General features: G+C 50.4%; 3 protein-coding genes across 3 annotated transcripts in view; 1 reads left to right on the top strand and 2 right to left on the bottom strand.

Annotated features, from left to right (window-relative positions):
* Positions 1 to 34749: 34749 nt before the first annotated feature.
* LOC119110371 (trichohyalin) lies at positions 34750 to 55875 on the top strand. The gene is made up of 13 exons (XM_037234167.1): positions 34750 to 34892; positions 38919 to 39053; positions 39875 to 39945; positions 40478 to 40622; positions 45740 to 45866; positions 47072 to 47156; positions 47660 to 47806; positions 48575 to 48666; positions 49071 to 49214; positions 52071 to 52169; positions 53689 to 53781; positions 54256 to 54418; positions 55631 to 55875. Exons 2-13 carry the CDS (start codon positions 38936 to 38938, stop codon positions 55697 to 55699), a joined length of 1353 nt encoding a protein of 450 aa, XP_037090062.1. The 5' UTR covers positions 34750 to 34892; positions 38919 to 38935; the 3' UTR covers positions 55700 to 55875.
* Positions 55876 to 60886: 5011 nt separating this feature from the next.
* On the bottom strand, positions 60887 to 76886 carry LOC119109827 (basement membrane-specific heparan sulfate proteoglycan core protein). The gene is made up of 15 exons (XM_037233580.1): positions 76875 to 76886; positions 75541 to 75726; positions 74615 to 74718; positions 73958 to 74070; positions 73394 to 73564; positions 69555 to 69735; positions 68992 to 69129; positions 68360 to 68718; positions 67770 to 67958; positions 66654 to 66664; positions 65744 to 65905; positions 65204 to 65300; positions 64619 to 64778; positions 62178 to 62278; positions 60887 to 61873 (listed from the first exon to the last, which is right to left on the bottom strand). The coding sequence occupies exons 1-15, from the start codon at positions 76884 to 76886 to the stop codon at positions 61347 to 61349; spliced, it is 2511 nt and encodes an 836-aa protein (XP_037089475.1). The 3' UTR covers positions 60887 to 61346.
* A 16067-nt stretch (positions 76887 to 92953) lies between these two features.
* The window catches only part of LOC119109826 (basement membrane-specific heparan sulfate proteoglycan core protein), a gene marked incomplete in the record, with an annotated part of 46408 nt that continues 23021 nt past the window's right edge, over positions 92954 to 116340 (bottom strand). The window contains 5 exon segments of the mRNA XM_037233579.1: positions 92954 to 94096; positions 94438 to 94512; positions 94884 to 95085; positions 99059 to 99215; positions 99614 to 99746. Of these exon segments, the coding sequence (XP_037089474.1) occupies positions 95003 to 95085; positions 99059 to 99215; positions 99614 to 99746 (373 nt within the window).

Genomic DNA, 116340 nt, shown 5'->3' with positions numbered 1-116340 from the left:
CGACGGTGTACGGATGAAATGCAGAGCTTTTCATGGTCGCAGTTGATATCCACGCTCTGGCGAGAGACGGCATCATTAGTAAGCGCACGACGTCACCTTTAACAATGCCGCTCTCGGGACGCAGGTACGCAGGCGCAAGCTGGACGCAATGATGGAGATACCATCTGTAAGCTGTTCAAAAAACGCAATTGCACTGCGATCTGCTCGCCCGTCCCCCCCCCCCCCCCCCCATGCCACGGTACGTCCTGTGTCGACTGCTAGGAGGGTGGGGCGACATGGGAGGTAACTAGGCCGCTGCCCTGGACCAAACACAGCGTCGCCGGCTCCCATTATCTGATTCCGTGGATCATCCGAACGACCGCTTTGCTTCCGTTGACACAGGAATGTCGGCTGCTGCGACGAGCTTGGCGTGCTTGCGACGATCTTTTGTATTACCTCTTGTTTTGACATGTTGTTTCACGATACTTTGGATGTGTTGTTCCAAATCTTCATTGATGTTCCGTGAGCTGTGTAGAACCATCTGGCTCTCGGCGACATTAGGACGAAGCCGAACCGTGCCGACAACATACCGCGAAGTACAGTAAGTTGTGAAGTACATGCTTCCTACAATCAGGGATGTAGCCAGAACCCTGATAAGGGAGGGGGGGGGGGCACATGGGTTGGCCAAAGGGCCCCTTGATGGAGGAAGGGAAGCACCCTATTTTTACCGGGTTACAGTCCACTTGATTTGCCGAAGGCGGCACGATTGTTTACCTTGTTTTGGTTTGCTTTGTTTACTGGAAGGTTTCTTTAATTGGAACAGGTGCCAGAAGCTAGCTACAAGAAGATGCAATTCTGTTGCAAACTTTGAGGTCAACTGATGGAACCGGGCGCTCAATGACGGCCTATAAGATAATTCGCTGGCGCTTTTCATTTTACAATGCTTTGGTTGACTCTATGTAAACTTTGTAAACTCAGTTCTGAATTTTTTCTGGGATCTAGAGAAATATTGAGGCTTCGAAAATGCAGATTGTAGATCGAAACTGGGACCACATATTGTCATTAATATGGCTAACTCACTTTCACCCGATAATGCTCGACCTCACTCAGAACTGATTGGCAAAGAAAAAAAAGTACGTAACATAATTTTGAATACGCGCGCTGGCATTCCTAGAACTAAGAGCCCACTTGCCCGGCGTTGCAGTTTACATGGGCCTCGCGGTGTCGACCCCCTGAGAACTTGTCCATCCAGCCCCATTGGAGTTTTTTTCTTTCTTTTTATCAGTCAATGCAGTCTTTTTTTCCTCAGGCGTTCGTCCAAAACTGCCTGGAGGTGTAGATCATTAAGCCGGTTACGTGGGAGTCCGGCGCAAAATATTTACTTTTACACGGCTAATCGTAATCCCTTTCCTTGCGCCGGCGAAGCGCAAGGAAAGGAAAATGGATTTCATGAACAAGGACATTCACATAGTTGTGCATTTCTACGGTACCCAGAGAGGAACATCAGCATACAAGACACCCAAAAGGGACAGAAGCATACACAACGAATCCCATGGATGGTCGATCGGTGTTCATTGCCGCAACACGGGTTCCGTTGGCACGGTCAGAACAGGGCCTTTCGCTCGGACTGATCGGTCGCGACCAAGAAAAAAAACAGATGAAGTTACATTCGAATCAAAAGCGGAGACAGAGGTTTCACATTTTTATTCAAATTTAACACTTATTGAGAGTCTTATAAGAGTTTCCGTGGTTTTTAAACCTATAGTTGCATTTACATTAAAGCTGAGAGGGCGAACTCCGACATTGAATATATAAGTCAACGCCACCTGGCTTATGTGCCTTCTGATGTCCTAAAAAAGTCCTAAAAAATGTAATCCTATGTAAGCGGATAAGAAGCCGCTAATGTTTTTTGCCGAATGGTGTGGTTTGCCAACCCTTCCCTCCACCCTCCCTCATTAAGAGCTAAGGAGGCCGTCCAGTAAACAAAATTCGGCGTGTCGTCGAAAGGCCGACTCACGGAATACGCGCCGAATTCCAAGCACGGCCTGTCGTAGCTGTGTGTATGTGGCTAAGATGAGCCAAGACTCCTATGAAACCAAAATGGATAAATTCTAAAGCTGAAATTGCGTTTATGTTTGCCGCTGTGCGTAATTGCAAGGTGTTTTACGGATTGTTTGCTATTGATAATGTAACAGCAGCAAGCAGTAATAAGAAACAACATCGGACAGCTCGTAGTTTTTGTGCTGACAAACGGAGCAGGGTATAAGGTCACAGGCGAAACAACGAACATAAAATTGCTCTCGAAGCATAGGATGTCAGTAATACCAAGCTCAAATTATCATGGAGATTAGCACCACCTTAGCCTGAACCAGGCTACTGATGAAGGAGCAGAGGCGTCTAACCGGACCACATCGGGGCGTGGGTGTCGGAGATCCTCCGCCGGCGCCCAGCCCGCAACGAGTTTTTAACAATCGCCCGAATTCGCCATCTTTCATAAATCGGACTAATAGAGGATTTGGTGCAACCCCCTGGCGTTTCCAAATTATGAAAGATAGAGCACATGAAAAAAAACTGTTAGACTGGTCCCAACGAGATCTCCCGACTGCTACCACTTTTGTGTTGTGCTAGGCCAATGAATGACCCCATCAAGCCAGGTCAGAGTCCAATTTTCCAGAAAATCGCTATTTTCAGGCCTACAACACCGTACATACGAGGCTACGACTCGTATCGACAAAAAATCTAAGCAGGCATGTTCCTTGTTCTTATATGAGTAGAAATGTGTGTGTTTGTTTGTGTTTTTTCTATTTGTATGTGCTCGTAAATCGCCGTGCAGTATTCATCAAAAACCGCCGTTGCCCTGAAAACAGAAAAGTTAGGAGAACGTTTGTGGTGTCAAATACGCAGAGTGAATTAGGACCCGCAAACGCGACGCGAACTACAACGCGTAACGCGACTACATAAGACTTCGTTAGATTACAATATACCTACCAGCATCGGAAACTAGCGGAATTGTGTCATATTGCTCTTCAGAATAATGCAACGACTTCACACCAGCATTTGCAGCATGTCATAGCGTCAAAGGATGGCGTTCAACGATGATTGCTAGACAAGCCAGCTGAGTAATCAATGAGTCTGCAGAGCATGGGGCGAAATCCCCGTTGCGGCAAGGAAAAATGGTTTGGAAAGTTAGGTTAGTTTAAGTTATGCTAGATTGGGATAGCATAGGTTAGGTTAGGTTAGGTTATGCTAGGTTAGGGTAGGTTAGATTAGGCTAGGTTGGGTTACTTGAAATCTCGGCAAATTGGCCGGCCTTATTTGATTTGTAACATCACTTGATATTGAGGTGCACAGCAAAAAGAAAAAAACTCCGCCGTCACTGCTCGTTGTGAATGGCGTGTCCGCGCCCGGTTAGTGGATGCATGACCTGTCCCTATTGTCGATCCGCGGTAATAATCATGCAATAATTTGGGAAAATAAGGCATGATATTTTGAAGCAAGAGCGTTGAGATTACAGCAAACATCGCAGGTAACTATCCTGGCAAATTCGATGATGGGTGTTTACTTCAATCGCAACCGCCTGCCGCACCGGAGATTTAGCGAACTGACCGGTCGATATGGTCTCAGTCAACGGAATCTAGTATGAAACCCTCATACAATACTGATATCAGAAGATGCGCAAGAAATTTTTGAACATCACTTTCACTTTTATTTGCTTCTATGTACGATACGATGACATTTAAAACGTTTAGTCTCACACCTGTCAATGTTGCATCGCCCCCCCCCCCCCCCCCCCCCCCCAACCCTATCAAGGCGGGAGTTAACCTTTTCACAATCTCCGCGCTGCCGACTCGCAACGGAACCAGCAGAACTTTCGCGTGAGTCGGGAGATGTTTGAGGTCCCGCTGGCCAAGATTAGGCCGACCATTATCAGGCAGCCCGCCTGCTTCCGCGGGCCAGCTGGCGCTGCTCAGTGCTGAGCCGTCGCGCTGAGGTACGTTTAGCACGGCAACTTGTCTGCGCAATTAATATTGTTTGCTTTCTCTCAGATTGAGCTGAAGGCTTAACATAATCGAATGAGTTGCTGAATCCTGGCGTATACCTACTTCATCGCGCTCTTCTCGTATTGCTGTTTCTCACCGAACGGCCGGGTAGTTTACCTCGCTTTGTTCGTCGGCAACTCGGCGCCAGGTTAGCGCCGAAGGCATTTGGCGCCGAACAGCTGAACAAGACGGCATTTTATGCCGTTCGATGGCAGCGAACGGGCGCCTCTCACTGGCCCCATAAATTCCGTCATTCGACAATTCGGCGACGCGCCGAATTTTACTAGTTGACGGACATCTTAACACTAGGCGGCGGCCAGCGGACGGGCAAAAGTGGTGGCGCATCTAAAATAGGTATCTGGGAAAGCTTTAGGACACCAACTGGTGCGTTTACCGCTAACAAGACGGTCCTGGGGTATATTTCACCAATGCGGTTTTTATATTGAAATTAGGAACGCATTACCATTTACAGCACCGCGAACTGGTGCTGGAAGCTGATGGTGAAATGGAAGAGTAAAGGTAGACTCTCTATTCTCGTGTTGCTGTATCAGTTAAACTGTTCACAGAACATTCTCAATTAATGCAGGTGAAAAATGCATCCCACTTTAGACTTTGAACGGCGTAGATTTGTTTTGAAAGATTTTCGGAAGCATTATTTCGGTGTTATTTGCAGTGGCTAACGCCGTTCGGTTTTATGGAAATTACAACCTCGGTCATGGCTGCTGCTGCATATAAGATTGCAAGCGCGCAGGCCTAAAACTTTAAGATAATTTGTCCCGCAAGTCGATTCTGCAAAAGGATGGACGTACTCAGGAAAGCATGACCTAGTCCGTTCTATTTTTGACCTCATGTCGATCCACTCTGTTGAATACTAATGGGACTTACTGCGTTTTTTTTCTGGCAAGGAGTCCCGCAAGTAACACACTGTAAAGTACATTATCGTACCTGACCAAGGGCTAAGCGGTCACTTCATCTCAACGCGTGCTGCCTACCGGCTACCATTCTGGCGACACAGGGGCCCTCAGGGTGATGAATCACACATTGCTCTTCTCGTTGACTCGGGAACCTGTCTGGCCGTTGCAGTTAGTCCCAGATCGACGCATGAGCCCCCACTAACGCAGCAAAGTTTCTCATCGCCGCAGGTAGTTTAATAATTGGCGGAGAAACTCCAGTGTTTGGCTTGACGGAATCTTGTCCGAAATGGACTGGTGGGCCAACCGTATGGTATTGGGCCTCGAATGGCTCAGGATTTCCATTGTTTCAATGTAAACTCTCATGACAAGTTATCATATTTCCTTACATTGTTAGAGGGTCCCGACTAATAGTAGAGGCCCTCTGGCATTTGAGGTCTCGTACCTCTTCCTGTTCACTAAATGCTACCCTAGCCGACTCGGGACCCCTCGCGGGTACAGGGACACCTATTGGGCACCTTGAGCCCCCGACCGTCAAAGTAGCTCCTGATTGCTGCATGGGCCCCGACCAACGCAACGGTGAATCCTGGCCTCGTCCCTGCTTTCGAAAAGAGCGGTCTCTGGCGAAAGAAGTGCTTTGCATTATTCTAGGGGCCCCAAATGGTGTAAGAGCACTCTGACTGGCATTTGAGGTCACAGTTTTACGGACGAATGTCCTTAATTTGATCCATCGCCAGCCCTTCAGGCCCTTCACCCTTCCAATTGGGTCCTTGATCTTTGGTCCCGTTGAACAAGACCCTGGCTGACCCGGGACCATTTGTCGCGGTACTTAAACAGGTGGTCATTTGCTTGGCCGTCAGCCGCCATTTTCCCGGATGTTTCTGATTGATACGTCAGAGTTTACTTCGTCTCAAGAGCGTCACTTTATATACTTTCCGGGGGTGCGAGCCCCCCCCCCCATGCTGAATTGAGGCCCACTGCTCCTCTGAACCTCTCCCTCCCTCCAATGAGTGTGACAAGGCATGAATACTGGATCAAATAAATGTAGAAAGCAATGCATGACATGCTGGTGCACCACGCATCTCAAGACATCACTATTGGTTTCATGTTCATTTCATGCCGCATAGTGTCCTCTAGGTACCTTGCCTGTTTCTTCTTTTTCCAACTTCTTCATATGATAGACCAGTCTACAAATATCTGAGGTTTATGAGGAGATACCACCTGGATCGGGACAAAAAAAATATACACGAGCATCTTATTTCATTACACGAGCATCATCTATATCATTATACGAGCAAGGGCGAACCGAAACACACAAGCGGCTGAACCGAAAGGACTCGATGGCACGCACCAACCACGGAAAGAAATCTCCCGGGAATGCTAGTTTTTACCACAAGAGAGCTCTATCTAAACGTAGCTGACTAAGTGACGTTGCTCAAAAACATGTGAAGCTGTTCAAAAGCAAGCTGCTCTGCATTTATTCTCATGTCCTAATATCAGCGTGGTGCTGTGCTTTTTCAAAATGTCTTCTTTAAGTTTGGCATGTGTCACACGGCACTCAATTGCCGCGTCACATTAGGCTACCATGTGTATGGCTGGCACTTTGTACTTTCCGGGTTGTCAGTTCCACCTCCCCCAATGCTGACTTCAGCCCCCTCAATGCTCTATTAAGTCCCTTCCTAGTGCATATGAGCGAAAAGGAAATACTGAGCCAATGAAATGCAGCAAATGTTTGCATTGCTGGTACACGAGGTACCTGAACGTACCCCTGCCAATATCATCATTATTATATATGATCATGGTCACTATCGCATCGGCTTGAAATGAAAAGTCATTTCTGAACGTCGAAACAATTTTGAAAACGACCAATTATTACTACTTAGTTTGATTTTGACGCCTGGGGTATCAAATCAAAGCGGCCGAAATCAGGGAGAAATCCGGATTTAGGGGGAAAGTTAGACTAGGTTTATTTGTTCAGACCCCCCACCCCCTCCCACCGATTTCAGAGGGTGGTACCGCGGACCATGTGTTTACCTAGTGGTGTATACTCCTTCTCAAGCATGTGTTTTCAAAGTGTTTATAAAAACGGCCACGAACACTACGTTTCGTTTTTCCTTCACAAAATATACCTGGGCAGAGGGTGCAAGAGACCTTCTATGCTGCACTCTTCAGTGCGCATGTTCTTTCAGCCTATGAACACATGTGTGGCGAACCCCACTCCTGAGCTGAGCTGAACTTGCTGGGGTCTGGAGGGCTGATAGAACTGGCATGGACTTAAGACAAGCATCACCGGTCCACGCAACCCAAAGGTCGTGCGACTGAAAACCACTCGATGTTACGCTGGTATTAACTAGTCTGCATACTTCGCCATCTATACATGTGAGTTTCACAAACCGACACCTTCCTTGTTTTACCTGTCTACGACTTCATGGCGAACCTGGAGTATTGTTAAAAAAGGTGTACGCATGACCTCATAATTTGGAGGCACAACTAAAAAATAAAACCAGCCAAGCGTGCAAATGGCTGTTCAAAATGAATATTTCATTTTAAAAAGCCATACAAAGACGAGATACTCCCTTTAATTGTGTGGCTAAAGCAGCGCGACCTATAGAGACTGCAACGCCGGGTGTCTGGGTTTCTGTTTCAAGACTTTCGTCTAGCGAGACTTGCCGAGAACGTAGCGGCAGCGGACCTCACTCGGTTGCCAGGGATTATCTCTCACGGAAAAGAGGGACGTTTTAGCACGACTACGCTCACACAACTTGGGATCAGGTGCACGTACCGATGACCCCATTCGTGGTGTAAGGTCTGTTTTCTTAGCAGTTGTGGGGATGTGACGAATTATAATGCAGTATAATGGTTGCCATGGGTTCAAAGTGCAATTCTTTGGTACGTCTTGCACTTAATTGCGCCACAAAAACAAGGTCGAGGAATGGACTCGACACATTTTGGGTCGTGTATTCCAGAGTAAAAGAAATATTGGGGTGGTGTTATTTTATTTTGTGAAAAAGCTGACGAAGAACGCAGCTTCAAAACATCCACTGTTCTGAATACAACCATTGCTTACTTGATGACGTTTTTTGACCAGTACACCTTGACAGGTGAAGGACGGTTATTTTCAAGGAATATCCAACTCAATGCCAATTCATCGCGAGCGCATGGCCTTTCTTGCGTATATAAACTACAAACTCGTGTCAGAGCACTGGTCGCGCCATGTATTACGACGGTCATTCTGCAGACCCATCCGGTTACCAGCATTAATCTACTCTGCCCTTCTAGTTATCGGCATGCCTGTTGAGTTCGTTTACGTTCAATTTCTTTTTTAGATATAGGTACTTCCCGGCAGGGAACATGTCAAGTTGTCTGTAGTCTATCCACGGGAAGTGTGTCAAGAGCAGACTTTTCTCTGGTCTGCACTTGACAGGCCACGCTATGCTGCATAGAACAGCTCTTTTGCGCCTCGTACCACTTCTATGAACGACAAATGAGACTTTTTCCGGTGATCGTGCTGGCTCATCTTACCAAGCATTATCAGTGAATTCCCCCCTATTCTAAGCTTTTCACAAAGTTTCAGTTTCACCTGAGCTTGAAATAAGATGTCATTCTTCGGTAAAGCAGCCTTTTATCGGAAGGGTTTAAAAAAAAAAATACATGTCTTGAGTGCCTGAAATCATGTAAGTACATCAAGCGGCCGAAATCCGGCGAAAAATCAGGTTTAGCGGAGCAGACTAGGCAAACTGTATCCGCTGAGCCCGCCCCCCCCCCCCCCCCCAACCGGTTTTAAAAAGTGACACCGCTGACTCGTTTCGCAACACTGTAGCGGAAATCCTACATCATGGAAGATTATGGAGGTACTGCATGTCAATTCGCTCTGCCCGCACATCTGCGTTCTATAGCAGTTGTATTGGTGTTATGGGCGGTGCTGAAAACAGCTGTGCCTGAAATGTCCTCGTTCATTCTCACGGATGCATTTCTGTTCTCACGGCTGGTGCGTTAAAAATCCCACTTGAAATTATTGATTTGCCGGAAGTAATCTGCACATCCAGCAGCAGTGTAGTTGGTGCTGGAATGCGGATGACCGACGAAGGAGTTGAGCACTCAGGGCGTTGAGATCTGCGTGCTCTTTGTTGATGAGTAGGGTGATAGTGTCGGAGGAACAGGGAACCTTTTCTGTCACTTCTTAAATATTGCTATCATTTCATGCACCAGGGTCGACCAAGTATCTTTGGGTGATAAGTTTTGTAATTGCTTTTGCCTTTGGGTACCTAACTTTCGGAACATAAACATATTCAAAATCGTACCCAACTAGCTGTATACTCGAAACGGGTGCTTCGAACTCTTCGGCTCTGTTGCCTGTAACTGGAACAACAACTTAAGGACTACCGTTCATGTCAATACGTACCTTCCTTTCGCAAAAATAACACGTGTAGTGTGCCACTCTAAGCAGGGTTTTTACTCGGTAAGGACAGCTAAGCCTCTAGGCTTAGCCGTCGGCAACGTAAGCAACTCCTAATGCAATGTGGTGTGTTTGGAGTTGGGATTTCCGATGCCGGAAGATCTGGCAGACTGTCTGGACCATTGATATCTGGTTTTAAATCCATTGTCGGTTTGGTCATGGGCGTAGTTCCGAGGCACAAGTTGGAGGACCGAACGTTGAAAACGTCTGAACCTGCACCAAAACGCGCGAAAAATCTGCTTGTCTTAGTTTTTAACTCACTTAAAGTTGGGGCTTGAACCTATAAACTGAAAAGGAAACTACAGCCCTTAGTGCGTTGCAATGCCTACGCAGATGGGAGCACATTTTCTGCCGCGTATTTTGCATCGTGACTCAAGTTTTTACCTTCACTCTCTATCGCAAGGTATGGTCATCACCGATTGAAAAAGCGGAGATTTTCTGTAAAATGACAGCAATGCTATTCTTTTTAGGATATTTTCCCGTCGCACCATTTGTTGACAGATGGACATCAGGTCAAACGCTCGAGTAGTTAAATATTATATTAATCAGGGCCGCGGTTGCGTCAAATGAGCTGGTTGGGGTGGGGGGGGGGGGGGGGGACTGGACAGTGAATCACTCAACGTACCCTCGAATATCCCAACAAACGGGTTTCTCCCAGATTCGGTCCCCTTCTTCTCAAAGTTGGAGGGGGAGGGGAGGGGGGGGGGGCAACTGGACCCTGAGCGGCGGGGCTCAAGCCGACATCCAACTGAGCAGGGAACTACATTCCTGCTATCATTATGTACTGCAGAGGTAAGACAGGTAACAGTGTGATATATACATCATTTTCGTCGCGTATCTTTTTTTTCTTTCAGTTTGCTCTCGATTTTCGATCTTGGTAAATGGAAATTCTGACTTGTAATGAATCCGGCAGCCCGCGCAATTCCTAACGTGGCAGATAATTGACACCGGACCTTCGTCTCAATCCAAGCCTTTCAGAGCTATCTATCAATCCACTGTAAACAATTCAAATATAGAGTGACGTCGAGAAGAGTCGCATTCCATCCAGCTATGTCCCGCGTTCGATATGAATGTTTCCATGGCAACGATTTCCTCCAGGCTCACAAGGAACGAAAAAGCTTGCCCATTTTGCCGCAAAGCGCAAGGTTCGCAGCATTTCGGCGGAGAGCAGGTGGTCTGGAGCTGGCCCGGCAGCTCCGATCTATGAAAGTTTGGTGTCAAGTAATAAGGAAATTGGGCTCCCTTATGTAATAGCATCATTCTGTAACAGACAATAACAAATGATGGAAGGCATTGTCCAAGGATAGCGCATCAGCATAGTTGCAGTCTTCTGTAACCTTGCAATTTGCATGCACCCGTGCTACCGGCTGAATACGCCCCCCCCCCCCCCTTGGCCAAATAATCCACATTGAGGTAGAAAACTTTGCAGCTAGAGACACGACACTCACAGGGTGGAAAGCACACTATGTGACCTGGTATGAAAAGCTGACATCCCAATTTCGTGGCTTTCTGGTCAGCTCAGATTAAACAGCCGGAAGTGTCATGGGACCTACACCTACAACCAGCTTAAGCTTTTGAGAAAACCTTGAGTCTAGATACTCTTTGGAAGAGAAAGGTCAGTCACGGTGATTTGAAAGCAGGGACTGATATTTATCATGCGAAAATGACTAAAAGTCTTTCAAGATAATTTTGTTTCTTGAATTTAGAATGAGAATCCAAAATTACCACTGGTGGTAAGTCCTTCAAATCAAAATGTGGGTCTCGGTCGTTTCAGGTCACCGACCTTTCCTGATTTCTATGAAGCCAACTCAGAAAATTCCTTGGCGTCTTTGTAGCCACGGAATTAAAAACAGGCATAGTTAGCTACTGAATTGAACATGCCTAGTCAAAAAGCTGTTTGGTTTAGACCTTAATCTTATTTTTGTATGTAACTTACCCAACATCAATGTAGTAACCGTCTTTTTTTTAATTTCAGCTCTTATTGTGCAAGTCGTTGCCGCCATTGGACCTTCACGACGCACCCAGCTGGTGAGGCGTTATGGCGTCGCCTTCCTCTCTCTTCTGGCAGGAATGGCGGCACCGTGTTAACCAAGCCTCTGGCCTCGTGTTTTGCCAGATGCGCAGTGATAGGGTATACACGTGAACCACTGTACTGTTGTAGCGTATACACGTGAACCACTGCACTGTTGGTACCCGTGTGTGGTGGCAAACCGTTTGAGTGCCACCACGTCTAAAAGCACTACGTCTCAACTTTGCTGTCTCATTAACTGGAAACGTTCCATAAAAAATTTGCATTTGCTAATCAGGATCGCAGGACTTTGGCAGGTACAGGTCAGTGACTTTGAAAGGCATTCTATGTAATGCGTCACGAGATCAGAATCAACATCATCAATATGAAAAATCGAGCCCAGCCAGATGCATGTTCATACTGGAAGCATTTGTTTTAGGCTATTCTACCCGAAGCACTGCGCGTGGTGCGTTTTTGTGACTCATGAGGTCGCGGTCAAACTCTGAGAGCATGTCTCATTACTTCCCTGCTGCTCTCCGATGAGTGTTGTTTCCGATCTTGGTACCCCCGAAGATAAGACTGAGTGCTGGGGCTGACATCCGCGGCGCTGGGTCAGCTCGCTAAGCGGAAGTCCTGTCGTTTCAGTCTGGTGACACTCGCCGTGCGACTCGCCGACGGCCGCGGAGTGACATTCCACGGATGACTGGCACCAGGCGGCTGCGGGGGCGCTTCCGCAGAAGCAGCCCGGTGACACAGAGCCATAGGCGCACGAAGAGAGAGAGAGAGAGATAGAGAGAGAGAGAGAGCGGCGGGGGTGACCGTGACCCTCGGTTTTCAGGAACAATTTACATTACTCAAAATGCAATGCATAACAAAAATGGACTCCAAAATTGACATTGTCCCCCCCCTCTCAGACGTGCATACGCCTATGCGAATAACGACACGCAAGGACACGAAGCCGGCCCTACCGACCACATATTGCATGCAACCTGCCCAGACGGTGATGACGGAATAGTCTGAGCCGCCAATAGCTCATCTGGGTTTAGAGTAACAGATGCATCATCAGGAATCCGCATATGTGGGCTTCAGACGCTGTGCCAGCTGCATTCCGATAATCTCGCTACGCACGAAAGCATAAGCCGTGGCCGTTATCACCACTGGAACTCGCGTCATATCAGAACATGTGTCACTAAGTCATCCTATGCTCAAGGATTGCGGAGTTGTTTGAAACCGACCTATCCGGCTAAATGTTTTAGTTTACCATTTTCGGCTGCCAAATAATTGGGATAGCACGTCAGAACGTTGATGTGTGTGTAAAGCCAGGGGCACAAGAAGTCGTGACACATCCCCGCACAACGAATCATGACGTGCTGCTTTCATGATAGTGTAATAAATAGCTGGGGAAGGCCGGGCATATATCATTTGGGTGACCATGAACCATGACATGTATTAAGGACAAAAGCAAACAAGAACGCGGTAATGCAAGCGGAGCAAAGTCGACATATGGCCACACACTGAGTGCGGTAAATTGCGGGGTAGGAGTTAAAATGCTATAACTCGAGGCGTTTCTGCCATACTTGCCATACCCACACCCACCTGTACTCGTGCCAGCTTATCGCCTTTGTACTTGCTGATTTTGGTACATGAGCCTCGGTTATCTGTTTTGTTTATTTATTAGGTGTGCAGTTTCAGGTTTTGGTTTCCACGACCCCTAACTTAGTGCCGGTATTTTAGCATGCCTCGTGTAAGTGCAGATGCCGCATTGATATGTTTGCCCGCGAGGGGGCGTAGATGTCACATTGATCTGCAGGCTCACAGGCTAATCACCCCCGCAAAGAGACAGAGTGTGGGAAATTCCGTGGGAAGCCACATCTACCTGGCACGTGGTCATGTCGAAATCCTAATGTGTCATTTATTAACATGGTCCGGGCTAGGATCTTGTTTGTAATTGGTGGAGGAACGCCAACTTACTGCTTGCAATGAAGAGTAAAGCGACTGAAACGCACTGAGCTGCAGCATTTTATATTTTTACAAGTTAGGTGCAAGGGATGACATACATAGTGCTGTTCATAATGGCACTCACGGTGGCTAGTCACGTCTAACTTACGCAATTTCCGAATTATTCTGGTGATTTACCGCGATCTCCCGTCATTCTATATTACTTCTCTGCTAGCCGCATAGGACATCGCATAATGGAAAGTCCATTGCGTATTTCTTCAGAACACGCATCACTTAGAAGTTTTCTGAAACACGTATGTAATAAAACGCAAGCAAATCACCCACATGCGCGCCTCCGCTGCGTGATTTCCATTTTAGTTATGACGTGAAGAGATGTTGTAACCGTTCACAACTCGAGGGAATACCGCCTCCGCTTCTGCGGCAGCTTTATTTCACCTGACTCATGAGTCATGCGCTGATCCTCTGCGTCCCTGTCACTGGCAGACAGATCCCATGGAGGGGGAAATGAGCAGCTACACCGGAATGATACATGGCCGTACAATTGTGTTCTTGTCACTTGCACTTGTAGCAAACCTCCCGCTTTTGAACCGTGTTACCCCACGCTACATTCTGTTGTTCTATTACTTGTATTTCCTTACAACCAAGGTCGGTTTTCTCTAGAAATTTCCAATGACGTACAGTTGGGCTGCCGTAAACTTAACGTCCAATTATTGATTGCAATTATCTACGGGACATACAGATTACTACCCTGAGCAACGCGCTGTCGCGTCATTTTAACGCTTGCGTTGAAAAGCCTCTTGAGATAGCATCGCTTGCCTGCAACGGGGAATGTGTCGTCCGAGGCCAGATAGAAGTATGGTGGGGTGAGGACGAACGGGCCGATCCCTCCGTGTGTCCAGGCCCCTTGGGCTTCAAAGGGGCCCAAATTTGCCGAATGAATGCAGGTCTTAACACCAAGCCTACAAAAAAGCCTTCTTGCTTTGCTGTCAAATATCATGGATCCGTTGCTCGATAAACCATTTGGAACATGAAAATATCAGGAAAAGATTTAAAAGTTTGAAAAAGGACCACTTCCAACGGATTGAGGTTAGTGAAATCAATGCTGCTTCTGCAGACAGTGAGAGCTGAGTGCATGTTGGGAGGGGGAGGGGAAGGCCACCTACCTGCGGCTTGTGATTAGCCGGAATGAACAGAGTATGATGCAAGTCTTGCCCGTTGCCAGCACGACCACGCAAGGATCCAAGGCAGAGACATTATCTTCGTACCAAACATCTCCCCCTCCCCATCTAGGGGCGCAGGCAGGAGGCACAGGGAAGTTGCCTCAGCTTCTTATGACAATTTTCACAAAACCACGCATCGCAGCGACATGCAGCTTGTACAGACATGCTACAATTCAATCTTGAGTATATTGGTAAACATATTTTTTGTGTCACGAGGAAATAATAACGATGCATAGAGCACCATAAAAGTAGCAATATCTTCTCCGCTGCCTATTGACTCAAGTTGACAGCTCATGGTAATTAACCATGAGCCGCCCATGATCAGCTCATCGTTAGTTGCCGACCGCCAACCGCCGTCACAACAGATTTGCCTTGCAGCGTTCCTAGAAAAGCGTCTCGGTTCAGAAGCCAGAGATGCCAGATAGTGTTTTTGGTGTCAAAACACACACAAAAAATTCCCGAGGAGCCACGAAAAATGCACATGACTACACGACATACTAGGGGTAGCTTTGAACGTTAGGGGGAGTGTCGACCTCGACCTTATCAGGACAATGGTGGAAAGAGCACAGCCCTACCAGCTAGGGTCCGTGAATGTCAGTCAGAGGGCGTCCAGCGTCGATCGAGGCTTCTCTGCGATAATGAGGTCGATCCCATGTGATGGTGAGGTATGTCGGTCAGATTACTAAGACCAAAGAGTCCGCCCCGTGCCGGTGTCGGCCCGAGCGGGGACAAAGTCTGGCCGGGCAATGCCAGCCAGAAGGCTTCTTACGTAAGTCAAGAATCCTGCAAAAATGAGAGACCAACGACGCCTAGCAGGGGTGCTGCGTCGGTAACATGCCCCGAGTAGGCGAGGGGTAATTTTCTGAACAGGGACGGGGATGGGACTCCGGAAGTCGTAGAACATCACCCGTTAGTTCAGGGTCATCTGACGAGGGGATTATGTATGACAAACGACAATAGAGAGGATCCGCAATAAGACAATGCAAGGATTTTTGTTTGTAATTCGGGGGCCTCCATAACCGAATGGGAAGCCCTATGCAATACGGAATATTATTTCACCCTGTTTAGGCCCAAACTATATATATATATATATATATATATATATATATATATATATATACATGTGTGTGTATGTGTGTGTGCGTGTGTGTGTATCTGTGAACCTAGGCTCATGAAAAGGAATGTTCCACGTATAAAGATATTAAAGCAAGCTTCAGATATGATGAAATAGGCCCACTTATAACTATTCGTGTAATTTTAAACGGGATGCTTTACATTTATATAGGGTTTTTAACTGAAATCGATCTTAGAGACCTTTCGGTGCAGTTCACAATCCCGCCCTTCTTAAGATTTAGCCCGTCTAGATTCTGAGCTACACGCCCGCGAAAATGGGGCAAGGTATGCCGGGAAGAGCATTTTAAAGTCACCTTGGCATTCATGGTGTCATAACAACGTCATTCAAATCCTGTCATCTTAAAGCCATGCGGCGATCAAGGCCAAAAAAAGATGTAATTAACAAGGTGTTCATATCTGGCGTTCGTGAGCGCGATTTCCTAACATAACGGCCGTAAACTGGCTCTCTGTCATTGTTGTGCAAGGTACGATGACGTAATCAAGCCAGGACGCATCGAGAGCATATTTACTTAACAGAGAATTGTGCTGTCTAAGATTCCAATATGGCCAAATACGAGGCCTGCTCTACGACACATAATCTTTGGTGAGCATCAGTTAGCAAATTGCACATCCGAATATCGATCAGATTACAAAACACATACAAATATATGCACATCACTTTTCCATCCAGTTTCGCACTACGGGGAGTTTAAAGACATCGATTCGCCCTGCTGTCGCTGGGGGGCTGAACAGACCCAAAGTGATGCGTGACCTAAGGTCTTTGTTAAAGTCAAGCATTCCCTCTTTGATGACGTTGGCTTTGAGAACTTGTTAACGACGTTAGTTTGAACATGATGTTAGAACCAGTGTGTTTCCAGCCAGATCAGGACGCAGGAGTTTTTGATGATGGGTTTTGCGCGTACGCTGGCCCGGCGCTCCCCCTGCAGGCGTGTTGTCATGCGTCATGATAGAGACGCCGTATTCGTTCCAATATATGTCGAGCTGCTGAGCCGGCAGTCTCAGGACCGCATTTTTTCGAGGATGGGTGGTGACTTTTAATCGTGAACATACTATATATGAAGTTAAATGGCGATGCTAGAGGTGTTCAAATATTTGTTCGCATCTGCTGATGTAAGTATTACATGGGTTTCCCACTAACTGATTGGATCATGTCAAGAAGTGCGACTCCTGCACAGGTACTACGAGTGATTATGCGAAGATAGTGAAGGGTGCCAACGCTTCCACCTGATTGTATGGTGACGTCACAAAACCAAAGGTGATATTTTCAGGCGCGTGTAGAACCATGTGATCGATAAATATAGAGCATGGGGATGCAGTTTTGAAAAATACGACGGAGTGCAGGAGTGGGAGGGGGCCGGAAAAAAGAGTCGCTCCGAAACGCACTTAAAGCAGTATTCTCCTCAGATTTGACGCACTTTTTCATGGTTCGAGCATGGGTGTAGTTTCTCAAAATGACTTGGGGGGCTGAGCCCTCATAAATGATGATTAATAAAAAATCATGAATACAAATTGTAAACAATAGTGGGAAACTACATCCCTGATAAAGAGCCACAATCATCCAACTTAATAGGAATCTGCACGTCTCTAGGGTTGGTTATGTTAAATATGCCTTCATCTGATCATTTCATATACAAGTATCAACCAGCATTCAGTGTTCGATGGCTCTAAAATGATACTTCATTGCAAACGAAGCTCCTGAAATGAGAACGTTTGACAGCTATGCCGTATGACATTTCATACATCTTTGTTTTCGTTTTGGTGTTTGGTTTTTGGTTTATAACAAATAACGCTTTACAACCGCGTCTGGCCAATGTCTTAGACCCTGTAGTCTTACTTGTCAAAAGTAAGCAAAATTTAAACGCTTTCAACATGTGAAAGGCATGTACAAGAGTAATAGCATATTGTTTTAACGTGTCGTGAAGCTTAATATTTCAATCAAAGGGTCGCATTTGCTCAAATATGCGACGACAGCTGTCTATGCGGCTAACAGAAGCAATGCTTATACACAGGTTATGAACCAACCGAACTTCAAGCGGCCAGCAACATCCCCTCCTGGTGTAAGTCACCAAGGGGCCCGAGAGTTGAAGAGCAGGGACCTGCCGCTGCACCTGTAGTCTACTACGCAGACGACAGCGTCCGTCAGGACCGTAGGCTGATGCAGTGAGGAGGAGCAACGGAGCGGCCGAAACACCTCGGTCCTATTAACGGGACGACCACGTGGCGCAAAACATGAAACCGAGAACGACATTGGCGCATTTAATCCCTCCATCACCAAGAACTTCCTTCGTCTTCTGGGAATTCCAAGCTCCTAGTAAGGGGAGCGTGGTTTTCAACAAACCAAACCGGCAGATTGGCGGACGCTGCAGGCTGGAGATGGCCATGCCTGTTCGCTGGTCTGTTTGGTGTGCACACATGCGTAAACACGTTAGACCTAAAGGAGCTCCTTGGTCTTACATTCACTGACCAGTTTTGGGGTTTGTTGGTGGGTGAAACCAACTTGTAAGCAGGCCAGTGCATGGGCAGCATCCAGCTTACCACAAGAGCGAGAACTTTGGAATGGACTCTTGTCACACCGGTGGAAATGAAGGAGTTTCTGGTACTTTGGCTTCTGACTAATCTGAACAAAATATTGTCTGGAAGACTGCTAATGTAACACAAAACTGCGGCAGAACCCAATCTTCATAGAGACTATGTTTTTCAACCGCTTCTATCCCATATCGAAATTCCTTCCCTTCGCAGACAGCAGCGTCAAACCACATGACGCAACCACATGACATCAAACCACATCGCGGCTGTATCAGGTGCAGTCTTCTGGACCAGATGACGCATCGCGGCTGTACAAGGTGCAGCCTTCTGGACCAGATGACGCATCGCGGCTGTACAAGGTGCAGCCTTCTGAACCACATGGCGTATCGCGGCTGTACAAGGTGCAGCCTTCTGGACCAGATGACGCATCGCGGCTGTACAAGGTGCAGCCTTCTGGACCAGATGACGTATCGCGGCTGTACAAGGTGCAGCCTTCTGAACCACATGGCGTATCGCGGCTGTACAAGGTGCAGCTTTCTGGACCAGATGACGTATCGCGATTGTACAAGGTGTGGCCTTCTGGACTTTTTTTAGAAACTTTCCGTAGCTTTCTGTCACCTGAAAAAGTTTGAGCCTAGACGAGGCTGTCATCCCTTAGACTTGGCGACTGGCTTTCAAGATTTCAATGGACGATATGGTTGTGACTCTGTTGGACCCATTTTTAAAAAAGGCCATGTGGTGTACGTGGACAACTATCACAACAGCTTCGCCATGTCACGGTTGCTTTTAAGATTCAAAACTGGCACTTGTGGCACTCTGGGCTAACAGAGGGTAGCTCCAAAAATTCAGGGAGTTCGCCAAAACTTTGAAAAGGGGCGAGGTTTGCGCAATCACAGCCGGTGTTTATGCAATCGTTTCCAGGAAGGACAGAAAATCCGTTACTCTCTTATCACAGAATACGGCGCCAAGACAATTCTTGCCACACCAAAGAGAAGAAAAATGCGATGCAAACCTGAATGTGCCGTGGTGGTCAGAGCATGAAGGTTGTCGACCAGATGTACCAGAACCTATCACACTATTCCCTCCAGCGCTTATCTATGAAATTGACTAAAAAAGTGTTCCAATGGTTGTTCCAGATAGCTCTGTATAATGTGTACATCATACGCAAAGCAGACAGCAGTACGCCCTTTCCTCGCGGGGAGATCGTTAAGGCGATCATTCAGGTGTGGCTGCAGGGAGAGATCATTAAGGCGGTCATTTAGGTGTGGCTGCAGGAGAGACAGGAGCCCCAGTCGCCAACAGCCACAAAGCACCAGCCCGTACAATTATCCTCAACAATCAACACGAAGTTCCCGCAATATCGATGCGTAGTGTGCAAAAAGCCGGCACGCAAAATATATTTCGTACCAGGCTGCGCCTCAGCTACCTGTTCAAATTCCTTGACAGAGCTCCTAAGCGCATCAGCTTGAAATGTGCTACAGTGAGCTGTGAGTCAAGGTCAACAGTGACGAGCACGCGATGCAGTTGCAGTAGGTGATTAACCATACTTGACAGACTTCTGATGTTTTCATAGCGCGGAGATGTTGTTCGTTGATTGTGTTGTCTATCATTTTTTGTTAAGACAGTAGAAATCGATTGCGTGAAGACAGTAGAATTCACTTCTGCTATTGTTTCGATAAAGGTGTGTTGCTGAAATATCAATCCAGCTATATCTCTATTCTCCTGGTTTTTCTCCGAGGAATAAGGCTAGTACAACTGTCTTATCTATGTGAATAATGGTCCTCGCTAATGCACTGAACAACTTTGTCATTTTTGTGTTGTGCAATTCATGTTTTTACATCAGAAATTCTGGTTGAATGAAAATGATCTCAATACATGAGTAAGCGGATTGTTTTGTCAAAGCAGAGTGGCTAACTATTTACAGACGCGAAACGGGCAATTCCGATCTCATATTTCGGAGAACGAGGTATCTTCCAAGAAAGAGTCTACGCTTGCATGTGCGGCAGCATTTCCGCTCTTCATCTATTCAAGCCAGATCATCCACGACTAGGTTGAGAAAATGCGCCGCCTGAAGTAAGCGCACCGTTGTTATTGTAGTGATCTTCAGCTGCACTAACTTCCGACATTTGCTCGGAGGCTGGCAAGTTAAAGACCGCCCAGTGAGCTCCTCGCTTGTCGCGCCTCACTGATCTGGTGTCACAATGCTTGAATAGCTCGGTCTGCTAATTCGGATTCTCCAGTCGTCATCCGAGCACCGCAAAATCAATAAACAAGCGGTCACGGTAGCCAGGGCAGTCACTTTCTGAAATTGGTTGGAGGAGCTCAGCCAAAAACGTTGACCTGACCTAACCCAAACCCAAATTTCTTTCCGGCATCCGTTTAAATCAGTATCCCTTCCCTCCCCCTCCCGTTTGAACGGCGTTGCATATAACTCAGAAATCGCTTAAAGCTGCATTCATACGTACAGGGAACCCAGCATATCCCTAAACTGTCACTTTCTTGCATCACGTGACACAGCATGCAGAAAGTTATGTGTGTTCCAACTGCTAACATTCCGGTATCCGTAAACAGGCATGCACGCCTGTGTACTCTAACGTAAGCAGGTATGTGATGTCACCGCTCACCGGACGGCGCTTGATCCAGCCCGACCGTTTGATATAATCATTCTGCAGGAAGAGGGCTTCATGAATTTTTACATAGCCCAGTTAGGACAATAAAGAGGGAACCGCTTCGCGAGAGCTGAATGTCTGTTGTCTTGTGATCTGTATGTTATGTTGCATGTCAAATCGCAGCTCTCGATACGATGATGCTGACCATGTTATCCATAACGCCTGTTCAGCTTACGAACGCGATGTAAATAGTGAAATACCGGTTGTGTACGTCACCTCATTCCCCTTCCTCCCCCACATTCTTGGGATCTGTTTTCCTCCATTCACCACACCATCGCACCACACCGCCCGCCCTAATCCAGGGGTCGGGCCGCGTGACTCTTCAGGTTCCACTCCCCCCGCAGGGGGCCTCCTTTGTACTGACCGAGCGACTGAAAACTGACTCCCGACAGCCAGCACTCAATATCTCCAAAGACTAGACCGACTGAATCGACAACGAACCGGTCCAGTAGCATCTAGTGAAGCTGATGTTTTAGTGTTGCTTGTAGCATTTTTCCCAGATTTTAGCCGCAAACATTTATGCGAATAACATATAGTGATAAAATTGTGTGAAGTTAAGTCACGAAAATTGCCTTGGCTTTCTGTTGTATTTCCACTTAAAGGCGGTGTCGCACATAGATATGGGGCTTTGCACTGAAATAGCCATCTTGAAGACCTTTTGGTGCTGTTCACAATCCTGCACTTCTTAAGACCCAGGCCTCTCTAGTTTCTGAGCTACACACCCGTAGAAATGGAAAAGATATATCGTGGAGAGCATTGCAAAGTCACCTTGGCATTCATGATGTCATAATAACGTCATTCAAATGCTGCCAGCCCATATGCCATGCGCGCTCAAGGCCACAATATCGATTTATAACTGTCGAGGCGTTCATATTTGGCGTTCGTGAGCGCGATTTTCAGATATAATGGCCCTCAATCGGCTCTCGATCGATGCTCTGTAAGATGCGATGACGTAATCAAACCATGACGCATTGCACATTTACTAAACAGAGAATTGTGCTGTTTAGAGCAGTTTTTTTCCACTTACAAGGTAACTCAATGGTTGTAAGTGAGTTTGTTTCATCATATCTGATGCTTGCTTTAATATCTCCAAATGTGAAACATTCTCATTAAGATGGTGATCCATGGCCACTCAATGTATGTAGGTAGTTGTGAGTTCCATTGCTCTACTATTTAATACCAGCAATGACCTTGATGAGCGACCTTCTAAAAGAGCATTGTCTGGAGTGACATAAAGGTGTGCCCTTTTTTGCAAGCTGTTTTCACCTGTTTTAGAGCCGGACATCCATCTACTACCATCTACCACCATCTACTCCGACTTTTTGGGATCAAGTGTCCTATGGGCTTCAAGCCCCAAACATAACCATACGTCTGACTTGGAGCTCGACGGCTCTACTGCGTGCGTTACCATCCATTCATGTTTTCTGAGGTGGATGGAATAACGAACCGACCGCCAGTCATTTCGTCGCTTCATTCAGGCACGTGTACGTGACGCAGCAGGGACATCACGAGGCTGAATCCCACATCCACCCTGGCTGTGGGTCCCAGTCCCAGTCAGTGCGGTACCGATTGCGCATGTGACAACGGCAGCAACGAGGTGCTCAATGTGCTGGACGGGCATGACTACCAGTCTGGGCTGTCCTTCATGGTCACCAGTGCAGTTTGCTAAATCGTGGTGTTGTCGTCTGAATGTCCTTCGATAGACAAGGCTGCACCACCTGCCAAGAAACACTGGTGAGCCGTCAGGAGTCCAACGACCCTACATCTTTATGTCACCGCCTGTGGCTGAAAAAGCGCGGTGTACTGATGAATCCCCTCGCAGGGGCAGCCAAAAGTTGGTTCTGGGTGCTGAGGAGAAGCTCTGCCGCTGCAATGTGCAGTTGGACGCGGCTAACCACACAGTGCCCTGGCGAATGCTGGAGGATGTGATGGTGTGACGCGTCGGCGCCGATAACGTGTGAGAACTGGCCGCCACGCCCAGGAAACTCAGTACGGTTTGAAAAACCACCACGCTGAACTGGTCAGGATGCTGGTGGCCATTTTTTAACGGTGTGTCTTCATCACCAGGCAAAGCTGCACAGCGCACGCCTGCCGAGGAACACGATCGGCAAAAAATCACTACACCATTGCCGTAATAAAATAGGAACTTAAGGCCAGCTGCGGGCACCAACATTCTCTCTTCATTTGTATGGTGGCGCGACAAGCAGATGCCCTTTCCTACAATTTTTGCACCTTTCCGATCATCAAGTTCGTCCGGCGTCCCTGCTCTCTGTTAAGGTTTTTGTTAAATGTAATCTAGGATTTTATGAGGAGAAATTACTATTTAGATGTGCGATGTTGAAGTATTTAAATTTTATCGTGATGTTTCATCGGTGTCATGTACCATTTAGTTTTACCATTGTTCTTGATGTATTTAAAGTTTCACTGTCAGATCACACAAAAACTGCGCGTGAGTCCTATATGTTTTTGTCGAGGACGTTTATGGAGCCTCGCGGCGATCCAGTCGGCGGCTCGTGCGTACCTGGGAGCTAGTCAGGCGTCGTGAGGGCCTTGTGAAAACTAGCTGTTGAAGGACGATTGATCCGCTGCAGCTACATTATCGTGTGATTGATGAATATGTTGTAGCAAGGCGCGCCGCTGCATTATGAACTAGATAAAACACGGAGCTCATGGCAGTGTCAGATGATTAATACGTGCGTTGGACTACAAGGTATCTTAACATTGTCAGATAGTTAAAATGCGGATCCTTTTCCTTTTGGTGTTACCGGATATATTACTCGCATTATTGTCGTGTTAACTATTGTTCTGTAAGTGACTAGATGGCCTTAAGTACTCAAGGCATTCATTAAATTTACTAGAAGCTGGTTTACCAGTCCCTGACCACGTCGAGTGCTTGCTCGCACCCCTGATATCTGTAAGCGTGGCAAGTACATGCCTCTTCATCTTTCTGCAAAGGCCGTGGAACTGGCATAGGCAGCGGGGGGCGACATATCACGCATCGCACGATACAGATTCGGGAGCGACTCGTGCGTCGGCGGCACACAGGCGGCTGCCGACCCGCGGACACCGGCAGGATCACCGCGGCACCAGGTGTGCTGACGTCCACCCCACGGCAGTATCAGATATCGCGCCCCTGGACGCCCACTATGAATCCGGCACAACGGTGGGTGAACCCTACGGCACTTATCCCACAGACGTCAGGCAGCACCAGGTTTTCCGAACGGCTGTCGCCCGTAGACATCGGATACGAGTACAGCCGATTTCCGCGGCTCCTAAGGCACCAGGTAGACAGGTAGACAGCAGCCTTGCCATCGCTCGGTGTGAGCACGGCAAGCCGTCCGCTCTGGCAGCGGTCGTGGATCACGGTGGAGGGGATTTCTCCGTATGGATAACTCATTGAGCAGTGGAGTACAGCAAACAGATTGTGATATACGCGCGCTCTCACCGGTATCAGTCGACAGGCGTCCCGGTGACCGCTGACCGCGGCGGCAGGTCGGCCGCAGAGGCGCGCACCAGTAACGCAATACACCATACTTTTCCCTCTCCAGCTTGCGAGTCTATCGGTATCCACCTCGCCCCCTCACCCCCTCCCCCCCCCCCACACACACCGGGCAGACTATACGGTCCATTCGTCGTATCGCTCAGGAGGACGGCCTCGCCTCTCACTGCGGCGGCGGTGGGGATTACTCGCGCTTTAGTGGAGCGGTCAACCACCACCTCAGTTTCTTTAACATGTCTCTCGGCATTTTCAGACTCGTCATTTTCAGACTCCGAGTCATTTTCTGAGTCCCACATCCCTTGATTCCACGTCAACGTTGGCCATCTGTCCGCAACATTGGTCACCTTCTCATCTGCCTCCGTCCCCTGGTCCATGTCACCCTGGCTCGTCACATGCGGCTGCCTTCTTCCCACAGGTTCCAACTGATTGAAATGACGTATGAAACGATGCCTTAAGTTGTCCTCTCTTTTGATGCGTCGTGTGTTCCCTTGTCGGCAGCTGATCACTACAAGGGGGTCATCCCAACGGGGTTGAGCTTTTCTTGGCGTTCCTGGCTTTTGTGGAATATTCATAAGCAACCCCATCCCCAGACGAGAATGGACCATAGTTGCCGTTTTTCTACTAGTATCCACTCTTTCCTGTTTTGTCTTCTGCTCCCGTCTGACTACCTCCTCGTGAGCTCTCACCAACGTTTTCACCAGGTTTCTGGTCCAAGACTGCTCTGTCCGAAACGGCTTGAACAACTTTCCTCCATTTGAGCTATCTTAGGAGTGCGTGGGTGGCGACCAACCTGGAGAAAAAAGGAGACCTACCAGTGGCGTTGTGCAGAGCTGACATATACTGGAATCCTACAGCACCCAAACGCTTGTCCCACTTGCATCCCGACTCCTGCACATTGTGACGGATCAGGGCACCGATTGTCTGGTTCGCCCTTTCCACGGCCCCATTCGACTGTGGATGGAATACCCTAACCATTTTTTGTATATGCCGATCGATTGTGCCAGCGCCACCAGATGCTGGTTATCAAATTCCAGACCACGATCTGTCGGCATGGATTCCGGGAAACCGTCACGGTACACAGCACTCTCGATCAGCGAGCTGGCGACGGTTTCTGCTGATTTGTCTGGAATGACGGCCAACTAGACACTTTTAGTCAGAAGGTCCAGTCCGAATAAAACGTACCGATTACCCCGTCCTGTGGTTTGCCGTTTTAACGGCCCCATCAGGTCAACAGCGACGTGCTGCCAAGGAGCTGTGGGCTGCGTCGTCATTTCCAACGGCGCCGTGGAGCGACGCGGCGTATTGTTTAAACGTGCACACACCAAACAGCTCCTGCAGTAGTTCCTGACATCCTGCTCTGCTTCCCACCAAACATATCCAGCCTGTTTCAGCAGCTGACAGGTTCTTCCTGCACCGAAATGTCCGCACTCGTCATGTTTGAGGCTCAAAACACTTGGAATGAGACCTTTCGGGACCAGTGTGTACTTAATGCTTGTTTTGACGACGACTAACAGACCGCTGCTCTTATCAATGACCGGTTCAAAACCACGCTGTCGCCACCGACGGCTGTGTGAACCCTGCGCTCTGTTGAGACGTGCTTCCATGCGCAGTGCCCTGGACGCCTCGTCCTGCTCCTGAGCATCTCGCATTCCCGCCTCGACCAGGTGGTTCAGATTACGCGGCTCAGATTGTGGCGCTGGCTGCGCTGTGGAGATTATCACGCGAGACAGAGAATCAGAATGTTGGTTTTTCTCGGCGCGACGGAAATGTATGGTAAAATTGAATTCCTCAATCCCTTCAACCCAGCGTGCGTACCGCCCTCTCGGATCTTTGATGTTGCGTAACCATTGAAGCCTACAGCGGTCAGTGAACCACTTGAAGCGCCCTCCAAGCAGGTACGGTCTGAATTTCCTCAAGCAAAATCAAAAGCAAATACCTCCTTATCTCGGATGTGCCAATTCTTTTCACTATCTGAATAGGTTTTCGAGGCAAAACCTACCGGCCTGTCGACCCCTGATTGGTCCCTCTGTGATATAACGCAGCCCAAACCAAAATCCGATGCATCCGTGCTAACCTCAAATTCTTGCTGCATGCATGGTAAATGTAACAGCATGAACGTGCCGAGGGCTTGTTTCAGTTCTTGATAAGCATTTTTTTCCGTTCATCCCAATGGAACTCGGTCTTTCCAGAGATGTTATGCAGCGGAGCCGCCACAATCTGGAAATGTGGCACGAAATCATTATAGTAATTACAAAGCCCAAGAAATTGTTTCAACTGTTTGGTTGTCTGTGGTCGCGGCCAATTCTTGATAACCTCAACCTTTTCTGCACCTGGCTCGAGACCTGAGGATGACACAACGTGCCCAAGAAACCTCACCCGCCGCCTGCAGGGTACCACTTTCTTGCTCTTTACAGTCAAACCAGCACACCTCAGTCTTTCCAAACCAGCTTGCAGCAGGTGCAGTGCTCCTCTTTAGTTTTTCCACCGACAATGATATCGTCGAGATATGTAGTAACCCCGTTTCCGACCAGGCCCTGCAATACCTCTGCTGTCAGGCGAGAAAAACATCCAGGCACCCTCTTAGCCACAAATGGCATCACCCGGAATTCCCGTTTCCCGTCTTCTGCTGTAAATGTCGTTTTCCCATGGTCTGCCGGGGCCACTGGGACCTGTCAATAACCCGAGTTCAAGTCCAGCGTGGTAAACAGCCTGGACCCGGCCAAGCTATCCAGGCATTCCTTGACAGATGGCAGGTAGCAGACCTCGCCGTCCCCGTCCTCGTCTCGCTGTTTAACGCACGAAAGTCCACCGCGAAACGAAAAGAACCATCCGATTTCTTAACCATCAAAATAGATGACGACCAAGGAGAATTGGAACGCTGGATTAACCCACGGGTCTCCATGTCAGCAATTTGCCTCCGCACCTCTGGTCTCAAATGATATGGGGTTCTTCTTGGCCTAACTGCAACAGGTGGCGACCCGCCGGCGTTGATGCCGAAATGGGCACGATGTGCTCGACCCAGCTCAGCATCAGAATTTGCGAACACGTCCCGATATCTGTCAAATAGACTCTTGAGTTTCCTGCGACTGACCTCACCGACTTCCGCTTCAGCCAAGTTAACGTTTACGGAAACAGGCTGCATCGGAGTGCCATCTAACCCGCTCCTCCAGCGGTACGCGAAAACCCCCTAGATACAGCACATGCTCGCTGCAGTTTTCTTGGAAGGACTTAAACGACGCCAGAACATCATTTCCAAGGATGGCCGGAGCGGACAAATCTTCCACCATTAATACCTGAACGCCACTTATCGCTGCCGGACCGGTAAAAACGCTTCCCGAAACTATTCCAATACATTTCAATGTTGTGCGATTGATTGCGATTGGGTGTACAACTGCTGGATTGAGTGGTAACGAGCTCACCCCCGGAAGAGATGCCGACACACGAGCAACCATTGCCCCCGTATCAACAAACCACGTAATCCACTTTTGCAATGCGACCACCCACATAAAGGGAACGGATCTGTGAATTGTCGGGACCTTTGACCTTGGGTCCGGTTACCACCGGCTCCGCAGTAGTAACCCTCCTTAGTTTAAGACCTGATGACAATCATGCTGAGTGTGCCTAAACTCACGACAACGCCAGCAGACAACGGGGGCCGGCCTCCCCCGGCCGCGGCCCAATGGAGCCTGAGTACACTCCACTTGCCGGTGGCCAGAAAACCCACATGTCCAACATCGCACTTGTCTGCCCCGGAAACCAGTCCGGCCCGACCCGAGCGTCGGGCAACCCGGTCCTGCCGCACCGCTGCCCTCCCTCTGTGCACGCTCCTGTGAACCGCCCGCCCAGCTGACCTTGGTCGGGTCACGTGGCCGTCCCCCGCCCCGCTGAGCCGACCGCTGGCTGACCCGCCCGGCTCCGAATGACGTCACGCCGCCCCCGGCCGTGCGGGGCGGCGGCCGGGCCGGCCGGCCGGCCCGGCCGCCGCACGGATCTCAAACGGCACGAGAGAGCTCGGCTACCTCGTCCCGGAGATGATCAACCGCTCCCTTCTCTACCGCAGACCCCTCCACAATTTGACTGACTTTAGCCGGCGAGCGATGGGCAGCCTCCTCAACTTGTTTTGCATGTATCGGCATCTTGCCAGTGTCAATGCTGGGATACAACAGACGTAACTGCGCCGCAACATCTGACGACATGCCATCCAAGAACCGACTCCTCAAGAGAGCGGCTCAAACAGACGTGTCAGGCTCCGAGCCAAGAAACGCACCACGAAACAAAGAGTAAATCGGAAAGAAACATACCGCCGTCTCGGAGGAGGGCTGCTTACGTCGCTGACTGAGCCGGTCCTGGTACCATATCTGGGACGGACCGAACTCCCGACGCAGCGCCGACTTCAGGCTCCGAATATCCCTCGTGTCCTCTTCTGGCAGAGCATCCATCACGGCAGTCCGCGAACCGAGGCCAAGAAGCACCTTCCCCACCGCTTTCTTGTCGTCCCCCACCGCCAGCCGACAGGCATCCAACCGTCGCAAGAAGTCTTCCAGCTCTTCCCCACCACTCCACGCCAATTTCTTCCTCGACTCCATTTGGCACGCCCCACCCGCTGCCACCAGTGGGATATACGCGCGCTCTCGCCGGTATCAGTCGATGGGCGTCCCTGTGACCGCTGGCCGCGGCGGCAGGTCGGCCGCAGAGGCGCGCCCAGGCGCGCGCGATAGTAACGCAATACACCACAAGATGTTTCAGGATCGTTCACACATGATCTTATATCTGAAAGCTCTTTAAAATCGGTTCGAACTTTAATTTTGGTAACTGTGAACTTACACAGACACCTCGCCCCATGCGCTGTAACGGCTGTATCAGAGCGAGTATATGTGTCTTGGTTGAGCCAATATGGCAGCCAGTCTTATGCACCTGAAAGCGGACCACTCTATTCAATTGTCCTATCTTGCCCTGTATGTCTGTGGTAAACTCGATTTGGGTGCACCATTTCCAGAATGCGATTAGTTGAATGCTGGACGCAATGGTGCCATACGGTGTGTTTTGTGCGCATGACAAAAAAAAACTGGCTAAAATGCATAGAGGTATGCCGTATAGGGGTTTGCTGGGGAAAAATGCATGCTATGGGGGGTAAAATGTATACTTCCGTGAATTCCTCAGTTTTCGCCTGAGGCCGCGTTTCATTTCAACTACTGTGTTATTGGTAGACAAACGCAGGCCCCGCCCACTCGAATGCTAGGCTGTTTCATACCAGCTACTGGCTACTGGAAAGCGTTACATTAGCCGCACATCTATGCCCATCAAATCTGGGAAGAAAAATAAGTTTGTGAGCAGGCGGAAGCGTGACCGCGGTCAAAAAGATCTTGTAGATAAAGATATAAGTAACGGGAAAGGTCTTGTGTGCTTGCCATTCTACCACAAAAACGTTCAAGGGAATGGAAGCATTCACTTTGATACGTTACAGAAAGAAATCGCCCCAGTAGCTCTATTAGACGACGACCCGCTTATCCATTACTGTGCTCTGATTGGCTGGCCTCGATTGACCATAAGCACTATTTTTCAGCCCTCCCTCTTAGAAGCAGTCACCTGTCATCAAGTCGCAAGCTTTAAAAAATATCCCGATAAATCCCTAGTAGCCCGCACATTAACTAAAAAAACCAAATCACTAACATGATGCCGCCTGCGCTGCCCGCCGCCATGTTCATGGACGCCCCGCCGACCACCGAGATGTTAAAACGTTGGCAGTGCGTATACACCCTCCAAAACGAAGGGCGGTTACGCACCTGGCGTATGCACCCTCCAAAAAACTTTCAGATGATTGTGAGTGTCAAGCATACGCAGATTGGCGGCCTTGGAGGCAAGAAAGTGTAAAAATGCAGAATCCCGTGCGAAAAGTCGGCTCTATGCGTGATAGACATCAAATGATCACTGTATTGTAGCGTAGCGAATTACGGCAGTGTTTCAACATGTTCCGCTGCGCCGTTTGGAAATATGACCAACTCACCAGTGGACTGCGACATGCCGTGCCGCGCGTTTTGCGTTGTGCCTGAAAGCCTGCCCAGCCAAAAAACTCCCATCGTTCTGCACTGAGCGTGTAGGCAACGAGACTGGCGACGAGGTTATTAATTTTGATTTGTTATTTTCACGCTCAGTTGCCTGCCATAAGTTTTAAATCCCGCCTGAACAGGGATGACATTGCCGACGCTGGAATAGCCGCAGTTTGATGTGGCGCACCCCGATCAGTGGCCTAAATGGCTCCGTCGACTGGAAAGCATGTGTCTGGCGATGGGAGTTGAAGACCCTGCCCGGAGAAAGCATACTTGCCCCATTTTGCTGGCCCTGCAGTGTTTGATCTGCAAGAAACGGTGCCACAGCCCCCGCCTGTCGCGGGAGAGGTCGCAGATGATGTCTACAAAAAGATATGCAGGCAGCTCGGGTCATATTTTGTTCCGCAGAGAAATATAGACGAGTGCGATGTGTTCCGCCAAATGATGCAAATGGAAGGTGAGTCGTATTTGTGGCCCGCCTCAAGCACCTCGCCAATACCTGTGATTTCACCGATTCCGCCCGGGAACTCCGCCAGCAGAGATCATGGGAGTCAGAGATCCCAGGGCGAGGGAAAAGGCCCTGCAACAGAAAATGACACTCAAGGAACTGCACTCGTTTGCAAGAGGCTTGGAGCAGGCCAGAGCCCAAGCTGGTGCTATTGAAGCACACCATTCGAACAGATTTGCCGCGCTACAGGCAAATGTCCAGGCACAAAATGTAGTGCAAAAACAAAAGCCCGTCCCAAGCGTGGTGCAAAAGAAAATGCACCAAAGCAACCAGCCCAGTCACAGTGTTTCGAACACAGAAGGATGCACAATATGCAACAGCCCGAAACATGACCAGTGGGAGTGCCCCTTTAAAAAGCAGGACTGCTTTCACCGTGGAAAACGGGGTCACACTCAAACAGCATGCCGCAAGCCGCAACAAAGGTCAGCATGGTTTTACCAGAGTAAAACAGTTGGACCAAGCACACAATCTGCAAGCTCAGCATGAAAGCTCGCGTGAGGAGTACCTCCTGAGGACCAACAAGTCTACACAGGAGACAACAGTAAGTGAAAACCGTCCAATCGAGACAACAGTGCAAGTGGATGGAAAGCCAGCGCAGTGGGAAGTTGATACTGATGCAACAGTCAGTGATGTGGGAACGGCTGTTCCGCAAGCTATGGCCAAACAGGAAATTTGAGGAATCCGGACAGAAACTAAAATACACAGGTGAGCCCATCTCTGTGGTAGGGGAAGTCAAGGTGATTGTTGCAAGAAAGTGACATAAGAGTCCAGCTACCACTGGTTGCAGTGCGTGGATCCAGCAAGCCCCTACTGGATAGAAATTGGCTATCCAAGGTGAAACTCAGCTGGCATGGAATCTTCCACGTGAAGGCCTCACTGGAGGAAACAGCACAAGAGATGCTGAAAAAGTTCCCAAATCTGACGAAGCCCGAGTTGGGGAAAGCCAACACTGAAGCCCACCTGGAGATAAATCCGAACGTCAAACTGGTGTTCTGCAAACCGCGATCGGTGCCCCTGGCACCGCGACCACTGGTGGAAGAGGAGCTGGATCGTCAAATCAAAGCCGGAATCCTGAAGCCCTGCAGGTCAGCACAGTGGACTGCACCCCTGGTGACAGTGTTGAAGCCAGATGGCGAAGTGAGACTCTGCGGTAGCTACAACCTAACTGTAAACGGAGTTAGTCACTTGGAACAATATACACTGCCCAAAGTGGAAGAGCCTCTCACCCAACTTGCTGGATGTCAAAAGCTCACAATAATCGACGTGAACAGCCGTACTTGCAGATTCCGTTGTCAGAGTCAAGCCAAGCCCTCTGAGCAAATGCAAAGAAATGAAGAACAACGTGGAATGTTCCTAAACGACCGAAATGAACCAGCAAGGGACATATAGGTCTCCCGGAAACAGCATGCGGCCTAGACGGTGTAATGGGGCCTACAATTCCCAGTTCACAACTTTTCCAATCATTGAATAATTTTTGGGACTTCTCATAGGCCCTTCACTTTCGCTTATAACTTCTTGGTGGCCTGAAAGTCCAGAGATACCCAGTTTTGCTGCGTTTTGTGTTAAAAAAAAACTGCATCTGTTCGGCCGGCTATCGGCTCCCCGGAGCCAATGGAACCCTTCGGGGCCCAACGGGGCGGGGGGGGGGGGGGAGGAAGCCGTGGCCCCCTCTCTGGATCCGCCCCTGCTTGCTACCATACGTTTTGGGGATACTTCTGTTATTTTCCACTTTTTTGCCCATCCCCCGAACTCAGTTTGCCCTTGATGTCGGACTGTCGTGGGGAAAAAGTGATTGATCCTAGGCCTGAAGCGTCATTCAAGTGAACACAACGAAGTCTCAAGTGGGAACACCGTAAATCCGATATGGGGCCCGAAGGACTGGGCCCCGGCCTGGGCCTGGGAGCCCATTTTCCAAGCAGGGACAAGGTCGACCCGCGATTTACATTGGTCAGTGCACCCCGAGCCAATGAGGAGCCCCTGTGTCGGCCAGGGGCGCACAGCGCCTAACCGGAGGTCCGGTGTTGACAAGGCCCCCGAGTTGGTCAGGAAGTGTGCGAGGGTGGCTGAAGATGGACCGACGTGCCCTTTAAGACTGACGATAAACGGGCTGATGGGAAGGCTGCATGGCCGTAAGGGGAAAGGCTGCAAGTCATCCTGGCCCGTATGGCTGTGATCCCAAATGTCAGCCAACATGCCTCTTTCGCCGATTGTGGACCCCTGGGACAGCGCGGGCACCTATTTCGGCCGGGGACCACTGCATCGAATAGTTGACTCCGTGTTGTTCTGAGCCCTGGGGCCCCATTTCTCTAGCAGGAACGAGACCGAGGCCCGCGATTTGCGTTGGTCGGAGTCCCTACAACAATGAGTGGTCTTTTGACGGTCAGGCCTCCAGTGTACAACAGGGGGTCCTGTGACGGAAGGAGTCCCGAGTCGGCCAGAGGTGACCCGGGGCCCTTGCGGGGCCCTTCATTCCGTTTTAGCCAAGGGTCCGTTGGCCAGACATGGGTCTCTGTGCCAGTTGTTGGATCACCTGCGGTTATCAGAGTTTTTGTTGCCCCAATTAGGGCTCTTGCGCCTATTCCAGGTCAAATGCCCCGGCCAGAAGCCGCCAAAGGGCCTTCCGCGCCAGGGAGAGCACCAATGTAGGACGTACATCTGTGGGGGCCTCCGGACGAACCCATCAGGCGAACCTGCTGGTAGATACCCCGGGCAGAGACGGAATTATCTGTAAGCCATTGCCCGGAAGGGTTGTGTGCACCTCACTTTTCACTCATGTTTACACATTTTACACATTACATTACACATTTCCAATTAGTGTTTGTACAAGTTGCTGGCCTCACTTAGACTTACGGTCAACCTTTACGGGATCCACAATACCTCTGTAGGGTGTGGACTCCCTCCCGCTGGAGGGACAGAGTCCTCTTTATGTTTAGTCCTCCCTCTTGCATTAGAAACTGCGCTGCTGTCCGGTATGAAAAGCCCGAATTAGAACCCACCCCGCTTAGAATTGGAGCAAGCTGGCATCATCACGCCACACGGACAGACCATGAAGACAACGACTTACCATCGGTCACCGTCGAGATTCGAACCCGGGCTCACCGCGTGCGAAACCAGCATGCTAACCATCCATCCGCTTGAGTTGTGGGCCCGGCGGCCGAAAGTTTGTGATCAGAATAGGGCTTGTTCAGAGTGAGTTAATAGATTTCGTGATCGTTTGATGCCTATCACGCATAGAGCCGAGTTTTCGCACGGGCTTCTGCATATTTGCACTTGCTTCCCTCTAAGACTGGCAATCTGCGTATGCTCGACACGCACAACCATCTGAAAGATTTTTGGAGGATGTATAAGCCCGGTGCGAAGCCACCCTTAATTTTCGAGGGTGTATAATGCCGGTGCGTAACCACCCCCTGTTTTGGAGGGTGTATAAGCCCGGTGCGTAACCGCCCTCCATTTTGGGGGGGGGGGGGGTGTATACGCGCAGCCTAAAACGTTTTGCGAGCCCAGTGGTCGGAAAGTGTGACGTCACACCCTTCGCGTCACGAGTACATCATGGCCGCCCGACCAATCATAGAACAGGATTTCTACTATTGGTAGCACGATAGTCACGATGAAACGCGGCCGACGTCTGTTGTGATATCCATGAAATTCTAAATGGTGATAATCTTGGGATTGATCTTACCTTAAACCATAGCACTTATTGCCGCGTTTCTTGACTAGGTTAATAGTGGTAGTGCCTCAGTTAGGCATATTACTAAGCTATTGTTAAGAAAGGAATTTACAGTAGGTTATGGCAGTGAATGAGCGCAGCCCTGGCGCCCATCTTTAAACTTAGTGGCAAAGGCGGCAAAATATTGCGTTTGAAGGAGGGGATGCTGAACGTTTCGGGGCAGTTATTGGGAGTTGCGGTTTGCTGAGGAAGGCGTCATTGTAGAGCAGGTGAGTAACGTAAAGTGTCGTCAACCATTCAAGCAATCAAAATGTGTGCGGTAGCGCCTGTTTATTTCAACGGTATAGGGAGGCAGTGACGCCTTGGTTTAATCAGGCGTTTTGCGTTGGCCTTTTTGTGTGGACTGGGGGTGGTACGAACGCAGCCTGCTCATTCTTCAGCTTCGTTTCGTTTATGGGCTATATTAAGAGAACCCAAGTCTCCTTAAATTTGATATTGAGAGCAATAAGAGTAGCATAAGCAAGAGGAAGGAAGGAACAATCATAAGGTTGTCAGACACCACTCTGGCTTCTTGTAAATGTGGATGCAGCCAAGCAAGTGACAAAATGAGCCAACCTTTCCCTTTGGGAGCAAGCTTGTGACCCAGACTTTAAAAAAGTATGTAGAGGCAAAATTTGTTCCAGGTCCAGCTCACCAGCACCATGAAAACACTTGGTTTTTAGATGTGTTTTGTACCTGGGGCTGTGATTACTACGCAATAAAGCAACAGTGATAGGAAAAATGCACAGCTCTGCTATGTCACCTTCAAAGTAGCATGTTTATCACCTGATGCTAGTCCTCATTACTGGCAGGTTAATGAGCAGGAAGAAGTTTTGTGATGATTTGCCTAAGCTAATTGCCAATTAACCAGCTTACATCAGGTTTGTTTTGTGTTTTGTATATGTACTCACTAATGCTATTGTTATCATCAAAGTCGTAGTCTTTCCCCATGTAGCCCTAAGATTGAAGGCTCAATAATGTTGAAACTTTCTAGAAAATCACCACTAAGCTCATTGCATGGTTGGCAGTAAACAGGTCAAACAGTTTCTGCTGCTGTGCTGAAAAAGTTATGTTTAAGTGGGGTGTAGGTTGATGGCGGCATGAGTTAAAAGTTTTTAGGTTGAATTGGCAACCTTTAATAAACTGGAAGGAACTAGTTAAACAGTGCAATGCTAAATCATGGTTGCATTGGCTATACTGATTTATTATTGGAAGCTCAGATGATTTACTGTGGCATCTTCTAGCGGCATTATCTGCAGATTGCTAGAGTTTACTGGATTTGCATGTCTTTTGTGATGGATTTGTGTGGTTGTGTACTTAGCAGAAAGGACATGTGAAAACAAACATGACTGGCTGCTAGGAACACTATCATATCATCTATCATGTTGCCTTGGCACTGGCACCTCAGCAACTGCCAGCTTCCATTATTTTGGACTCCAGCCCTGTGCATCTTTGACTGTCTGAGACATTTTGATTCTGGTGAGCACCTGCTAATTTTTATGAATTCTTTTGCAGGCTTATGCCATTGGCCTGTGTCATTCATCCTGAGTGTGATATGTGTGATTTTGTAATCTTTTCTGTATTTATGCAGGTGGACATAAGGTCCTAGAAATAGGTGTGTTGGATGGATGCTGGCCTCTAGACATGTCATACATTATCAAAACTAGAAATAAGCTTTCTCATAGCTGTTGGCCTAGTACGATGAAGGAGATGATTGTATCAGGTTGTGTTGTAGCATGCCTATACTTGTGATTTGTCACAGGTCCTGACATGGAATTAAACAAACCTAGCCAGTTTGTAGTGATGCATTGATATTTGGTGCTTTAAGGGTAGTTTCTTGTAGTTCTCAATGTTTGTGCACCGTGTTATCAGGTGTGCTCGACATGACTCGAGGAAATATTGTTTTGTAACCTCATAGACGTTCTTCCTGAATTTGTCCCATTGAATAATGTATGAAACATAAGCCACGAAACAATATTGATGCATATTTGGAAACCCAGGCTGCTGGAGGCATCTTGGTACTTATTTAGCTTGCTGGGATTGTACACCTGGACAGTTGCTCGCCCAAAGCCTGCTGTGATGCATGCTAGCTGTACCCATGAACAAATATTTATATACCCACCAGAAAAGGTATATCTATGTATGTTTGTCTGCCTGCTTGTCCAAGCGCTTTAACATGCTGAGTTCAAACGGCTGGGCTGTCTATCTCCAGTTCACCTCCGTGTGCTCAAGGCATGGCGGACAGACCATGGTGCCAGCGTCATAGCGACTGGCGCTGGATGGTGTCGGTGGGTCGATGTGTGCGGTAGGCGCTTGCGCCTGTCCCCCCCCCCCCCCCCCCCTTCGTTCCAATGGGCTGTGAGTAACGCCTGAGCTGCTGGCTAGTTGTGTTCTGGTGTCAAGGGGTAGCTGAGTGTCAGCGCACCTTCCTCGTAGTCAGGTAGGTTTTGTTAGGTGCAGGATAGCATTACGCCCACGCCGCGCGTGCAAGTGATTCGTGCCCTTTTCATCGAAGGTGTGGTATCCCGCGCCTGCAGTAGCGCGCTTGGTGCCATGGAGGATTTGCATCTCATCGATATGCGTGTATTTTGCTGATGCAGTCAGTTTCGATGTCACAAACTCAATGCAAAACACAAATTGTAACGCATCTCCCCCCTCCCCCGCTTCCCTCGTCTTTAGTCGGCTGTGCTGATAGCCGAAGAAGCTCGAATTGCCGTACTTGCCATGCTGTTCGGTATCCACAACGATTGTATAAGGGGGATATATTGCTTTTCTACTATCCGTACGCATTGTTTTGTCCCCAGTCATTCCGAATCGAAGGAACTGAAGGCGAGTTTTCAACATGCATGACGAACTGAGATTTTAGCCAGTGCGGTTGTACGGAAAAATTCCGATTCGGTCGTTTGTGAAACTTTCTGTCCAAGCATTTCCACATGTTAGGCTTTGATGGCTGGGGCGATCGCGCCCCAAAGCTTCGTCGTCGAGTACTGCGGCTCGACAAACGGAGATTGTGGCATCTTCGGATGAATCGGCGACGGGTTTTTGGCACTGTCGGCAGTTTCCCGCATATCATCAAAATGGGGCTGTCACAGGTCTCGCTCAAAATAGCGACCGCCCAGACCCGGCTACCAATGGGAGTATGGCCGCGGGCGTCATCCGCCATCCCTTCGGGGTGTGAGCCGCAGGCGACAGCGATGTCCCATCACCCACGTGTGTCGTTTTGGGCAGGGACACCTCCGGGCTGTCGATGCGTCAAGCTACGATCGCCTAAACGGCACGCGGGTGGGTTACCATTGAATGCATGCAGCGACATCAAAGTTCGATGCTTTGACAATTCGATGAGGTGCTCGCGCGCTATTTACATTTTACAACCTTGATCTTATTAGGTCATCGTCGCCCGAAGTCCTAGCCTGCGTTTTGTTGCTAGCTATACAGGTAGCTATTCGGTTGATACAGTGAAGTTTGACGCGGCACAGTGTACCATAGCTTTTATGCCACACGTGCGAGTGAGCGGTGCCCTCTCGCCGTTACTGATGCACGGATGGGGAACCTTACATGATAGTTGGCAGACTGGGCTCTGGGAGGACTCGAGTCTCAGCCATACTGGTGTGCTTCCTCCACTGGGTCACGGTGGGTCAATAGGTGCACGCGCAAACATTTTCTCCATGCACATTCGGCAGGCTGTATCAATAGAGGAATGGGCTGAAACCGGGTCTTGTCAATGCCATTGACATCGGCGGCTCGTCTCATTGTGCTTGGTAGGGCGGGGGGGGGGGAGGATTAGGCATTGTGCGCACATATTCCCCCCCCCCCCCTTCTCCCTCTCACACTGAGGTGGTTGTATCGTTAATTGGTTATTGTAAACCGCGGAGTGCTTCCTCATAGTTTGCTGTGTTTTGACTAGAACATACGCTAAGGATGTAATATGAATGCAATGCACGTTTGCGAAATGCACGTACTTTCGGTCGGGCGTCGGCGTGCACTCGCCAGTGTTACCCTGGCAATGGCGAGGTCGAGGTCACTCCACGGACAACTGGTGACGTGCGCAGATCGGACGGCGTATGTAGACCGCGCTATGGTTTGCTCAAACAGAAGTCCGCATTCGGCGAAGGTGCCTGCGGTTCATCACCTCTCTCGTAAAACGTAACCGTACATCCCCTAAACAAGACAACGCTTTTATCGGATGCAAGGTCTTAATGTTTACTGTGGGCTGGAGCCGCCTACACGTGGTGATGAGCCGATGTTGTTCTGTTCAGAGCCGCCCTGCAACACCATGGCCAGCAGCCTGTCGTTCCCCACGCTCTCCGATGAGGACCTGATCCGGCTCTGCACGGATGTGGTCGGCCACGATATCCCGGTCACGCCGGCTGCGCTCAAGAAGCCGACCATGGGTGAGTGTGAGTGCGAGCGGCGCCGCTGCCGCCGCCTGAGGCCCTGTGCTCGACGCGGGGGCCGCTCATGCGCAGAACACAATGTGACCACCACCTGGCAGTGGTGGACTGCGCTTTGTCCGCCTGAGGCCCTGGGCCCGACGCGGGGGCCGCTCAGGCGCAGAACACAATGTGACCGCCACCTGGCAGTGGTGGACTGCGCTTTGTCCGCGGCGTCACCAGCTGGTACTGGCGATGCGGGATGAGGAAGGTGCGTGGGATTTGATCGCGGCTCATGTTACAGGCCGTCTCGGTGGCCGAAAACCAGAATCGCGAAAAGAAGCGAAATACTTTCCCATAAATTGTCGTCCTGATGCTGAACTCTGCCGTGTTGTGTGCAGATGCTGTGTTATGCTGCATTGGGTTCCGAGTCACATCGTTTAAGTTGTCCGATCTGTTCTTAAATTGGACGTATGTGCCACGTAAGATGTACCTACCCACACACATACAATGTATATATATATATATATATATATATATATATATATATATACATGACCTGTTCTTCGCTATATTATTCTCATTCGCACGTCAAAGGGACCAGTGCACTGCAATGTCTCCAGTTTGCATGTGCCGCACAGACGTGCAACACATATTGGTATCCTGCAGCCGGGCAGAGAATGAGGTAGGCAAGGTTGAAGCGCGGACGGGTGACGCGCTGGAAGGCTTTTCTTGCGGCGCTGCATGGTGACCTTAAGTGTTCATAACCGGGCCCGAAGCACTTGCGTTGAACTGGCCGCACTGGACGGCGGGACCAGATCGCTGACATTTGTTTATTTCAGAATCGACCATGAGCATTTTCAAGTTCTTCGTCAACGAAGTTTTTGGCTGGGATGTAGATCGGGCTCTGGTGGTAAGTTGGTCGCGGGCTGTTGATTGTTATACTCGTGTCGTTTTCAGAGGATGTCGCGCCGTGCTCGTGTGATTAGATTCAGCTTCGTACACAATTTACATAAGTTCCGTTTGCTGTTCCGCCGGTCGTAGGCATGCACTGCGCCCTGCCTTCCTTATCTGGTGGAAGGGAAACCACTTCCGTTGCCGCCGTTCCTTCTGCTAAGTGTGTGTGGCAGACCGCTTCGCAAGCTCAATATCAAAATAGCTCAAATTGCATTGTGTCTTTGCCAATTATTTGGTGCACTGGTATCCTTGTGGATGTGTATTTACAGCATTTATGGCCCATCGGCGCTCAGACGTCTACTTCGAGCAGTGGCTTTGTGGGCGGTCGTTCCGTGACGTTCAGCACACATATGACGTGGGGCAGTCGGGCTTGAATCCTCGGGCTTGCGTTCGTCGCGCCGAAATCGAATGACAAACGTGCCACTGCCACGGCGGTATTGTCGCTGAGGGGCGGTCGGTGTGGGCTGTAGCTCCGTGCTGGCCGGCAGGTGCCGTTTGACCAGATGTCGCGAATACAGTACCCGGACATGCACCAAGAGCAGACGCCGCTGCTGCGCTTCTACGGCGTCGTGCACACCCTGCTGGCGCGCGTGCATTACGACAGCTTCGGCATCGACGACATCACTCAGCCGCGTGAGTGGCGGTCGGCCCAGGCGCGTGTGGTGCTGCTACGGCAGTGAGCGGAGCAGTTCATGGCGTTGCTATACATGGATAGCTCATGGTCTCTTCCTGCTGCCAGCCACCAGCTTGCTATACCATGTTTTGTTACAGGCAGGATTTCAGGCCCTTCCAGTGTCCCATCGGCAGCGTGCCAGCTATGTTAGCCGCCCCAGAAAGGCAGTTGGTGGCGGGTTGATTACGGTGCAACTAACGCCACTCGTTCTGTGTAGAGAATACCCCTCGACTCCCATGTTGTGAGGTATTGACCCGTTCGCCGATGGGCCTCAGAAACCCACATGAACTGATGTGGTCGGGGACACCAGACCCGCGTCTCCGCCGTTTGTCGCCTTTATCGAGTGCAATTATGCATACGGAATCCTCGATACATGACTGAATCGACAATGCACTGCGGGTTTGTGTGACCAAGTGAGGTCAATGGTAATGCCATCACAGGTCATGGGGAGTTGCAGTCCTGTGTCCGAGGCACTTCTGCACATATTTGCAAGAAGTTGTTTATGTTGAACATGTCACATGGCCAGGGCAGTCGGCGCGCCTTAAAGCCCAAATCATCACCATTGCAGTCAACTGACAGTGCATGGAAGTATGTGTGGCGTGGTGAGATCAGTGCCGAAATTGGCAAACGTCAACAACACATACAAAAATTACGTTTTAGCCGCTTGACGGCACACATGTTTTGACGGAACATTCACAGCGTGACCGGTTACGACACGGGGACAGTAGCGCAGTGGCTCCACCGCATGTCGGGGAAACCAGAGCCCGGCTCCTCATTGTCCTACGGCCCAAGCTTCGCCCAATGAGGTGGCGTCACAGATTCACGCCAATGAATAACGCCTGTAATTCTAAATGTTGGCACAAGTAGAATCAGCTGGTGCAGCCCCATGGAGTCGTATAGCGCGCAGGAATGGCGCACGTGAATATCATTGGAATGAACAGTTGCTGGCAAGTTTCGTAGCTAAGCATATAATTGCCGTGTCGATCACACTATCCAGATGTGATCGAGACGTACTTTTTGCCGGACATATAAAGCCGTCAACAGCGCATGGTCTGTTGCAAGGCGTTGCTATGCCAACAGCAACGACTTGTAAACAAACGCACATCGCCTCCCGGCTGAGTAGAGCCTGGGGTTGAGCCCTGACGTCATACGTGAGGAATGTGCTTACCCTGAAATAGGGAATGGGCCTCCATTTGTCAACGAAGAACGGTATTCAGAGATTTGTGGTTCGATTCCCCGCTGTGCCTGCCCCTCCTGCTATGGTGAGGGCAGGCGACTCTGTGAAACCTCAGCTGCTGAACGCGCCGTAAGGTCCCAACAACAATGACAGCAAGTGACTCAAAAGAACGCTGAGAAAACATCTATGAACACTTAAGGCACAATGTCATCAGTAGACACCTACGCCCTGTGCCCACGAGCGCTCAGGGGGGGGGGGGGGGCGTCTCCGTGCTGTGTTTCGGTGCACACATCTACTTCGTCATGTACCAACAGGAAAAATGTTTTCACTTTGAAAAAAACATGTTGCTAGTGGCCGGTGCGGACGCAAAAAACAATGTCATAGCTGGTATATCGCGTCAGAAAAGAGCAAACACCTAAGAGAAAACGCAACAAGCCGGGTAATTTTGAGCGCTTATTTCCCTATATTAGGAACATACTAAGCTGCCTTCCTCAAATGGAAAAATGTGCAGCTGCTGTCAAATGGGTTCTGCCGAGATGGAAATGTCATCGGACTTATCAAAAGACAGGCTTAAATGACCGTTGGGTTGAATGTCAGTGCCTACAAAATATACGCTCAACGACCAGACCAGAGACCAATCAACGAACTGCAGAGCCAACTCCAACTCCGCCATTCGTGGTGTTGTGATGCGGCACCAACTCAGGGCGTGCACTTCTGGCATCGACTAGTGATATCTAATGCTGGTATTTTCCCGGTCTTGGTGCAATGCGGAACCATCCGCGTGCTGCTTCCGTAACAGATCCTAGTGCTGCCCGGCACGTGGATTTGAGCAGCATTGGTGTCCTCTGTGGGCAGGCACTTGCAGCTGTGATTCGGTGCTTCGACCACAGTGAGTTCGAGCCCATCACAGAGACCTTGGCGAGCGGGATGCTGGTGAGGTGTGTGTATTCATGTTCACGTTTCGACTAGTCCGCTTGAGCTGCACGCCCAGGTACCTCACCAGCTCTGGGGTGGTGCCCGTCATGACGCCCGGGTGGTGCCCGTCATGACGCGGCGTCCAGGGGCGGTAAGCCGGCTGTAGTACAGCCGGAGCGTCCAAACACGTCAGGTGCTCGCGCTAGACACACTCCGGAGTATTATACCGCTCTTCCCGGCGTCCAGGGGCGGTAAGCCGGCTGTATTACAGCGAGTGTCCAAACACGTCAGGTGCTCGCGCTAGACACACCCCGGAGTATTATACCGCTCTTCTCTCGCTGTGACGGCTTGTGCTATTTGAACGGGCATCTGCCGCGTCTTCAGCTTCGGAGTTAAGCCATTTTGAACAACTGGCTCTGGGCTCGGGTTCAGCTTCCAATAATTTTTGAACGATGGCTCCGACGTCGGCTTCGTGTGGTCTTGAACAAAACTTTGGTTTTGTCATGCTTTTTACCATAATTTTACTGCACTTCAGCTTTTACTACAGTTTTACTACAGTCCTATAACTTGTCTAGTCTGCGACGCATACCTGACCAAAAGCCTAAAAGCAGGCTGTCACTCCCAGGGCTAATTAACACCTAACGACAGCCAGATAATTGTCCGAAACTATGTGTACTGACACACAAGACAAGGACAATAGTCCGAAAAATTGCCGATGTGCAATACCGGCAACTCATCTCAGTCACCTCTGGAAGTCCCAGCTATGTTTTCTGATCCCGTGCCGTCGGACTAGACGCGAAAATGGTTTTGGTTTTGCAATACGACATTGTTTACCAGATATGGCGTCAGCTTCGCTTTCATAATTTGAAACTGAAAGATTCGGCTTCCGCTTCGTGGTTCCTCAGCTCGGAACCGCTGATTTTGGTTTGGCCTTCGCTTGTAATAAGTTGCGAGCCATTGGCTGCGGATTTGGCTTTTAGTTAACAAAAAACAAGCTACTTGCTTTAGTTTTGACTTCTTCTTGGTGCCTCTGTCCTGCCTTTAGATGTATCTGCAAAGCCAGAAGCCCGGCTTCGTCTCCACGGTTGCTGATCAGATAGGAATGCGTGCAGCAGTCCGTGCATAATATGGTACCATCCCCATATAGTCCGTATCGATGGAAACGTTCCGATTCTAGGGCCATGTCTCTGCTGTTGCAATGATAAACGGGGGAAGTAGGGACCAGGGATTAACGTCGGGAACCATGCACGTGCCTTTCAAGCGCCGGGGCTAACGACAAAACGGTGTTGGCGGAGAGCGCCGCCTCTGTGCGCCACCTCCTGCCGTGGGCGCCAGTGTACGGGCGTCCCAGAAAATGGCCGGAGAGAAAGCTGTCATGGACGTAGATGTAGGCTAACAGGGTACCCGTAGCAGATTGGCCACCTGATAGTCTCCTGGGTGCGCATGTGTTCAGTCGTGAAGGCTGGAAGTCTGGCTTCTTGCTAGGAGCGTCTGCCTGGTGAGCGCAGACGGGCCCAAAGTAGAGGACACGGAGATGCGAGGTGGTGAAACCGATGGAAACCAGTGGTGAAACCGACGGAATCCGGTGGTGAAACCGATGGAATCCGTGGGCGCATCCAAGGCAGACGTTAACGCCCCTTTCATGCCAGGCATTCAATCATTAAGACTCTCCTGTCTTGAATTATGTTTGGTCACCTTTTCGTTTGTTATCTAGTGCGACATTTATCGATGTCAAATATGTGTACGTTGGATTATGTTCTCATCTGACCGCTATCGCTGTCGACTTGCCGACTCGAGTTTTATCCCTGACAGCTTGTTCACCTTCGAAGTGTTGTGAACCTTTTACCACTGCCGACATTACTCCTTTTCCAATTTTTCCGATTCGAATTTTATGCCTGCCGCCGTTCATCTCTGGCGGATTTTCTCCTTCTTTAGTTTCTGTTTTTTAGTTGTTTCCGATTCTACTTGTATCCCTGTCTATTTTTATTCCATTCGACTCCTTTTGTCCGGCTTTGTATCCGGCTTCGTGCCAGGCTGATGGGTACGTGTAGTGGTGGTGCTTCGGGAGGTTTTCTGCTTTTCTGTCCCGTGCGCCACGCCGGAACTTGGCCGGTCTGAAGTCTCCCGCGGCGGCACTTGCCGTCCTGTCCCGCTGAGTACCTTCAGCATTTGAGAGGTCACGCCCTCCAACCATGGGGCCTTCCCTTCCATGGGTGACAGCGCTCGGCCATCTTTGTCTAATTGTTCGGGCGGCCGAGCTTTTGCGACAGTCGCGGTGCGGGGTGCATGACTCAGTCAAGGCCTTGCACGCCCCCAAGCGTCCGGGTTTGGCTTGTTCCTCCTGCGCGGGTTTGTCCAATGAATAGAAGTTCCTGTTACTTTCGCGTGGTGCTGAGCCAAGGCTGCTGCTTTCTGTTTGATGCTCGGATACGGTTGCGTTTAAGTTGATATTTGCCGTTGAGGTCTGGGTCCATTCTTGCGTCCATCCGTTGGTTTTGCCGCTGTTTAGAGGTGCGTGCTGTATGTGTCAGCATCCATATTTTCTCACTCTTGTATCTAAGCATTTTATTCTGGTTTTCACAGCAATCGCCCTGCTGAGATTTGTTTTTCTGCATAAGTTTTCCGATTCTGTCGGCGCGTTAAAATTTGTATGCGTTTGTCTTATCTGTGAACATAAAAACTCTTCTTATCTTTCCCCCTCTTATCTACTGGTTATCTTAGTCCCCCGTATATTGTGCTGTGGCGTTGCGTAAAGCCACACGTCTATGGTGGACATGTTTAGAAACATGATAACTAACAAACAAGTGTGAGACACGGCATCAGTAGCCTGCAGGACAAGCTCCGAAGAGATTTGTCCTATGCCCTCCTCGACTCGAGCGCCACCAAAGCGCTACCATGGACGTGTCTTATGTGATGCCGCCAGGGTTTGCGGTGTGGAGTGGTGCAGTGTCATGCACAGGCCTTCCGTAATGCGTTGACCGCCAGGGCCGAAGCGGCTGCGGCGCCAGCTGTCGGCTCTGGTCAACTTCGCGCTGCACCACCAGAATATTATGGACACGTATGGCGAGCAGGTCCGTGACGCGCACCGCTCCGTCCGACACCAGTATGAGAGGTGAGTATGGCGGCGGGCGCGCGACGAGGGCCGTCTGTGTACCTGCCGGTACCACCCCTCTGTGTACCTGCCAGTGCCACCCTTCTGTGTACTTGCCGATGCCACCCTTCTGTGTGCGTCCAGCGGTACCCTTCTGTGTATCTGCTACTGCCACTCTTCTGTGTACCTGCCAGTGATACCTTTATGTGTACCTGCCGGTGCCACCCTTCTGTGAACCAGTCAGTGCCACTTTTCTGTGTACCTGCCAGTGCCACCCTTCTGTGTATCTACCAGTGCCACCCTTCTGTGTACCTGCCAGTGATACTTTTGTGTGTACCTGCCAGTGCCACCCTTCTGTGTACCTACCAGTGCCACCCTTCTGTGTGCCTGCCAATGCCACCCTTCTGTGTACCTACCAGTGCCACCCTTCTTTGTACCTACCAGTGCCACCGTTCTGTATATCTGCCAGTGTCATCCTGTGAACCCGTCAGTGTCACCCTTCTGCTGCCTTGGTGCCCGGCTACCCTTTGCATCCACGGAGTGGTGTGCTCTGTAAAATCATGGTTCTGGTTTCTTCCGTATATTAGCGGCGCTCAAAATAGCTGAGCGGTCAGGCATGTTCATGCCTAAAACATCAAAAATTTCTTTAGAAAGGCAACGCTTAACTTGTATGTTCCTCCGTTTATGTCTAGGAGTCGCGCTTTTTAATTATTTGGATCCATCCTAAGTGGTGGTGGCGTTGCGGTGTCCAACGATGCCGCGCAGTAGCGGCCGGTGTCTAACGATGCCGTGCAGTAGCGGCCGGTGTCTAACGATGCCGTGCAGTAGCGGCCGGTGTCTAACGATGCCGTGCAGTAGCGGCCGGTGTCCAACGATGCCGTGCAGTAGCGGTCTGTGTCCAGTGATGCCGTGCAGTAGCGGTTGGTGTCCAGTGATGCCGTGCAGCAGCGGTTGGTGTCCAGTGATGCCGTGTAGTGACGGTCGGTGTCTGGGAAAGTATTGCTAATGATGGTCGATTGTTGTCAGCACGACAACTCCCAAGTCCAGGTGCCGTAAAACCGTGAGCTTAAGACCTTTGTGCTTATGAGATATTCCGGACGAAATTCTGACGCAATTGCAGCCAAGCACAAAGCTGCGGGTTCTAGCATGTTCTAAATCGTGAGGATTCATGTGACCGATGGCGACCAGTTCGTCTGTATACTAACTCGTTGACACTTCCCGCGCAGGCTGCAAAAGGAAAACAGGGACCTGAAGAGTAACATACACAAGGAAATTGAGCGAGAGGAGGAGATGAAAATGCTCGTAGAAAAGGTACGTTTTGCTTGCATTTGGTTTCTTTTCATCAAAACACTTGGCCATTTAGGCACTGCGCCGTTGATCTTCGTAGCTGTTTGACAGGTTGTAGCAGCAAATAATTTCGTTTTTGGTGAATTATTATTGACCTTTTTCCGGCAGAAATCGTCATCTTAGTCACGAGTAGGCGGTATCCGATGTCGTTCCCTTTTACAGCTCTTGCGCTGATCCCGTGCGTTCTTAATCATCCTTTCAATGATTAACGACATCATGTACTAAAATGAGTGCATATTTACATAGGGTAGATCAGGAGAAAATCCACTTATGTAATACCGCTGTGACGCCCTCACCCATCAGCTTGCCACAGAAGTCGTTTCGTGAAAGTTCTTTCCGACTGCCAAGCTGACTGCCTCGGTGGCACGCCGTGTGCCTGCCGTCGCTCTGCGGCTGCAGGCGCCGCATCGTCCGGCGATGTGACCCAGCCGTCACTTGTGGGTGACGCCGCTGGCGCTGGCTCACAGGAGCAGCAGCTGGTGGAGGAGCGCGAGCAGGAGATGTGCGCGCTCCAGCAGCGCAAGGAGGAGCTGGCGCGGGAGGCGCGCCAGGCCATGGCCGATGCCGGCCGCGTCCAGGACCAGATCCAGGCGGTCGCTGTTCAGCAGGCCAAGGTGAGCGCCGCCTCTCCGCCGCCAGGCCGGGCAGCAGCGCACGCTCCCAGCCCGGTCGTCACGCGCGCGGGGAGTCGGGTACTGACGTCCGCCGGACCGTTCAGGGGGCAGCCGGTTCGCCGGGGCTGGCTGGTGAACAAGGTGCTTCACGGTTATTACTGTCAGTAGCGTTTAGTATGGGGGCGGGCTCCTCTATCTCACGTCATCGCTTCGCTCACGCCGTGCGGACGGCGCGGCTCGCTCTTCCCCTCACTTAAAGAGAGTTCCGCATTTGTGTGGGGTTTGAACTGAAAAAGCCATCTTAAAGATCATTCAGTGCAGCCCGCAGCCCTGCCCTCAAGACACATCCTCTAGTTCCTGGGCTACATGACTACGAAGATGTAGATTATACCAAGGTCGCCCATGCATTCATGACGCCGTATTAAAGTCGTTCAAATTCTGCCGTTGCGTTAGCCGTGCGGCGATCAAGGCCAAGGCAAATGAAATTGTCGAGTCGTTCATATCTGAGGTTCGTGAGAGCACGATTGCTAGATGTGCTGACCGTCAATTGGCGTTCAGGTGATGTCGTGCAAGGCACGATAACGCAGTCAGGCAACAACGTACTCGGTCGCATATTTGCTATATGGAGAAATTGTGCTGTCTAGCGCAATTTTTATGTAAATGCACACCAACAGTCATAAATGACCTCATATCATGATATCTGATGCTTGCTTCAATACCTTCCAATGAGGTACACCTCCTTCAACCAAACACGTGTTCCGTTGTCAGCTGATGGAGGAGAAGCAGAGCCTGGAGGCGCAGGTGGTAACCTCGCCGGAGAAGGTGCGACAGACGCTGGTCCGCGCCAGGGAGGAGCTCCAGTGAGTTGGCTGGCCCCACCCCGGCATGTTCTGTTTGAGCCATCGGCGACAAGTATGGATTAGTGGATTGGGTTACGTGATGGGATTGGTGTGGTTTGCGGCCTGAATCATGACTAGGCGCATACTGACATAGACCAATGGTCTTGCCCCCGAATGATGTCTCCGGGTGAGGAGAACAAAACGCAGCGCAAGGCATCGAAACTCATGTTGAGGACCAGGTCTGATGAATCGACGACTGTGTCATCGACGTTCCTTGTGATACTGCTTAACGGTGCATTCTTGCTGTAAGAATAGGACGCGGACCTCTGTGTCCTGAGTCCAAGGCCGTGAGCCACCTGACCGCCCTAGCGATTGACGGTCCGACGCCTGGCCGTGCGCTGAGCCGGCCGTCTTCGCGTGTGCAGAGCGCTGGAGGAGCAGCGGGAGGCCTTGTCCACCCGGCAACAGGAGCTCCAGCGCATGCGCCAACACGTGGACCAGCTGTCCGAGGGGACGACAAAGTTCGGACAGAAGAACGCCATTTTGCGCGACCTGGCCGACCGCCAGTGGTGAGTCGATTGTTCTGCGCACACATGCGGTGAACGTCGCTGCGCGCCGTGCTCTGAGCAAACGGGGACGGAAGCGGGAGGCGAGCGCCGCGAGGGAGACGTGGGGGCGGAAGAGGTCAATATGCGGCCAGTGGTATTCGCAGGCGCAAGCTCGACAACTTTGTCTGGGGTCGCAGGAATGAGAAATGCCCGAAGCTTGCGAAAGAGCTGAGGGGGCGCCGCTGTTGCGTCCGCGTGGTGGCGCTGATGGTAGAGTCTCCTGGCCCGTGGACCCTGGAAAACTGCACACTCATCCAGTAATTCTGCTCGTAGTCACACGCACGCTTTTGAGAAGCCAGCCTTGCAGCCTGGAGTCACACCTATCACGAAGCACTGCCAGCGGTGCCGTTTGGACAATCGGGACCCGATAAATCCCAGAAATGCGGGCCACTCGGCCCAGCTGTACGGCATCCCAGCCTTCCCGCCAGCCATCCACGCGAGCCATCCCGCAGCTACAGAAGGAGCGGGTGGGAGGGCGGGTCTGACGGCGACGCTAACATTGTCTGGTGGTCGAGTGGGTCGTGTTTAGCCCGTGTCATACGTCCAGCTCTTTGGCGTTTTGTTTTGTTTGTTTGTTTTTGTTAATCGGCATCCCAAGCTCCACTGGCACGCCAAGCTTCATTGACGTCCAAGTAGCCCGTATACATCTGTCGGACTCGTTGAACCGAAATACGTCAGATTCTGTGTTCTATTCTGTTTTTTTTTGTGGAATCACCACAACAAAAATGACCCTCGTCAATTGATTTTAGACGGTTGGCCTCGGCTTTAGCTTTGTGTCATTTGCGCTGTTGGCTTTGACCTCAGTTTCATGCTGTCTTGAGCTGCTGAGTTCAGCTTTTTTTGTGTGTTTTTTTGTTGTTGTTCAATGCAATCGCAACTCCCCGGCACAAAAATAGTTATGCCTGTCCGGTCACCCCAATCTACCACACAGCTTTTCAAATCCGTGGAGGACACATTCGGGGGAGGTTGGGTTGTTGAAGCCTCGACTCTGCCTGTCCAATAGTAAACAGATCGACGTCCCTGTGCCATCTCGCCAATGCTCCTGTGTGGGTGCCCGTCAGTTAACACCGTATTGGATTGGAATTCAGCGTCGAGCTCCGATGTCCGTCAGCTTTTTCACACGGTTACCTGAGCCCGGGGCGGCCGTGCCGCACAATGCTTCGGCACGTAAAATACTTCGTCGTCCTGTCTGGCAAAAGGGCGGACGGATAGTTACCTGTTGAACTGGACGGCACGAATTGGGTAATAGCCTCAGAGTATACGCAGTAAGCTATGCTCAGCAGGTGCTTTGAACCCAAGACGACCAGTGTAAAGCCAGTCGGAGTAAATTTGTTTTTCACAAATGGTTCAATCTTATCCAGCTACTCACGAATACGCAGTTTTTTCACTACCTAACTTCTTTCAACATGTACTGGTCAGCAAAACCTCGAAACTGGGGTACCCTGCCATTCCTTTCTTTGCCAACAAAATCAAATACAATTGATGAGATATTCATGCTCATGATGTTTACCTGCGTCACACAAGGAAATAAACTCAAGGTCAAGGCCGCACAAAACCGGTGTCCTGGCACTTCTTCGTTTACCAACGAAACCGAACAAAACAGGTGCCCCATTGGTGGCCGGATTTCCGCTTTCGTCACCTGCTGATAAATGTGCGCGAGTCAAAGTCAAAGCCACGTAAAACGTGGTTTTCTTGCGTGTTTCCGTTTCTCAAAATGTTATGACACAAATGGCGCAGAATTAAACCTGTGACATTCAGTAATTTTTGTGTATTTGTTTTCTTATGCTGTGAGCGGACATCACGAGCATCAATATGTACCCGTTTCAATGTTACAATTATTTTCAAAAACAAAATTACAAGGTGTGGCCCATTTTGGGTGATCTTAGCGTTTGGCCTCGAGAGCTGATTTTCTTGCGTGACGAAAGTAGACATCACGGCGTCAATATGACACCCGTTTTGTTCGCTTTCCTTGACACGCCAGGTGAACGGATGACACGGTGCGCCATTTTGTGTGGCCGTGGCCGTTGACTTTAAATGCGGATTGTTTTGTGACGAAAACGGACATTCCGGGTGGGCAAGCGGACAGGCCAAAGCGGGCCTAAACAAACACCATGCGTGTCGTTGGGGTCTTATGACACTCAGCAGCTGGAGATATATGGCGCCTCTCATCCTGGCAGGAAAAGCCTTGCGGAAGCGACCCTGGCACTTCCAGCTTCTTAAACGAACACCTTAATCACTGCACTACCGGCATTCGACCCTTGACCTTTTGGTTTGATATTTTTAACACAACAACGAGGGACATCACAAGCATCAATATGACAAGTTTTGTAGAACCTGGTTAGTTAAACGAATTAGTACCAAGTCGCCTTGTTTTGGCGTGACCTTGACTCCCGGGCTTGAGGGCTAATTTTGTTCCAAATGTGAGGAAAGTGGACGTCACGAGTATTAATATGATACCCATATTGTTACACCGTTTCGTAACGCCCCTCAGGTGGGGGTGCGGGGGGTCTGCTTGCTTTCAAGCTTCGACACCCTAGGTTACTGAGACTGGACTGAGTGATGCGTTTCCTATGGTGCAGTGGGGCTGCTCCCCAGTGGAGTTCTTACACCGAAGGTGTTTTTTTTTTGTTTTTCGTTTCGTTTCCATTGGATGTTTCCATCGTGCGTTTATTTGACATTGCACAGTTTTACAAAGGTAAAACGGTAGACCCAAATGCACTCCGGCGTTATGTTGTGTAGGCTGCCGTCTTTCTTAGAGATAACTGGAGTGTGTGGTGTTCCTGGGCGCCCACTCACGCGCGGCGCTCATGTTCTCAGTGACGCCACGTCGAAGATAAAGAAGGTCAACAGCGACATTGAAGGTATTCGTGTGGAGACCAGCGAACTGCAGTCCACCAACCGCCAGCTCAACAGCAAGTGAGTGGGTGCTGTCGCCCGCTGCATCTGCTGGACACCTCGGGGGGATTGGGGGGGGGGGGGGAGGGGCGCAGGCCACCATGCTCGACTGCTTGACTGCTATGTTAGGAAGCGCCATGGGGTGTCCAAGTGGGTACGAGCGACGTTTGCTGGGATTGCCGGCCCATCGTTATCGGCATGCGTCTTTCATCATGAACACAGCATGTACTGATTCCACCACGAACAGCCGACTGAATACGCGTGCATTGTTGAGTCAGCTATGTGACCTGAACCTGCAATCAGCTATCAGAGACTGACGGGCCATATGTGACGTCACGTGTTGTGTGGTGACGTCACCCACGTATGTCGGCCACGTGAGCGACAGCTGACCGCAAGACATTAGGGTGGTCGCATACTTAATTCCTTTTCCGTCGCCTGCGATGCCATTTCTGTCAGCAGCAGCTGAATGAGAGGCACGGACACTGTTCCATACTTCATACGTTCTTGCGCAGCGCCGGTAGTTTAATGCCTTGTTTTGCGGGAGTTCGGAGCATTTCCCATCCCGTACCCCTCCCCTTGCATCTGTCGTATCTGTAGCCATACGTTAACGATGGCCAGCCCCACCGCCCTTATCTCGTACTGGATATAACCAAGGGAGGCCTTGAGCTCATGTTTTTTCGGCATTACGAGTTCAGAATTATCATGCTGACGGTAATCTACTTTCGATACATTGGGAGGTGCTGGTTACGCGCTGTTATCAAGCAAACATTGGTTACACTGCCAGTGTTCGATGTTCCAAGTTGTGCCTATGGTCACAAGTGCTTATGAGACTCGTGATTATAAACACAGCTTGAACGTTGAGTACGGACGGTCGAACCAGTCCCGTCCAGCATATTAAAAGATGATAAGTCAGGATAAGAGCTCTGGACTCGTGATGTCCACCTTTAGGGTATGTGTAATCTACAAATGTTCCATCCATCTTTTCGAAAACCGCATTTTATCATATAAAACATGTAGCAGTTTTAGGCACGCGTATGGTATACAAATGGCTCTTGGCCAACGGTACATGATCCTGGATCTTAAGTTTCATCTCCCCACTTTTGCGTAAATTGATAAAACCGGGCCGTTCCGTGGCTGTCTCTGAAGTCAATCGACTGACGCCATCTGTACAATGGCTGATGGTGGAGTTCTTAACCACTACTCACATAATAATGTACGAGTGTTATCTATCTGTTTTTAATGTTTCCCTTGCAGTAGCGGTATGGAAAGCACATTAATATCTGTTTCGAATAACAAGCATGCGGCGCGTGTGACCATGCAGTGACTATACGACTCACGCGGCGTGCGATGGAGTCGGAGACGACGTGCGAACTGCAGCTTTATGCAGCTTATCTGAGCAACAGTTCGTGCTGGAAACTTGCAGTTAACTTGTTGGGTCGTCAAGTTCCATTGCATTGTTGTTCGAGGAGATCCGTTGAACGAAAACGTGAACGAAAGTGGTGTTTCGTGTCGTTGATGTAGTATTGATCGCCGTTTTCAGATATCAGATGATTGAAGAGAGCCGGGAGTCTCAAATGCTCAAGAGCGGCCGCTACCTGGGGGCCAAACGGGAGGAGCTCGAAAACCGAACGCAGTAAGCTGCCCACTGGACGTAGCGAGTCACTCAACCCGACGTCGTAAACAAACAACGCCCCAGGGACCACTGTGCCCCTCTGGCGTCCGCAGAGGCGGATAACTGTCAAACATCAGGCTTTAGCAACAAGCGCTACAGCGCCTGTCTCGTACCTCAGCGTGCTCCTCAGACATTGGAGGCCTCCGCCGTTTTGGCGCAGTTGAACTGTGGCTGGACACGTCTGTGGCTACGTAAGTACTCACACGTTCGAGGTCGTATGAGCCGATGACGGCTCGAGCGTGACGTTGTTGGCATCGGCCTCCGCACCATGGGCCGCGTTAGCTGGCGAAGGCCGCGACCAGCATCGCTACATGTCGCCACTGGGCCATCCAAGTATGGTAGACGCGCGTGTTTTCGAGCGCTGGACCCGGCGGCCGCGAGCGCCGCAGCCGGCCGCAGCCAGCAGCGAGCTGTGAGGGCCGCCCGTGTCTGCAGGGTGCTGGAGAAGGGGAGGGCGCAGGCGGCGCGTGACCGGCAGACGCGCGCCGAGCGGACCTGCCAGCTGGAGCAGCTGGAGCGGCGCGCCGAGCACGACCAGCAGCAGCACCACCAGCAGCTGGTCACGCTGCAGCAGCAGGAGGAGACCATCTGCGCCACGGTTAGCGCCTCTGGTTTGGCGGCCTCCTGGGGCTACGGGATGGGCGCCAAGGGACCACTGTAGTCGGTGCGCCCGAAAACGCCAAGTTGGGTTATGGGACAGTCGACTGTTTACAGTATATCAATCAGGCAGGTAAGGAAATGTCAATGTCAATGTCAATCAGGCAGTAAGGAAAAGTAAGGAATTGAAAATGTGACCTCTGACGTGCCCATGACCTAACCGTAACTGAACAACGCACCATAAACCAAATTTACTGCGCCAGATGGTATGTCATGTCCGTTGGAACAGATGAAGATAGTTTTTCCATTAATGCCATTTTAATTTGCAAGATGTCTGTTTTCATCATTGGCTTTACTGGTTAACAACCCGGGCGTTAAATTTCCATTCAAAGAATATTTGTTCTGGAAGTTGCGGATAAGGACGAAGCCAAGGGAGTTTTTTCCTTTTAAGGGCTTGGGCTTTCACGCTTCTGAAAGTAACCTGAATTTATATTTTATGGATGTTAGGGTTGATGTGCTGAAAGGCAACAATCACGCATGAGCTTTTGTGGGGTTTCCAGAAACTTAAGGGCCTATCGATCACTGAAGAAGCCCCCGACTATCTGAAATATGGTCCTTCGGCCAAAGAGATAGGGAAAGCGAACTAAATCCGAAATGGAAAGCGAACTAGGGGGTTGTAAGTGAGACCGGGAAGCTGCGCTGTTAAAGTTCCCCCCCCCCCCCCCTCCAGCTATAATCCTGGCTACGTGCCCTAGTTTTTATGGATGGGGTCATGTGGATGTCTGGTGTATGTGCCCGTAACCCCACACCCACACTCATACCCACCCACACCCACACCCACACCCACACCCACACCCACACCCACACCCACACCCACACCCCACACCCACACCCGCACCCACACCCACACCCACACCCACACCCACACCCACCGTGCATCTGGGGTCGCCAAGTGTTTTTGTGTGACCACGAGGAAGTGACGCTGACTGGAGTTGCGATCTCTGTAACCATCTCTGACGTTGCGGCATTGGCACGTTTGTGACATGCAGCGGGTGTGTTGGGACATGGTCAGCCTCTAACTACAGGAGCGGAATCTGTGTTCTCCTACCGCTGCTGCATCTACCGAAATTCACGTGATCGTGCCCTGCTGTTTGTGGTGCTGTGAATGCGCCGGGGGCAAACTGGACTTGCTCTGACCCCCACTCGCCCGCAGGTCGAGGCGCTGAAGGAGGACGCGGCCAGAAGGCAGCGCGCCCTCCTGCAATGGACCAGGCGCGCGTAGAACCTGAGCGGCCATGTGTTTTGTGCTGTGTGCTTGCACGTGCTGCAGAGACCTCTTCGCCTATCTGTCATCCTCCCTCTCACCATGTCAGCTGAGCGGAATCACGACCGTCGTGTGCTAAACCATGCCCATACATTCTCTCTGATGATGTCTGCTTTCGCGTCGAATAGAAATATTGCGAGCATATCGAGTCTGTCACAGCTTTAGCCTCTGTCTATCGGATTGAGTTGATGAAGTCCTAGCTGACACTCGCCTCACGGCCGGCGCCAGATCTTGCACATGCGTACGGACGACGGCAAGTCACTGACTAAGTTTAGATTTAGGATGCCGTGCATCCGAGAGGCTTCCCGGCTGTTCGTCGTTTTGATGTCGATGTCGCTGATGTCGGTTCCACCCTGAGATAATGCGCTCGTGGCAGGACCTTCCCGGGTGGGGGCGTGCGGCAGTGCATCAGGATGAACTACTACCAGTTCAGAGGTACATGCTCTCATACCAAACGCGCGAGATGAGGCCCCGGGGGAGGGGGGGGGGGGGGCGCTTTTGTGGCGCGTCTTCCGGACACCGGACGGCGCAAGCGGTGGGTGGCAGCTGATATAGAGCGTGGGTCGCCCTCCCAATTTCTGAACGGGGCCCACGCGTTGTTGGCGGACGAGGGTGTGGGCGCGGCTGCCGTTGCCTCTGCCGCTGGCGGCGGGCATTACGGACATAGCACCGTCATGCGCCAGCGTCTGTTACGCGTGCCGGCGAGCTGACCACCTGACCAGGGACTGCATGTCGGAGCGCGGCGATCGGGGTCGGGGTTTCCGTGGAGCGCGGAACCTGCGATGCTTCCGACGCATTCACGAGCATGTGGCACCGCCATGTCCGGAAAACGGACGCGGGGAGGTGAATTTAGCATCATTCTCCTCTCCAGGTCCTCAGTGAATGGGGGGGGGGGGGGGGGGGCGCCCCCAGCCGTCCATTGGAAGGTAAGCGGCGTGCCCTGCAAGGCATGGGTGGACTCAGGGTGCACGCAAAGTATTGCTTAAGCGTCTGCCGGCGATAGAATAAGCGCAGGGTTATGGTGACGCCCGTCAGTGGGGAACGACGGTCGTGCGAGGGCACGGGGGGAGGGGGGGGTAGACGTGACGCTGCAATCAGGTCATGGCTCAAATCAGTGACCCACAAGCCACTCGGTTTTTTATTCAGTCTAGGGATGAACGGAGTCTTTGTCATGCGGGTTGTGACCATCTATGGATATGATTCTGGTGCCATCCGTCGGTGCTAAGTCGACCGGCCCGGCCGAGAGGGTCGCCGCCTGCAGCGTCAGCGCCACCTGTACCGCCATGCTGACGCACACCCTTAAATAAAATTTAATGCCATGCGACCGGACAGCAACAAAGCTCCGCCGCCGACCACGACCGGCTCTGTGCGCCGGGCCAGTCTTCTACCAAAAGCCGTGGTGACACCAGTGAACTGAAGCTCTGCCCGTCTGTCTCAAAATATACAGCAAGACAAACTGTCTTTGGGACAGGGGCAGACCCAGAGGGGGGCCACGGGGACATGCCCCCCTTGGGCCCGAAGTGCCCATTGGCTCCGAGGGGGCCCATAACGAACCGAACAGGTACAGTTTTTTTTAACACAAAACGCATTAAAACTGGGTATCTCTGGGCTGCCAGGCCACCAAGAACAGTTGTAAGCGCGAGTGAATGGCCTATGAGAAGTTCGGAAAGTTATTCGGTGATAAGAAAGGTTGTTAACTGGAAATTGTAATCCCCATTACACTGTCCAATGGCCCCATGTTGTTGCCGGGGGGGGGGGGGGGGGCTATATGCCTACTTGTAGGAGCATTTCGACCGTTAAGGGCATACCACGCTGCCTTCAATTTATTTGCACTTGTTCGGAGGGCCCTGCGTTTTTGGGGCCCTTCCTGTTGGCGCGCCAGGGCACTCTTGTCAATCATGGGCCCTTCCGCGGATTCTTTCCTTTCGCCAGAAAGGCTTTTGAGCTATAGCCGAGGTCCCATATCTTAGCCTGCTTGGGGCATTCGCGGTTGCTCAGGGGCCCTTTACGTGGGTCTCTGTTAACCTACCGACACACTTGTGATATGCTCGTGGGTCCTCTACATTGGTCTGGGACGTTTCCAATTCCCTGTCACTTGCTTAGGGCCCTGCACTCTCGTTGAGGACCCATCTGATGGCCTGTTTGGGCACACTCCGTCGTTCGGGGCCCTCCACACTGGGCCTCGGGGTACTTCTTTTCTGAAGGGGGGGGGGGGGCACTACGCTCTTGTGGGGGGGGCCTATCTGATAAGTTGCTTGGGCACATTCGGTGGTTCGGGGCCCCCTACTTTGGGCCTCGGGCGCGTGTTTTTAGTGGGGCCCTACGGACTTGGGGACGCTCATTGTTCACCTCCTCGGCCACACTTGATTGCTCGGGGCCCTGCACATCGGCTCTTGGTGTTTAATTTAGGGCCCTCTACTCCTGTCGGGGTCATCCGATAACCTGTTCTCGGTACACTCCATCTTTCGGGGCCCTCCGCGCCGGGTTTTGGGTACTTCTTATTTGAGTGGAGGGCCTTACGCCCCTGTCGAGACCCCTTCTGATAGGATGTCCGGGCCCATTTGGTGGTGGGGGACCTCTCCATCTGGTTTTGGGTACTTCCTTTTTGAACAGGGGGTCCCTCCGCTCTTTCAGGGGCCCCTATCTGTTAACCTGCTCTGGCGCACTCGATTATTCGAGGTCCTCTACATCTTGTCGGGGTATTCATAGTTAAACGGAAGGCCCTACGCCCTTGCCGGGGACCCCATATGTTAGCCTGCTCGGGCACACTCGAATATCCGGGCCCTCCACATTGTGTCCTGGATACCTCCGACCTGAATGGGGGGCCTCACGCACTTGTCGGGAACCCATCTGTTTGCAGCTTATGGCTACAATGGATTGTTCGGAGGCCCTATATATTGGTTCTTGGTGTTTGAATTTAGGGTCCCACACTTCTGTCCGGGCCACTTGATAATCTGCTTGGGAATACTCCATCTTTCGGGGGCCCTCCGCACTTGGTTTTGTGCACTTCTTATTTGAATAGATGGCCCTACGCTCTTGTTAGGCTTCTTCTGATAAGCTGCTCAGGCACATTCCATCATTCTGAGGCCATTTCCATAGGGTCTTCGGTGCTTCCCATTCGAATGGAGTGCCCTACGCTCTTGTGGGAGCCCTATTTGTTGACCTGCTTGGGCGCATTCGATTATTCGGGGGCCCTCTACGGTGGGTCTTAGGTGCTTCCTATTTGAATGGAGAGCCGTACGCTCTTGACGGGGGCCCTATATGCCAACCTGCTCTGACACACTGGATCATTCGGGGGTCCTCTGCATTAGGTCTCGAGTACTTCCTATTTGGATGAAGGTCCTTATGCCCGTTTTGGGGGGCCTTATCCGTTAACCTGTCCGGACACACCCGATCATTTGGGGGCCGTCCATACGGGGTCTCGGGTACTTCCTATTTGAATGGAGAGCCGCACCGCTCTTGACGGGGGCCCTATATGTTAAACCTGCTCGGGGCGCACTCGGTCGTTCAGGGCCAAGAGCCGGTCGTTCAGGTCGTCACATTGCGCTGTGAGTGTTTCTTATTTGAATGGATGACCCTATTTTCTTAGCGGGCCCCATTTATTGTGCTGCTCGAGCCGGTGGCGGATGCAGAGGGTGATGGGGGGGGGGGGGGGAAGCACAGGGACCATGACCCATGGACGATGCCGAGGGGGCCTAAAGGCTCCGAACGGGCCCTTACCGGCCGGACGGACGCAGTTTTCTTAGACCAAAAACAACCAAATTCGATACCTTTGGGTCTGCAGATGATCAAGAACCATTCTTGGCAAAAGTAAAGGCTTCTTAAGCAAACGAAATTTATTCTCCGCTGATTGAGAAAGTGTTGCTTGCGATAAATTTTGGGGCTCATTACGCTGTCTAAAATCATTATGCTGTCGGTTGCCTGGCCCTTTAGGTCCACTTGCCGGGTCAATCCGGTTGCTAAGGACCTTTCCACGTTGCCCTTGATCTCTTTGCATTTTCTGGTAGGGCCCAATGTGCCGTTGGGACGCTATCTACCTCCATGCCTGAGCACTGTTGATCGACCAGGTTTTCCTTCACGGATTCTTCCCGTTCGCCCGAAAGGCTCTGTACACTTTTCCGGGGCCCCATACGCAGTGGTATACTCAGCTGCTCAGGGGTCGTCCATAGAAATCTCGGATACTTTCCACTTACTTGGAGGGCCCTGTGCTGTTGCTAGGACCCTTATAAAGTAAGGCACGGAGACACTCGATGCTCAGGGGCCCTCTGCTTTATCGAGGGGCCTCTCCATTTGGTCCCATTTGTGGATTACTTTTACTCCTACCGAGGCTCGTGTTGTTCACCTGCCCGTGCACTCTTGATCGCATAGTGGTATTAATTTATGCTCTTTGATAATTCCCTTTGCTCGGAGGGTCCTGTGCTATGGCCGGGACCTTATATTTCAGCCTACCGAGGCACTACCGATCGCTTAGAGGCCCACCACGTTGGTCTTGGGCTCTTTTTGCTTGCTCTGAGAACCCTATACTTGCTGACGGGAGCCACTTTGTTGGCTACCTGCGGCACCCATGATCGCTCAAGTTTCGTCCCCATTGGCTTGATGCCTTCGCCTTAGAGCAGCAGTCGAATACGCGCCGATGAATTTTTGCGCGCAATTGCCGAACGTAATTGAATGTGCCGCCGACGTCGTATGCGTCATTTCCATTGGCTATTGAGTGCACCACACTTGTTCCACTGGTGCATCACGTTCTTAACGTATTTTGAATGATAGGATACACAAGTTACAAGAGGGATCAATGTGCTTGAAATTGCATTACCGTTTAAAATTATTCTCTAGCGAGGAAAATAAAGTCTTGCGGGTTTAGTTGTATTAGTGCACGGCTATCAAATGACATCAAAGATCTGGCTGTGAGACGAATGCCCTCCTCTTTCCACCATGTAAGCAAAAACGCCGCATCTTTTTAAAATACTTATACTGGAGTGAAGCCACGTGTGTCTGGCCGAACTAGGGACAACCTACCAAACGACATCCAAACGTTATGCCCTCCCAAACAGCCTTTTCTGCCTCTCATTTGATATGACCTCACCAGTATTCCGTCTTGGTCACTATTCATAGCGCTTGTGTGGTGTAAATGGCTCATCAACCATGTGATATACCAAACTATATTTCTAAAGAGCAATACAAAAGACGCAGTCCAAGCAGTGGCAGTGCAGAGAAAGGTGCACTGGGCACCGAACATGGCAGTAATTGTTTAGTGAGCACTGTCGCAGTCCGCGAGCGTGACTACAGATCCCAGCAAAGGCGAGCGCAAGCCCACGCTACCGAGCGCTATACGCACACACCCGGCTCTACAGCTCAGCACATCAACACACCCTACTCCTGTCAATACCCCTCACTGCTGCCGACCTCCTGCTTCTTTTCGTCGGCGTCGGCCGCAGTGTCGTAGGCCGGCTCGGCGTCGGCCGCAGTGTCGTAGGTCGCATCGTAGAAGGCCGCGAGGTCATAGGCGGCAGCGTCGTAGGCCGCGTCGTCGTAGGCTGGGACACCGGCGGCAGAATCATCGTCGCTCGCGGCGTCGTCGACCGCAGCATCGTCGGCCGCGGCGTCGTCAACCGCGGTGTCGTCGGCCGCGTCGTCGTCGACCGCGGTGTCGTAGGCCGCGTCGTCGTCGGTCGCGGTGTCGTAGGCCGCGTCGTCGTCGGCCACGGTGTCGTCGGCCGCAGTATCGTCGGCCGCGTCGCCGTCGGCCGCGGTGTCGTAGGCCGCGTCGTCGTCGGCCCGCGGTGTCGTCAGCCGCAGTGTCGTCGGCCACGGCGTCATTGGCTGCGGTGTCGTAGGCCGCGTCGTCGTCGGCCGCGGTGTCGTCAGCCGCAGTGTCGTCGGCCACGGCGCCGTCGGTCGCAGTGTCGTCGGCCACGGCGTCACTGGCCGTGGACTCGAGTGGCGTCTCCTCCGGTGGCAGAGACAAAGCTGCATTTCGTCCTTGGCCGTACTGGGGCGAGCAGCCCGACTCGTCCGAGCCGTCGGCACAGTCGGGCTGGCCGTCACAGAAGTCGCCGATCGCCAGGCACTCGCCGGACATGCACGGGAACATACCCGGGGCGCACGCGACGGCCAGAGGCTCCGGACCCGGGGCTGAAGGAAGAGCATGCCAACACTTAACGCGATGCTGGACGCCTCGGCTAGGCAGCGGGCGGCCAGCTGGGTTGACATCACACCTCGGATAGCCTGTGCCTTGATCGTCAATACATTTCGGGGAGTCAAGTACCTGCCTGAGATGTCCAACGCGCCCAGCAGGGTAAAGTGACGTGATTTGTAAAATGCAATTATAAATACAAATTGTCTGCGACCACCATGCCCTAGACAACACGGAGCCGCCGGCCACCCTCAGGGCGGCCAGCCATGCCTGCCGTGTCGTGGCGCCGGCGTGACGACTCACGCTCGATCTGGAGTGTGATGACGTCCTCCTGGCGCCGGCCGTACTGGTCCAGCACCCAGCACACGTAGCGGCCCGCCGCCGACTCGTCCACGTCGCTCAGGCTGGCGACAAAGGCCCGCGTCACGGCGCACTCTGGCGCTCAGCGTCGTGACGTCATCGTGGAGGGCACGTCGACACGTGCTCGCCCACATGTAAGCAGTCGAGTAAATGCTGATGCGAACGCTTACTTATTCGGATGCGTCCACGCCGTGGATGCTGATACCTAGTTACGGCATACAAGACAGACAGGTTCAGTAATACAACGGCACACGGTCTGTTGCGCTGCCGAACTCCATAACTTCGAATTGTGACAGAAGTGACGGCAAGAGGGGCGTTGCCGACGGCGGACCGTTCCAATCGGCTGCAGCTCATTACTGCCGCTGGGGGTGTCGGTAGTGCAGTGGTTAACGCGTCTGCGTTAACGTGGTGCTGGGGTGTCTCAGTATGCGTTCAGCCAGGCGAGCACGAGGCACGGCGCGACGGGTCGATGCTGCGCCGCACTACACACGTACAAACGGCGTCTGTAGTTTCTCATGTGCAATGCGTTTCTCAGAAACGTTTCGGAAAAGGCCTTTTAAATTGTTCGATCCTTCCTAAGCAGGTTGCTCTTCTCATTGTGTCGATATTTCGGGTACGTAGCACGTGCAGGGACGGCCCCAGAGGCGGTTGCAGTGCCGGTTCCCCTCGGCTGTACGTCGCACATTGGGAGACACCTTCAGCGAATTTGGCGGTCCCACGCCCAGATGGCGTTTCCCCCGGGACTGCACGCACGGCCTGGAGTTCACAGCAGTAGGCGGTACTTCTAGTAAATCAGAGAGTTCCAGCATGTGGACGTAATCATTGCAATAAAGCAAAAGCAGCGTAGCAGGGAAGGTTACAGATGTAAAAGGAGGAGTTTCCAAACACTGTGAAGCGCATTACCGGTAGTTAATACTGGCATAAAAGGCACATTTCTTCGCGTCTACACGAAAAGCTTTGTATTGCAGATGACCCTTACATGCGACGTCTTAAATGGCGGTGAAATAGCTAGGCCATGTTAGGTATAGCAGTATGATGGCATGCTGAGGCTGTTGGGCCAATGCAACATGCGGACATTGGATAACCTCATGCTCTGCCCTCAGACGTTCCCTTACGCACCATTGGATAACCTCATGCTCTACCCTCAGACGTTCCCTTACGCACCATTGGATAACCTCATGCTCTACCCTCAGACGTTCCCTTACGCACCATTGGATAACCTCATGCTCTGCCCTCAGACGTTCCCTTACGCACCAAACTGACGTAATACCAGCTTGCATGGAGCGACCTCCTCTAACGTTCCGAAAAATCCGAGGAGGTCGAGTTTAAAAAGGCCTGTTTTTTATCGATGCGACGGGAAATGGCTCATTTGATAAAGCCAATTGACACGACAATATTCAATACCGAGCTCACTTTGCCATGACGTCAGTCAGGCAATGGTCGTAAGTAGCACAGCTTTGATCTATGCCATGTTATGGAGATTCGAAGCTGTTTGGTCAGCAAGCCGATTGAGACTGTCGAATCACCTCTGGCTCGGACCCCGGACGCCCTCTGGGGTTACCAACTGGCGAGTGACAGTCTTTTATAATTGTCACAAGGATTTCATCTCCGCTAAGCTTCTTCAAAATTGAAATGGGTCGGGGCCAAAGGCTCCTGTTTTGATCGACTTGACGTGGAATTCTCCCCCCCCCCCCACCCTACCCCTCCCTCCGGGAATAAGTTATTTGTCCCAATGGCATGCATCAGAGGGCTGTTCTGCCGACGTGCATACGTCAGCGAGCTATAATATGCTGAGTTGCGCCACTGTCTCACGCCAGTGAGCCTGTTCTGCGCTTGTGAGTCTGCCTCACGTCTGTGAGCCTGTCCTGCGCCCTGTGAGCCTGCCCTGCACCACTGGGCCTGCTCTGCGCCGCTGAGCCTGCTCTGCGCCGCTGAGCCTGCTCTGCGCCGCTGAGCCTGCTCTGCCCCACTGAGCCTGTCCTGCGCCCTGTGAGCCTGTCCTACGCTGCTGAGCCCGTCCTGCGCCACTGAGCCTGTCCTGCGCTCTGTGAGCCTGCCCTGCGCCACTGAGCCTGTCCTGCGCCCTGTGAGCCTGCCCTGCTGCCTTGCACCACTGGGCCTGCTCTGCCCCACTGAGCCTGCCCTGCGCCCTGTGAGCCTGTCCTACGCTGCTGAGCCCGTCCTGCGCCACTGAGCCTGTCCTGCGCTCTGTGAGCCTGCCCTGCGCCGCTGAGCCTGCTCTGCGCCGCTGAGCCTGCTCTGCGCCGCTGAGCCTGCCCTGCGCCGCTGATCCCGTTCTGCCCCACTGAGCCTGCTCTGCGCCGCTGAGCCTGCCCTGCGCCGCTGAGCCCGTCCTGCGCCACTGAGCCGGCCCGCCGTCTTACGTCAGTGAGATGTCGTCGGCGACGGCGCTGTCGGGCAGCGGGCCCTCCTCGCGGGACCAGCTGATGCGGCCGTCAAAGCCGGAGCTGTCGCAGCGCATGGTGACCGTGCCGCCGACATACGCCCGCACGTCACGGTCGAACGCCACAATCCGGGCGCCCTCTGGCGGACAGACAGCGCAGCGTATCGCTCGTCAGCTCGCCTTGGCAACGACCGTGTCAAATGATACCCGGCGAGGGAGTCACGCTGGTTGTTGGCGTACAGTGCGGCCTGAGACGCATTAGAAGCACCAACTGGGCCTTAGGATACATTGTGGTGACAGCTACGTCTGCTCTGCTTCGAGCACGGCAGCAGATCACGTGAGAGTCACCCAGGGCGTCCGTGTCACCGGTGGATTCTCAGTCCACCGAATCAGCGCCGCAATCAGCACCACGCCATAAACGCCTCGTCCGTACCGACAATAGCAGATCAACGAAGCCATCTCTTTTGCACTGTATGTGGCAGAGCAGCCCACTACCAGGATGCAGCAAGCTCTCTAGTGAGACCTGCCTCAACGCCTCGACATCCGTCGCGAGACGAGCACTCACCGCTGACGAGAACCTCGGCCACGCCCTGGGCGCGGCCTGCCGTGTTTTCAGCCACGCAGATGTAACGGCCGGCGTCTGACTCGGCGATCGAAGAGAACTGAAAAGACGGTTTGCATTAAATTTTGTCTGCCGTGAGGATTTTCGACTGGCCAGATTCAGAGAATTTATTAGAGGAGGCCGAGTTCATTAGGTTCATGGAAATAAAAAATGCAAACGTGTCAAAATGTCACTGAGTACGGGATACGATATCCAACCAACCAAACCCAGCAGCGTAAACGTTAAGTTTGCATGTGATGATCATGAGCGTGTTTGCGAATTAATTGACAAATTACCGCTGATCATGACCCAGGAAAAGCGTGCGATGCAGGTGGTGTCGGAATATCTACAACGCCTCGCCTCACAAATTGTCCCTTTCCCACATCCATATAAGGCGAAGGGAAACTCCCACGGGAAGTAACTTTGGGGGCGACTGGGTTCCCACAAATGATGGCGTTATGCTCTGTATACTGCAGGACTTGGGAAGAGCCGAGGCCGACTAACAGCGATGATGCCTTGGACGACGGAGGCCGAGTCGGGCATCGGTCCGCTGAGGCGCTCCCAGGAGACCGAGATCGGCTCGTCGCCGGTGGCAGAGCACTGGATGCTGACCGCGTCTCCCAGCTGGACCACTTGGCGCAGCGGCTCCACCTGCACCCGTGGCGGCTCGGAAGGTACAGCGGAGGGGCGGTCAGCGCGGCATCCGTGGCGGCTCTGAAGGTACAGGCGCAGGGGTGGTCAGCGCGGCACCCGTGGCGGCTCTGAAGGTACAGGCGCAGGGGCGGTCAGCGCGGCATCCGTGGCGGCTCTGAAGGTACAGGCGCAGGGGCGGTCAGCGCGGCACCCGTGGCGGCTTTGAAGGGTACAGGCGCAGGGGGTGGTCAGCGCGGCAATCCGTTGGCGGCTCTGAAGGTACAGGCGCAGGGGCGGTCAAGCGCGGCACCCGTGGCGGCTCTGAAGGTACAGGCGCAGGGGCGGTCAGCGCGGCACCCTTGGCGGCTCTGAAGGTACAGGCGCAGGGGTGGTCAGCGTGGTACCCGTGGCGGCTCTGAAGGTACAGGCGCAGGGGTGGTCAGCGCGGCATCCGTGGCGGCTCTGAAGGTACAGGCGCAGGGGCAGTCAGCGCGGCATCCGTGGCGGCTCTGAAGGTACAGGCGCAGGGGTGGTCAGCGCGGCATCCGTGGCGACTCTGAAGGTACAGGCGCAGGGGTGGTCAGCGTGGTACCCGTGGCGGCTCTGAAGGTACAGGCGCAGGGGCGGTCAGCGCGGCACCCGTGGCGGCTCTGAAGGTACAGGCGCAGGGGCGGTCAGCGCGGCACCCGTGGCGGCCCTGAGGGCACGGGGCGCAGGGGCGGTTAGCGTGGTACCCGCGGCGACTCTGAAGGTACAGGCGCAGGGGCGGTCAGCGCGGCACCCGTGGCGGCTCTGAAGGTACAGGCGCAGGGGCGGTCAGGCGCGGCACCCCGTGGCGGCCCTGAGGGCACGGGCGCAGGGGCGGTTAGCGTGGTACCCGCGGCGACTCGGGAGGCACAGGCGCATGGGCGGTCAGTGCCGTAGCCGCAGTGGCTCTGAAGGCGCAGACGCTGGACCGGTTCGGACCGTACCATACACCGGCCCCAGCTGTGCCTGCAGCGACTCTGAATGCATAAGCGAGCACAGCGGCGCTCAAATTTCCTGATGGCAATGCCAGCGGTATGGCATCCGAGCCATAGCATTGTTATGATACTGGCTGTGTTCGCATGAGTGTCCTGGTAATATGGCCACTTGATCCTAACGGTGAAATTTCCGGGTCTCAAAATGTGTTGGGGTGGATACACACGCGCACGCACACCCACACTCACACCCACACTCCCACACACCCCCACACCCCCACACCCACACCCACACCCACATATATATATATATATATATATATATATATATATATATATATATATATATATCGTACGTCCCGGGGCTCAGTTGGTTAGAGCGCCTGTATTCCGTTCCACCCACCCGTGGCAGGGTGGGTTCGAGTCGCTTTAGGACGCTCGCTATTTGCCCTTGACATGTATGACCGGCGGCAGCGGTCGCGCAAAAAAGGTCAGTTGACGTCAGAGGGCAGGATGGACCGTGCCGAGCATTGGGGCGCGTTAAGCTTTCGTCACTAAATTCTGCCGTTGCCTGGAATTACGACATCGGATGGTGGGGTCAGGGCTCACACAACAAGCACTGCTTAGCGTGAGCGCTTATCCCAAAAATCCATCCATTCAAAGGTTTGGGATCAAATGTATAATAATAAAAAATATTGGTATAGACACACGTATATGTATCGATCTATCTATCTATATATCTACTTTTCTGTCTTGCTACCCACCCATCTATCTCAGAACGGATTTTAAATTTGCGGGTTGGATTCAACTAGCTCCTGAAAGTTGAGCTCTAGTGAGCCGTGAAAAGTACATCAATGCGTCTTCCCTGGGCTGACATGTCGCACCTCGTAAGATAACTCAACTCTCGTGGCGCGTGCAAGGTCGCTAAGCGCTCTCACCGATCACTCGGAGCGTGGCGTCGGCCCGGAAGAGCACCTGCTGACCCGCGCCATGGCCCAGGCAGGTGTAGGTACCCTCTGCCTCCTTCTGCACGCGGAAGATGTACAGAGTGCCATCTCGCACTTCGTGGTTGTCTGGCATATTGCCGCTGGAGCGAACCCACGAGATGCGGACTGGAGGGCTGGAACCTGAGAAAAACCACGTGATCACTTTTTAAGTCCAGAGCATCGAAAACAGCGGGGCGGGGAAGGAGGGGGCACTGCAACCGTGTGGCTTGTGATGCATAACAGATCGGAGGCTGCCTTCTTTGGCATTGAGCTTGACAACATCCAGTAAACAATTACGTGCATGGAGGTTCAATAGACGCATAGACGAATACCTTCAGATCCTCAACAAACAGAACATACATACAGAACATACAGACGCTCAGCCTCCAGCCGCGCGAATGGCAATGACTCCAAAAGTATTTGGATACATAGTAATAATCACACTACTGGGGGGGGGGCCATGTGCCTAGCACACCGAGAACAGTACGACACTGGCGCCTCCCCCCCCCCCCCCCCGAGAGGACGATACTGGCGCCTCCTACCTTCGACGAGGCAGATGAGCTCGGCGCTGCCGTTGAGCGGCACGACGTACACCTCCTCGGAGGGGCGCGCCGAGCCGGTGGGGTACACGGGAGGCCGGCCGCCCCCGGCCGCCGGGCGCCTGCCGTCGTCGGCCGGCTCCACCACCAGCCGCAGTCGGTCGGACGCGCGGCCGGCGTCATTCTCGGCGCGGCACGTGTACACGCCGGCGTCGGCGGCCGAGGCGTCGTCGATGTGCAGTATGGTGCGGCCCGGAACACCCGACAGGCCCGACCGGACGCCGCCGCCCTCCCAGGTCACAGAAGGCGTGGGGTCGCCGCTGGCGGAGCAGCGCAGCTGCACCCGTTGGCCCTCCGACACCCTGACGGTGGCGGCGACAGGAGCTGTGAACTCTCGTCTGCTAAGAGAGACGTTACACGTCCTCTGTCATCCTGACGGAGCTGTGAGCTCCAACGTCATATGTGGCTATTACATGTCAAGCACTCACGCGCATGGACGCAGCACCCGCATAGACCAGAAGGTGAATCGAAATCGAGGCCAGAAAAACTGCCAGCTGTTGGTACGTTACCGCCCCATCAGATGGGCACGCAAAATGCAAGGGGCGTTCGCCGATCGCGCCCAGTCACTGACTCACCTGTACAGCGTTGGCTGCTCGAGCCTGATGACAGGGGGCGACATGACGTCCAGGATCGCTAAGGCCCTGGCCGAACCCGCCGCGTTGGTCGCCGTGCACACGTACTGTCCATCTTCCTCGCCAGTGACGCGGAGGAATCTGCCGGTGGGTAAGAGACATGCCATTTGTACAGCGTATATCAAGCTCTGTTTGTGTTTTTGAAGCGCGTCTTGCTACTTGTCAGCAACCGGTGCGTACGATCGATATCATCTCACCCATTTTTGAAAAACAGCTGGCTATGTGAAATACATTCTGGGGTCAAAAGGCGTCGGCACAGAGTGCAATTCAGTGCTTCATACAGTGCTGTTTTGCGCAGTAATACTGGAACACAACTTCAAATGTATAGAATCGTAGCATCAGACCTGGGGACCACACAAATCAAGCCGTCCAGCGCAGCTATCGACAACCCAGGCGGTCCTCAGTTTTCACACCAGCCCCGGTAGCGCTAGATTTGCCGTGCTCGCTAACCCGCCACCACCAGCTGAGTTCAACCGCCGCCCGCCGCCCCGAGGCTGTCCGCTGACCTGATGACACCGCCGGACACCTGTTCGGCGGAGCGCGGCAGCGGACTGCCATCGGCACGCGTCCAGCTGAGCTGGGGCTCCGGCTGGCCGGCGGTGACGCGGCACTGGATCAGCGCCGAGCCGCCGCTCACCACCTGCTGCGAGGTGGCCGGGTACAGCTCCACCACGGGATGCTCCAGCCCTGGCGAGCAGGCCGTCACAGCCGCGGTCACAGCACGGGACAAGCTCCACCTGGGGCGGCTCTACCGCCACCGGACCGGCGGACAGCTTCACCTGGGGCGGCTCTTCCACCACCGGACCGGGGACATCTTCACCTGAGGCGGCTCTACCACTGCTGGACCGGGGACAGCTTCACCTGGGGGCGGTCCTACCATCGCCGGACCAAGGACAGCTTCACCTGGGGCGGCCTCTAACCACTGCTGGACCAGGGACAGCTTCAAACCTGAGACGGCTCTAACCACTGCTGGACCACGGACAGCTTCACCTGGGGCGGCTTTACCACTGCTGTACCGGGACGGGTTCACCTGGGGCGGTTCTACCACCACCGGACCGGGGACAGCTTCACCTGAGGCGGCTTTACCACTGCTGGACCAGGGACAGCTTCACCTGGGGCGGTTTCTTCTACTTGCCGGACCGTGCGACAGCTTCACCTGGGGCTGCGCTCCCACTACAGGACCGGGGACAGCTTCACCTGAGGCGGCTCTACCACCGCCGGAGATACCCCACAGTCACACACACACACACACACACACACAACACACACACACACAACACACACACACACACACACACACACACATCACACACACACCACACATACAGTAACAGGTCATGCCAGGGTACAGCTTGACCCGGTAATGCTCCGCCGTATGTACGTAATGCTGCCGCATGCAGTCGAGTTAGGCACAGACACGGAGGACGCAGCTGAGGTGACTTCATCGCTGCCGAACACGGTAGGTCATTGGCCTGGTCTAGTGACGGTCGCGGTCACAGCCAGGCGCAAACATGGCCACAGATACCGACGGATGCAACTCTTCACCCAGCTCAGGATTGACGGGGGAGGGGGGGGGGGGGGATATCCGATCTCTGCTTCACCAGAACTGAACAAAATCAATGCATAGTTGTACGGAAGGATTGAGGCGAGGTATCAGTATTCCGAGTGGACTAAGTGTTCAGATTATCGTCCCGCCTGGTGTGACAGCAAGCACACATGTTAAGGAATGACAACATGCTAACAGACCAGACGAGAACGATAGCCTCATTAACACGCGATGAGGGGATCAAATTGACCGCCTTCCCCCACCGAAGGTTTTTCCTGAATGATTTCCGAACGGTGCGGTGCAGAGGCGCCAAATGTAGCATAGCTGTAGACAATTGAATAGAAAATTGCTTGACTTAAAAATTAGATGCACCTTGTAAGGTCGCTGACCTATGGCAGGTCAAAGTCAGGCTATGGTCTCCGCGAAGTCCATTTCTAGGGAATCATTCAATCCGATGCAACAACGGGGAGTTAGACGAAGCCATACGTCTCTGAGATGCTTTGTTAGGCAACACAAATATTGGATGAACAAATAATGTTGACCTAAGGTCAGGTATGAAGGTCAGACCAAGATCATAAGCAAACTGTTTTATTATTCTAGGGCCTGCTGAATGGGACAGTTTCTGATGCTCATTTCGAATTTATTGATAGCAGGAACTGCATTATACAGCTTCCATGGACTTTTTACAGGTCAGAACAGGTTATTGACTTAAAATGACCCAGGTCAACATTTTTTGTTTTAAAAGAAGCATACTGCCTAGCGTAATCTTTGCCGCTTGTTCAAATGCAAAACTCAGAGCAGTCTTCTATGATTTTGGTCACCATGACCTTCAAAAGGTTAAACAAGGCTACTGAACTTAGATGAGCATGTGACCTTTGGCTTAGAAACAGTTATCTAGGTTCTGGGGGCACTTTGGAGACCAACCTGAAAATTGACCTTGTTTTGACCTTGTTTGGCCCAAAGGTCATGACCTAGGAACCTCAAACTTTGACCTAAATGAGTTCACGTACAGGTTAATACACCCTGTAAATTTGCTGTCCCTAGCTCTCTTAGTTCCCGAGATCTCAAGGGGGGTCATATTCAACCCCACCGGAGCGAAGGGTATCTAGCCGGGCCGCCCGGGCGCGTGTTAATCATTGCGACCGTGAAAACTAACGTAAAAGGACCAAATGACGTTTCCGCTGATGTGATGATGTCTTCGTGACCTGGGATGCCAGCAGATGACTCCGGCCCAAATATTCGTTTTCTAGACTCGCAAGGTAGTGAAGAGCACGCCGGTGCCCATGAAGTTGTTTTTTGCTTTCTTGTTTGTGAATCACACCGGCAAGAACATTTTGCCATCTTTAAGACATGGTTGTTGCCTACATAATCATGACCTGAAAGGTGGCCTATCGGACTGCCCCCGCTCGAAATGGATATGAAAGGATAGTTTATACAACGAGCAACACATTTGTACTTTCCGCGATGCTCTGGACACGTCGACGGCTCTCAAATGTTGTCTTCGTATGAAGTCGTTTGTACTTATGGGTCGAGCTGAATTACGGGGAAGCATGCTGGCCGCGTACAGCGGCTTCACAAACAGCTCCGAAAGGGTCCGTTACTTTCATCAATGTTCATAATTATCTAAATCATATTTCGTCGTTGGTGCCAGAATGTTCCACATCGAGGGAATGGATGTTACCAAGAATGGAGTTTCATGGAAGGTTCAAAGGGGCGTACTTCCGTAAGATGAGTCTGGGGAAGGGGCAGAGCAGGGGCTGAACAGTGAAAAATAACAAAAACTGGCCGCAAAATGCGCCAACAAAGGTGCATTTCTGATCACTTTGGCTCAGTTTCTTTTCCCAGTTGGGGTAGCTTGTTTGGAGAGGAGGGGGGGGGGGGGGGGGGGGGGGGGGAGGGCTGGAGTCCCGCAGACTGAATAGGAAAATACACTCCTACGGGAGGCTGGTTTCTAGAGCATCGCATTTTTTGCCTCTAGCGCATACATGAAAATGATGGCTAGCGGTGTGGCGCCGCTCTACACATCCCTAATTTAACAGTACAACCAAAAAGAGCTTATCGCTAAAACGGCATTGCTGTCGTGTGAGCAATGGCACAAGAGCGCACGAAAACTAATAAGTGATATTGAGCATGTTTATGGTGTATTTTCATTTTTCAGAGGTGTGACCGTAGCCTGAATTGCTTTGTTAATAAAGGTTGCTACTCGATCACTTTGCTGTACAGTCTGCAGGGGACAAAACAAGTATACAGTGATGACATAAAGCTACGGGAACTTATCTCGCTCAAGTATGGGGTTCAAGCACATCGACGATAAAGGTGTAATTGACAGTGCATGTCTCAGGAAAGACCAAGATTCGTTTCCGCGCGAGCTGCTCCTCCACAAATTGGGTTCGAAGTCACCCCTGCGTAACGCAGCGTTTTCAATATGTCGCCACGAGATGTCAAATTCATAGTCGGGAAGTCACCAAATCTCAGTATTACAGATGACACGGTCTGGTAATGAGATAGAACACAAAATAGAGAAGCTTATGGCACAGGGCCATCGCGTGCACTTCAGGGCCTCAACAAATGCGTGTTAAATCAAGCCACCAGTACGTGTGTCACATAAGATGGGATCACTATAGCCTCACATTTCCTTACATAAAACTTGAACTCAACTCCGTCTGTGGCCACCCATGTTCTGGGGGAGAATCGCTGCATACGCCTTTTCGGCGAGGGACCACAGGCCACCGCCTGGTGACCCACGACCGAGTGTCACGGCTGCTCGTCCACTGGACACGCCCGGGGCCGGCCACTCACGCTCCACCTCCACGATGGCCGACGACTGGGCGCCGTCGACGGAGCAGACGTAGACGCCGCGGTCCGCCGGTGCGATGTTCCGCAGCAGCAGCGAGCCGCCCGCCTGCTCGGCGCCGGCGGGCAGCGGCTGGCCAGCCCGAGACCAGCGCACCTCGCCGCCCGCCGAGCCGTCTGCCGGCACAGGCGGAGACGCTGACGGGCTGACGGACTGAGGTCAGAGACGGTTTGGTTGTGCTCCCATCGGCCAAACAGACGACCGTGGCGGCTGTGGCAGGAAGCTGCCGAGCAGCCAGCGATGGGCCGGAGCAACGGGTGGTCCGCGTTGACGCGGTTAGTATGTTAACCCTAAAATAATCCAGTTGACCAAGTCTATTGTGGAGACTCGTAGAACTGCGCAGTGCACCAAGGGCTATCCCGCGCTGTCTGACGCCCCCGGCCGGCTGACCCAGCCGGCGGCAGTCGGGCTGGACCCGCCTGACGCCTGTCAGTCGGGGCTGGACCCGCCTGACGCCTGTCAGTCGGAGCTGGACCCACCTGACGCCTGTCAGTCGTGGCTGGACCCACCTGACGCCTGACACTGCAGCTCGGCACTGCCGCCCTGGCGCGCCGTCTGTCGCTCCGGCTTGATCGTCAGGCGGGTGGCTCTCGGCACTCGCACCTCGGCGCGCATCTCCTCCCTGCGCAGGCGGCGCGACACGTCACCTTTCTAGTCCTTGGGTAAGGTCAAGAGAGAGAGAGAGAGAGAGAGAGAGAGAGAGAGAGAGAGAGAGAGAGAGAGAGAGAGAGAGAGAGAGAGAGAGAGAGAGAGAGAGAGAGAGAGAGAGAGAGAGAGAGAGAGAGAGAGAGAGAGAGAGAGAGAGAGAGAGAGAGAGAGAGAGAGAGAGAGAGAGAGAGAGAGAGAGAGAGAGAGAGAGAGAGAGAGAGAGAGAGAGAGAGAGAGAGAGAGAGAGAGAGAGAGAGAGAGAGAGAGAGAGAGAGAGAGAGAGAGAGAGAGAGAGAGAGAGAGAGAGAGAGAGAGAGAGAGAGGGAGAGAGAGAGACTGAGGGCGATATGATATATGTATATATACATGTACATGTATATGCATATACGTGTATATATCTATACACTCCTATATACACTCCTATATACATATATATATATATATATATATATATATATATATATATATATATATATATATATATATATATATATATATATATATATATTGTACGTTACCGGTATCCAGGGTCTTGTGGATCTGTCATCGTGCAGATGTACACGCCTTCGTCAGCAGGCTGCATATCCACGATGGTCAACTGTCCGTTCAGCTGTGATGCCCCCTGCAGAGCAAACGTAGGGCGGCTGGAGTGGCCTCAAGATATGCTTTGAAGGGAGTACTCCACAATTGTAAGGATTTTGAGCTGACATAGCCATCTTGCAGATCATTCGGTGCAGTTCATAGCCCTGTCCTTCTCAGGACATAAACTCCTCTAGTCTCTGTGCGACACGCCCGCGAAGATGCGCAAACTGTTTCGAACAGACTATTTCAAGGTCATTCAGATGTCCATGACGCTATAATGGCGTGATCAAAATTCGGTAATTCCATGAGTCGTGTGGCGACCAAGGCCAAGCAAACATGATTGTTGAGTCGTTCATAGCTTGCGTTCATGAGCACGATTTCCAGATATAGCGGCCGTCACTTGGGTCTCTATCAATGTTGTGCAGGGTACGATGACGTAATAAAAAATTACGCATTGAGGAGCATATTTACTAAACAGAGAATTTGTGTTGTCTAGAGCAATATTTCCACTGAAAAGTGTACCAGCAGGTTATAAGTGAGGTTATTTTATCATATATCATGCTTGCTTCAATATCTTCAAATATGGAGCACTTCCTTCAGCCTATTATATCCACTTTTACATACAGTACATACAGGGTACGCATGATACAATGCACATATCACATAGTATGTACCATGTTTTAATGCAGTGTGCAATACGAATGGATTACACGTTGTAGACAAACTCATGGTTACTGCTTCCACACTGTGTCGGAGTGCATGTGTGCAACCGTGTGTCTTAACGCAGGTTACAACGGACATGCGGCTGGGACCCTGGCCGCGTGCCGTAGCGGTGGCCAGCGGCACCACACGCCGTCCGTACCTGGGACAGCTGCTGGCCCTCCAAGCGGCTCCAGAGCGCGACAACGTCCGCCTGGGCCGAGCTGCAGTCGAGCTGGAGTGTGCCGCCGGCCGGCACCACCAGCCGCTGGGGCGCGGCCGGGCCGACCGTCGGCGGCGGCGCCGTCGGCTCGGCCGCGCTCACGTAGATGATGGTGCGCGACCGAGTCTGAGCCGGCGGCGTTGGTGGCTGTGCACGTGTACTCGGCCTCGTGCGCCTTCTGCACGCTGCTGATCACCAGCAAGCCGTCGATGAGTGACACCTACCGGAGTGGGCTCACGTTCTGTGGCTGCACCACCTGTCCTGGGTCCGGACGGCGGCTGAGGGAGCGCTCGGTAGGACAGAGGGCGGGCTACGTTTAACAGCGCTCGGGTGGGGGGTTCAAATCGACCCCGCCCGAAGGTTTTTCCAGAATGGTTTCCGAATGGCGCGGTGCAGCGGCGCCAAATTTTGCATAGCTGCAGACAATTGAATCGCGGATCGTTTGACACCAAAATTTAGATGTACCTTGTAAGGTCGCTGACCTATGGCAGGTCAGTCATTCCACGGTTTAGCGAAGTCAATTTCTAAGGAATCGTCCAATCTGATGCATCAATGGCGTTTTAGACGAAGCCATACATCTCTGAGATTCTTTCTTACAAATATAAATTTAAATTTAATAAAAATATAAATTTTAACAAATATAACTTTCCTACAAATAGCAATACAAATATGAAATAAGCAAATCAGGTTGACTTAAGACCAAGTCTAAAGGTCAGACCATGGTCAAAACCAACCTGCTTTATTACTCTGGGGCCTGCTGATGGGATAGTCTCTGGTGCTCATTTCGAATTTATTGATAGCAAGAACTGCATTATACATCTTCCAGAATAGGTCACTGACCTGAAATGACCCAGCTCAGGATTTTTTAGGAACATACTGCCTGGCGTAACCTTTGTCGCTTATCAATTGCAAAACCCCGAGCAGTCTTGTATGATTTTGGTCACCATGACCTTCAAAAGGTCAAACAAGGTCACTGACCTTAGCTGAGCATGTGACCTTCCGCTTAGAAACAGTCACCTAGGTTCTGGGGGCACTTGGAGACCAACCCGAAATTTGACCTTCTTTGACCTTATTTGGACCAAAGGTCATGACCTAGGAACCTCAAACTTTGACCTAAGTGAGTTCATGTACAGGTCAACACACCCTGTAAATTTAGTGTCTCTAGCTTTCTTAGTTCCCGAGATCTCAGGGGGTCAAATTTATCCCCCTCCCCACCCGAGCGAAGGGTATCTAGCCGGCCACCCGGGCGAGTGTCAGGCGTGGCGGGAGCTGACCCGCCGCGACATCTGCACTGAAAACTTGGCGAAAACTTGGTTCTCGCGAGACGTTTATCACGGGCATGCCTACGTTTCTTTACCATCCTGCCGATGGATAATTCATGTCATTTAGCATCCCTCGGGAGTACCGGTCAAGATGTGCCCACAAGCGTACTAGATTGCTCTTAGAAGGATGGAAGGTGGGAAGAATGTTTCACCCGGTCAAAAGTCACATGCCGTGCCTTCGACTTTTGTGTCGCGAGTTTGCTCTCTTGGGATGTTGAAAACGTTTCACGCCTGTGTGGTTTGATACACTGACTCTGTGGTTTGATTTGCCATTTAGCACATAGAAACAGAATTGGAATGTCCGGGATCCGGGTAAAAGCATGCCTTCCCCCCCCCCCCCCCCATCATACTAATTTGTCATCCGCATGCTGCCGCCAGAGGAGATCCCACCCTTGGTCCACAAGGACTTCACCAACGTGAATCACATGAACACCACATGTGACGGACAGATAGGCACCAATCCGTGCGAAGTACCTGAACGCACTGCGGCGAGATGACGCATTACTGTCTGCCGGCATATAGCTAGGCACCAGGAAATACAGTACTATGAATCGCTTCACGTCTGATACTTGCTAGCCTTGTTTGCAAACGACGCTCATCCACACATCCACACGGTACGAGACGGCAGCTCTGGCGGACGGAGCGCAAACGCCACTGACGTCAGGGCTCGATGATGTCGTTGCGGCCGCCGGTCCAGTGTAGTGCCGGTGGCGGGCTGCCCTCGGCCTGACACTCGAGCTGGGCCGGCTCGCCGGCGCGCAGCTGCAGGTACCTCGGCGAGATGGTGACCCGCGGCGGCGACGGCGGCGGCGCCGGCTCAGGCGGTCGTGTCCGGCTCCCCTGCGCGAGCAGACGGCTGAGTCGGCGTGCAGAGCCACTGCTCGTGACAAAGCTGTATTTAGAGCTGTGTAGAGCTGTATGTTTGGTTATATGTACTGTGTGGGAGGGCGTGTATACACATATCATTCACATCACGCGTGTCGTGCCAAAATAAAAGTGGATGGAGCCAGTGGCCTTTAAAAAATGAGCATAGCGAGAAATACGTCGACCTGTGTGTTTTCGCTCGCAAATTTGGAAATGGCATTGTCTAAAAATACCTGTACATGGGAGAAACTAAGGCACATCTATTTCACTCTACAGGATGGATGAATGTCATAACCGTTAACTTTTGTTGAGCGTTATCACAGCACTGCGTGCAGCTCTCAGTTCGGGTATGGATAGTGGCCACGATGAACCGGTTCACCTCGCTTGGTGATATGCGGACGGCACAACGCACTACCTTCGCAGTCGGTTTCACGTCTTTGTCTCCCCTGGTTGCCGAAATCTCACTGCAATTTTGCAAAAATGTTCCAAAACCGGAGGATCCATTTTTTGCACCCGAGCATATACATGACCGGTTGTATATATTAACCTACACTTTGGTCAATACAATTGCCCATTTTCTTTTCTTTCAGTTGCTGGTCCACCGTCGAGGCGACCCGGGAACGTCGGGATTAGGACAAGAACTTTACGAGGTGGGAAAACCCCTAGCTACCCTATGGGAAGGATGACGGGCTGGTTGCGCAATGGGTATCGGGAACTTCTGGAAACATTACAGGTATGGGTACCGGTATGAATACGGGCACGGTTACGGGTGGCCGTAACGGGTAGCCGTATCCGGTTACGGCTTTCCATAACGGGTAGCTATAACCGGTTAGCGGTTTTTCGTAACCGTACCCAGCTGACGTCAGTTTTGCAATTCTTACATAAAATGGTAAGCTTGTGTGCAAACGTCATGACACTTATCCATAAGTTATAACAATGTAGCCGGGTGGGAAACGAGTGAGAGTAACTGGATAAGAATGGATGCGTTTTGAAACGTCCAGAGTTCATATAGTCCGGTGGTAAAAAGTCCACAACCGCAGCATCCAGAGTTCCTAACATTCAGAAACCGTCCAAAACCCCTGGACGGAGAATCATAATGTCCAGGTTCGCAGCGTCCCGTGTTCATAAAGTCCAATGCTCATAAAGTCCAGCGTGCGTGAGATCCACGGGTTGGGATGCCTGTCCCGCTTCCATCGCAACCCTTCCCGTAATAGTTCTGATATTGCACGATACAGAGCTACTGAAGCTGATTTCGCCCGCCTCAGCCTACGAGTGACGTCATGCGATGCAGTGCTGCGCAGTTAAACCACTTTGCATGGACATGGACAACGTTTTGTTTGAGTGCACAAACTTCGCTGTCAGCACGCCCTTGGCAGCAGGCGCATTAAGGAATTCAAAACTTTGATCCCTGGCTCGTGGCATCAGAAATAGCTGGTTATTCGTCAAGAGCTGCACGGCATTCGTGGAAAGCATTTGTCGGTTGCCTGCCGTTTGGCATTGTAGGCCATGGATAAGATTCTCCGCGGTATTTGGTTTCGTTATTTACTGTATGTGTTGGTCATGTTTGTCACTTTTGGAAGGAACTGATGACTGATGTGTAAGGCTCACTGATTTGATGTCTGCTCAAGGTAGGCGCGCATATAGATCTCCAGCTCTTGGCACGCTGACCTATATTGTTAGTGATTTTATTTGAATGATTCCCCTCCCTCCTTCAAGTGCAATTATTTCACACACTCCTGCAAACGGGGCCTGTTCTGAATTAGACATGCTTTTACTCTTAAAGGGAGGGGGTGGGGGCTGTCTCATCAGCTGAATCCGGATACTACTCCCTCGTGAGACACGCTCAATGGCCCAACCTACAAACAATTCGCTTCTTCGATTAAGTACGTTTTAAACGGGCGTGGTTTACCAAAAGAAGTTGTTGGCTGAGCGACGAAAACACAACGAGTGCCGTGATAATATGCCAACAAATTGGTTTTCTCTCCGAATTTGGTTCACTTTCTCACAAATCTGCTGGCTGCAATTCAAGTTATGGCGGGGGGGGGGGGGGGTGAAACCCCTGCTAACTGAATAGGGAACCAAACTCCTGGTTGTAAATGAACGGGAAGTAAAAAAGCAAACGTTGACTGCGAATGCATTCGACTGCCTGCCAAACGTCACGCAAAACACTACGCACGTGCCGCGCTTAAAGGCCCTGTTGATTCACCATCTGAACAGCGGAGCCGGGCGTATGTCATTGGGCTGGTTTGCGATAGATAAGCTGAATGAATTGGGAGAATCGTGAGCTTGTATTCGCCATCCACTTCATCAATCTTGACAAGCTTTCTTCGTTTTACGCTTCAGAACCTCCTACGTATAAAATTTGGGTTCCAGCAACACCAATCTGGAGTTTATCGAGACGGGTGCAGTTCGCGCCGCAGAGGGGCGATGGTGGCATGGTGGTTAGTGGTTACGGTGCTCATCTCCGGTCTTTTCTATTCTTGGATGGAGTCCTAGCCACACCACCACCGCATCCCACGTACCCAATGCCTGATAGATACGTAAAAGAGGCGTTCCGCCTCGAAATAGCCATAGCAGCCGGTGAGGCGTAAAGCCCCAATCGGTACTACAGCTCGTCCCGACAAACAAACTGCCGCCCGCCAAATTTTGCAGACAATAGTTTCGCTCAATCACTGTTTATATGCGAGAATGATAATGTGGAATCGGTTGGACGCGGAGCTCGGACACACAGGCTAGCCCAGAGGCTGTCCAGGCTCGACGGTCCGGCCGGCAGCCACGCCCGCGGCGGGCCGGCGAACGAGGCAGCCCGGCCGCCAAAAAGAACGCACTCACGCGCGCGCCGTCCCTCGCCCAAAAACTGAGCCCCGCCACACGCGCGCGAGGCCTGTCCGTGGGGCAGCCCGTGCGCGGTCGAAACGCCTGCCAGCTCAGCCGGGCACGCCTGCCATCTTCGACGTCAGAGCCCGAGGCCCCTGACTCGGTTCCACTCGGTTCGCCGCGGGCACACATCCCGGCGGACCGGACATCCGGACCTGTCGGACATCCCGGGATCTCGCTGGTGCTGAACCGGAGCCGCCCCCCCCCCCCCCCTCCTTGGCGGGCGCCTAAATGGGAGAGCCTCGTGTCAAGCAGGAACCAGCACCGGACAGGGTTCCTCTGCCCGTTTTCTTTAAGGCCCAAATGCGTCGAGCTGGGATCCCTGTGCTGTTTATTAAACCCGCTACTCTTGGGACATTTTGAAACGGTGAGTGGCCACACGTTGATCCGGGGTCAACCATCTCGGTCAGAAGGCCTTCGGCGTCAGAGAGCGGACCAATGTATCGTGTTTAGTAGTAGCAGACGACTGGAAATCTGAAATGGGACGGAAAGGTATTCCAGCCCCAATCGAAAAATGCATGGGGTCTCAAGTCTTGGCTGAAAACTCTATTGGGGCGTAGCTGTTGAAGGGGGAGAGGGGGGAGAAGGGCGAGGGGTCCAGGAACACCTTGGGAGAAGCTCTTGAAGTTCAACCTTGAAAAAAAGATTGTGAACTTCAAAAAATGGCCATACTGAATGAGAAGAGCAAAACATTTTGCCTAATAAAAATTCTGAACATAACGTAGCATCATCTAGCAGTCCAAGAAGCCCTCACTGGTAAACTCGTGGACCCCCTCTGGCCGATTAGTCGGGACTTCCTGGTCGCCAGAGGTTACACTGGTATTTAAGAGCCCTTACAACTGCCTAGACCTCTGTTGCTCTTCAAACTATGGACACTAAGGGAACTGGAAAACTGCTAGGATGCCCTGGTCGCTCAGGTGTCACGTTCGCCGCCCAGGTAGCTCAAGTAGCGCACACGGGAGATGTACAGGGGCCCATGCTTCGTCCCTTTTCGCCCAAGGGCTCTGGGGACAGACGACCAAAGGCCTGATTTGTGGCCCTGAAGGGCACGGAGGGCTCGGTGGACATCGTATTAGGAATCCCGATTCTGCGGCCGGGTCCGCATAACCGGTATGATTTGCGTGCAACCGGTATAACAAAAACAGATGCATGTAGTTATAAGACCCATGCAAGAAAAAGCACGAGATGAATTACGTAAGTTGTTCAGTGCATTAGCGAGGAACATTACTCACATATATAAGACAACATTAGTATTAGCCTTATTACTAGGAGAAAAAAAAAACAGGAGAATTGAAATATAGTCGGGTTGATATTTCGGCAACGTACCTTTATCTAAACAATAGCAGAAGTGAATTCAAAATTCCCTGCTGATAATCCTACTCGATTTTTAGGTCTTTTTAAAAAAGCAGGCCACAGTTCTTAGGACACCAACATTCAGGGTATTACACAAAGAGCGATTGTCAGCCATTACCACGATACGATGCCTATCTAACAATCAGAATGCGCGAACATACATGCACATGCAAACGAATTTAAGCCAATGAGCATCACGCTTCATTCAAACATGCAAGCAGGTTGAAGTAAACAGACCTCACACATCACCTATCAACCATAAATGTAAACGATTTCAATTGAACAGGAATCGCACATCACGCGTCAGGCGTCAGTTACTCGTATAAACGATTTTAAGCTAGCACACATCACACATAAGGCACATATCACGTTCGCATAATCGACAATGATGAGCAGTGTATGTTGCGATCTGGTCGCCGACTTTTTACAATAATGGATTCATTTATTTTCCTCTCTGGGTGGTCCTGTGCTCTGTAGGTGTCTACACAGCAAATCCGTCTACAGAGCACAGGATGCCTACAGAGCACATCCATCTATAGAGCACAGGACAACCCAGACAGGAAAATAAGTGAATCCATTTTGATAAAAGTCGGCGACCAAATCTTAGCAGACAGGGCTCATCATGGCCAGTTATGCAAACATGATATGTGCCTCTCTGTGTGATGTGTGCTAGCTTACAATCGTTTACTTGTGTAAGTGATGCCTGTCGCGTGATGTGCGATGCCTGTTCAGTTGAAATCGTTTGCATGTATCGTGGCAATCGTGGCAATGGCTGGCAATCGCTCTTCGTTCAATCCCCTGAATGTTGGTGTCCTGTAACAACTGTAACAACGATGTGTGATGTCTGTTTACTTCAGCCTGCTCGCATGTTTGAATGAAGCGTGGATGCGTGATGCCCATTGGCTTGAATTCGTTTGCACGTGCACGTAAGTTCGTGCATTCCAATGGGCGATGTGTGATGGCTGTTAACTTCAACCTGCTTGCATGTTTGAATGAAGCGTTATGCGTGATGCTCATTTGCTTGAATTCGTTTGCATGTACACGTAAGTTTACGCATTCTAATTCTTTGAAAGGCACTGTATCGTGGCAATGGCTGGCAATCGCTCTTCGTTCAATCCCCTGAATGTTGGTGTCCTGTAACAACTGTAACAACGATGTGTGATGTCTGTTTACTTCAGCCTGCTCGCATGTTTGAATGAAGCGTGATGCGTGATGCCCACTGGCTTGAATTCGTTTGCACGTGCACGTAAGTTCGTGCATTCCAATTCTTAGAAAGGTATTGTATCGTGGTAATGGCTGGCAATCGCTCTTTGTTTAATCCCCTGAATGTTGGTGTCCTGTAACAACTGTGGCCTCCTGTTTAAAAAACCTGAATAATCATGCAGGATCATCGGCAAGGAATTTTGGATTTACTTCTGCTACCGTTGCGATAAAGGCATGTTGCCGAACTATCAACCCAACTATATCTCCATTCTGGTTTTTTATCCCAGACATATGGCTAATACTACTGTCTTATCTAACCACGAGATGATTTCAAGTTTACACACCGAGGCTACTGGAGAAGGCTACGAAGACGTGACGTCATCGTGAAACCAAAATTTGGTAGCCCGCAGGAAGGTTTTTGGTTGATAATACGAAAAGGTTGGTAGATACTATTCAGGTGAATGAAAACGGAGATTTTGCCATTGAACTGGATGGCAACCCTGTTCTACGGTTTTATTTTAAAGTTATGTGAATAGATCTTGTAATTTTGCAGATCAAAACTTCCCAAGACAACTCAATACTAGGATCTGATTCCAAAAACAAATCCTACTAAACCACGTTTTTTAGTTCCAGCACACGCGCCGTATTGGTCGAGGCAAACGCATGTGAATATCTATTTGTAAGACATTTTTGTAGGAGGAACATTAATATGTTAATAAATTAATATCACATGTAATGTTAACGCTAAGCCAATGGGCACTGATTGCGCATCTTCGCACTGCAGTACCTAAATTAAGTGAAATGTGAAAGTGAGGTTATGTGAGGACGGCAGGTGCCAGGAATTCCACTGTTGCTATGCTATGATTTTCCTGGGTGTTGGTTAACATGCAGATATATAATGTTGGATGGATTAGAAAAACATAGTGCGCAGAGAACAATGTTCCCAGCGCCCTAAAATATATCGTTTAGACTATTTCGGAGCTGAGATATGGGTTTCAACATTTTGACCAGCAGAAATGACAAAATTTGCCAGAAATCGGCGCATTTTGCAGGAAAATTCCGCTATCTTGAACTGGAATGGCACGCACTCTATTAAAGCCCCCCTCCCCGGTGTTAACCACTCACTACGCCCATAAGGGCAGGCGAACCCTGCATCCATAATGACAACGCTCTCCCTGAGGCTACAGAATACGCATTCCAGCTTCTCAACGCGCGTCCCAGGGTGCTGCGAGCCCGTCTGGCCCGCCGCTTCTCATTCCCACCCCGGTTTGTTGTTGTTGCATGCTGTACTCTTTAACACAGACTGTTTCTTAACACTTCCGGCTCAAGTTCTTCGGGATAAATCACTAGTGAATAGGTAACCCCCTTGCCTGTCGGGGGCATGCTGGAAGCGCATTTCAGCAATAACTTTGTGGCTCTGGCGCAAACCAGCGCCATTTTGGAGCTGAAAATGTTTCAGTGAATGTGCTAGGTCGACAAAAATTCGGCCTATAGAAATACTTGTGTTTAAACCAGCCCACAAAGAACAGCCTTTTCACGCCGCCAAAGCGTTGGGGCCATATGACTTAGTCCTATGATAATGTCACAGCATCGCTACCCAGAATGCAGTAATGCGGGGCTTGTTTGCAAGCGTACTACGATAGCGACTTTGTCCAAAATTGTCATTCTCGAAAATGTCTAATGAAGAATGGAAAGTTGAGAACTATAAGCAATACCAGACCATTCAATGTGACAATCTATATCATCTTTGCATCATGAGCTGTGGTGACGTCTTCAACGACCAGCGAGAAGAAGCGAAAGCTGTCATCAGGTTTATCCAGAAAGCATCCGAAAAATGCATTGCTAAGACGGCTGTGATGCTTATCAAAACATGTATAAAGAGCAATCCGTTTTGCATATTTTATTAATCTTATCTATCCATCCAGGTATATATATATATATATATATATATATATATATATATATATATATATAAGTGCATTTTGCTAATCAATGGGCATGCGGTTAAGTCATGCATCAGCTTTCGTGCCAACTAGTGGTCCAGAATCGGCCAAGACAAAGGGTCATTGTAGGTTAAGTCATTCGGATTTGCTATTGAAAATTAGCTTCAGTGCTTGTCCCCGTTCACTTACGACAGTCTCATGGCAGGGCAATGTGAATACACCTTCAAAAATACTTATGTCTCAAAAACGCTGCCATGCTACATGCTCACATGCATCATATATGTATTCGTGATTGACGGTGACAAGTTATTTAGATGCCTCTTTCGGTGAAAACGACAACATATCGTGCAATTTTGTTTCTTGTGAAGATTGTCTAGCCTCCGGAATATCTGGCCGAATTATGGCCAGAGTGACATAACGGGAGAGTTTTGGCACCCACAGATCGGAGTGCAAAAGTGTGGATTCATGTAATGTTACGCTCAGGAAATATGTGGCTGATAGTAATATCCCTTCTGCATGTGCGTTGTACGTATGTTTAAGTACCTATGCTCGCTGTATGTCTTAACCATCGCCCTGATTCGCCGTTTTGCATAACTCGGACTGATAGGGGGAGAGGGGGTTGATGCGACCCTCCCCCGGCGTTTCCAAGCTTTAAAGATAGAGCTTGCCGAGGCACCAGTATGTGGTTCCGAAAACGATCTAACGATTGGTACAAATTTTTATGTCATTGACAGGTCAAAGGTCGAATTTTACAGAAAACCGCACTTTGTAGCTTTATTTTATGTTTACGAGAACAAGCCCGGCGATGACATGAACCTTAAATCGGCGTGTGTCTTGTTCAATTCTGAGTACATTCTGCAGTGCAATTCTCCTGCCGCCCGTCGCCTGAGCCAGCCATAGATCGCCGTGGAGCGCTCATCACAAACTGCCGTTGCTCCGAAACCAGAAAATCTAGGAACACGCTTTAGTGTCAAAACGCGTGTCATGATCACCGACTATAATGGCGAGGATTAAACGCAACCTTAAAGCTGCGTTGGGTATCGGCAACGATTTTTCGTGAAACGATATCCCTCATTTTGCTAATAACTGAAGCCATAGCGGGCAAAACAGGAAAAAAAACAATGCTTCCTTCCTTCCATAATTCCTTGCTCCTAGCTTGACCTCACGCTGACCCCGTCCCAAAAGACCAAGTCTCTCGCAACAAGTTGTGCTCTGTCCGTGGGCTGGCGCCGAAAGGTTCCGATGCTCGCGAAACTTTCCCCGTCCGAACAACTAGAACATCTTCATTGACGCGCCAGACTGTTCGCACGCGCTTGGCGACAGGCAGGTTGGCGCGAATGAAAATGGCGCGAACGATTACATGGTCGACCAAGGCAACCGGTCGCTGTTACCGCGTAAAACGAACTGCAGTGAACGCATAAGACCGAGGGAAATATGATAAATATACGGGTATGTAATTTGGATATGATCACAATAGTTTTCAATATGCTCAGCTCCTTTCATAGTTCCGCTGTCTTTGATAATGGATGTAGGAGCACTCGTGCGCTTACGGCAAGCCCAGTGTGTGGGGCAAGCTACAAATGCTCTTGAAACAGGAGACGCAAAAGTGTAGGCGTTTGTTGACAACCAGCCGATCGCATATAGGAGCGTCGAGACAAATGTCAGAGCATCATGTTATTGTCGCTATTTAGCGGATATGTGGCCGGTAGGCAGTAGGGTGAGGGCTGGTTCTGTCATTTGATTTGATTTTTCCGCCATTTCAGGCGGAGGTGGGTTTTCTCTGATGCATGTCTCGGTTAAGATGACAGCATACCGCGCATTTGTGTTTTCTCTCACATTTTTTTTTTTGTCTCCGTTATATCTTGCCTAGTTGTGAACGGAATTGTATAACGGGAGATATGTGTCACCGGAAATGAAGGGAAAATGTGTGAATTCGTATCACGTAATACCCAGAAATATGTGGTTCATGGTCATATCACTTCTGCATGTGTTATGCCGTATGCACGCGTAAGTACTTACTATCGCTGTCTTACACATAATCCTATTGCTGCATTGGATATCAGCAATTATGTTTCGTGAAAATATGATCCTTAGTTTGCCGACAATTGCAACCACGTGAGGCAAGAATGTTTGCTTACTTCCATATTCATTCGTTCCTTGTTTCATCTCACACTTAGCCCGCCCCCGAAAACCAACTCCCACGCGACAAGTCGCGATCTGCCTGGGGTCTAGTGCTAGACGACTACGGCGCTTGAGAAACTCAAAGCGGGGAACGTCCCCGTCCGACCAATTATGAATTCCATTACAGCATTTTCATCCACGTGCCGAACTTTACGTGCTTGACAACAGGCAGGCTGGCGCGAATGGAAATAGCACGAACGATCACCTGATCGGCCAAGGCAGCTAATGGCCGTAACCGCGTAAGTCAGAAGTCAGTGAACCAGACATCGCATAAGGGCAAGGGAAATACAACCACGATACAGGTATATATATATATATATATATATATATATATATATATATTATGGATATTATGGATATTTTGGATAACTATACCTTTTAATATGCACAGTTCGCTTAAATGTTTTGCTACGTCCTTGGTAATGGAGGTAGAAACCCCGTGTGCTTGGAAGCAATGGCAGCAGAGAGCACTTTGAACAGTGCTTATTGCAAATGCTTTTGAATCGGGATGAGCGATGCATTATGAAACAGGCGTCTAGCAGCGGGCCTTATGTAGCAACACTGCGTGCGTTCCTGTTCGCGTGCGTACCTGAACCGCTGGTGGGTACTTGTTGACTCGAAGGAAACATGCGCTTAGAGCCTGCGCGGGATTGTTTAGAGGCAGCATGGCCCAGTACACACGTCTCGTGCAAAGGAGGCGCCAGCCACGTAGCATGTACAACAACACTTTTCGGAACATAGAATTGGGTTTTGCAGTCATGAACAAAACACGGTATATCTTCAGATCCACGCCACAGTGGCATAAATGGGGCTTTCGCGAGGAGCCGAATGACAAATTAGGAAGAAATAACGGGCTACGCTTTGAGGCGGTGATGCGATGAGGTGGCGGATACATAGAAGTAGGGGGTGGGGGTGGGGTGGGGCTATGCCCCTGGTCTCTTGAGGTGAGGGGGCAACAAAATATCATAGTGAAGCGGTAGTAAAATCTTAATTTCGTATCTACATGACCTTTATTTTCAAAAGGAGTCAAAATTTAACGGCCGCCACAAGTGACCACAAATATTAATTTTCCATAGGCACTAAAATCCGTGAACACCATAACCGGCCCACACCCTTCATTTTCTGAGGGCACCAAATTTCAGGGATACGGCAATGTTGTGCTTCCTACCCTGACGAAATCCTGGACTGGCCCCCTGGGCTAGGGGGGTACCAAAATGGACAGTTTGGAGCACCATAACTTCCATTTTGCAGCACCATAACCTTTATTTTAAAGAGCCAGGGTATTCAAGTGGGCAGTTCAAATTTCCCAAAGCCTTGGTTTTAAACAGGGTTCAATATCTATGGATAAGGGGTCACATGCCAAATTCTCGATCTGCCTATTCCACTAGGGAGCACCAAAAAACTTCATTACCGGGCATCTTAGCTTTTATTTTCCAGAGGCACACACTTCCTGAGGTACCACAAAGCAGGGGCGGGTTCAGAGGGGTAGGGACCAGGGGGTCATTTCCCTCGCCCTTGGGCCCAATGAGGTTTGAATGCCCTGAAGAGGCACCAAATCTCATCGCAAAGGGGCAACAATACCTTCATTTCAGAAACACATAACCTAGATTTTTATGGGATACCAAATTGCAGGGGCACCACGACGTTTGTGCCGTGGCCTCCACGAAACCCTGCGTCGGCCCACGCGGTGAGGGAGCACCAAATCCTTCATTTCGAGGCAAAATAGCCTTTATTTTCAAGAAGCACCCAATTCCAGAGAGTACCGGAAAGGATTATAACCCTTTATTCTGAAAGAGCCATTAGTTCCAGGGGCATAACTATGTCGAGCTTTCCGCCCTGGTAAAATCCTAGATGGGACGTTTAGGCAAGGAGGTACAAAAACCGTTCTTGCAGGGCGACATCGTCTTGATAGTCAAGGGGTACTAAATTAAAGCGGGCCATTTGCAAAGCTTAAAACCATAGCTTTAAAAGGTCACCAAAGTACAGCGCCATTACAATCGGTGTGCCTTTCACTTTGGAAAAATTCTGAATCGCACCGTTCAGGGAAGGGGCACCCTGTGTAGAGAAACAGGCAATACAGTGGCACCACAATTGTCATGCCTTGCACCGCTGAAATCCCGGTCCGGCGCCTCCGGTGAAAAGGCAGCAATGACCTTGATTGCAGGGCATCATACCTTTATTTTATGAGCCCCTATTTTAAACTGGAACGCCACGATCAGCTCAAACATTCATTTTAAGGCGAGGCAAGATTCCAGGGGCACTTTGAATGGCCCCTAAAGCTTCATTTTCACGGGGACCCGAATTAAGCACAACTCCCCCCGTCCCCCTACCTCCGTCTTAGGCTCCGAGGGTCCCATGGGTTCCGAAGGTCCTTTTTTGGTCCCTTGGGGCCGAAGATCAAGAGCCTGATTAAAGGGTCCGAAGGGCAGGCGAGAGGCCGCATGAAGGGATCACAGCCCGAAGGCCAGACCCTAAAATATAAGAGTAGCTCTAGCACTGATCGGATACCCGTGTGACTGTGTCTCTATTTGAAGCCACTGACTGAGAACAGCCATATCGAACAGCCCGTTCCGTGCTTTTCTGGGGCCTTGGGGTTATTTTCCGACCACAGACAAGGCCAAGATATCTAAATGCCAATTGGAGGGCATCCTACATTAGTCGGGACACCTGAAACAATGAAGGACACACACTGCTGGTCAGTGACCACATCTCCTAGCAGGAGGCCATGTGTCGGCAATGAGCCCCAGATCGGCCAAGAGCACATTTGCTGAATAGGGGCGATGATGGGACCCCCGCATGTGGAAGGGCCTATTGTGCTGGTCTGGATCCTCCTGACAATGAACGGATTCATGAGAAATAGCAAAAGGGGTTCTCATGTACAATGAGACTGTGGAGAGGTCTTTGCCAGCTAGGGACACTAGAACCGGACAAGGGATCCTCTGCACCATTTCAACCAGTGACCGATAAGGTGAATTAGTGTCCCGCTACCAATGATTGGACTTCCTGTGCCAGTAGTCTGTATTAGCGAGGGCCCCTGCGCCGATCCGTTGCTGGATGTCTCAGTTAGAGGGCCAGTCGCATGGAGAAGGGGACCGGTTGTGATGCATCCTTCTGAGGGTTTCTGCACGGTCCTGGGGGCTATCAATAGACTAAGAGCCGCTGGGAGCCCCAGATGGGACGTAATGCTCTTCAGCTACTGACCGGAACGTTTTTCCGATGCAATTTAGTTGGCTGACCAGTTGATTCTCTGAACGGATTTAGCAGTTGCAGCATTACGAGCAAGAGAGATTACGCCATTGCGCCTTCCCATTGCGCCTTCCCGTAACTCGTCCCGACTACCAATCTAAAAATTGCACTGGTGAAACGTCCGGCAAGGGCAAGGGCAACGTCCGACACCTTTTACACGCATACCCATTGACCGCATAAAGCGTTGCAATGTACCGATTTCGATACGTGGTCATTTCCAGCCGTCTGTGGACCGCTGCCAGGTGCTGCTGCAAGGTTCCGTAAACTGCAAAGGTATAGCTGCAACATTTGTGTTCCGACGTCTCACAGAGCACCTCACGGAGGGGGCACCAAGGAATCACGTACAGCCCGACCGCAATGCTCTTCTCGCGCGCGAGCGCTTACACAAAACACTGCAATTCTGTCATCTACACACAAAACAATGAAACTCAACATTCTGGATGCATTTCTCATCCATGACCACAAACGACTTCTAAGCAAAAAAGAAATGAATCCAACTTCTGAATTATCTCTCTGGAGCAGCATCACAAATAACTCACTTGGACAAGGAACAAGACACTGATGAATGGCGCGGGCATTGTGTAATTGGCATGTATTGTGATTTGCTGTGTTCATTGTGTTATTCACAGTTTGTGGTGTTAATAATATCTTCTGCACGGCTAAAGAATTGTTTGTTGTTGCCAAGTCAAAACGGCAGTGAGTGCTGTTCAGTGAAAAGTTTATTGTTGGTTTGCATGCTTGTGTTTTATGCTCTGACTTAAGGTGTTAAGGGTGCCGAAATGAAATGAAGAGCCAGATAAATAGAAGAGTCATTCAGCAGTCATGCACTGTGCAAGATCTGCGAATTCGTGTGTCTGTCGTCATAAAAACACACACAAACATATATATATATATATATATATATATATATATATACATCATTATTAAACACTTTTTGCGATTCGGTCAAAAGCACCGGCCAGAACTAGCACGACACCTCATCGGAGTGATCGGAAGCTGTAAACTTCACGGTAACTGAATCTCCACACATGTGCACTGCGAAAATGCTAGAAAACTGGAGAGGGCCTGCTACTCTGTTAGCTCCCTAGGGTTCAGGATTATATCCACCAAAATCCTCGCATTCCGGTAAACTGAGTTTTAATACTATTATGCATGCCGTTTGTATACGGGGGCCTGGCTTACTGCGCACAGCCCTAGAAAACTAGACGTGCTTCGTATGCAAATGCATGGAGCTTGTTCATTTTCGCCGGAACATGGTGGATCCTGTCATTTTAATGCTAAATATTTCGAAGAAAACATGGCAGCATACACTTCAATTGGCTTCTAAATACCATCAAAACCAGGCAAAGCTTGAATCCTGGCTTATATACGGTTAGCGGGGTAGTCGATGGGATCAGCAGATGGCTGAGGACTAATACAGAGTTTTTGCTTTGTCTGTTGCAAGAGAATACAGAATATCTCATCTTTCAAAATTTATTAAAGCGTAACAATAAAAAGCGGAAATAAAGTGCACGACGTCGTCGGCGTGTAAAATTATGTTCGACAATGACAAGAACGAATTCATCGGCGTAATCGGCATAGCCGTAAATTCAGCCATCAGTCGGTAAGAAATAAAGCTCCAATAAAAATGATTAAGATTTATGTCCCCGTCAACGGCGTAGGCTCTCCTATAATATGGAAAAACCCGATACTAATAAGGACGACACTCGAGCAATCGAAACCGCCGTGGCGGACCAACAAAGAGACTCCAGTGAATAGTGAAGGGTCCTCATAACAGATGAGAAGTACCTTACACCAATATGGTGGGACACCTGAACGATCGGGAACACCCCTGCAGGTTAACATATGGGGTCCAGCCGGAGTACAGGATCCCTCGTGCAAAGGGTAATAACCGAAGATCAGTGTACATGAATTAACGCCCCTGTGTGGCCAAGAGTGCCTGGGCAGGTTAACGATGATAGCTCCGATAACTAAAGGGTCGGAAAATAAGATGAACAGGAAATGAGCCATTGGCCAATGAGCAGGCCACTGAGCGTCGAGTGCCTCGTGGCGTGACCTTATATGGGGCCCCAGCAACAGCATGGGGTACTCCAAGCAAGTGGAAAAACCATATGAAGAACCCGACACCAATATGAAGGACCCCTGAGCAACCGAGTGTACCCCGGCATTCGGGGCCCCGGCAGCAGCGGCGGGGCGGGAGATCCCGCTTACCCCGCGGGCGCAGCGGTCCCCGCCGAGCCCGCGCCGTCCGCCATGCCTCCGGCCGCGCCGCCGCCCGGCGCGTCTGCGCCCAGTCCGCCGGTAAGCCCGGGGGCGCGGCCGCGCCCAGGCCGGACACGGCCGCCAGGTGTCTAGGTAATTTATAGTAACCATACTTGACTGTAAGCATCACGTGATTATCAGTGGAATGCCACGTCGACTGTGCCATCTGTTGACAAAAGAGGGAAATAGCGGCAGGACTCAAATATGTTTCTGTAGTGTTATCTAGCAACAGGGATCCAAACTAGCCTGATTGGCATGGACACTGGACGTTTTCAACACCGAACTTTACGACTCTGGATTTTGCAACTCTGGACGTTGTGTCCCTGGACCTTATGAACGCCCCCAATAGGCACGGAATTGGACGTTTTCTGGACGTTATGAATACCGGATGCTGCGATCCCGGCCGATATGAACACTGAACGCTGCGACCCCGGACTTTTTGATGGCTCCCCGTGAGAATAATAGGCAGTGGATGGGTAGCAGATTAGGCACAGCCCCATGAATAGTGGATAGAATAAGTTAAGAAAACTTTGCTCGAGAAGGCCTCTTATCAGGGTCGCATTTCAACTGGCGTTCTGCAGAGTTTTCATAGCCTTCAAGTTTGACGTTTGTTAGGAGCACCATGCCTGATCAACGAGTTTATTTGTGAAACATTATGTAAAATTAAAGCGTAGCTTTTGAGGAACTTCCCTTCTCTTGCTGAAAACCCCATGGTGGATCAATGGCTAGTCATTAAATTGGCTGACTTGCCGGGTCGGGACGTTGAAACAATAACACTACCGATCAGTTGACGCTACAGGCTTGGCTTGTGATCTCAATGGCAGCAAGACAATGGGACCGATGGAAGGAAGCCTATCTGCGTGGAGCTTGAACACCCGACAGCGAGCGGAATCTTTCAATCATCCGACCCACAGCCAAAAAAGGAGTTGCTCATATAACGTCCAGACCAACCGGAGCTCACAAGGGGTGCTGGGAAGGGCATCAGCTGCCTGTCGGGTCAGTAGCTCTCCGATTCCACACCTGGTCGTGACACCTTCGGTGGCCGTCATTCATTTGAGTTTCGCGCAGCGCGCGGCCTGTCGCCGACTCACCGCCTATCTCGCAGTTGGCGCCAGAGTAGTTGGTGTTGCACTGGCACTGCACAGCGCCATCCTCGTCAACCGAGCAGGACCTAGCATTGCCGTTGCACGGGCAGTCCACGCAGGCGTTGCGGTCCTTGTCCAAGTAATAGCCATCGGAACAGGACTAGACACGTGGGCGGACAGATCATGTTAGAAACTGCCAACTTTGTTCAAATCCGAAGGACCCGTGTGACGCCGATGCCGTGAACTGGACGCACGCACCAGGCTGTTTTAGGCTCGGATCTCAGTTCAAGGAACGCTGCCTGCTGAAATGTTGCGTTCATCTGGAGAGCCAACCATGCCGCGCGCAGCTGCTCGTCGCTGTTTTCAGCAGGGAATGTTTCTAAATGGCGTGATCTCCCAAACCTAGCCTCATCAACCCTTGGCTTCTAAGAATGTGCATCAACAGCGTGCGTACTCAGCCGTCGCCTGAGGAGGTGGCTGCAGCTCTCTGACCGGACTTACCTGACATGAGATTCCTTTGTATTCAGCTGGGCATCTGCAATTCTCCACTATGTCCACCTTAATCAGGCTCGGAACCTATGGAGGGACAACAGAAGCGTCAGTCCCCGGTCCCGTCTATCAGCCGCTGCTCTGCGCCGTCAACATCTGGTGTTGACTGCCATGGACGGATGTCAGCGCTGCACTTCAACGGCATTGTCAATAACCTGAGCAGACTACTTTAGTTTAGTATAAATCATGCACTGAAAGGAAATTTGCCAACCTTGAAAGTCTTTCCGGATTTGAATATAGGAGTCGACAAGAATCCTGCTTGTCATGCTGCCCATCAGCACCATAGCAACATAATATTATCCCCGACGTGTGAAATAGCATTGCACACGCAAACGCCCACGTGCTTCAAAATCCCAGAGCCACGAGCGGCGAGCGCGACAGTAGCGACGGCTACGTACGAGCGGGACGGCCGAGGCTGTTCCCAGCACCACGTTCCTCAGGCGGGAGTTGAGCACGCCGCCGGCGGACTGAGGCCCGGCTCGGATGGCGATGCCCTCCACGTTGCTGAGCACTGTCATCAGGAAGTCACGCGACGCCGGCGCGCCCGAGCTGTCGGTCCATGAGTGCCCCGACGACAGCCGCACCGCGTACGACTGCCAGCTGGCGCCATGAAAGACTGACCGAGACGGTGAGGTCAGCTCCGCCCCGATGCGCAGCACAGTCTGTCGCGCCGAGGACCCGGCAGTGAAGGAGGCACTACCAGGATAGCACATACATCACACGGGCAAGGACATCAACTTTAAATACATTCACCACTGTGGCACCTGCGCCACGCTACACCCAAACACCGGCTGCCAAATGTTCAGTATAACCTAGAAATCTGGCCTACATCGCATATCTATTGTAATTCTGATTAATGCTGCAGTTGTTTGCACTTCCACTTCGTTCTACTCGGCATCTATTACCCTGGATGATGGTGATTTCAAGGATGCATCGAACCACATTGCGGATGGTATACATAGTTCGGTTCCAGCGCAGCAGATGGCATGTGGTGAGTGTTCTGCTTGTCACGATGCGCGAGGTTGCACGGGGACGAGTCTAGCAGCTGCACGTAACTCAGCCGGCGGCTGGCTGGTGCAATGGCACGCCACTCAACCGATGGTGAGTTACCCGGCCGGCCAGTCCGGCGGATACGACAGGGCGGTTGTGTGTGACTTATGGACGGCGGCTGGCTGGTGCAATGGCACGCCACTCGACCGATGGTGAGTTACCCGGCCGGCCAGTCCGGCGGATACGGACCGGGCGGTTGTGTGTAACTTATGGACGGCGGCTGGCATAATAACACAAAGTGGACTGTTAGATGACGAAAAGGCAATTGTGTTACACTGTTCCCTGACTCAGTTCGACATTTGCAAAAAGCCTTGCGTTGGTCTGGCCCTGCAAACAATGACGATGGAGACACTTTAGTCGGTGTTGGAGCTGTGCTAACACCATCGGTGTAGTCACTGCGGCGAGGCAAGTGGTATCACGCCCTTAATTGCTCTTATGATTATTTGTGTTCCTAATTGCCCTAATTGACCATTGGCCAGATTGGTCATTCTCCACCCACTTAAAATACGAGACGCTGACCCCTCTTAGAGCTGAAAGTCATATACAGGGCACAGGACCATGCACACAGGAAAATAAGTCAATCCATCCTCATAAGAAGTCGGCAAGCACACTAAAACGCATAGCGCTCCTTATGGCCGATTATGCGTACGTGAATAGTGCCTTATTGCGTGATGCGCGCTTGCTTAAAGTAGCTTAGATGTATGAATGATCTGATGCGTTAAGCGCGATGAGTGCTTAAGGGGAACGCTCCACATTGCTATGGGATTTCCAAATGAAATTATCATCTTAACGACTTTTTGGTGCAGTCAGTTTACAGCCCTGCCCTTCTAAGACCTTAACCCCCCTGAATTATGAGCTATACGCCCGCGAAAATGGGGAGAGTATTTCGAGGAGAGTATTTCACGGTCACATTGGCATTCATGACACCACAATAACGTGATTCGAATGTTGTCATTCTATAAGCCATGCACCAATGAAGGTCGAGAAAAATAGAATGGCTCAGTCGCTCCCATTTGGCATTCGTGAGCACGATTTCCAGATATGCCGGCAGTCACTTGGCCCTGAATAAATGTTGTGCAATGTACTACGACGCCATCAAACAATGACGTATGGAGGAACATATTTACTAACGGCGACATTATATTGCTTAGAGCAGTCTTTTCCACTTAAAAGTATACGAATAGTTACAAGTGAGCTCGTTTCGTCATATCTGATGTTTGCTTCAACATCTTCAAATACGAAGCATTCCGTTTAAAGGACATGTTCCACATTTGAGGATGTTGGGGCAAGCGTCAGATATCATGAAATAAGTGGACTTATAACAATTGGTATACTTTTGAGTGGAAAATGCAAATCAAAGGGTAATCAAATAGACAGCCCAACTTCTCCGTTAAGTGAACATGCTTCTCAATGTCATTGTTTGATTACGTGATCGTACCTTGCAGAACATCGATAGAGCCAAATGATGGCCATTATATGTGGAAATTGTGCTCACGAACGCTGGAAATGAACAATCCAACAAAAATATTTGCATTTGCCTTGATTACCGCATGGTCTACAAAAGGTCAGGATTTGAATGACCTTATTATGACGTCACGGATGCCTGGGTGAGCTTGAGATAGTTTTCCCGAAAAAGCCCGCACAGCTTCGCGGCCGTGCAGCTCAGAAACTAGCAAAGTTTAGGTCTTAAAAAGGACAGGGTCGTAAACTCCACCGAATGATCTTCACAATGGCTATTTCAGTTAAAAATCCCATACAAATGTGGAATACTCCCTTCAATTGAAATTGTCTGCATGTATAGGTGATGCATGATGCGTGATGTCCGTTTATTTGAAAACGCTCGCATGAGTGGATGATGCCTGATGTGCAATGCCTGTTGACGTGAATTCGTTTGCATGCGCACGCACTTTTCGCGTATTTTAATTATTGCTTCGATATACACCGTTTTGTATTGATAACTGGCAATTGTTCCTCGCTCAATACCCCGAATGATTGAGATCTGTGAAAACTGAGGCTCGCTGTTTTAAAAAAAATCGAATGCAACCGAATGCTGTCTCATCTATATAAAAGAAATTGCTCGCAGGTGCACTTACACCATGAATAATTGCGCTCCATGTACGACGCTCTACTGTACCTAATTATTTACCACTCATCTGGGCTATTGGAACAAACTTAATCATATGTTTTGTGAGTTTATTTTTAGCGTAATGAGGATACTTAAAACATTAATAAAGAGGATGGACGATGGGTACAACTGGTCGCCTTTGATCCAGTGGAATGTAGCAAAAATGTGATAAGGGACACATTAAGTGCCAATGGAACGCGCAAACTGGTTTACAATACTCCTGCGTGCACGCAACGCATACAGATCACTGACCTCTTGCTCTCTTCATGATTTGTCCATCTGATTGAGTTTTGACCTTTGCGTTTGTAAGATGGCAACTGAGTGCACGTGGTCGGAAGCTCTAGCCAGTCATGCGCGATTGGCTTATAAATGATTTCTAAGTCTTACTCCCCAAGGGTATCAAACCGTGTTTAATGTACACAAACCTTTACGTGCGTGACGTGAAAAATGTATTCAGTGTGTTCAACTGTATCCCACCCTTATGACTCCCGCTGGGACTTCTCCTGTTGTGCTGACAACACGCTTGTTCAGGTAGTGGCTGACAGCACGCTCGTTCAGTAAGTGGCTGACAGCACGCTCGTTCAGTTAGTATCTGACAACACGCTCGTTCAGTAAGTGGCTGACAGCACGCTCGTTCAGTTAGTAGCTGACAACACGCTTGTTGAGTTAGTGGCTGACAGCACGCCCGTTCAGTTAGAGGATGACACCACGCTCGTTCAGTTAGTGGCTGACAGCACGCTCGTTCAGTTAGTGGCTGACAGCACGCCCGTTCAGTTAATGGCTGATAACACGCTCGTTTAGTTAGTGGCTGGCAGCGATGTCAGCCGCAAACTGATGATCATACATACTGCGTTCTTGCTGTGTTCTCCCTTGCTGTGTTTCAAACTCTCGATATTGACTAACCAAACGTTTTGTAGTTTTACTGGTTTGGATTTCGACGCCAATGAATGTGTAAGAATTAGAGTGCAAAGAAGCTTGGCACTGACTTCTTTCGTGTATCTACTTGTATCTATGTTTCCATGAATATGTATCACCGATTTTTACGGGCCTGTATTTATGTGGGGCTCGAGCTCCTCCCCTTGGATTGGAAAAAGTGCTAGGCCGACGGCGGTGTATAGTAATGAATGCATCGCGGTGTGTTTCAGCCCCCTCTTCACTCTCCCCCACTCCTGGGCAAACTATCACGCTCTGGCCACTTTGCTAGCAAGCTATCACCGTCATGCTAGGCTGTTATTACACACTAAATCCTCTTTCCCAGAAGAGTGTGACGCATTTGCACATATTTTCTGTGTTCTCTTAGTTGGCAAACGCGTGGGATTCTCGGTGTCGCGGGGTAACCTGGGCGGCAGCATTCCGGGGGAAGCAGGCTGAAGTGCCGTAGGACCCTACGGGGCTCACCTGTCGTCCGCCGGGGGTCGTGAGGTGTTCCGCCAATGAACTTCGACCCCATCTCCAAAGATGATGACGTCTGGCTCTGAGTCGGGGATCTGGGTCTGCACTCGGCGTCAGGACTAATACGCTGACGCATGGTCAGAAGGCCTCCGTACGAGCTCATCTATGCGCAGAAAAAGCGTCAGTCAGCACCCTGTGCGGCAGCGGTTGTAAACCGCGCGAGTGTCAGCTAAGACTCATCAGGACGAAACCGCACGAGTGTCAGTTGGGACTCATCACGACAAAAGTGTGTCACTTAACGAAAACATCTGGGTGGAAGACGGTCATCAGAACTTCGTCCTGCAGCTGAGCATAGCACGCATGTCAGGCCGGCTGCCGCACGACACTGGCCGCGCATGGCGAGAGCGTCAGTCAGGGCTCACATATGTGTGCAGAACGAGCGTCAATCGCTCCAGCGTGAGCGGGCTGCATATGATGAGTGCATGACAAGATGAGGCTGCACGTGAGGTACTGGCCGTATCTCCGCACAACGTGACTCCAGGTGGACGAGCAGCGGCTGACCTGTTCGCCCGTGAAGAGGTCCGGCAGCATCCAGTACTTGACGCCGCTTCCTGTTGGGCCCTCTTGGAAGCTGACCTCGTTGTCGCCAGCATTGAACTCAATGGTTTCAGTGGCATCCGAGGTGGAGCCCTCTCTGCAGGAGCAGAATGTGCCTGATCCGTATCCCATCTCAGGCAGTGGCGGCGGCGTATCCGGGGGGGGGGGGGGAGCAGCTGGGACAAACTGTCCTTCATCGCTTGAGGCGGGGCCAAAAACGCGCACGCAAAACGCGCAACAAAACAATTTTTCACTCCCCCTCATAAACTCATATGGTTCAGATAGGCCCTCGGGTATGTGGTGGCAGTTGCTAACTGTGTTATGAAAGCAAGCGTAGAAGGCCCATGTCTGGTCCGCAAAGGGCCCATCTTAAGCTCTGACGGAAATCGCTTCGTGTCTGCGAAGAACCCATCTTAGGCTGGAAATGGCCCACTTCAAGACCGGAAAAACTCATGTCTCTTTCAGGCATGGTACTGTGCCTCTTCCTGGTCTGGAAGGGGCTAATCGTAAGATCAAAAAGGGCCCATCTCAGGTCGGGCAAAGGGTTCAGCGTAGGTTCAGAGAGAGTCCTCTCAACGTCTGGAAATGGTCCATCATATATTCGGAAACGGCTCTTCTCAAGTCAGGTAGGGATCCAGGTACAGGCTGGGAAGCGGGCAACTTCAGATTCGGAAAAGGTCTATCTCACTTTTTGGGCCTGGGAAGGGCCCATCTCTGGTTTGCAGTGGGCCCATCGTAGGCCCAGAAAGCCAGTGGCGGTGTATCCCCGAGGCAAACTGTCTCCCATATATGAAATAAAGGCCAAAACTATCTTTTTCCTCCCACGTGTCAATTGGCCTAAATGGGGCCCCTGGCGGATTTGTGGAAGAGATCCGTATATTATGCGTCATTCAAGTAAGCGTAGAAAGCCCATCTCAAGTCCGGAAAGGACCACTTTTAAGGCAGGGAACCCCATAACAGTTTTAGGCACGGTAAGGGCCCTTTTCCGGCATTAAACGGCCCACTGCAGACTTAAAAAGGCCCGTCTATGATCAAGACAGGCCCATCGCAAGCTCAGAAGGGATTCATCTCAGTCTCTGTCTTGTCTGGGTCTGGGTTTTGTGAGCACAGAAAGGGGCCTATAAGGCTTGGGACGGCCCATCGTAGACTCAAGTAGGGCTCTCCTTAAATAATAAATGACACCTTTTAAACTGAGAAAGTGGGCATTCAGGGTCCGGAAAGGGCCCATCTAAACACTTAAGCCCAACAAGAGCCTATCTAAGACCCCACAAGCTCCATCAGGAACTAGGCGAGAAGCCAGTTTTGGTAAGAAGGGGTGGAGTGGCACACAGCTTGATAGAGGCTCATGGTGAAAAGGCACCCCGAACATTGCTACATTTGGACGATTTTATTTGAAGAGGGCCCAGTTTTCTTCATTCGTCATCATAATGCCGAAGAATGTGTTTGTTGAGGGGCTCAGTGGAATGAACACCAATGAGACCCCCCACCTTTCGCGGACAGAGAGCCCCGTAAGAAGAACACCAAGGGGCGCCATTGCCATTCTCGGTCAGGGTTTGAGGGGGATTTCCGTTCCGACGCACCACTCGGGGTACTTGCCGGCTACTGTTTTGGAGGCACGGTGGCCAGGACCCCGTGTTCGTTCAGGAGGGCCGCAGAGGGACGCATCATTCTTCGGTCCCCTCCCTGAGCCCAAGACCCTCAGACCCGAACAGTTGACCTTCGATCGACGCAGGAGGTCTCATTAACGCCAAAGGATTGCTTACCGACACAGGGGGTCCAATAATTGACAAGTAAATCCCGTACGGCTTATTGGCCCCTGACCGAAATAGGGTGGAGGTCTGGGGCCACGTTCGTTTTTAGGTCCGTGTCAGACACAGGGCCCTTTCGCTGTCTCATTATGAATCCTTTCGTTGTTGTTCATAATAACTTCTGTCATTATCAGCGGGCCCGGTCGACTTAAGAGGCTCTGTGACATTCGGGGTCACGCTCCTGGTCTTATTCAGAAAACAGAGCCATGGCCGGCTCGGGGCCCTTGCCAACATATGGTCCCCTGTTAGGCGTACTGTGACCCCCCTGGCCAACATGGCGGTCCCTCATTACCTCAGGGATCCCGATCAATGCAAAGGGTTCTGTGACTGACAATCGCCAGCCCCATGATGGTCCCGGCTTTAGAAATGGGCCCTAGGCCCCCATGGGGCAGATACGTTCGAAATTCGTGGTCGCAGGTCAACTGGCGGTCCCTCATTGTCCCCAGGGACCCCAATCGGCGCGAGAGGTCCGCTGATGGACATTTGTGGGCCGGGACCCCTTGAAACAGCCTCTGGCCAACTCCTTGGGCCTCTTAGTAGAGCCCCTCATCGTCCGTTCCGAGGAGCCCTCAGGGCCCGTCTGGACCAGATGGGTGACATATGTGCTTCCGGTGCCCTCCCCCCCCCCCCCCCCGGCCTACGTATCGCCTTCAACTCATGATGGTCCCATCCCAGGTCTGAAAAGAGCCCATTTTCAGATAAGAAGCACCCATATAAGTTTAGACTCTAAGTGCCTTTATGCCGATCAGGCACCATCAGCACCGCACAGTAGGCTGCGTGCCAGCATGTTCATGAGGGCACATTTCACAAGTAGGGACATAGCCGGAGCCGACAATTTACATTGGCTGAGACATCCATAGTGCCTAACGGGATTCCCGTGATGGCAAGGCCAGAGGCAGTGTTCGAGGAAGCCCGAAGAGCCTGGAAGACCCTCTGGGTCAGATGGAGGACTCAATTGGAGGGTCTGGAAGCATGAAGGGCTGGTCGAAGTCTTATTCAGGAGCCCCGGCCTGCGGGGACGGACACCAACGTAACAGTCAGGGGCCTTTTGCACCTATTAGGGGCACCCTGGGTCAGTATGGGTCTATATGTCGCCCAGGCAACACCAGTGCCGCACACTCCACTCCGTTTTTATATGGGCTTGAAGGCCTACTTCCCAATCAGCTACAAAGTCGGGGCCAGTGATTTTCACTGGTTGGTGCTCCTGTATCTGTTGGGGGCCCACAGCGCCTGACAGGGATCATGTGCTCACAGGACCCCAAAGCGACCAAGGGTGGTGCTGAACGGGGCCAGAAGAGGGGGCTGGGTGGCCCAACGGCATAGACAATAAAATTCCCGATTAGAAAGCATAGGAGGCGGGGGCGGATCCAGGACTTCGCCAAGGGGGAGGCACGCGACATTGTGGGGCCCTCTGAAGTTTGGGGCCCTTCCAAAAAATATTTTTTGCTTTTCTAGCAAACGGGCCCGCTGCCGACTTGGATTACCTTGCTGACACGGGATCCCTTGTCAGGCGCTATGGCCCCATGATAAGACAAAGTGGCTCCTTTTCATCTGTGCTTAGCTAGCCTCCGCGCCCACTTGACATTAGTTCGTACCAGCAGCAGGTGTGCAACCGAGATTTTCTTCAGAGGATGAGAGCATACCTCGGCGAGAACGCATCACGCCAATTTTAATTTTTAAGAGCGCTGTGGTAAAGATGAAGACGTGGGCAGAGTGGAGCGCCCCTTGACTGTGCTCCTCCAAAACAACCAAACAGCAGCGACAGCAGGGTTTGAAGACTAAAATTTTGTAGGCAGGAGTCGGTTTGTTCCCTTTGAGTTTGTGAGGGCGCTCGTTTGGCACCCGTCTACCATATTTGGTTGTCCCCCCCCCTTCACAAATCTTTTGACCCCAATGCTACAAAGTCTCCGAAAAATATAAATATCACAGGGACCTTCTTCAGACATGACCTGCGGTTGATGACCGTTGTACCAAAATAAAGGACTTTTCCGTGCCACCAACTTGAAAAACTACCGTACATTAAAATCAAGTGGCCTAAGAGCCGGCAAAAAATATTTAGGGAGAGGTTAGGTTCACAGTTCCTCGCAAGGGCGTAATGTCGCTAAATAATTTGTTTGGGGGAAGTGCGGAAAATGGCTCACCCTATCACAAAACATGCATTTCACCTGGGTCCTCGGCTAATCCCCAATCACTTAGAAAAGGTGACGCCCCGGCTTGCAGAAAAGAAACACCAACCGAATCAGTACGACTTTGCTTGATACCTCTAACCAAACTTTGAAGGAGTTTTAATTGTCTTGCCTCCAATCACTTTAAATGCTGCATCTAACCTACGCTTCCGCTACGCCACGGCGATGGAGGCAACAGCGGTGGGGGCCAATGACGCAGGGCACCAGTGACGTCATTGCCCTGCGCTGAGTTGCACGGGATTCCACCAATAAGAAATTCAATGACTGCCCCCCCCCCCCCCCCTCCAGTGTTTCACCCGCCAGCAGACCTTGCCAATGTCAGACGAGCGCAGAAAAACAAATGATGCTATGGATCATCATAAATACCGCGGTTCGTAAACAGAAACAAAAGAAATGTATCGAGAGTATCAAGGAACAGAACATTAGGTTCCCCAATACCAGCAATCAAGTACCTTTGTCATTGTATTCACCGTGCGCATTACAGTTTTAAGCAGAAGCAAACAAAATATTGACACTTATGGCAACCAGCGAAGCAGCGACTCAGTAAACCCGCACGATACTAGTGTTCTGTTACCATGATAGACGCCTATATTCTACTCGCATGCATGGGATCCATGCATCGTTCACACCCGGCGATAGCTGTTCTGTTTAGCGTCAAGGCGAATGTCGTCGCATGCCCGCAGTTTGATAGGATGAGCATACCTGCTTTCGCTTGCATTAGTAGAAACTACACTTAAAATTAAGGCATTTCATAATCGATTACTACAGCCTGGCAGTGACTTAGATGCCAGTAGGCCTACTCACAGAAAATGATCACCTTCGTATCCGTACCCCCCCCCCCCCCCCTCTCCCCCAGCTCATCAACGCAAGACGACGCAGGATTTCGATCGGATCGGTGCGCTGCCAAGGTCACTTATAGTGATGGATAATAGCGCAAAGGAATAAGTTTGCTCCAAGCTTGGTTGCACGGGCCATGCGCGGTGTTAGAGATGATTAAATCCATCAACACCACCACTGGGCTGCTTCCTCTGAGCGTTGTGCTCTGCGAGCTTGTTTGACATTCCACTTCCTCTGAGTACTTGTTTATTTTGCCCGGGGGAATCTTGCGAGCCTCCCGCGAGCTTTGCGCCCACAATCCATTTTCGCTACTGGCATTGCCTTAATCTTATGATCACCTAGTCTACAACGGGGTTGGCAGTCGTTGATTTGTAGTTGTGATTTGTACTTTCAATCTTACAAATGCACCGCGGCTGGAAAATCAGCTGGCATTTATGAAACATGCCAAGGTACGGTTGTAGAAATTCTCGAGAGATTTGTCAGTTTTTGTGTGTGGCTTTGTAGATTTGTAATTTGTACTTGTTTGTAGGTTTCTGCTTTATGAAATACATTTTTACAACTACACCTACAAATTTACAAACTACAATACAAATGTACAAAAAACTGCCTCTGTGAGATAGGCTACAGAGCGGAGGACCCTCCGTTCAAATAAGAAGTACCCAAAACCAAGTGCGGAGGGCCCCCGAAAGACGGAACACACCTGAGCAGATTATTAGGTGGACAGGGCAGGAGTGGGAGACAGGAGCGAAAACGTAGGGTCCTAAATTCAAACACCAAGACCCAATTTATAGGGCAATCCAGAGTAGCCGAAGCGGCGAACAGATGGGGTCCCCCACAAGTGCGCCCTCCATTCGGATAGGAAGTGCCCAAGACACAACGCGCAGGGCCCCCGGATATTCGAGTGTACCCGAGCAGGTTAACAGGTGGGACCCCGGGAAGAGCGTAAGGCCTTCCGTTGAAATATGAAATACCCATGGGACGACGTAGAGGGCCCGAATAATCGAGTGCGCCAAAACAGGTTAACAGATATGGCCCCAAAAAGTGCGGTGGCCCCCCATTAAAAAAGGAAGTACCCAAAACCAGATGTAGAGGTCCCCCACGATCGAATGGGCCCTAGCATCTTATCAGAAGGGGCCCCGACGGGAGCATAAAGCCCTCAATTAAAATAAAACGTACCCAAAACCCCGTGCGGAGGGCCCCCAAAAGATGTAGTGTACACCAGCGGGTTATCAGGTGACCCCGATAGGAGCAGGGGCTCTAAATTCAAGCATCAATAACAGATGGGCAGGGCCACTGAGCAATCCAGTGTGGCTGAGGAGGTGAACAGGGGGGGGGGGGGGGGGGGCAACGAGTGCGTAGGGCTCCATTAAAAAACGCGCGCCCAAGGCCCATTGCAGAGGGCCCCAAAGGATCGAATGTGCCCGAGCAGGTCATCAGATAGGCCTCCCCACACGAGCGCAGGGCCCCCAATTCAGAAAAGAAGTATCCAAGACCCAGTGTAGGGGTCCCGAGCGGCTGAGTGTGCTCAAGTAGGCCATCAGATGGGCCCCCGACAAGAAAGTAGGGCCCTAAGCAAGTGACAGAGAACTGGAAACGCCCTAGAGCAATGTAGAGGGCCATGAGTATATCGCAAGTGTGACGGCAGGTTATCCGAGACCCAGGTAAAGGCTCTTAAGCAACCGAGAATACCCCGGCAGTTTACGATATGGGACCCCGGCTATAGCTCCCAGAGCTTTTCTGGCGAATAGAAAGAATCCTTGGAAGGGCCCGTGATTGACAAGAGTGCCCAGAAACGCTTTAAGGAAGGGCACCAACATCAGTGCAGAGCCCTCCGAGCAAGTGCAAAGAAATCAAGGGCAATATCGAATGCTCCTTAGCGATCGAAATGATCCTGCAAGTGGGTATATAGGTCTTCCAGAGACAGCATGGGGCCCTAGACAGCGAAATGGGGCTTAAAATTTCTAATTCATAACTTCCAATTATTGAATAGTTTTTGGGGATTTCTCATAGGCCTTTCAGTTTCGCTTACAACTGTTTTTGGTTGCCTGGAAGTTCAGAAATGTCCACTTTTGTTGCGTTTTGTATTGAAAAAACTCCACCTGTTCGGCCGGCTATGGGCCTCCTCGAAGCCAATGGGCCCCTCCGGAGCTCAAGCGGAGCCGTGGCCCCTCTCTGGATCCGCCCGTGATAAGAGCTCAAAGGATTAGCTGTAAGTCATATAAAGAAGCGTGACCCGACGGTCGTGACCTGAAATATCAGTCAGAGGTCCTCTAGTACCGGTCAAGGACCCATTGAAATAATGCGAGTGCCTATCTTGGCCAAAGGCCACGAGCACCGAACATTTTTTCCCTGTCAGTCGGCACCATGCGCACCCATTTTCAAGCAGGTGCGAGACCGGGGGTCACGATTTGCATTGATCTGGGTCCCCGAAATATTGTTTTGGGCCCTTGGTAAGGGGCCCGTAGTACATGACAGGGGGTCATGTCTTAGCTAGTGGCCCCTAGTCGGTCACGGACTTTGTTTGAGGAGGTCCGAAGAGCGGGCCAGACGGACCAAAGCTCAATGGTCCGATTGGACCCGAACCCGGCCCCCATCCTTAGTGCTATGACCTGAAAAGTCAGTCAGGGAGCCCCTATTAGGTCCCTCTTTATTAGGGTTCTCCATCCCCATTATATAAGGCCTCGACACGGAGGCAAACAGTTGGCTCCATGCCCGCCTAAGCCCTTGAGATCATTTTCCAAAGCAGGAATAAGACCGGGGCCCGTGATTTGCAATGTTCGAGGCCCCTGCCACAATGAGGGGCACCTGTTTGGGTCAGGGGTCACAGTGCCTAACAGGGGTCGTGTGGCGTCAAGTGGCCCGAGTCGGCCGGGAGCGGTGTTTGAGGGGTTTGAGAGGGACCGAAAAGGGGCCTTGAAACCAAAGATGGTGGGCCCAATTGGAAGACTAAATGGCCCAAAAGGCTGGCTGTAGGTCATATTAAAGACACCCGCCCGTAGGACTGTGATCTCAGATGTCAGTTAGAAAGCCTCTTGCACCGACTGGGCCCCTGAGAGAGGGCATTCCTATGTTCCGGCCAGAGGTCACCAACGCCGATCAGTTGGCTCGGTGTCAGTCTGAGCTCTGGACACGGCCGGGCACACGATTTACATTGGCCGAGGCCCCCGCAACAATTTGGGGCTCATGTGTCGTTCAGGGGTCCACAGTGCCGAGCAAGGTATTCTGTGTCAACAACGGATCTCGAGTTGGTCAGAGAAAGATGTGCTGAACAGGGACGGGACGGGACCCCAAATGACGAAGGCTTCCTGTGTTGGTCGGAGCCCTCTGACAATGAAAGGAGACATGACAGCTTGTGATGATTATTCACATTGAGGCAGTGGAAGGATTCCGTTCCAGTCAGGGCCCCCAGATGCCGAACGGTGGGCCCTGCAAACCAATTCCAGCATGGTCCGTCAGGCCGAACTGGGGCTTATGTGCCAGGCATTGAACTACCTAGGGCGATCGAGAATGTTGTTCCGCCAATGAGGGTCCCTGCGTCCATTCGGGCTCAACTGCGATCTACGCGGGTCGGAAGGCCTCCCGTGTCGGGGAGAGGACCACTGTGACATGATGTATTCCTCTAAGGGCCTCCAGATCGGACCATGCGATCCCGCCCCGTATCGCCAGGGCGGCTGACGGAATACACCCCGCGGTACGACGGAATGGCCCTTTGATCCATGACCAGGAACAATAATGTGTCCCCAAGTGTTCTGTTCAAGGCGAGGGGGTCATTCCCGGAACGACCCCCTCGTTAGCGTTGACAGGAGTGGGTTGAAATGACTTCAAAATGAAGGAGGTCATCCCAGGTTTGCCTGATAACGTTTATTTTTCAGAATCGGCTAGCGAAACAACTTGCGTCAAAGGGTTTGAGCATGCGCATCCGCAATCTCGGGAGCAACGACAGCGATAGCCTGGGCGGCAGTATCCGTAGAACCGAACGGCGTTGGCCACTGCAAGTAACATCAGGCGACGGGTGTCGTGCGCGCAAGGGCGACGGTCGTGGAAAAATACTTTCAGATGCCCTAGAAAGTAAATTCGCACAGTTCAAAGGTTAGGCGGGGCTTATCTTTCTTACGAATTTGGGGTTGTCCTCTGGACATATGAACAGTTACAGCAACACGAAAAACAGAGGTTCTATTTTTACTCCTTAAGTTCTACCACCGAATTCCAGCGTCATGAACTAGCTCTGTAAAGGGCAGTCCGTTCGATTTGTCAATCTAAAAGTCTATCGGCGCATCAACTTCGTTGGTTATTTGCGTCGTCTGTTCAAATATCACGTCTTTAGAGCTTAGGCATCCCAAATGAACATGTGCTGTTTTATTTGGAAACACGAGGTGGCATGGAGCTTTATATTTTTGTTTTGAATCTTTACGTATACCTAGTCGTGATATACGGTATCCGCTAAGGTATCATTCATCGAAATCCAGTGGCTGCCTTAGTCTGTCAGTCTATGGGCATAACACACACGCACGCACACACGCACGCACGCACGCACGCACGCACGCACGCACGCACGCACGCACGCACGCACGCACGCACGCAACCACACCACACACACACACACACACACACACACACACACACACACACACACACACACACACACACACACTACACGATATATATATATATATATATATATATATATATATATATATATACCGAGGTTTTAGGGAGACCTGAAGCTCAGCTGAGAGCCGCAGGTTCTGAAGATCACCATCTGGCTAAACAGGCTCAGACGAGCTGAATAACGTACCTCATTCAGTGCCGATCGGGTAGCTTGCCCTAGTCGCATGGGGTCAGATAGTGAAATGGGGTTTGAAGGCGTTATGCAGGTTTGTTTTTCAGCTTTATGCTCCCAACACTTGAGACCTGACTACATATCAGGTGAGGAATCAAATAAGCAATGTTTCGGTCAAAATCGGCTATGGCTTTTGTTTTGGTGGTGCCTGACCTCGACTTAAAAACAGCTTTAGAGGTTTAAGGGTTATTTAATAACGCAAATGTAAATGACTGACTCGTAATTGGGCGCAGAAATAAGGAGAGCAGTTTGGTGGCAATTGCATGAAATAGTCCATAAGGCCGCTACGCCGAACACGTAAAACCTCAATGCTGAAACAGCAATTTCCATCGGAAATCAGGGAGGTAAAATTGCTTTTGAACTAGAGTAGGAGTGAAAAATCCCATCGCAAAAAGACCGTGCATGAGTGAAAAAACAATTCACAAAAGATAGAACTCATGAGCTCGTGACTGATGCTTCAGCAAACAAAGACATCTTTTTTAAGTTGGCATGGACGTAATGTCATAAACTGGACACAAAACGTTGGGTTTTTAGATCTTATGCTGTTAAAGTAAAACAGAATACATTAAAGCATAGTAATTTCATGACAGTGTAATGAGCATGAACAATTTTGGACACCAATAGTTTGATGCTGTATTTTGCACTTCAACACAAAAAGTGCAAAGTACAGCAGCACTCTAACATAAAACAAAGCAAAGAAATTCATTGACAAAATAACAGAAAATTCAACAAGCATAAAACACCCAACAAAAAAACATAGAAAATTACACATCAGCCCATCAGCAAGCCAAACACAATAGACATACCTCTGGCTTTTGTTAAGATGAGGTCAGGGAAAACAGCATTTTGTCACTGTTTCTTACAAAATACCAATGTTTATCCCATGAAGTAGCCTAACTATGCCTGAAGTAGAAAGGCCTTATTCCATCTCATCCTGTCTAACCTGTTTGTACCACAGCAGCAGTTGTGAGTTACTGATGCTTGCACAATTCCTATTGCCACTTGCCATGCACTTAACCAACTTAACCTAACTTAGATTAGCCCATATGTTGTACATCATCTCTACTCGCCTGTCTGTTGACAGCAGCACATGTGATAAAAGCATGATAAAGCAAATTTTTGGCTGGTTTCAACTTGCATTTCTGGTCAGTTCATTTGTGTATGCTTATTGGCATTAGACAAAGTTGACAACACACAAATCAAAGCACTTTAGATCACTTGAACAACTTATTTTGATTGCCATGGTTAACCTATGTCAAGGGCAATGATGGACACGCTCCACAAAACAATCAGTCTTCTCCAAAAGTAACACAAGTTTTAGATGACCATGTCATTATTGCTGCTTGCCTTTTCAGCTGCAGCAAAGGCATCTATTTAGGTTTGTTTATTCATATTCAATGACAAAGTTTGACATGATGGCTCCATATTTTGAATGTGATGGTCTAGCTATTTGTTACATACTAATATTTAACTCATATTATAATTGCTATGCAGCTTAGAGTAACTCTGTGTTAAAAATATAGTGCATATATACAGCACAGTCATTTGCCACCCAGCAAACCATAACAACTATGGAACACATCTGGTTAAAGCAGCCATGAGGGACCACTTCGAGAAATTTGGGGCAAATAATCAAGAATATGGAACAAAATAAGCCCATTGCATGCCTTATGGCATCGTAATTTGCCTTATGACAAAACTCGATTGATTGAAACAGAAAATGGCTAACTCCGGTTACCTATCATGTGTTGAACGCAGGTAAGGTAAGCAATTACTTGGTTCACAGGAAGCTTATTGGCTTCTTCCTGCTGCCCCAAGACAAAAAGTCAGTACCTTTGCATGGTGTGCTGACAGAGTCATCCCACTCATCCCCCCAAATACAAATATTAACCATGCCTGCCAGCCTACGAGATTAAAATGCGAAACAAGTAAGGGTTGTACATGAAAAACATTCCCAGAGGGCAGAATTTCGCCATCAAACACTTCTGTAATAGCTGCGTCAGGTCTGTCCCAAAGCTCTGTATGGCAGCATTAGGATGGCCTTGTCAGGTAGCCTGGTGCGTTAGACACTCGAAAGGCTTAGATTTATAATTATTGAACACCGCCATGAACCAAGACAACGGATAAACGAGGGTTAACAGGGCAAAAACGGCGGTAAAAATGGGTTCCGTGAATCAAATTGTCTCCTTCACTGCCTGTGAGTTGCTCACTCTCGGGTGCATATCAAACATGTTTAGGCGGTGGCGAATTAATCTAATTTATGCATGAAATACGTACAAGTTTGCAGTTGGAGCATCTTGCAGAGAAATTGGTCAACATTTTTAGCGACATATGGCACCTCTAAAGGCTCTCTAAAAGGAAGAGAGAATAAAGTGGTATGACACTCGTATGATACGTAGAAAAACAAAAGTAGTTAAATAAAAAGACTGAAACTTTCTGGCAAAATGTTGTTATCCGGCTGATTTGACTTAAAATCTTTAAAAATGAGTGCTCGGATGGCGATATTCATCTTGTAAATTTAACTTAGAGGACATTTCTTGAATTTTTTACCCCTGCATTTCGGGAGTGATGCAATTTAGTGGTCACGTTTTCTCGAGAAAAAAGAAATACGTGGAGTAAAATTTCCTACCAGACCTTCCTGGTGTTTGCACCAGGCTCTGCTTTCGTGGTGTGGTGGTGAGACAAAAGAATGGAGGATGTCTGAAAACCTTGCATTTGGCACACGACTGCCGATTGTTATGCATGTTGTAAACAAACCAAACTTAGCGCGTGCAAGAGCCTGGACTCGCTTGAGTTCTTGGGCTTGGAGGTACCTGGCGCCCTTGCTCTGTGCATGCATAGACATGATTCAGATGTAGGTGAGGCAGGACATAGCCATAGGTGTCCAGGTTCTGTGGAGCCTCGGTTATGCTTGGTGGTTTCAAGTGAGCTCGGTTTTAGATGACATCTGAAAACCTCAGAAAGGGAAGTAGGGGTTTGGCATGTGCGATTAGACAATGTCAGGAGGGAGTGAAAAATTCGCAACAAAATATGGGGAAAAGGAGTGAAAAATTCCTTCTCATAGGGTGTTCCTTTACACCGAAAGTCGGCAATTCCAGGACACTGTCGGAAACAGCATCACACTGGTCCGAGCAGCAGCTATCTTTCAGTTTGCTACGCTCTTGAAACAAAGACGCAAATAATGATTTAGTGAATGCCGTTGTAACATACATGACCTTAGGAAGTTATCAAAGGCTATTCGAAGTCAACGTCACATGTCATATATACATATGCATATATATATATATATATATATATATATATATATATTACTTTTGACTTATCATTAGCGTTTAGATCAAAGATGTTTCGTGCAAAATCGTTCATGAATTCGTCAATATTTACATCTTTACGTTTCGACATCTTATCTCATCGTCGAAAAAGATGAGAACATAGGATGATACCCGGTAATACACGCAGTATTACCGGAAACTGCAGAGGGTTATATCAATTTATCTCACCATGATCTTGCTACAGAACAAAAAGAGGTGCCTAATCTTAGACTAAATTGCCACATTTTGTAGAAATACGGTTAACTTAAAAAGGAAATAGGACTAGAAACTTTTTACCAAAATCGATGCGCCCCAAAACCCCAAATCATCATCACCATCCTTACCAGAAAATCTTGAATTTGGGGAAAAGGGACAAGGTTGTCGTAAACGAGGATGTAAAGAACAGCTTGCTGGGAGATGGCACGAACAAGCGTGGAAATGACGGAAGCAAAATATTCACATAAGAACTCAGGACGACGGCAAAGGTACTTCGGGAAAAAGAGAGCATCATTATTTGGCGCGCGGACATATCATCGCTCTACGTTCTACTTGACAAAAAGGAGCATCGTGTGATGCTAAACTGCATCTTGAGTAATGATAAAAAGTTTTGTCGCATAACAAAATATCCAACAGACATACTCAAGACTAAGTTTAACAAGCTGATCACTGCTGTCAATGCAGTTGTTGACTGCATACACCTTTCCAAGATAACGAGTGAATTTGCGGCTGGTTATGCCTATGGGTCTGTAAAATTCACAAAAATGGCAACCACCGTCCAATACTTACACAGATCCCTTCATTAACTTAAAGAATTGCAAAACATCTTAATGGCCATTTGTCTCCATATCTTCCCATGTCCTACAGCTTATCGTCAACGGATGAATTTATCGTGCGATCTGGTCAACGCAGGGGACCTTTTAGCCTGTTGAGCTGTTGAAAATATTTTCACAAACGTACCCATTGAGAGAACGATATCCATCATCCTTGATCGCGCTTACAACCGTCCCGAAATTCATCCTCCAAAAATATCGAAACGCCCTGTTGAGCAATTACTGAAAGCCTGGGCGCAAGAAGTTCCTTTCCGCGGCTTGATGGACGAATGTATTGCAAAATTAAGCGTGATGCGATGGGCTCTCCTCTTGGACCTTTATTAGCAAATTTGTTATGGGACATGCAGAAGCCGACACATTTCAGAACAACGACGTAGGACCGGACATTTACTGTTGCTATGTAGACGATACATTTGTGGAGGTTAGGGACACTGCCCAACTGAAACGTCTCAAAAGCACCTTTGGAGAGCAGTCTGGCTTAAAATTAACAACAAAAAACTAAGTGTGCAAAACATAATGCCCTTTCTTGACGAGACAGTTGATGGACAAGGACATCGATTTAAAACGGGTGTATAGCGAAAGCAGTCTAACAATGGACTGTGTTTAAATGCTAACAGTGAGTGTTTTCGATGATACAAAATTAGCGCCATAAGGTCACTTCTTAGACGTGCCTTTAAGCTTTGCTATGATGGGACAAGACTGCATTCGGCATTGGTACAAATCAGACAGATCTTGGTGAACAACGATTTTTTTCAAATTCCGACGTTGAAAACAAAATGCAATGAAATGACAAAACACTTTGACAACAAACCACGACAAGACAAACAGTCAACCGTGCAACAGCATTATCAAAATCAACTGGCATCTTCCCTCAAAACAAGACAAAAAAGCTCTGCGGGAAATCATCTCTCAACATGTTAAAAGCAAGACCGACCACAAGATGGACATTGTCATTTATTATCGCAATAGGAAAATCCCTAACTTTGTTATGGAAAGCAGCCCTGACAACTTGATCAAATAAATGTCGCTATCTAGTGTATCAATTCAAATGCAATAACGAAGGCGGCAAACTTTGTTCCATACACTACACTCGTGTGACCACGACACTCTCACGACGCCTGATAATGCGCTTATATCGGGCCACCTCTAGACCACATGTGGCACGAACATGACAGAACATTGACAAGACAACAACTGACAGACAACACTGACATTCCTAAATGTGCAACGACAAAACACGCCTTCAAATTCTGCATAGTATATTTTTAGCGAATTCTCTCCAGCCCCAAACAGACAATGAAATTCTTGCACAACCCTTGAATTATTGTGTGGTGGGCGGTAAGGACTATTGATGTGATTGTGACAATGTACTCATGTATTTGTAGTGTTTCTAATATCTATATTATGCTTTATATGTAGCGAAGTAATACTATAATCATGTCTTACTCCAATTGGTCACTCTTCATTTGTCTTGTTCGTACCAAAATATTTTTCCATTAGTAACGCACAGTTCTGATCCTTTGACACGCGTGCGGGTGGAGGTCAAATTGACATTCCCAAAGGGTTTTCCGGAATCGTTTCCGAGCAGCGCGGCGCAACCGCGTCCAATTTACATAGTTATAGAGAATTGAATGGCGGATCGCCTGGCACCAAAAATGTAGATGCACCTGGTAAGGTCGCTGACCCATGCAGGTCAAAGTCAGGCCATTGTTTTAGCGAAGGCATTTTCTATGGAATCGGTCAACCTGATCCAACAACGTAGTGTTAGACGAAACCATGCATCTCCGAGATCCCTTTTTAGGCAACGCAACAACTAAATGAACAAATGACATTGACCTAGGGTCAGGTATGAGGGTCAGTCCAAGATCAAAACCAACCCGTTTTGTTACTCTAGGGCTTGCTGTATGGGGTAGTTTCTGGTACTCATTTCATATTTATTGATAACAGGAACCGCATTATACACCTTCCATGGACTTCTTAAAGGTCAGAATAGGTTACTGATCTAAAATGACCCAGGTCAACGTTTTGCTTTGAGGAACATACTGCCTAGCGTAATTTTAGTCGCTTATTCAAATGCAAAACTCAAAGCAGTCTTGTGTGATTTTTGTCACCGTGACCTTCAAATTCACTGTGTCACACACACACACACACACACACACACACACACACACACACAAAGTCAAACAAGGTCACTGATCTTTAATGAGCATGCTATATTTTGCTTAGGACAGTTGTCTAAGTTCTAGGGGCCCTTTGGAGACCAACCTGGAATTTGAACTTTTTTTACCTTATCTGACACGAAGGTCATGACCTAGGAACCACAAACTTTGATCTAAGCGGGTTCACATACAGGTCAACACACCCTGTGAATTTAGCGTCTCCAGCTTTCTTAGTTCATGAGATCTCAGGACGGTCAAATTAATCTTCCCCAGCCGAGCGAAGGGTCTTCAGCCGGCCAACCGGGCGCGTGTTAAAACTCAAAGCTTATTTATTGTGTCATTCAGTCCGCTCCGAGGATGAGACAAGGCCTGGAAACGTAAGAATGTCAAGATTGACGAATATGTAAATGATTTTGCACGAACCATCTTTAACCTAAGCGATAATGCTAAGTCAGAAGCCCCGAAACTCGACCGATGTATAAAAAGCTCGTCACTGCTGCGTCAGCGGTCATTTTAATCGAACATGCATGAAAGAAAGGATTCTGACAAGATATGCCAATGTAGTTTATATATAACTACATGTATATGTATATATATATATATATATATATATATATATATATATATATATATATATATATATATATATATATATATATATATATATATATATATGTGTATATATATATGCATATATACGGATATCTTTCTCCTTCTCTC

Source organism: Pollicipes pollicipes, unplaced genomic scaffold (assembly GCF_011947565.3).
Source record: "Pollicipes pollicipes isolate AB1234 unplaced genomic scaffold, Ppol_2.1 Scaffold_7231;HRSCAF=8579_pilon_pilon_pilon, whole genome shotgun sequence".
NCBI classification, from domain to species: domain Eukaryota; kingdom Metazoa; phylum Arthropoda; class Thecostraca; order Pollicipedomorpha; family Pollicipedidae; genus Pollicipes; species Pollicipes pollicipes.
Note: the sequence above shows the minus strand (reverse complement) of the source record. Positions and strands in the feature narration are given on the sequence as shown.

Bases quoted from the DNA above. Each gene is read 5' to 3' on its own strand.
- LOC119109827 (XM_037233580.1), bottom strand. The intron at 69,736-73,393 runs GTGAGTGGCCGG...CCTGCTCGCCAG, and splicing joins GGCCATCGTGGAGGTGGAGC to GGCTGGAGCATCCCGTGGTG. The intron at 61,874-62,177 runs GTGAGTCGTCAC...CTCTTCCTTCAG, and splicing joins CATCACACTCCAGATCGAGC to CCCCGGGTCCGGAGCCTCTG.
- LOC119110371 (XM_037234167.1), top strand. From the start codon at position 38,936: ATGGCCAGCAGCCTGTCGTTCCCCACGCTCTCCGATGAGGACCTGATC. The intron at 52,170-53,688 runs GTGAGTGGGTGC...CGCCGTTTTCAG, and splicing joins AACCGCCAGCTCAACAGCAA to ATATCAGATGATTGAAGAGA. The intron at 53,782-54,255 runs GTAAGCTGCCCA...CCGTGTCTGCAG, and splicing joins GAGCTCGAAAACCGAACGCA to GGTGCTGGAGAAGGGGAGGG.